Source organism: Urocitellus parryii, chromosome 1, assembly GCF_045843805.1.
Source record: "Urocitellus parryii isolate mUroPar1 chromosome 1, mUroPar1.hap1, whole genome shotgun sequence".
In the NCBI taxonomy this organism is placed as follows: Eukaryota; Metazoa; Chordata; class Mammalia; order Rodentia; family Sciuridae; genus Urocitellus; species Urocitellus parryii.
In genome coordinates this window covers 234602060-234746238 of record NC_135531.1, presented here as the reverse complement: position 1 = coordinate 234746238, position 144179 = coordinate 234602060, and the positions used below count along the sequence as shown (strand labels likewise).

General features: G+C 35.2%; 2 protein-coding genes and 1 non-coding gene across 3 annotated transcripts; 1 reads left to right on the top strand and 2 right to left on the bottom strand.

Annotated features, from left to right (window-relative positions):
• Nucleotides 1-54355: 54355 nt before the first annotated feature.
• On the bottom strand, nt 54356-101298 carry Nup35 (nucleoporin 35). The gene is made up of 9 exons (XM_026392019.2): nt 101207-101298; nt 97069-97239; nt 93832-93959; nt 83435-83495; nt 60870-61011; nt 58326-58395; nt 57454-57582; nt 56236-56400; nt 54356-54945 (listed from the first exon to the last, which is right to left on the bottom strand). Exons 1-9 carry the CDS (start codon nt 101244-101246, stop codon nt 54868-54870), a joined length of 984 nt encoding a protein of 327 aa, XP_026247804.1. The 5' UTR covers nt 101247-101298; the 3' UTR covers nt 54356-54867.
• On the top strand, nt 69242-69347 carry LOC113185087 (U6 spliceosomal RNA). Its single transcript, XR_003301091.1, has one exon. It is a non-coding gene; the product is annotated as a U6 spliceosomal RNA (small nuclear RNA).
• An 8721-nt stretch (nt 101299-110019) lies between the features above and the next one.
• Dusp19 (dual specificity phosphatase 19) lies at nt 110020-130154 on the bottom strand. Its single transcript, XM_026392026.2, has 4 exons — nt 129760-130154; nt 124758-124804; nt 121429-121581; nt 110020-113648 (listed from the first exon to the last, which is right to left on the bottom strand). Exons 1-4 carry the CDS (start codon nt 129983-129985, stop codon nt 113409-113411), a joined length of 666 nt encoding a protein of 221 aa, XP_026247811.1. The 5' UTR covers nt 129986-130154; the 3' UTR covers nt 110020-113408.
• Nucleotides 130155-144179: the final 14025 nt, after the last annotated feature.

Below are 144179 nucleotides of genomic sequence, written 5' to 3'. Positions count from 1 at the left end.
TTCATTTTGTTTTAATGACTTAGGGCAAAAAATATAGGGAAGTCTTCCCTGAGGTCTGAAAAGTGAATCGTAAGAATCAGTGTTTGGAACTGAGTTTCACCGTAGGCACTTTTATCTCTCCTCTTTCCTCTCTCCTCTCAAAAGAGAGTAATAAAAATGCTAAGGTATGTCCTGCTTTGTTCCAACACTAACCCTATATCCCACTACAAGCTGTTGAATAAAAAAAAAAAACAGACCCTCTTGCCTGTTTCACCAATAAATAACTGGAGCTTTAGGACTCAAGACCTTTTGCACAACTAAAGACTGTCACCTTCAGGTAGAGAACTGAAAGCAGTGTGCTTAATATCTGAGTAGTATTAGGAGCACTGTATTTGATAGAGACTATAGAGCATGCAAAAGCCTTTGAGTGATTTGCCTTTCTTAGTATCCTCAAATTTCTATCTCATTGCAATGAAATAAAAACACAGTATAACATAAAAAGATCTGTTTGGTCAGACCATTATCTATTTAAAGACCTTTTTATTTAAGCCCTCTGTCTTATATACTTTAATCAGAATTTCTTTTCATCCCTAGAAATATAAATATAAATGCAAATATCTTCTATTAGCTGTTATTCAGGGGAAATTCTATAGTTTTGCATATATTCTGATTAGTGGATATAATCATGCAGAATTTTTATAATAGTTAAAAAAATCTAAAATTTAGCACTTTTGAAAAAAGTACCTTCCAAGAGATGGTACACTTCCTCTTTTCTTTTAAACAGTCACAGCACAGTATTCCAGAGTTATTTCTATGAAGAGGTTAGTCCTCCACTAAGCACATGATAACACTGATCCCAGTTGCAGTTATTTCACTAAATGCAACCTGAAATGAACATGCTCTTTTATTTGGGAACAAAATTCAATTATAAAAGAAACAGAAAATGCAATCTGAGATCAATAGCCTATTACAGTACCAGCATAAGGGATAATTTAAGCTCAGTTTAATCTACTGAAATATGTGCCTATATACTGTTTATTTGCTTGAACATTCCTACATGAGAAGCAACATTCATTCAGTTTAATTTTATTGGAATACAAAGGGTAGAATTGAGTAGTATTCAAAAACATAATAGAAAATTCAAAATCAACAAGATAACAACCTAAAGCAAAGAAAAAAATTATCTCAATATATAGAGTCTCCTTAAAAGTAAAGTTGAAATTGGGCTGGAGTTGTAGCTCAGTGATAGAGCACTTGCCTCACAAGTGTGAGGCACTGGGTTCTATCCTAGCACCACTTAAAACCAATAAAGGCATTGAGTCTATATACAACTAAAACAAATTTTAAATAAAAATGAATATTTAATGTGCACTAGTCTCATTTTAATGAACATTTTATTTTTAAGAAATTGACAAGAAAACAGATATAGGCTAGGTGTCTTGGCTATAATTTAAAGATATACATTTCAATTTCAGAGATTTGGTTTTTTGTTATTGCTTGTTTTTTAGTTTTTGACACAGGATCTTGCTATGTTGCCCAAGCCAATCTTGAATTCCTGGGCTCAAGTGATCATCCTGTGTTAGCCTATGGAGTACCTGGGACTGCAGGTATCCAACACCCCACCTAGCTCCATAAATTTGTTTTTAAGGTGGGAACCTTATATAGATTATATACTTCTATGATTTCATGGATGGGCAAACAGTGATCAAGAGAGATTGACTTAAGCTCAATCAGCTAGTTCACCAAAATAAGAAGTGTGCTTTTCATAGCTGGTTAGATGTGATAGGAAGCCTCCAGACTTGAAATATATCCAAGAACACAGGCTTTCTACCTAGCATCTCAATTCTTCTACTTATTAGCCATGTTATTTGGTTTTATGAGGTTACTTAATATCTTTGTCCTCAGTGCTTGTGTTTGCAAAATAGGAATAATTTACATTGCCTACTTCTTAGGACTGCTGTGATGATCAAATAGGTTAACAGATGTGAAGCACTATGAACAGTGCCTGGCACAGCAATGTAAATGGCACCCCCAGAGTTATGCCTTGGAATCCCATTATGTATATACAAAGCTAGTGCAGTAAATACTATGTGGAATTCTGGATTGGAGCCTGGAAGATCAAAAGGACATTAGTGGCAAAACAAATGATATCCAAATAAAGGATGGAACTTAGTTAATAATAAAGTACCAATATTGGTTTCTTAGTTTTAGAAAATGCACTATGATATTATAAGATGTGAGCATTAGGTGAAACTGGTGAGGAATATAAAAGGAATAATTTTATAATATGTGTATATATTTTAAAAATCATATATAGTCCATATATTCAACTGTCAAAGAAATCAATAAGGAATAAGATTGTTATCTTTGCAATATTTTTTATCAATCTAAAATCAGTTAGTAGTTTCCAAACACATTCTTTTTGTGTTTTATTTTAGAATAAACTTAGTCCCTTACTAAAGTTCCATCATTTTGATGTTACTTTATAGAAGTGAAATCTAGCTTTCTAACATCACCATGTTGCCTACTATTTGACTTTTTCTTAAAATAATCTTCAACAAAATGAAGAAATCAGAACATTATTTGGATCTCTAAACCCTTCACTGTGCTACAAAAAAATGAAATTCTCTTGAAATTTCTTCCAGATTTCTTTTATGTGATTCAACCACACAATAATCATCACTGAGACAGTTTTTTTGCAGAAGAGAAATTAAACACCTGTGTTAGGATCACCAGAGAAGCATGTTAAAACTATAGATTATACATACACTTCTAAACTTATTGGTTCAGAATATCTTGTGGTGAAAACAGGAAATGTGCAGTTTTTACAAGCGTCTCTTACTCATTTAGCCTGTTCCAAGTGCTTCTCACTCACAGTAAGATTTTGAGAACCTCTGTGAGTCCTAAGTCTTAGATGCAATCCTCACTGCCTCCTAAACTATGGTCTAGACAGAGCATGGTATCACTAATAAAATGGAGCATAGGACTTCTTAGTATCCTTCACCTGCTCCTAGAACACGACATTAAACTTAAATTTGCAATATAAATTTAATTACCCCAGGAAGAATAAAGAAAACACAGGGTTTTTTAAAAAATTTATTGTATATGTTTGAGGATTGTAACATATTTTAATATACATATAGTAAATTTCTATTCTAGCAACTTAATATATCACCTCATTTAGCAAACTTCTCTTTTTTGGTTATTGGTATATTCTGAAATTTGAACTTATTCATCCTATATAACTTCAATTATGTATCCTCTGATGAGCATCTTCCCATTTCTGTAACTTCACCCTCTTACCCAAGCTCCTGGGAACCAATATTCTAATCTGTTTCTTTTTTTAACTTTATTTATATGTGGTGCTGAGGATCGAACCTAGGACCTCTCATATGCTAGGTGAGTGTTCTACCGCTAAGCCACAACCCCAGCCCTGTTGTTTTTAATTCCAGTGTGATCATTCAGTATTTTTCTTTCTGCATCAGGATTATTTTTACCTTACATATGTCCCCCTAGGTGATCCATGTTGTTGCAAATAGCATGATCCTTTTTTTTAAAGACTAATAGTCCTATGTGTGTATCACAATTTCTTACCCATTCATCCACTAATGGACATTTGTTTTTATTTCTTGGCTAATATGAATAATGCTTTAATGAACACTGACAGCAGCTTGCTTTACAAAGTGGTAATTTCATTTCCTTTGGTTGTATACCCAGAAGTGGTATTGCTGGTTCATATGGTAGTCCTATCATTATGGTTTGGATGTGAGGTGTCCACCCAAAAGCTCCTATGTTAATGCAGGACTCTTCAGAGGTGAAATAGATTACAAGAGCCATAATCTAATCATCCCATCCTAGTTTGAATGGACTGACTAGGGGTTAACTGGGCAGCCAGGTGGGGTGTTCTTGGAGGAGGTGGGTCACTGGGGGCTTGGTCTGGAAGGGTGCAACTGCCCTGTGGCCTCTCCTTTCCCCCAACTCTACATCTTCACCCCACCACAAGCTGAGTACCTTTCCTCCACTGGACACATAGCCAGTAGTGTGCTGCCTTATCTTGGGCCCAGAGAAATGGAGTGGGACATCTATGAACTGAGACCTCTGAATCCATGAACCCCAAATAAATTTCTCTTCTTCTAAGGTATTCTTATTGGGTGTTTTAATCACAGCAACAAAAAAGCTACTTTAAATTTTTTGAGGGGCTTCCATACTGTTTTTCACAGTGGCTGCGCCAATCTACATTCCCAGTAAGAGCAGGCAATGGTTCGCTTTCTTTTACATCTTTCCCAACACCCACTGACTATTTGTTCTGGGTAATAGCCACCCTAACAGATAATGAGGTGACAAATGACTGTACTTTTGATTTGTATTTCCTGGTTAGTTGCCACAACCTGCACAGCCATTAATTCAGAAAACAGCATGGGGTGATGGGGGATTAGAAAAGACAAACAGACACGTGGAGAGAAAGTTGAGACCAGGTGGGACATTACTCCCTGATGGATGATGAATGACCCAGAGCTAGCTCAGCACATTTATTATATAGGCATTATCATCAAAAGGGTTTTCAGTGAGAAAGTTTCTTCAAAGCAAGCAGGCTGAAGAAGGAAGCCCAATTATAATTATCATTTTGCACTCATAATTCTCTACCCTCAGCAGCTGGTGTCTGAACTCAGGGTCAAGGCTGATAGTAGCTGCCTGTCACAGAACTTCCTTCAAGCAGAACATTACCATAGCAACTGGGCAGTCTTAACCTGCACCCTTGCACTGGAAGGTCCCAGGACAGGACAATCAAAGACCATGATTCAAATCACAGCTCCGGAGAATTAGTGTTGTTGAGTATCTTCTCATATGCTGGGCCATTTTTATGTCTTTTAAAAAATGTATTAAGGTCCTTTGCCCATTTTCTAATCAGGTTGTTGCAATTGAATTACAGGAGTTCCTAGTATGTTAGATATTAAACCTTTATACGGTTCACAAATATTTTCTCCCAACCCACAGGCTGCATTTTCATTTTGTTGTCAGTTTCCTTTGCTGTGCAGCTTTTTAGTCTGATGTAGACTCACTTATTTTTCCTTTTGTTGCTTGTGTTTTGGTGTCCTATCCCAAAACATCATTGCCAAAACCAATGCCAAGGAGCTCTTCTAGTTTTATAGTTTGGGTATTACATTTAGGTTTTTAATCTAATTGAGTTAATTTTGTATATGGGGTAAGGGTCCAATTTCATTCTAGTGCATATGTATACCCAGTTTTCATCAGTGCCATTTATTGAAAAGACCAGGCTTTCTTAAAGCTGTCTTATTGAACTCTCCTTCTCATAAAAAATTAGTTGACTGTCAATGGGCTTATTTCTGAACTCTGTATTCTGTTCAATTTGCATTCTGTGTCTATTTTTATGCCAGTATCATTCTACTTTGATGTGGTGCTCCAGCTTTGTTCTTTTTGTTCAGGATTAATTTGGCTATTCAGGATCTTTAGTATGGTCCATATGAACTTTAGAAAATGTTTTCTTATTTTTGTGAAAAGTGTCATTGGGCTTTTGATAGGGATTGAATTGAATCCATAGATCACTAGTAATAAGGACATGTTAATAATATTAAAACTCCTCATCCATGAACATGGAATATATTTCCATTTATTTATGTCTTCTTCAATTTCTTTCATCAGTGTTTAAAAACTATTAATAATTTTCATTTTAGAGATCTTTTACTTCTTTAAATTTATTTTTAACTACTTTTTTTGGGGGGGTACTGGGAATTGAACTCAAGGGCTCGACCACTGAGCCACATCCCCAGCCTAATTTTGTATTTAGAGACAGGGTCTCACTGAGTTGCTTAGTGCCTTAATAAATTGCTGAGGCTGGCTTTGAACTTGCAATCCTCCTGCCTCCACCTTCCAAGCTGCTGGGATTACAGGCATGCACCACCACAGATGGCCTCTAACTACTTTTGATGCTATTATAAATTAGATTATTCTCTTGATTTCTTATTGGGATAGTTTGGTATTAGTGTGAAGAAATACACTCAACTCTCTCAGTACCCATGAGTTCACATCTATATATTCAACCAACCTTAAACTGAAACTATTTTTCTCTGTACTGAACACAAACTTTTCTTGTCATTATTTGCTAAACAACACAGCAGAATAACTACTTACATAGCATTATATTACATTGTATTCATAATTATAATCAATCTAGGGAAAATTTAAAGTATGTGAGAGAAGGTACATAGGTTATATGCAAACATTTCATCATTTCATATAAGATCCTTAAGATCTGCAGATTTTAGTATCTATATGGGGTCCATTAATGAATCCCCAAATGACACCAAGGGATGACCATATCTCCTGTACCCTAATACCTAGATAGAGCATACATCACCAATAAAATGGAACACAAGACTTCTTTGGAACCTTCATTTGCTCCTATAACAGGACAATAAACAAGCTTACTGTAAATATAATCTAGGAAGAATAAAGATGGCATTGGTTTCTTTGTCAGTGCTCTCAAATTTTGTTTTGTATCTATATAAACCAACAGTATTATTAGATTCCCTAGAAATGTCTCTATAAACTGCCCCCCAAACAAACTGTTTCTTCACATTGTCCCAGATTAGAGTTTTGACTTTTAGTCCTGGCTCCTGTCTGTGAACCAACTGTTGTCTTTACAAATTAGCCAACCTTTACCTCTAATTCATACAAGATTAACATAGAACATTATTAGAACAAAATAAATAATTAGCATATAATATCAGAAAATTATAAAAGCTATGGAGAAAAAATACAAAGCAGGAAAAAGGCTAAGGAATACCCAATTAGGGATTGACACTGTGATCTTAAATAATCAGAGAAAACCCTACTGAGAATGTGACATTTGAGAAATAAATAGGATGAGAATTTGAGTCATGAGACATTAGAGGAAAAGCTTTCCAGAGAGAAGAGAAAAATGTCAAAACCATGAGATCAGAATATGCCCAGGATATATGAAGAAAACAGGAGACCAATGCAGTTGAACAGAGTAAGCATAGAGAGAAAGTAGAAGATGGGGGTAAAGGGGTAGCGGACAGTAGGCATGAAGACTGTAGGGGCTTGTGAATCAAGGTAAGAACTTGACTTTCTCCTCTGAGGGACATAAGGAACCACTGGAGAGATTTGAGCAGGTGTGACATGACCTCCTTTACGTTCCAAAGTCCCACCCTAGTTGTATAATTGACTGTAGAGAGACAAAAATGGAAATAAGTGAGTGAAAAATGACGTGACAGAGAAGTTAACATAAAACCAGATTCTGGGATTTGCTGACGAGTTTGACATACATTCTGAGGGAAAAGGGGTCAAGGATGATTCTCTGGCCTAAGAGTCATAGAATAGAGTTACCATCAACTGAGGTTAAGATTTTATTTGAACACGTAAGTCTGAGATCTATCCAAGTGGTGGTGTTGAGTAGGGACTGTAGAATAGTCAGTTCAGATCACAGGTATACGATGGATGTCAAATCTAGAAGATGTCAACATAGGAATAATATAAAAACCACAACTAGGTGAAATCACAAAGGGATTACTCTTTGGACCTCCAACACTGAGAAGTTGGAAAGATGAGGAAATGCCAACAGTGACTGAGAAAGGGCAGCCAGTAAGGTAAAAGAGGAAGAGAGTCATCAGCTGTGCCAAATGTCAGTGATGAGTCAAGTCAGAAAATTAATCATTTCTTTAACAACATGGAAGTCACTGGTTGCCCTCATAAGAGCTATAGGAGAATGGCTTTAGTGAAAAAACCTATTTTGGTGAATTTAAAAAGCATTGGAAGCAAAACTGGAAATATTTGAGACGTTTTGCTATAATATGAAGACTTGTGTATATGCAGAGTTGTGGGACTAACAGAGAGTGAAATGGTGTTAAAAGGAGCTGTTGTTGGTTACAATAGAAAGAAACATTTAATCTGTTTTAGGATGGAATGAGTAGCAAGGAAAAAACTGATGACTCACTAAAGATTGTCAGGAAGAATAGTGACCCTGTAGAAGAACTGCCCTTGGATGGGATATCAGACAATTCTATAGTTATAGAAGTGAAAACAGTAAAATCACAAAAAATTTCAGGTGAGTAAATACAGTAGTTGAAAGTTCTCTTCATATTATTTCAATTTCCTTATAGGAAAAGGAAGCCAGCTCAGCTGAGAGTGAGGAGTGGGAAAGGGAGCAAGGAGAAGTACAGATGACTCACTGACAAATTTCTAAACGTACACTACTCCTGAAATATTCAAAGAAAAGTCTATTTTATATAACTCATTTAATATTCTTCTCAATACTCTACCCCATACAGAAGGAACTGGAAGGACAGGGATTATCCTAAAACTGCAAATTAATAGGTCCGGTTTAAACAGCTTCTCTAATGTAAAATATTCAATCAATTCAAATTTTACCTATCAGAGCTGACCTTATCAACTTTCTCTTCTTAAACTGATATCTGAGTATAGAGGAAACTTACAGAATTCCATATAACTTGCTTGTGCTGTTCTCCACTGTGTGGTGGCAGATGTGACCCTTGGGTATGCCAGACTGTTCGAGAAACAAAATTCTGAGGATATGGACTATATAATCTTTGCTCACTCATGTCCCTGTTGAGACTCCATCACCACCCCATCCAATCCTCATTGACTCAACCTCCAATCAGACTTTTCTTGCTCTGCAGATAACCAAATGAAGTCCAGGGGTGATTCCCATTAACTGTCCAGCCTCACCCACTACTGTAGCAAGCTACTCTGGGCAAATTTCTAACAAGATTCTTTCCAGACACCACTGGACTCTGGAGGGCAGGGCTGTTGCCTCAGACTGTTATTTCTAGCCACCTGCTCCCAACATTGCCATACTATTGTCTCCCAAGTTGATACAGAATCGCCCTAAGTGGCAGCCTTATATCAATGTTCCAAAAGGAAGAGAACAAAATCTACTCTGCTTTTGGCTTTCTTGAAAGTTTATCATCCTAAAGAAATGAATTCAGAAACCTATGACTACATACCTCTTTCCCACATATTCAGGGACAAGAAGGAATAGGCTGTTTCTCTTTCCTTCTGGCAAAGTCTTGCAGAGTATCATATTCTTCTCTTTTTTTTTTTTTTTTTTGGGGGGGGGGGTACTAAACCTAACTTTCTTGGCCTGAATGGTAAAAAGCATAATTTTGCTATATTATAGGAGGAAATATGTGACCTGAATATTCTTGGCATGATTATAAACAACATAAGTCTTGGATCAACCTGGTATTAACGATTATTTAAAATGAAAAACATTAGCTTAATAGGCCAAAGGCATTATCTATCCTTTCCACACCAACAATTATAATCAATGTTTTCTACTTGTGTATAATCTGGAGATGAGTTGAAAAGACCTACTATTCCACAATAGCATGGCATTAAAAGTATGATTTTTAAAGAAATATTTCATCCTGTGATTTAGTTGTTCATGTTTTATTGTCATTGCCACCTTTTTACTTTAATTCTGTACTGAGGTGATTACCCAAAGGCACAATTTTTAAAAATAAAATCATATGTTTTATAAAAATATGTTTTACTGCTACCTAAACTGCAAACCCAAAATATTATACCAACTGATTATACTGAGGCCATTTATGCATTCTCTTTTAAAGGTCACTCCTCTAAATTGAAGGTTTTCTGTCAATCAGCATTGCCTGTGTTTTTGCTCATCATTGTTTAACTAGTAACAACATGTTTTCCTCTTGGAAAAAGAAACAGTCAATGTTGTTAGGCCTTCAAAGTTTATTAACACTTAACATACCACAACCTTACTGAGAACTTTTCTTCTTGCCAGTGCACTGAAAATATTACATCACTGGCTACACAGCAAGAAGAAAGCACTGATCATGCTTATAATTGTTGGTGAATAAGGAATAATACCTTACGACTATTAAACCATTGTATTTTCATCTTAAGTAATCACTGGGCCTAAGGTTTCACTAAAGAGGCTTGATAGTTAACATCATACCTAATGGATCATAAATGCTTACTTCATTGATTATTCTTCAATGTCTAAATTAATTCCTTAATTCTGTAGTTGCTTATGAAGGAGGAAGTCAATGAATTAGAAATAAATATGATATGAGAACATGGGTTTTGGGGGCTTAACTTACAAATATATTGCAGGTTAAATAAAATGCTAAGATAGTGTTATTCATGCTCTATAAGAGACAAACAAGTTTTAATTTATGTAGCAGGAGAAATTTAATGATGCTGAGTCTATAAATCCCCAAATTTTACATTCTGTTGTAATTTTACCTTGTACTGTATTACTCTCATTTTTCTATTAATATTTTCTGCTTTATTTTACACAAAGATTTCGGAAAACATTTACCACATTAACAAAATGATAAATATATGACAGTTAAAACTGTTTTCATTTATTAAGTTCCCATCTTCTCCCAAATGCTCTAGGGAACTTAAAAATAACTGATAGGCCTCACCTTCATATACTCACAACTTCTAATTTCCTAGAACCAATGATTCCTTCTCAATGAAAACACATCCTGTACCTCCTGAGTGCTATTTAATTTAAGCAGATTTAATGAACTGATACTAAAAACAAGTAATAATACATTAAGTTTTTTGTTTTGTTTTAAATTTCCTTTCAGTTCTCAAGAAGTTTATGGTTAAGATTCAGAGAAGCTGATACATGTTTAAAAGTTAAATAAAAATCTAACACACTCTCATTTGAATGCTTAATCATCCTAATATAAATAATAAACTAGCTTTTTAAAACATTTAAGCTGTACTCAGAAATTACCTTGTGGGAAAGTCCTAGTGTATAAACACATAACAGATATGTTTTGATTGAATAGCGGCTTCAGAGGGTCCAGTAGAACCAACATACAAGCCACCAGGGGGAGAAGCATGCATGGGCTTTAGAGTTACACAGAACTTCCCCACTAATTCTACAGAGGAAAGCAAGCTGTTTAACTGTCCTGTCTCAAAGTCTTTACCTGTAAAATAATTTTCTTTATGAAACAAATTATTAAAAGTATATAAACTTTGAACTTTCCCACTAACAGAAAGTCTGCATTTAACAAAATCACAAATAACTTACACAGTTAGTTACCTGCATATTTACTACATGTCAGGCACTAATAAATTCAGGTCAAGACGCAGGATAGAAAATCAACATGCAAAATTCAGTTGTGTTTCTGTATACTAACAAACTATCTGAAAAGGAAAATAGGAAAGCAAATGGCACTTATAATGGCATCAAAAAGAATAAAATACTTAGGAATAAAGGAAGTGAAAGATTATGTACTGAAAACTACAAAACATTGATGAAAGAGATTAAATGTGGCTGGGTATGGTGTTGCACACCTATAATCCCAGAGGCTTGGGAGGTTGAGGCAAGAGGATCACGAGTTCAAAGCTAGGCTCAGAAAATGTGAGGTGCTAAGCAACTCAGTGAGACCCTGTCTCTAAATAAAATCCAAAAAATGGGCTGGGGATGTGGCTCAATGGTTGGTGCCCCTGAGTTCAATCCCCAGTTCTCAAAAAACTAAAAAATAAAGTAAGATTCAAAAAATAGAAAGTCATCCTACATTCATGTGGAAAAAGAATTTCTATTAAAAATCCATACTACGAATTCCATGCAATTCCTTAGAAATTTCACAAACACTTTTACAAAAATAGACAAGTACTAGGGATATAGCTCAGTTGGTAGAGTGCTTGCCTTGCATGCACAAGGCCCTAGGTTCAATCCCCAGAACCACCCACCCACCCCTAAAAATTACTGCAATTCATGTTAAACCACAGAAGATTACAAACACCAAATCCATCCTGAGAAAAAATAAAGATAAAAGCATCACATTTCCTGATTTCAAAATACATTATGAATCTACAGTAATCTAAATAATATGGTACTGCAAATACACACATGTAAACCAATGCAAAACAAAAGCGAGCCCAGAAATAAACCCAAGCATAGACAGGAAAATAATTTTTGACAAGGATGCCAAGAATATACAAAACAAAACAATACTTTCTTAAACAATCATTGGGGGGCTGGGGATGTGGCTCAAGCGGTAGCGCACTCGCCTGGCATGCGTGCGGCCAGGGTTCGATCCTCAGCACCACATACAAACAAAGATGTTGTGTCCGCCAACTAAAAAAAATAAATAAATATTAAAAATTCTCTCTCTCCTCTCTCACTCTATCTTTAAAAAAAAAAAAACAATCATTGGGAAAATTGGGTATCCACACATAAAAGAATGAAACTGGGGCTGGAGTTGTGGCTCAGCGGTAGAACACTCGCCTAGCATGTGCGAGGCCCTGGGTTCAATCCTCAGCACCACATAAAAATAAATAAATAAAAAAGGTATTGTGTCCAACTACAACTAAAAAATAAATTTTTTTTAAAAAAAGAATGAAATTGAACGCTTATACCATAAACAAAAATCAACTTAAAATAGATTTGAAACTTTTTTAATCAAAAACTTGTTATGTCTTGCTGATATATAGTACACTAAGATTTTATCAAAAAAACAAAAAAACAAGCAACAATAAATGTTGGTGAGGATGTGGGGAAAAACGTACACTCATATATTGCCCAACTACAATTGGTACAACCACTATGGAAAGCAGTATGGAGATTCCTCAGAAAATGGGTCAAATGGAACCACTATTTGACTCAGCCATGCCACTCCTCCATTTATATCCAAAGGACTTAAAAATTAGCATACTAAAGTGATGCAGCCATATCAATATTTATAGCAGCTCAATTCACAATAGATAAACTATGGAACCAACCTAGGTGTTCTTCAATAGATGAATGGATAAAGAAAATGTGGTATATATATTCAATGGAATATTACTCAGCTGGATGAAATTATGGCATGTGCTGGTAAATAAATGGAGTTGGAGAATACCATGCTAAGAGAAATAAGCCAATCCCAAAAAACCAAAGGCCAAATGTTTTCTCTAATATGCTGATGCTATTTCACAATAAGGCTAGGGGCAGCAGTTCTAGAGAAAAACAGAGTTCCCTTAGATTAGGTAGAGGGGAGTGAAAGGAGGGGAGGAGAGGAGATGTAGGGATAGGAAGGATAGTAGAATGAGACATTATTAATTTATGTATATTTATGATTGTATGACCAATATGATTCTACAACATGTACAATCAGAAAAATGAGAAATTAGACCCCCATCTATGTATATCAAAATGCATATATGCATTGTACTGTCATGTATAACTAATTAAAACAAATTAAAAATCTAAAACTGTAAAATTTCTAGGGGAAAACAAAAGGGGCATGCTTCTTGAAATTAGTCTTAGTCCTAACAAGGTTTTCATGGATATGACACCAAAACCACAATTAAAAAAAAAAAACTATATCAAACTTAAAAGTTTTCTCCACAGCAAAGCAAACAATCAACAAAGAAAAAAGCAAAGTACATAATGGCAGAAAGTATCTGCAAACCATTCATCTAATAAAGGCTTAATCTTCCAAAATACATGAGGAACTCATATACCTCAATAAATGAATGAAATGAAATATATTTCAATATACAAAATGAAAAAAGATAAATAACCCAATAAAAATGGGCTAAGAACTCAAATAGACATTTCTCCAAAGAAGAAATACAAATGTCCAAGAGATACATGAAAAATACTCATTATTAGTCATCCGAAAAATGCAAATAAAAACCACAATAAGTGCCCTAATTAAAATAAAATATATTTCAGGCATGTATGATTTTATCAAAATGAATTCTCTAGTCAAGTATAATTTTCAAACATCATGCATCATGATCAAGTAGGATTCATCTCTGGGATGCAAGGCTAGTTCAATATACGGAAATCAATAAATGTTATTCACCACATCAATAGAGTTAAAGATAAGAACCATATGATCATCTCGATAGATGCAGAAAAAGCATTCGACAAAATACAGCATCCCTTTATGTTCAAAATTCTAGAAAAACTAGGGATAACAGGATCATACCTCAATATTGTAAAAGCTATCTATGCTAAGCCTCAGGCTAGCATCATTCTGAACGGAGAAAAATTGAAGGCATTCCCTTTAAAATCTGGAAAAGACAGGGATACCCTCTCTCACCCACTTTTGTTCAACACAGTTCTCGAAACACTGGCCAGAGCAATTAAACAGACAAAAGAAATTAAAGGCATAAAAATAGGAAAAGAAGAACTTAAATTATCACTATTTGTGGGTGATATGATAATATATCTAACAGACCCAAAAGGGTCTACAAAGAAACTACTAGAGCTAATAAATGAATTCAGCAAAGTGGCAGGATATAAAATCAACACGCATAAATCAAAGGCATTCCTGTATATTAGCTACAAATCTTCAGAAATGGAAATGAGGACAACCACCCCATTCACAATATCCTCAAAAAAAATAAAATACTTGGGAATCAACCTAACAAAAGAGGTGAAAGACTTATACAATGAAAACTACAGAACCCTAAAGAGAGAAATAGAAGATCTTAGAAGATGGAAAAATATACCCTGTTCATGGATAGGCAGAACTAACATCATCAAAATGGCAATATTACCAAAAGTTCTCTATAGGTTTAATGCAATGCCAATCAAAATCCCAACAGCAACTCTTGTAGAAATAGATAAAGCAATCATGAAATTCATATAGAAAAATAAAAGACCCATAATAGCAAAAACAATTCTAAGCAGGAAAGGTGAATCAGGCGGTATAGCGATACCAGACTTCAAGCTATACTACAGAGCAACAGTAACAAAAACAGCATGGTACTGGTACCAAAACAGGCGGGTGGACCAATGGTACAGAATAGAAGACACAAAGACCAATCCACAAAATTACAACTATCTTATATTTGATAAAGGGGCTAAAAGTATGCAATGGAGGAAGGATAGCATCTTCAACAAATGGTGCTGGGAAAACTGGAAATCCATATGCAACAAAATGAAACTGAATCCCCTCCTCTCGCCATGCACAAAAGTTAACTCAAAATGGATCAAGGAGCTTGACATCAAATCAGAGACTCTGCGTCTGATAGAAGAAAAAGTTGGCTCCAATCTACATATTGTGGGGTTGGGCTCCAAATTCCTTTATAGAACACCCATAGCACAAGAGTTAATAACAAGAATCAACAAATGGGACTTACTTAAACTAAAAAGTTTTTTTCTCAGCAAGAGAAACAATAAGAGAGGTAAATAGGGAGCCTACATCCTGGGAACAAATTTTTTACTCCTCACACTTCAGATAGAGCCCTAATATCCAGAGTATACAAAGAACTCAAAAAATTAAACACTAAGAAAACAAACAACCCAATCAACAAATGGGCCAAGGACCTGAACAGACACTTCTCAGAGGAGGACATACAATCAGTCAACAAGTACATGAAAAAATGCTCACCATCTCTAGCAGTCAGAGAAATGCAAATCAAAACCACCCTAAGATACCATCTCACTCCAGCAAGATTGGCAGCCATTATGAAGTCAAACAACAAGTGCTGGCGAGGATGTGGGGAAAAGGGTACACTTGTACATTGCTGGTGAGGCTGCAAATTGGTGCGGCCAATTTGGAAAGCAGTATGGAGATTCCTGGGAAAGCTGGGAATGGAACCACCATTTGACCCAGCTATTCCCCTTCTTGGTCTATTCCCTAAAGACCTAAAAAAGAGTATACTACAGGGATACTGCTACATCCATGTTCATAGCAGCACAATTCACAATAGCTAGACTGTGGAACCAACCTAGATGCCCTTCAATATATAAATGGATAAAAAAAAAATGTGGCATTTATAAACAATGGAGTATTACACAGCACTAAAAATGACAAAATCATGGAATTTGCAGGGAAATGGATGGCATTAGAGCAGATTATGCTAAGTGAAGCTAGCCAATCCCTAAAATACAAATGCCAAATGTCTTCTTTGATATAATGAGAGCAACTAAGAACAGAGCAGGGAGGATGAGCAGGAGGAAAAGATTAACATTAAACAGAGACATGAGGTGGGAGGGAAAGGGAGAGAAAAGGGAAATTGCATGGAAATGGAAGGAGACCCTCATTGTTATACAAAATTACATATAAGAGGAAGTGAGGGGAAAGGGAAAAAAACAAGGGAGAGAAATGAATTACAGTAGATGGGGTAGAGAGAGAAGAGGGGAGGGGAGGGGAGGAGAGAGGAAGGGAGGGGAGGGGAGGGGAGGGAGGATAGTAGAGGATAGGAAAGGCAGAAGAACATATCAGACACTAGTATGTCAATATGTAAAACAGTGGATGTGTAACCGATGTGATTCTGCAATCTGTATACGGGGTAAAAATGGGAGTTCATAACCCACTTGAATCAAATGTATGAAATATGATATGTCAAGAACTATGTAATGTTTTGAACAACCGATAATTTTTTAAAAGAGTACATACACCCATAAAAAAGTATAATTTTTTAAAAAAATTAAAACCACAATAAGACATCAGCTCAACTGATTAGTGGCCAGAATAAGTATTATTAAAAAAAAAAAAAAGACAAGTATTGTTGAAGATGTGGTGAAATCAGGAAGGACACTTGCATAGTGTTGGGAATACAAAATGGTACAGCCACTATGGAAAACATTATGGAAGCTCCCAAAAAAATAACAATAGAACTACCACATGATCCAGCAACCTCCTTATGGGTATATATCCAAAATAACTTAAATCAGGATATCAAAGAAATACTAGCACTCATTTTTGTAGCACTGTTCACTAAACTACAATTGAAATAAATGTTCATGAACAGATGACTAAAGAAAATGTTATATACATAAACAATGGAATGCTACTGAGATTTTTTAAAAAATTCTACAATATGTGATAACATGATGGATCTTTAGGACCCTATACAAACTGAAATAAGTCACACACAGGTAGACAAGTACTATATGATTCCACTTACATGACTTATTTATAATAATCAAAGTCATAAAATCAAACACCAGAGTGATGGTTTCCAAGGGTTGTGCGAGGGGAAAATGGAGACTTATTGATCAACATTTATAAAGTTTAATTTAAATAAAATGAATAAGCTCTAGAGATCTTCTGCATGACCTTGTACCTACAGTCAACAAAAATGAATTGTACACTTAAAATTAATACAGATGATACAGCTCATATTAAGGGTTATTGCTACAATTAAAGTTGAAAAAAAAGAAACTAGGAGCAAAAATTAAACCTAAAAAAAACCAGAATAAATCAAATAGTAAATATCAGAACAGAAATCAGTGAAATTGGAAACAAAATGAGAAAAATCTGTGAAACAAAAGGTTAACATGCAAAATGGAGGTGAAATGTCAGAGTTTCCTCAAGGCATTACAGGACACTGGTGCTCAAATGTTTTTTAAAATCTCTTTACACTCTTAAAAATTATTGAGACCCATCCCCTTCAAATTTAAAACACAAGAATACAGAAACATACATCCCATTAGCCATCATAGATATATCATTACATTACAGTGTCTCCGAAGAACTCTTCTATACATTCATGTGAAAGTGGAAGTATACAAATAATATCTTATCATTATAAAAAAATTCATCTCAGGGATACCCTGAAAGATTATCAGCAACCCCAAAAATGTCCTTTAGACAACACTATTGGGAATCAACATCGACATCCTTACAAATGCATCAGGATTTGTTCATCTACTCCCTAACTATATTCTTTGTGAGTGTCCCGAAGACATTCCTTTCACCAAAGTCGTGAGATAAACATCCATGAGGAGAGCCCTGCACCCTCAAAACTCTGTAATGGCTATCACCTGCATCCACAGAAGAAACTGCTCCTATTAGACAAAATTCAATGGGGATAGTGTTAGGGGTCAGAGACCAATCCCATCTGCATAATCTCCCTCACCCATGTAACCAATTTACAGGTACTGACATACTGGAGGTCATAATTCTGTCCACCACAAAGAGTAAAATCCAAAATCCTTATAAAGAATATTCCATGTGATCTGTGTTCCCACTATCTCTCTTTTCTTCCTACTATTTCCCTTGTTCAATGAACTCCAGTATTCTACATATAGGTTCCTTGAATGTTCTAGAAAAATCTCTGCCTTTGTGCCTTGATATTCCCTCTGCCAGGAATTTTCTTTCCCAACTACATTCTGCTAACGACCTCATCACCTTGCAAGTCTTTGTTCAAATCTCAACTCTTCAATGAGGCCTATTGTAAGCACCTTGATAATACTCTGGCATTTCTGATCATTTTTTTTCCTCACAGAACCTATTACTCTTTAACTTACTCTATACTATATTCACTATTATTATTTCCTGTTATTTCTTCCTGTTAGAATGTCAGTTTCATAGGAGTAGAAACTGTCTTAATTTCTATGATATATCACAACACCTTAGAACATTTTAGGAACTCATTAAATACTACTTGACTTGATTGTTGAACAAAGTTTTCCAAAGACTGACCGATGGAATTATAGGTATACTAACCCATCCTTTTTGCAGATCATGTAAGCCACTTAAAACACTGAAACACAGTAAGTATTAGTCCCTTAATACTTACTCATTTCTACTTTTTAAATCAATAACATATATCAATGGTTTACATTTCAGTTCATCAACATCTGATAATCCTGTTTAAAACAAAACTTTGAAAAATAACTCACATATATACCCCTGCTTACTCTGCCCCCAAAAATATTTTGGATCCTTTAAAGTAAAATATATACAATAAGACTAAAACCAAGCTCAAGAAAAAGAGAAAGGAACAAAGGTATGAAAAAGGTATCAATATTTCTAAAAATTTTAAATACAGCAATTAATTTTCTATCTCAGATTTTTCTCGCTTCTGCTTTTAGTATACTCTAAAAAAACCTTTCACTTTGGACACTTCTGACAATTCACCACAAGGTGGAGGTACACCACAAGATGGAGGTATTTGAAAGGAACTTTTTGAAGTATTAGGTACATGAATGCTGTTTTCAGTAACAGAATTATTTAAATTCCACTTAAAATTATGCTTCAAAACCTGCCTCTACAAGCCTTAACAAACACTCAGAAGAAACAACTAGGAATCAATAGTTTAAATTTATAAAACATCTTTCACTGATTAACCAAGAAATAACCTGATTATTAAAGATGTGATGCAAAGACTCAAAAAAAAAAAAAAAAAAAAAAAACCTGTTTCACTGAACCATCTCTTAGAAAAATTTTTGGTTCTTCTTCCTAGCCTGTCCCCAGTACATTCTGCCATGGGATTTTTCCCAGTTTGCAAAAACTTGAAGCTAGAGAACCCAGACGTTTCCTCTAAGAGATGGGTGGCTTTTTGTCCTAAGAATGTCCCTAGCCTCAGCCTGAGGAGTAAATGCTGTTTACACAATGAAGATATATGAAAAATTCAGTAAAATTTACCATACAGGACTGGGATTGAGGCTCATAGGTACAGCGCTCACCTAGCATGTGTGAGGCACTGGGTTCAATCATCAGCATCACATAAAAATAAATAAATAAAAGTATTGTGTCCATCTAGCTCAATTTTTATAACCATGAACAGTTCCTTTTGCAAATTAGGAGATGAAGAAAGCTATATTTCAAAAGTTAAATTTTGTTTTAAAAATTGTAGGTACCAGAGATCCAAGATAGCAGAATAAAGGAAGCTGCTTTCCTAGCGGCTCCATGGCTGAAATAAAGCTTCTCCACAAAGGGGATGAAACAAAAAAAAAAGTGGGGGGTGGAACTTTACTGGAACCTAAAACTGGATATTCAAAGCAGACCTGGAGGTTGGATATAATAAAATAAGGATGAAATCCCCAGCAGCACATTCACTGCCATAGCCAGCTGGAAGCTCCAGCCAGGGAGGTCCCTCCATGAGCATGGTAGAGGGATAAGGGAATTAAAGGAACATGCATTTTGGGGAGGCCCTAGGTATGTCTGGGTACAATGTATTTAGAGACCAATGGCATTGCCCAACCTCACTGCAAGAAGGAACCATTTTGCAGCTGGGCACTGAGAGTGGGCAACTGAGGAAGCGGATTCCTGGCACACCGTAAATACAGGCCCAATAAACACACACTGCAAGACACAGTGTGCGTAATTGACCAGAAGAAAATCAAATGTAGAGAGAGGTTTACATGAGAACTTGTCACGGAAAACTGGCTCTACCCATCCCCCTCCAATCTGACAGCTTGCAGGACTGGCTGAGAAAGATGCATCTGTCTGAAAACTCTGAAGGGTAAGAGCAGGAGAAATTGTTTGATGACTGAATCCAAGACCAGGAAATGTAGGGTCTGCCAGTGATGTAGAGAACAAAGAATTGGCTCCCCCACCACTTGAGTGAAACCCATGGGAAATTCCTGGGCTAAAGTTTTCCAGTGTGGATCAGCAAGTTCTGAGTGCTGTTAAGTATGCCGATTAAAAACCTATAGACCAATTATCATTCAGCAAAGAGCCTGGAGTTTGCCTAAGCCTAAATCCTGCCTCCAGGAATTCCACCAACTGGATTACCACTCTCACTCTAGACATTTCATACTGCTTAAGGGAATTATACATAAACAAGATATAACAATAATAAATATTTATGCCCCAAGCAATGGAGCATCTATGTACATCAAACAAACGCTCTCAATTTCAAGAATTATAATATAGCACATAACACAATAATACTGGGTAACTTTAACATGCCTCTGTCACCACTGGATAGATCCTCCAAACAAAAACTAAATAAAGAAACTATAGAACTAAAACATACAATTGATAATTTAAACTTAACAGACATGTATAGAGAATATTTTATTCATAAATGACTGAATACACTTTCTTCTCAGCAGCACACAGATCCTTCTCTAATATAGACCATGTTATGTAAGCTATCACATATGTTAGAATACAATTGTAATGTTATCTTAATATATTTGTAGCATCTTAGGGTTATTTTGATAAGTCCCTTTCTATTGACATTTTGTGTTCTTGCTTTTTTCTTCATCAGACTTGATTTTTATCAAATTTTAGCTGTATTATTTATTTCCTATTTCATATATTTCTGTTCCTCTTATTTTTTCCTTCCTACTATATAATTTGAAAATAATTTGTTATTCTAGCTTCTGATACAAGTGCTTTATAAATGTTAATCTGAGTACTGTTTCATCCCAGAGATCCTGATAGTTTAAGCTTTTATTATCACTTAGTTCAAAGCACTTTTTATTTACTTTTCTTGTGCTTTCTTCTTTGACCTCTGAGATATAAGTGTGCCATTTAGTTTTCAAATAGTTGACATGAGGGGGTGGGGTTCTATATATCTTAAGGTGACTGATTTCTAATGTAATAAATGATGCTGAAAACAGTCTGCATGATTTCAAATTTTAAAAAAGTAATGGAAATGCTTTTTATATTGAATGTATTGGTTACATATGTGTCAAAACTGATCAAACTGCATACTTCAAATATGTTTCATTTTATTGTACTTCAATTTTACCTCAATAAAGATATGGAAAAATTTTGAAATAAAAAAAATAAAAACATGCACAAAAAAATTTATAGGCAACAGTTTTTAAGTTCATTATTCTTTTTTGTACTATTCTTTGTTCAAACTCTGAGAAACAATGAGAAATGAAAATCATGAAGGGTTATGAGAGTAAATTAATAATATGGTGAACTCTGGGTTAAAAAAAAATACTATAGACTCTGACTAAATGAATCTTGTTGTGTCTCAAAGGAAAAAAAGATACATACTTTATTGCAGCTCAATCTCCACCACCTAGCATAACAAGTAAGACATAATAAATGCTCAATAAACATGTGACAAGTGAATCATCAAGAATTTTAAGGATTAAAACCAAGCAACAAAAGGAAGGATGGACAAGAAAGGGCTCTTTAGATTGACAAAATAAAGACCTGATTAAGACATTTTGTAGGAAAGGAAAAAGAACATTTCGGAAAACAAGGGGATTTAAAACTTTCAAGCTACAAATTATTTTCAGCTAAGAACAGTTCTTTGCAGAACTTGAGTTCCTAAATATGACCCCCACATTTGTTTATTCTAGTAGCTTAAAAAATATAGTTGGGAACAAAACACTATAGTTCTCTATCTGCAAAAGCACCCAATAACTTGCACACAGATATATGCATGATGTTCACACTCACTTATGGTATACTCTCTCATGGTGAAGTAGAGGAGAGTGGACATAGGGTCCTAAGACCAAAGTTTCACTACATATTATGCCCTTAAGAATCTATTACAGCTACAAATGCTAGTCAATGCAATATTTATATATATATACATACGTACATACAATATTCAAATATCAAAGATAGTTTCCTGAGAAATAAGTTATACTAAAGAAAGATTAGGGCTGGGGTTGTGGCTCAGTGGTAGAGCGCTTGCCTAGCATGTGGGAGGCCCTCAGTTCGATCCTCAGCACCACATAAAAATGAGTAAATAAAGGTATTGTAAAATAAATATTAAAAAAGAAAAAAATTAAATAAATTTGGTTTATTATAAAAAGCAATTCTGAATACAATGTGATGTTGCTAATTAAATTTGTATTCAAATTCCATCCCTCATGAAATAAGGTCTGAATCCTAAGAACTTTTGAGTGGGTGATATAAGTGGAAGTGGATGCGTCTTTAAAAAATGAAAGTAATTGTAGTTCAAGGCAACTATCCAAAAACAGTTGTGCTTCATCTCTTTCCTGACAGTCAACCTAAATAATGGTAGGTAATATCAAAATAAACAAAGAGTAGCAAAGATAAAAGGAGGATCAGCACCAAAGAATTTTAACACCTTTCTATAAAGCAAGCATATGGAAGTGTATATGTAGATACTAAGAGTGTAAAAATGAATGGACCTCAGCAAAAACAGAAGCCACTCTCCACTATTATATTACTCACAATATTTATTTCCTCTCAATTCAAAATCCACCCTTCATTTCCTTGCTTTGTGATACTGGAACTGAGTTCTGTTAGAACCCATTTCTCCATTTCAGCTAGTTTGATATTGGGCTCTTCCAAAAGAGAATGCAGGAAGAGCACTTGAAGCATAAGAAAGAAAAACACTGTTTTGTTTTGACCAAAGATCTACTTCCGATGTGGCTGGAAATGAATTAAAATTGAGCAGGATAATGACAATGGAAATAAAGAACCCTTTAAAGGGAGAGCGGGAAGAAATAGAGCCAAAAATCACCTACCAAATTTTTGACATTAAATGTGGCACCACAAATTGGTGCAACCAATCTGGAAAGCAATATGGAGATTCCTTAAAAGTCTGAAGAATGGAATCACCAAATATTGACCCAGCTATCCACTCCTCAGTCTATACCCAAAGAAATTAAATTAAGCATAGTATAGTGATGCAGCCACATCAATATTTATAGAATCTTAATTCACAATAGCTAAACTGTGGAACCAACCTAGATATCCTTTAATAGATGAATGGATAAAGAAAATGTGGTATATATACATTGTGAAATATTATTCAGCAATAAGAGAATAAAATCATGGCATTTTCAGGTAAATGGGTGGAGCTGGAGAATATCATGCTAAGTGAAATAAGTCAATCCCAAATAAGCAAAGGTCAAACCTTTTCTCTGATAAGTGGATGCTGATCCATAATGGGGTGGGAGTGGGGAGCAAGAGAATAATGGAGGAACTCTGATTGGGCAAAGGGGAGGAAGAGAAGGAAGGGGACATGGGGGTAGGAAAGATGGTGCAATGAAATGGACATAATTACCCTAGGCACATGTATGACTGCACATATGGTCCAACTTTACATCGTATACTACCAGAGAAATTAAAAGCTGTGCTCCATTTGTGTACAATGAACCAAAATGAATTGTGCTGTCATGTATAACTAACAAGAACAAATTAAAAAAAAAAGAATAAAACTGTAACCCTCTATTATTTCAAGTGGGGAAAACAGACATCGAGAAAATAAAAGCTTAAGCAAATTTTTATTTTAAAAACTAGAGGAGGTACAGAATCCAGAAAAGAGTCAAAGGATAAAAAATCATTTCAAAAATGAAAGCTAACCACAAGAAACACAAAATTAAATAAATATAAGAAATTCAGCCTTAGAGAGAGAAAGAGAGAGAGAGACAGAGAGACAGAGAGAGCGTGCACACGCGCAAAGCTGGGCACAGTGGCACATGCCTATAATCCCAGCGACTGGGGAAGCTGAAAACAGGAGGATCACAAGTTTAAGGCCAGCCTCGGAAACTTAGTGAGACCCTAAGCAACTTAGTAAGACCCAGTACCAAAATGAAAAAAAAAGATGGGGGTGTTGTGGGGAAGATGTAGCTTAGTGGGAATGCAGCACCCTGGGTTCAAATCCCTGCAACCAAAAAAACAAAAACAGAACACTTTTTTGAAATTACATATGGAAGTTCCTTGATCATTATTCTTAAGATACAATTTAAAGGTTCCAATTTAAAATTCTTTACTACACTGTGTATTTGAGAATACTGACCATAATAAGCAACAACTAAGATACATTCAAGAAAATTTACTTAATTTTAAATTTAAAAATACTTTACTACTTTTATTTGTAAGGGAAATTATATTACCATCATGCTTCAACAGTATCATCATGTGCCAGAAGAAAATAAAATTGTGAATTTAAGATACTCAAAGAAAATACTAAACAAGGACTTCACATCCAGCACCACTGATTTTCTAGTATAAAGGGCAAAAAAATCCATATGCAATAATTCAGGAATAAATCAGTGTTCATGTTTTCATAAACACTTACTGAAGACTGCACTAGAGAATAAGTTTCAACAATCGAAATGAATAGGAATATATCTACAGAGGAATGAGCATTAATGGTATAGTTATGGTACAAATCAGAAAGATAAAGGTTAAAAGGGAGACTAGAGTACTGTAGTGGCCAAATGCTCAGACAATATAGATATAATACAACAATAAAATATGAGGAGGAAGGAGCAGGAATGGAAGAGCATTGGGGGAAAAAAAAGTTTTAAATGATTCTCAACAATGAAAACAGTATTACCACTGTTATTCTGAGACTGATGTGGAAACATGAAGAAAAGTAAAAGATTAATAATGAGGATTCTAATTCTGTCATTACTTATATCTTTTAAAAACATATTTTAGGAAATACTAGTACAATACAGAAGAAATCAAATTTACAAAAACAAAAATTGTAGTCTTGAATTTGAATTCTATCAGATTGAGCTCATGAGTTATTTTATTATATATAATAACCAACTTAGTAGCAACAGGCAATTCCAAACAACCAGATTATGGTACTGAAAAGTAGTAAGTAATTTTCCCTTTAAAAAAGAAAAAAGCACTAATTCACAGTTGGAGAAATGTCTAATTCTAGACTAGGGGCAGAAAATGTAACAAGATTGACTATAGAACACTGTGTCAAAGATAATAAAAAAGCTTTTAAAAACTCAGCCTTAAAGAAGAATGAAATTATGGTAAATGAATGGAGTTGGAGACTATCACGCTAAGAGAAAGAAGCCAACGCCAAAAAACCAAAGGCCAAATGTTTTCTTTCATTTTCAGATGCTAATTCACAATGTGGGAAGGGGGGGTTAGGGAAGAATAGACTTGCTTTAGATTAGGCAGAGTGAAGGATGGGAAGGAGATATGGGAATAGGAAAGATAGTAGAATAAAACAGACATTACCTTATTATGCATATATGACTGCATAACCAATGTGATTCTACAACATGTACAACCAGAGAAAAATGAGAAATTAAACCTCATTTATCTATATCAAAGTGCATAAGTACATTCTATTGTCATACAACTCATTAAAACAAAATATTTTTTTTAAAAAACTACTTTGTCAAGTTAAAGGGCTCAGAAGCCACCACAGACCCAGAAAGAGACTCCCAAAGATGGATGATTTGAGTTTCAATGTTTATTATTTATTATTATGTGACAGACTGAAAACATAAAAAATACTAAAATCCAAGAATTAATCCAAAAATTAATTTATCAATCACCTCTAAACAATAACTTTAAAAATGTTAAGTGCATATTATTTTTTTCTATGAATTATACCTTTGGGTAACAAATACTAGAGAACTTATGATGTCACTAAGCAACATAATCTTATGCAATCACTGTTATATATGTGGTTCATCAATGACAGAAATATCCTAAGCAATATATCACTGTAAAAGGAAAAGGAATCTAGGAAAAGCTTTCAATTAAAAATGACTGGAAAAGATTGATTTGGGATGAGGGGCACTAGGGATTTAACTCACTGTGGCTTAACCACTAAGCCACATCCCCAAACCCTACTCTCCTTTTTTTTTTTCCTTAATGTTTGAGACAGTGTCTAGCTAAGTCTGTAGGTAGTCATTAAGTGCTGAGGTTGGTCTTGAACTTACAATCCTCCTGCCTCAGCTTCCTGAATTGCTGGACTAGAGATGTGAGCCACAGTGACCAGCAAGATCAATTCTTTTCTTCTTAAAGGAGACAAACTATAGTGTCTAGGAATGCACTTTTTTTTTTTTAGTGGAACTATTTTTCTTATTTGAGGTTCTTTTTTTTTTTTTCCAGATCCTGAATTTCTTCTAAATCTACAATGAAACAACCAGTGGATTGACAACATTGGTTCTGAGATAGACCCACTTGGTAATGAGAAAGTCCAATTCCAACTGGGGAAATTTACCTGAGTCCCAGCCTTTTCAGTTCAACATTACACCTACCACCTAGAAAAATAAATCCAAGTACCCATCTGGATTGAGAAAAGAGTTACTTGTGACTTTATAAAAAATGGAACTATGTAATGTAAAATTCCAAAAAAGTCAAATGGTGCTACATAAGACATTTTTCTTTTTCTTAGAAAAAAGGAGTTATATGGAAACTTCTCATTATCTTTTTCTTCTCTTCTATGTCCAAAGTTGAAAGCAGGTCATACTATAGGGTCCATCTCACCTTCTTATCTAAAAAACTACTCGTGCTACTTTTCTTCCAGTTTTGGCCACACGGAAAACTAACTCTACTGTGCTATATGACTCCACAAAACAGGATGAATAAAACTGTAATACAGCAGCCTCTCATCTTAGGAAGGTGAACAGGGTTCCATCATGGACTCAAACTGGGTTGTTCGCTTTTACCATTCTTTTAACTAAATGTAAGCATGCACTCAGCTGCTACACAATCTAGTCCTTCTGTAGAAGAATGAAAAAATTTAAAAAGAGCAAATGTTCCAAGGCTTGAAAAAGTAAATAACAGGTTCGGTCTCCAGAAGAAAAACCCCTCCTTTCATCCAAAAATGTGGATTTACACATGTAAAAATATGTATTTGTACAGAATCTCTTTAGGTATCAGATATGAAATCAATCTTGATATCTTGTCTTTATGCTCCTTTATCACACCAAAGGGTTAACTGCAAAACTGGACCTTCATTTCTATCCAGTAAATCTGTCACAAGATGAACCAGGATATAGAGATATATGTAACTTTTTAACATCTTTTTCTTTTCAAATTACAACAAATATTTGGAATTTACTGCTGCAGTCTCAAATGTGCTTATCATAATAGTGGCCAAAACTGGAAGACATTTTTAAAAAAACCTGAAGTCATCCATACTTGCCATTTATTAGTCTTCTTGTTTGGAGCAAAAGGCTAAGAATTCACAAATACCACGACCTAAGCACCTGTTTCAAATTAAACATCAGCCTCCAGCTTGCAAAATAATTTTTTGATAATTAAGCAAATTGCAGAAGACCCATCAATTGCTTTCTTTCTTCCGGGAGAAGTCAGCAGGATAACTACACCCTAAGGGCTTCTTTCTGTGTTGAATTTGAAAGGTGGAACAAAAGAAAAGCAATCTTTTCCAATCCAAACCATGGAGGTAATGTGTAGAAAGGTATCCATATTTCAGTAGGGAAAGTGGCTGGATAAAAGAAGCAGGACTACCCGCTCTAGAAGACAACATAGAAATACCGGCCACATCCTGAGTTCAGAATTTTGTTTTGAGATGAATAAAAAGCACCTAAATGTAAGGAAAGTGTTCATCCTGTGTGACAAGAATTCTCACATGGTCCATCAGACGCAGTCGGCTTCCCGGGGGCCTGCACACCCCCGGCCCAGAGGCCAAATGGCCGAATGGCCCAGGCGCTCCTAAATCCACCATCTTCGCTTCTTTGGAATGCACTTTTTAAATAATGTTTAATTTTGTGGGGGAAAGAAAGGACTGAGATTGGATGGGGCACGTTAAGAGAGTTCATAAAATTCCATTTCTTAACTGGATAAGTAGCTGTAAAGTTGCTCACCTTATAGAGTTTATCAAGCTATATTTTAATTCTGTGTTTGTGTTTATTTTGCAACAAGAATGTCTTTTTTGAAGTAGGCACAGCAACCAGAAAAGGTATTGCTTGATATGACTTTAAAAGATCAAAAGTAAAAATACAGAAGATTGCTGTCAGCTGCCACACAGAAAATCATACTAATTTGCCCAATTTCAGAAATGAGTCAATTCTGGGACTCAGACTAAATTGGAAAGCCAGTTTTAGTTGAGGATACAATAACAGTTCTCTCATATCTTCTTCAACATTCAAAGTAACTTAATACTACAAAAAATGAATACCAGGCATTTCAATATTCAAGTATTAAATACAGGTGCTTAGCTAATACTAATGAAGGAAAATGCTCTCATGGTTCATGAGTCCAAAGTAGGGCTACAAGGAAGCCAGATGATAAATGTAGCTTTGGCCTGTGTCTGTCTCATAGTGACCATAGTGAAAGAAATCTTAATCATTTTAGATATTACCCAGGACAATGTACTGGTCCATATTCAACTGAACCCACAAGAAATAACTGGGAAGACAGTAGAATAGGAAGGAGCAGGAATCTCTCTTACCAAATAGGCAACAATTTTGCAAGCAATATCTGTATGATACAGTAGTTTCCTTTATATATGAAGAATGTGTTCTAAGATTCCTAGTGGGGCTGGGGATGTGGCTCAAGCAGTAGCGTGCTCGCCTGGCACGCGTGTGGCCCGGGTTTGATCCTCAGCACCACATACAAAATAAAGATGTTGGGTCCACCGAAAACTAAAAAATAAAAAAAACATTAAACAAATTCGAAAAAAAAAAAAAAAAAAAAAAGATTCCTAGTGAATGCCTGAAACAGAATGTAGCAAACCCTAAACATATTTTATACATTCATATATATGAAATATACATACACTACATGCACACACAATGTTTAGTATTATTAGTTCCTTAATTTACATTACACGATAAAGCTTAATTTACAAATTAAACATAGCAAGATGAACAATAAAAAGAACAATTTTAACAATATACTGTAATAACATTCTTTAAAACTTATTAGTTATTTTTGAGATTCTCCATTTAATATTTTCAGACCATGTTTGACCATAGGAAACTGAAACCATGGAAATCAAAACCACATTGTTGAGAGCCATAGTTTAGTCGGAATGACGCCTGGCATTTTACTAGAGGGAATGGTTGAAAGGTAACCCTGCTCCGGGAATAGGGCGGCTCTGGGCGCCCCCTACTTTGAAGTTCCCGTTGAGTTCTCACGGGGGTTCCAGGAGAATTAGCGCACGGAGCCCAGTGGAGGGAGTGTATTCCCGGGAAGTGTGTGTAGAGTGCCGATTAAGAGTTCGGGAATAAAGAGTTGCTGTTTGAACCTACAAGGCTTTGTGGCAGCTCGGTTATTTTGTACCCAGACAGACTACGGCATTTGGTGGCCCGTACAGGGAATGCCTGAAACTTGGAGGTAAGTGAAATTGCTCACCCCTGAAGGAGAGCGAAAGAATGGGTGACCCTTTCAAAAAACAATGTGTTCTTGTTTTGACTTGTTTTGTTTTTATTAAAAGTTGCCTGTCCCTAGAACTTTCTCAGGCAAACTGGGGAAAATGGTTGGCTCAAGATTTGAAGTTGTTCACCCCTGAGGAACAGATAGACCACAAATGCACATGTCAAGAAAATAGAAAAACTGATACAACAATTTTTTGTTCCATTTTTGTTTCATGCTGTTTCGGTTTTGTTTTTTGTTATCTTGTTGGGTTGCGTTATCTTTATAGTAGATCAGAAATTAGTAAAAAACAAACCGAAAGAATGTTAAGTAAATTGTTAGAGGTTCAGACTCTGGTAGATCAAGTAAAAGAGAAGGTCTCTTGAGTTAGTCAGACAGAAGAAAATTTAAAGAAAAAGGGGCTATCAGAAAAAAGGTACAACAGGAGGCTGCTACTAACACCTTTCTATCACCAGAGGGCATAAGTGTCCAACCAACAGCTCCACCTATAGAGACAACATATGCTGGGGGGCCCCTAACCCCTGTAGTTGATAGATGGGATCCTGAGACAGGACCTCAAAGATTAGCATGCCCTGTATTTGAGCAGACAGGAGGGCAGCGAAACCACCATGTTTTAGATTTCAAAACAGTGAAGCAGCTAAAAGAGGCTGTAACAACCTATGGTCCTCAAGCACCCTTCACTGTAAGCATGGTCAAATCCATTACCAACTTGAACATGACGCCAGCAGATTGGACTAGTATGTGTAAAGCTGTGCTAAATGGAGGACAATACCTGTTATGGAAAGTTGCCAAAGAGGAATTTTGCACGGAGACAGCTAGGCGAAATGCAGCAGCCAGTTATCCTCAGAGAAATCTAGATATGTTGTTAGGAAAAGTACCTTATGAAGGTCAGCTGCAACAAATTGCATATGATCCTGCTATATATTCACAAATTGCTGCAGACATGGTTAGGGTATGGAAGACTTTACAAGGACATGGAGATTTCCAAGGTCAATTATCTAAGGTTATACAAGGAGCAAATGAACCTTACACTGAATTTGTAGATAGGCTTATTCAAACAGCTACCAAAATTTTGGGGGACACAGAACAAGCAATGCCATCAATTAAACAGCTAGCCTTTGAGCAAGCAAATCAATGGTGCAAGGAGGCCATTAGACCATGGAAACATGAAGATTTAAACACATATATTAAATTATGTAGAGACATTAATGAACAAGGGCAAGTCTTGGCAGCTGCAGTACAATAGGCTTTAGATGCCAGGCCAAAAAAATGCTACAACTGCAAACAAACAGGACACTTTAAAAGGAATTGCCCCATAGGAGGAAGGTTTAACAAAACTAGGTATCAAAGGGGTAGAATACCGGGTATTTGCCCACGATGCCATAGAGGGAGACATTGGGCTAATGAATGCTGTTCTCAAACCACCATAGAGGGTACTCTGTTATCAAAAAATGGACAAGGACCAAGTGTTTACCCATGATATCGTGGAGAAAAGCACAGGCTCCATTGCCAAAAAACGGACAGGGGGGCCCTATTCTCCAGGGCCCATGACAGCAAATATGCAGGGCAATGGAGGAACCCAGCAACACCATCAGAGTAGTGTCCAACACATTATCCATTAGATCCCTCATCAGACAAACCAGAGGGAGCGCAGGGTTAGACATCTGCGCCTCCGCAAGAGCAGTACTAACTCCAGAGATGGGAGTTCAAATCATTCCCACAGGGGTAAAAGGACCTCTTCCCCAAGGAACAGTAGGCTTATTATTGGGACACAGTTCTTCTACTCTAAAAGGACTTATGATAAGTCCTGGGGTAACTGATCCTGATTATGAAGGTGAAATAAAAATTATAGCCAGTTCTCCAAGGGGTATATCAGTAATTTCACCAGGATATAGAATAGCACAGTTATTAATAATACCCAGCCTGCATGATAAATTTTCCAGTAGTACAATAGAAAGAGGTTCCAGGGGATTAGGCTCCACAAGTGTAGATTGGGCTATGCTATCTTTAAATTTAGATTCTCGCCCCATGCTAAAACTAAATATTCAAGGACATGAATTTAATGGGCTACTGGACACAGGTGCATACCTTAGCATCATCTCCCGTCAAGAATGGCCGAAACAGTGGCCATTACAACAGGCCACTCAAATGCTTGGACGCCTAGGAGTAGCAACTAATCCCCATAGAAGTGCAATGGTATTAGATTGGAAGGATCCTGAAGGATGTGAAGGAAATATACAGCCATATGTATTGCATCACCTTCCAATAAATTTCTGGGGACGAGATGTCCTAGATCAATTAGGATTGACATTAACAAATAACATCAATCCAAATGTACCCACTATTAGGGCTAGACAAGGTTTTAGGAAAGAAAAAAGATTAGGAGAACAAGAACAAGGTATAGCAGCACCAATTCAAATAGATCAAGGAATAGATAGACATGGATTGGGTTTTCAGAAGGGGTCACTGAGACAATAAAAATTACTTGGAAATCAGAAAGACCAGTATGGGTTCCTCAGTGGGCCCTGACTAAAGAAAAGATACAAGTAGCCAATGACCTGGTCAAACAATAATTAGCAGAGGGACATATACAACCTTCCGTATCTCTCCGTAATATTCTCATTTTTGTCATTAAAAAGAAATCTGGTAAATGGAGATTATTGCAAGATTTAAGAGCCATTAATAATGAGATGGTTATTATGGGACCTGCTCAATCGGGGATTCCCCAATTGTCTGCTTTGCCAAAAACCTGGTATGTTTTAGCTGTAGATATTAAATATTATTTTTTTTCAATTCCAATTCATCCTAAGGATAGTCCACGTTTTGCATTTACTGTCCCTGCGTTGAATCATGAAGATCCTCATCAGAGATATGAATGGAAAGTACTCCCTCAAGGGATGGCTAACAGCCCAACTATGTGTCAAATTTATGTTAACAAAGCAATCCAGCCACTTAGAAATCAAAATCCTGAACTACAAATATTTCACTATATGGATGATGTATTATTAGCACACAAAGATAAAAACACATTGCTAGAATGTTATGCCACACTTACAAACTTATTAAAAAATTATAATCTAGAGATAGCAATAAATAAAGTACAATTAAATTTTCCAATTAATTATTTAGGAGTTCTATTATCCTCAACCATGGTCCATCCACCAAAAATTCAAATACGAGTAGATAAACTCAAATCACTTAACGATTTTCAAAAGTTATTAGGAGACATAAATTGGATAAGGCCTTATCTAGGCATACCAACAGGAGAGTTGAGACCTTTATTTGATATCCTAAAAGGTCCATCAGATCCAAATTGACCCCGAATATTAATGCCTGAAGCAAGAAAGGCATTAAAAATCATTGAAACACATATGGAAAATATGCATTTGGATAGAATTAATATGTTTTCCTTTATTATTTATTGTACTACCAACAAAAAATATTCCTACAGGAGTATTTTGGCAAGAAGGCCCATTATTGTGGATACATTTATCTTATTCTCCTAACGCTATTCTTACTAGGTATCCTGAGGCTGCAGGACAATTAATACTCAAAGGAATAAAAGCGGCAAAGGGAGTGTTTGGAATTTCTCCCAATAAAATTATTACTCCATATACTATGGATCAAATTGATGAGTTAGCTAATGAGTTAAATACTTGGGCAATAATCACGTGCAAATCTAATGTTTCATTTGATAACCACTTACCATCTAATCCTTTGTTGTCTTTTTGGTCTTCGCATTCTGTAGTTTTTCCAAAAATGACAAGAAAAACACCTATCATGAATGCTCCAAATATATTCACTGATGGGTCAAATAATGATAAAGCAGCAGTAGTTACCCCTGATCAAACTTTTACATTTTTAGTACCCAATCAGCTCAAAAGATAGAGCTTAATGCAGTATTACAAGCTTTTGTGATGTTTAAAAATTCTGTATTTAATTTATTTTCTGATAGTCAGTATATAGTTAATTCTATAGTAGCCCTTGATGATGCGGGTAGGATTTCCCCTTCCGCTACTGTTTTCCACTATACAAAGTCTAATCTGAGACAGAAAAGATCCATTCTTTATAGGACATATCAGAGCACATACAGGATTGCCTGGAGCCCTTAGTTTGGGCAATGACTTAGCAGATAAAACTATACATGACATACATATTTTCTCTATGCTAGAAGAAGCTACAAATTTTCATAAAAAGTTCCATGTCAATGCTAATACTTTACAAAAGCATTTTAAAATAACTAAGGAAAAAGCTAGACAAATAATAAAACAATGTCAAAATTGTGTGACCTTTTTACCACAAGTTAATCTTGGAGTCAATCCTAGAGGACTGATACCTAATCATATTTGGCAGATGGACGTCACACACTTGCCAAAATTTGGAAAATTAAAATATTTGCATGTTACAGTTGATACTTCTTCTGGATTTTTGATGGGCTCCCTTCATGCTGGAGAAAAAACTAAAGATATTATAGCACATTGCTTACAAAATTTTGCCACTGTGGGTGTTCCAAAACAGTTAAAAACAGATAATGCCCCTGGTTATACTTCTACCTCTTTTAAACAATTTTGCTCATCATTTGGCATTACTCAACAGGAATCCCATACAATCCACAGGGACAAGGCATAGTTGAAAGAGCTCATCAAACTATTAAAATGTACTTATTAAAACAAAAGGAGGGAATTGGAAAGGGGTATATATCCCTCAAAGATAAAATTAAAATAACCCTTTTTACTCTAAACTTTTTAAATTTGGATTCATCAGGGCTTAGTGCTACGGAAAGGCATATGTGTCCAAAAAATGTACATAAGCCCAAGGTACTTTGGAAGGATATTCTAACAGAACAATGGAAAGGTCCTGACCCAGTGATTGTCTGGAGTCGGGGGTCTGTTTGTGTGTTTCCACAGGGAGAACGGCAGCCAATTTATATTCCAGACAGATTAACTAAAGCGATTTCTACAGACCAAAAAGAAGATTTGACTCAAATCCATAACAGCTGACATTCAGAAATCCAGTTTGGCTATTCTTACATCTGCCACAGTGATTCTCCCACGCCTGGAGGCTAATGAATAATGAACACCATTTAAGGTCTATTTCAAATGTAAGAAACCTTGGGGCTTGCTTGTGGGAATACCTTCAGACCCATTATGCAAGTTACAGGAAGAAGGATGGAATATCAAAAGAAGAGTCAAACCTAGGTGGTAACCAGGATGCTTTTTCTCAATCTTTTTTATTATTGCCTTTTCCCACATCATGAAGTTTTATTTTATTTTTTGAGCTCATACAGACCTAGGTTAATGTTTTTCTGATCAGTTCTATTTTTTGTCTGTGGAGTTTTTAAACATTACAATGGAGATTTCACCTGTGAAAAGCTACAAGGCCTTTACTATTATGTGTTGTATGTATTGTGTTATGTGTACACACTTCTGTTTTGTGTTGTTATGTCTGTGTGTATGTCCATATATATGAGGAGCGCTCATGAAAAAATGGGTCTAAATATTTTTTTTATTCACGTGATTTAAATGGTTTAATTTAAATTGGGTAAACTACTGTGGAGGATTGTTTTAATATGTGAACAAAAAAGGAGGTTAACATCTTTTTGTTTACGTTCACCTTTTCTTTTCATTATATTTAATAATTCTGTTCAGGATAATGTAAATTGTTTAGAAAATAGCTTTCTTTTAGTGACTGCTGGAATGTTACATAATTTTTCTTAGCCATCATTGCCAGAATTCCTATACAAACTGTATAAACTAATGCATCAATGAATAATAACTCAGCAAGTAATGCTCAATCAAGGAGTCGATTTACTTTGGGAGGAAATGGACATATTAATAGATTCCTCTGCTTTGACTGTTTGCAGAACTTGCCTGGACTATGTATCACTTGAATGCATTGTGAACAATCTGTTGGTGCAGCGAATTGTGATAGTGCTGGGGTATCTTTGCTGATGGTGTCATCGGTGGTACAATTTTTCCAAAAAGAGCCGTCATTTGGCTTGGTGCCGTGGCATTTTGCATCCTCCTTCCCTTCTGCTTGAGATGGTCCAAAATTTGGGGGCCAACAAAGGTGAGGCAAAGAACCTCACCCCCCACTGGTGCAAAGGCCAAATTTGGGGGCCAACAGAGGTGAGGCAAAGAACCTCACCTCCCAGATATACTGTTGGCAAAGGCCTATCCACAAGTATCACTGTATGCTGGACCGGTAGCCAATGACGGGTAAGATCCAATTAAAATGGTACCAACAACCTTCCAACATGGCTGAGGGCGCGGAGAGATCAAGTCTCTGACCTCTTCAGCTGTGCGGGCATAGGGAGTCGTAAACAATCTAAATTCTGTTTGCTCAGGATCACTAGGCAATGCTGAGCTGACATGGATCTGGGGCGAACAGTCTGGACCTCTCAGAACACATGCTGAGCCCGGATCGGCTGAATTCAAGCTCCCATTCACCTGCTTCCTGCAGGCAAACATCTGTGACTCAGCACTAATCCATCTGGCTGAAACAACTGGCCAGCCCTTCTGATCCAACGGAGGTAATTGCCAACCGAGACTTCATAGGTAGTGGCCACAGGTTTGAAACGGGGCTTGGGAGAGACAGTAAGGACCCACCCATTGCATTGGTCACCTGGCAAAGGGAAACGAACTGTCGTTGCAAGAGATACCACCATGGCAGAGAACTGACGTCATCAGACTGCGGCGGAGGAGATAACTTCATTGAAACCTGCGGCTACAGGTGTGTAATCCCCTAGCCTTCCCTCTCCACACATCAGGGAAACCTTAAGGGCCCCTCCCAGCTCTCCCGGGAGCAAGATAGCCAGACCGAGGGAATCAGACGTGGCACAGGACCCGTGGCGCAGAACTCCCGGCTACCGCTCCCACCAGTGCTGACAACTGAGGTGTCTTGCACCAGCTACCGGGGGCCTGGCTACCAGAGGGCAAGTAAAATTCGCTGAGGATTCTCAGCCCCAAGCTCTACAAACTTAGGGTCTGAGGAAAGGGCAAACAGGGAGAGTGTGCCCAGTCATTCATGAAAACAGGGCTCCCAGGAGCAGCAGACCTGGCCTGTAGCCAGTATTGTGGTGAGCGGCACCAGTGAGAGGGGCCTGGCTAGTGGAAAAGTGGAGAAGTGACTAGACACAAGAGGAGGCCCTAGGCACTCAGGATTGGAGACTCGCCCAGTCTGGGAGGAGGAGCTGCTGCACAGTGATTGGTTCCCGCATATTGACAGGAGAAGCTTGGCCTGGTGGGCACAGCGCCACCTGCTGGAAGAGAAGTTAATCAAACTCTAAGACTGCATTTATTAGGTTTTTTTTTCTTTATTTGATTTGGGTTTTTTTTTTTTCATTTTCATTTTTCTTTCTTGTTGTTTTTTAAATTTTTTAAAAATTTTTTTTCTTCTAATTTTTATTTTTATTTTTTTATTAGTTTTTTAAATTTTTTTCTTTTTTTATTTCCGATTTTTTTGTCTTCTTTTGTCTTTTTATTTCTTTTCAATTTTCTTATTCCCCCTTCCTTGAATTCTACCTGCTTACTCTCTTTCTCTTTAGTAACTTCTTCCCTTCCACTCTAATACCTTTCCTCCCAAGCATCAAATAAATTTATAGAAGTAAACAGTAACTCAGCAGTCAAACAGAACAAGAAGTAACATGAGCAGCTTGAAAAAGCAAGGAAGAAAAGGAGTACAAACAATGCAGGACACCCTAAATATTCAGGAGGACCTAGAGTCTTCAGAAAAATGGTCATATAAAGAACTCAAGGAACACCTTAGACAGATGGAATGGAACCTTAAAGAGGATATGAGACAGCAAATTCAAACAGTGAAAGAACACATTGAAAACGAATTACATAAACAGATAAAAGAAGAAGTTAAGCATCTTTATCAGGAGATAGAGATTATAAAAAATAATCAAACAATAAATCTAGAAATAAAGGAAACAATAAACCAAATGAAAAACTCAAATGAGAGTATCACTAAGAGAGTGGAGCAAGTAGAAGCCAGAACATCAGATAATGAAGACAAAATATATCATCTTGAAAAGAGTCTAGCCAACTCAGAAAGGCTGGTAAAAAATCACGAGAGAAACATTCAAGAGTTATGGGATAACATAAAAAAACCAAACTTATGAGTCATTGGGATAGAAGAAGGTACAGAGATTCAAACCAAGGGAATGAGTAACATGCTGAATGAAATAATTACAGAAAACTTTCCAGAAATAAAAAAGGAAACAGATATACAAATTGAAGATGCATACAGGACACAGAGCACACAAAATCACAGTAGACCAATGCCAAGACACATTGTTATGAAGATATCCAATATACAGAACAAAGAGAAAATATTAAAAGCTACAAGAGAAAGGAGGCAGATTACATTCAGGGGTAAACCAATAAGGTTAACAACAGATTTTTCATCACAGACGCTGAAAGCAAGAAGGTCATGGAACAATGTATTTCAAACACTGAAAGACAATGGATGCCAATCAAGAATTCTGTATCCAGAAAAATTAAGCTTCAGGTATGACAACGAAATAAAAATCTTTCATGATAAACAAAAGTTAAAAGAATTTGCAGCCAGAAAACCAGAATTGCAAAAAGTATTTTGAGCAAAACACTACACGAGGAAGAAATGAAAAACAATACCCAAAACCAGCAGTGGGAAGTGCCTCGGTAAACACAGAGGGCGAGGGGAAAGATAATCATGGAGAAACAAACTATATTTTTTTAAAAAAGGATAAATAATCAAACATGGCTGGAAGTACAAACCATATATCAATAATAACTCTAAATGCTAATGGCTTAAACTCTCCAATAAAATGACATAGGCTAGTATCATGGATTAAAAAAACAAATCCAACAATATGCTGCCTCTAGGAGACACATCTGATTGGAAAAGACATACACAGGCTGAAGGTGAAAGGATGAGAAAAAATATACCATGCACACGGTCCTCGTAAGCAAGCAGGGGTGGCCATCCTCATATCGAATAAAATCGACTTCAAGACTAAGTTAATCCAAAGGGATAAGGAAGGACATTATATACTGTTAAAAGGAACCATTCACCAACAAGACATAACAATTATCAATATTTATGCACCAAATAATGGTGCTGCAACGTTCATAAAACAAATTCTCCTCAAGTTCAAGAATCAAATAGACCACAACACAATAATTATGGGTGACTTCAACACACCTCTCTCACCATTGGACAGATCCTACAAACAAAAGTTGAATAAAGAAACTATAGAACTCAATACCACAATCAATAACCTAGACTTAACTGACATATATAGAATATATCAACCATCATCAAGTGGATATACTTTTTTCTCAGCAGCACATGGATCCTTCTCAAAAATAGACCATATATTATGCCATAGGGCAACCCTCAGTAAATATAAAGGGGTGGAGATAATACCATGTATTTTATCTGATCATAATGGAAGGAAACTGGAAATCAATGATAAAAGAAGGAAGGGAAAACCCTATATCACATGGAAAATGAACAATATGTTACTGAATGATCAAGGGGTTATAGAATACATAAAGGAGGAAATCAAAAAATTCTTAGAGATAAATGAAAATACAGACACAACATATCGGAATCTATGGGACACAATGAAAGCAGTTTTAAGAGGGAAATTCATCGCCTGGAGGTCATTCCTCAAAAAAAGGAAAAACCAACAAATAAATGAGCTCACACTTCATCTCAAAGCCCTAGAAAAGGAAGACCAAAACAACAGCAAATGTAGCAGAAGGCAACAAATAATTAAAATCAGAGCAGAAATCAATGAAATTGAAACAAAAGAAACTATTGAAAAAATTAACAAAACTAAAAGTTGGTTCTTCGAAAAAATAAATAAGATCAACAGATCTTTAGCCATGCTAACGAAGAGAAGAAGAGAGAGAACTCATTTTACTAACATACGGGATGAAAAAGGCAATATCACAACAGATGCTACAGAAATACAGAAGATAATTAGGAATTATTTTGAAAAACTATATTCCAATAAAATAGAAGATAGTGAAGACATCGATAAATTTCTTAAGTCATATGATTTGCCCAGACTGAGTCAGGAGGATACACACAATTTGAACAGACCAATATCAATGGATGAAATTGAAGAAGCAATCAAAAGACTACCAACCAAGAAAAGCCCAGGACCGGATGGGTATACAGCGGAGTTTTACAAAACCTTTAAAGAAGAATTAATACCAATACTTTTCAAGTTATTTCAGGAAATAGAAAAAGAGGGAGCTCTTCCAAATTCATTCTATGAGGCCAACATCACCCTGATTCCGAAACCAGACAAAGACACCTCAAAGAAAGAAAACTACAGACCAATATCTCTAATGAACCTAGATGCAAAAATCCTCAATAAAATTCTGGTGAATCGAATACAAAGTCACATCAAAAAAATTGTGCACCATGATCAAGTAGGATTCATCCCTGGGATGCAAGGATGGTTCAATATACGGAAATCAATAAATGTTATTCACCACATCAAAAGACTTAAAGACAAGAACCATAAGATCATCTCGATAGACGCAGAAAAAGCATTCGACGAAGTACAGCATCCATTTATGTTCAAAATTCTAGAAAAACTAGGGATGACAGGAACTTACTTTGACATTGTAAAAGCTATCTATGCTAAGCCTCAGGCTACCATCATTCTGAATGGAGAAAAGTTGAAGGCATTCCCTCTAAAATCTGGAACAAGACAGGGATGCCCTCTCTCACCACTTCTATTTAATTTAGTCTTTGAAATACTAGCCAGAGCAATTAGACAGACAAAAGAAATTATAGGCATAAAAATAGGAAAAGAAGAACTTAAATTATCACTATTTGCAGCTGACATGATTCTATACCTAGGAGACCCAAAAGGGTCTACAAAGAAACTACTAGAACTAATAAATGAATTCAGCAAAGTGGCAGGATATAAAATCAACATGCATAAATCAAAGGCATTTCTGTATATCAGCGACAAAACTTCCGAAACGGAAATGAGGAAAAACACTACTTGGAATCAACCCAACAATAGAGGTGAAAGATTTATACAATGAAAACTACAGAACCCTAAAGAGAGAAATAGAAGAAGATCTTAGAAGATGAAAAAATATACCCTGTTCATGGATAGGCAGAACTAACATTATCAAAATGGCGATATTACCAAAAGTTCTCTATAGGTTTAATGCAATACCAATCAAAATCCCAACGGCAATTCTTGTAGAAATAGATAAAGCAATCATGAAATTCATATGGAAAAATAAAAGACCCAGAATAGCAAAAGCAATTCTAAGCAGGAAGTGTGAATCAGGCGGTATAGGGATACCAGATTTCAAACTATATTACAGAGCAATAGTGACAAAAACAGCATGGTACTGGTACCAAAACAGGCGGGTGCACCAATGGCATAGAATAGAGGACACAAAGACTAATCCACAAAGTTACAACTATCTTATATTTGATAAAGGGTCTAAAAGCATGCAATGGAGGAAGGATAGCATCTTCAACAAATGGTGTTGGGAAAACTGGAAATCCATATGCAACAAAATGAAACTGAATCCCTTTCTCTCGCCATGCACAAAAGTTAACTCAAAATAGATCAAGGAGCTTGATATCAAATCAGAGACTCTGTGTGATAGAAGAAAAAGTTGGCTCCAATCTACATATTGTGGGGTTGGGCTCCAAATTCCTTAATAGGACACCTATAGCACAAGAGTTAATAACAAGAATCAACAAATGGGACTTACTTAAATTAAAAAGGTTTTTCTCAGCAAGAGAAACAATAAGAGAGGTAAATAGGGAGCCTACATCCTGGGAACAAATTTTTACTCCTCACCCTGCAGATAGAGCCCTAATATCCAGAGTATACAAAGAACTCAAAAAATTAGACAATAAGATAACAAATAACCCAATCAACAAATGGGCTAAGGACCTGAACAGACACTTCTCAGAGGAGGATATACAATCAATCAACAAGTACATGAAAAAATGCTCACCATCTCTAGCAGTCAGAGAAATGCAAATCAAAACCACCCTAAGATACCATCTCACTCCAGTAAGATTGGCAGCCACTATGAAGTCAAACAACAACAAGTGCTGGCGAGGATGTGGAGAAAAGGGTACACCTGTACATTGCTGGTGGGACTGCAAATTGGTGTGGCCAATTTGGAAAGCAGTATGGAGATTCCTGGGAAAGCTGGGAATGGAACCACCATTTGACCCTGCTATTGCCCTTCTCAAACTATTCCCTGAAGACCTTAAAAGAGCATGCTACAGGGATACTGCCACATCGATGTTCATAGCAGCACAATTCACAATAGCTAGACTGTGGAACCAACCCAGATGCCCTTTAATAGATGAATGGATAAAAAAAAAATGTGGCATTTATACACCATGGAATATTACGCAGCACTAAAAAATAACAAAATCATGGAATTTGCAGGGAAATGGATGGCACTAGAGCAGATTATGCTTAGTGAAGCTAACCAATCCCTAAAGAACAAATACCAAATGTCGTCTTTGATATAATGAGAACAACTATGAACAGAGCATGGAGGAAGAGCAGGAAGAAAAGATTAACATTAAACAGAGACATGAGATGGGAGGGAAAGGGAGAGAAAAGGGGAATTGCATGGAAATGGAGGGAGACCCTCATTGTTATACAAAATTACATATAAGATGTTGTGAGGGGAATGGGAAAATAAACAAGGAGAGAAATGAATTACAGTAGATGGGGTAGAGAGAGAAGATGTGAGGGAAAGGGAGGGGGGATAGTAGGGGATAGGAAATGTAGCAGAATACTACAATTACTTATAGGGCATTATGTAAAATTGTGGATGTGTAACCGACGTGATTCTGCAATCTGCATTTAGGGTAAAAATTGGGAGTTCATAACCCACTTCAATCTAATGTATGAAATATGATATGTCAAGAGCTTTGTAATGTTGTAAATGAACAACCAAAAAAAAATTTTTTTAAATAAATTCTCTAAACTCAACCTCCCAAATTGCTAGTATTACTATTATGTAATAAAGTGACTATAAAATTGTTTAAATACATAAATAAATAAATAAATAAATAAATAAATAAAATGGTACCAACCTAAGACAGGAGGCTGACGCCTTGAGGTCAGCTCATCCAATGACGGGTAAGGACATATGTAGTATTGGACAATGTAAGACAGGCACAGTCCCTAAGCCACATGCTTATTGTTTAATTAAACAGAAGGGGGGAGATATTGAGAGCCACAGTTTAGTCGGAATGATGCCCAGCATTTTGCTAGAAGGAATGGTTGAAAGGTGACCCTTCTCCGGGAATAGGGCAGCTCTGGGATTAGGGGGGATCCTGCTGGGAATAGGTAGGCTCCAGGATTAGGGTGGATCCTGCTGCCTCGGGCGCCCCCTACTTTGGAGTTCCCGTTGAGTTCTTGTGGGGGTTCCAGGAAATATGGCACATGAAGCCCAGTGGAGGGAGTGTATTCCCGGGAAGTGTGTGTAGAGTGCTGGTGAGAGTTCAGAAATAAAGACTTGCTGTTTGAACCTACAAGGCTTTGCAGCGGCTCGGTTATTTTGTGCCCAGACAGACTGTGGCACCACATATAAGAGTGAACCTACAATTATTTTGGAACTCTGAAGTCCACTGAAGGCTTGCAACTTCCAGGGGAAAGTGGGAGATTAAATCACAGTTATTTGTCAATTTCAACGCCTAGTAAAATACAGCCTCCCCCATTCCCACCCTTATCCTATGCCGTGCAAATACATAATATATATATATATATTCCTTCTGAAGCAGCTGTACAGTTTCAAGGAGCCAAGGTGGGCAAAATGATGTTGTCCTTCAATGTCAGGGATTTGTGTTCTGAGTAATGATTGTTACTTCTGATCACAGAGGATTCAAAGAGGCCACAGCCACTGATGTTTTGCCTCCCCTCATGGCTGTAGGCCCCCCCCTCTTCTCCAGATAAAGAGAATTTTGGGAGAAGGCAAATAAAAGGCTGGCACCCATTCTTGTTTCCTCAATTTCTTCCTCTTTCCTCTTCTGAGAGCTAAACATTAAAAAATAGGACATCCAAGCGGCTCAGGAAGACAGAACTCAGTGAGACCGTATTTCTAAATAAAGCACAAAACAGGGTTAGGGATGTGGCTCACTGGTTGAGTGCCTCTGAGTTCAATCCCCAGTACCCTCCACCAACAAAAAAAAAAAAGTAAGACATGTAAAAAAGAACTGCGTATACAACACAAATTAGGAAGTAGACACACAGTCCCAGGAAACAGCACAAACTCAAAAAAAAAAAAAAAAAAAAAACCCTGAAAAGTTTACAATCTCAGTGGCAAGAGAGGCAGGGAGCAGCAAGGCCTGGTGAAAGTTAAAAAAACTAATTTCCATAGTTAACACATCATTAAAGTCAAGTGTCCAGTTTTCAATAAACAACAACAACAACAACAACAAAATCACAAACCATGGAAAGAAACAGGAAAGTATGACCCATTCAAAGAAAATAAACAGAAACGTCATGACAAAGACCTAACTGGTAGATGATATGTCTACTACACTTAAGAACAATTGTCTCGTAGGTATTCAAAGAGCTAAGCAGAAGATGTGGAAGATGATGTATAAATAATGCAACTATCAAGAGATTAAAAAAATCTAAAAAACAGAAAATTACAACTTCAAAAATTCACTAGAGGTATCTGAAAGCAGGCAGAAGATTTGGTGATCTTAACTACAGACAACAGAATACTACCTACTCAGAAAGAAATACTACCTTCTCAGAAAGAAAAATTACTAAAGAAATGTGAATAGAGCCTAAGGAACCTGTGGAGCAGCATCAAAGGAAACAACATGTGCATTGTGGAAGTCCCAAAAGGAAAGTAGAGAAGAGGCAGAAAACTATTTGAAGAAATAATGGATAAAATATTCCCAAGTTTCATAAACATAAATATACATGGCCCACAACTTATAATTGTTCAATGTACAATTTTTCAACTTTACAATGGTGTGAAAGCAATACACACACAGTAGAAAGCATACTTTAAATGTTGAATTTTCCCCCCCCAGGTATGGTATTCTTGTAATGTTAGGCATCACCAGTAGAACTAGCTCCCAGTCAGTCACATAATCACAATTCATTCTACAGTGTAGTGTATTGCTAAGCTTAGATGTTTGGTAGATAAAGTGTATTAAATAACATTTTTAACTTATAATACTTTCAATTTATGATGAGTTTATCAGTACATTAAACCCATGATAAGTTGAGGACCAGGTTAACAAACTCCAAATAAGAGAAACACCAGGATACATTATAATCAACTTTCTAAAGACAAAGAATATTTTTAAGTTGTTAGTACACTGTTAGTTTATTTTTTATTTATTTATATGCAGTGCTGGGAATCAAACCCAGTGCCTCACACATGCCAAGCAAGTGCACTACCACTGAGCCCCAACCCCAGTGGTTCAACACTAGAAGTTCAACATAGAATCTTGAATGCAGCAAAAAAGCAGCAATTCATTTCTTAAAAGGGATCCTCAATAAAATTATCAGCAGAAATTTCATCAGAAACTTTGGAGGACAAAAGGAAGTGGGCTGTTATGTTTAAATTGCTCAAAGAAAAAAATTGAAAAACCAAGATACCTATGACAATAGTGTCCTTAAAAGTAAGGGAGAAATTAAGACATTGGCAGATAACACAAAAACTGAGGGAGTTTATTACTAGATCTACTCTGCAAGATATAAACACTCAAGAAACTCTTGCAGGGTAAAACTAAAAGAATATAAGGCAATTACTCAAGGTCATAAGAACAACTAAAATTCTCAATAAAGGTTAAGTACATAGGCAGTTATAAAACCTAGTATTACTGTAATAATGATTTGTAATTCCACTTTTTGTTTTCTACATGATTTAAGAAACTACTAGATTTTTTAAAACTTATTCTAAAATCTAGTATTATTGTTAACTTTTATTTATAATTCAAAATTTTGTTTTTGACATAATTCAAGAACAATATATTTAAAAGTATTCTTAGTCTATATTTTGGGGTGCATGATAAATAAACATGTAATTTAGTGATAACAACTGAAAAGGTGATGACAGATCTGTAAAGGAGCAGAGTGTTTATTATATGCTATCGAAGTTAGGCTAGCATACATTAGACTTTTACTTTAGGATAGTAAACGTAATCCACATGGTCACTTAAAAGAAAAAGAGCTATAGAATGTACATAAAAAAAATTTTAAAAAGAATTTAATCTTTGGAAGAAACAAGCCAACTAAACAAAAGACAATAATGCAGGAAATTAGGACAAAAAAGCTATAAGGCATAGAGAAAATGATTAGCAAAATGAAAGAAGCAAGTCACTCCTTATAAATATTTCAAATGTAAATGAATTTAAAGACTCCAGCCAAAAAACAAATTAGTAAAATAGATGAAAAACATTGTTCAACTACATACTACTTGATTTAGACCCAAAGATACAAATAGACCAGAAGTGAAAGAATGGGGGGAGTGGCAGCTATTTCATTTAAGTAGAAAACAAAAGAACAGGAATAGCTATACTAACAGCTATTAGTATATAGCTATTATACTGATAATATAAAATCTTTGGTGGTTTTTGTTTGATACTGAAAAGTGAACCCAGGGGTACTTTACCACCAAACTATATCTCCAGTTTTTTCACTTTTTTAAATTTTGAGACAGGGTCTCACTTAAATTGCTAAGGCTGGCCTTGAAGTTGTAGTCTTCCTGCCTCAGCCTCCCCAGTTTCTGGGATTACAGGTAAGTGCCACTATGCCCAGTCAGACAAAAATAAATTTTTACTTTAAAAAAAGGTTATGAGGTTAAAAATAAAAAGGACATTATATATTAATCAAAAGTTCAACACAGAATTTAGAACAATTATAAACCTCTCTGTACATGATAATCAAAATATATACCAGAATTGAATGAAAAACAATCCTACAATATTAACTAGAGATGTCAATATCCTACTCTCAATACTGGATAAAACTACCAGCCAAATAGAAGAAAACAGAAAATTTAAACAACATAATAAATCAACTATATGCAAGAAACATACGGAACACTCTGCCAAATGACAGTATGCATGTTCTTCTCCTATGCACATGGGATATTTCCCAGGAGAGATTATATGTTAGGCCACAAGTAGTCTCAATGGATTTAAAAAGACATCATACAAAGCTTCTCCAACCACATATGAAGTTAGAAATAAAATACAGAAAAAGAAAATAGAAAATTCATGAAGTTGTAGAGACTAAACACTCTTTTTAAAAACCAGTGGATCAAATAATAAGTCACCAGGAAAATAAGAAAATATTTGGAATGAAAAAAAAAAAACTTACAAGATGCAACAAAAGCTCAGTGGTAGAGCGCTTGCCTAGAATGTGTGAGGCACTGGGTTTGATTCTTACCACAACATATAAACAAATAAAATAAAGGTCCATCAATAACTAATAAAAAAATTTTTAAAGAAAAAAAAAACAAGATCTCAAACCAACAATCTAGCTTTACAATGTAAGGAGAAAAAAAAAAATCCAAGTCCTTAGGGTAGGGGAAAAGCACTAACAGAAGATAAATAACACATATTCAGCGGAGATGAGTGAAGAGAGAACAGAAACACAATACATCAAAACAATGAAACCAAAAGTTGGTTCTTAAAGACCAACATAATTTACTAATCTTTAGCCAGATACCCAATTTTAAAAAAAGAATATCAAAATTACTTAAAATCACAAATGAAAGGGGGGATGCTACCACCAATTCTATAGAAATTAAAAGGATTATGATACTACTATGAGAAATTTTTCATGAAACCAACTGGCTAACCTAGATAAAATGAACAAATTGCTACAAATTCAAAACCTACCAAAACTAAATCATGAAGAAACAGAAAATGTGAATAGATCTAAAACAAGTAAGACTGTGTCATTAATCAAAAAACTTCTTGGCAAAGTCCTGGATGGAGATAATGATGTCACTGGTGAACCATACCATTTATAAAAAACTAACACCAATCTTCTCAATCTTTGCCAAAAAGTTCAAGAGGGAACACCTCTAAACTCTCTGTATGAAGTTGCATTACCCTCACTATCAAAGCCAGGAAAGACATGACAAGAAAACTAAAGCCCATTATCCTGATCACTACATACCATAGTCAAAGCCCATTATCCTGATCACTACATACCATAATCAAATGGGATTATTCCTGGAATGCAAGGAAAAAAAAAATCAATGAATGGGGGGTGGTGGGGGAGGGGGTTATGATTATCTCAGTTCATACAGAAAAAGATCAAATTCAACAATTTTCATGATAAAAACACTCAACAAGAATAATAGAAATAATTTTCATTATTGAGAATAATTAAAAGCCACATATGAAAAACCCACAGCAGAGTTGGGAATACAGGTCATTGGAAAGGTATTTGCCAGGCCCTAGATTCAATCCACAACACAGAAACACAATGCACATACCCATACGCAGAGAGAGAGAAAAGGTGGGGGAGAGGGAGGGGGGAGAGAAAGAGAAAGAAAGAGAAAGGGAGGGAGGGAAAAAAACAGTATATAGTCTGGTAAAAAAAAAAAAAAAAAACTACAAGCTTTTCCTCTAATATAGGGGAGAAGACAGAGATATCCAGTCTGGCTGCTTCTATTTAACATAGTAATAGAAATTCTAGCAAGAGCAATTAGATAAGAAAAAGAAATTAAGGCATACAAACTGGAAAGGAAGACATCAAATTATCCATTTGCAGGTAATATCTTATTACATGTAGAATATCCTAAAAGAAGTGGTTGCCAAAAACTAGGTGGATGGGAAAGGTGTTTAATGGGTAGAGTTTGTTTTGCAAAATGAAAAGAATTATGGATATAAATAGTGATGATTGTACATCATAAGTGTAATTAATACCACCCAACTTTACACTTAAAATAGGCAAAATGGGAGGAATGATGACACACACCTGTAATTCCAGCAACTTGGGAAGCTGAGGCAAGGAGGATTACAAGTTTAAAGTCAGGCTCAGCAACTCAGCAAGGCCCTAAGCAAATTAACAAAGCCCTGACTCAAAATAAGCCCCTCTGGGTTCAATGCTTAGTACCTACCCCCTGCCAAGTAAAAAAGTTAAGATAATAAGTTTCGTTATGTGTATGTATGTTTTATATATACATGTATGTTTTATTTACACACACACACATACACCCTTGTTTTGTTTTTGGTTTTTTTTGTTTTTTGGTTTTTTTTTTTTTTGTGATGGAGATTGAACCCAGATTCTAGACAAGCACTCTTATCACTGAGCTACAGTCCTAGCCCCTTAGGGAAAAAAAAAAAATATTTAAAGGAATAAATGAAAAGTATTCTGTACAATTTTGCTAAGTCACATACATGCCAGAGAGTAGGAGAAAAGCCACAAAATTCAGAGTTTTAACATACTGCTTAAGTTATAAGAGGTCCAGAGGTCTGGGGCACACTGAGCCAGCCCCACCCTAGAAGATAAGTAATTGTGCCTTGTTCCTCCTGCAGAGAGAAGGGGAGGGCAGAGTGGAAAGGGAAGGAGAGGGGGAAGGGTGTGAGGGCGCGTGTGCACTTAACAGGCTTAAGGATTTTTGAAAAAACAAAATATAGATGGAAGAATTCCTTCAGTCCATTTCTCAGGTGACTTACAAGATTTTAGTGGGGCCCAGAGTAAGAGGACTCTGGAACAAGTACGCGTTACAATACAAGTAACTCTACCACTTGGGTCATATGACCTGGCATAGTCCATGATGCTAGAGACATCTATGATAGACAAGGATGCTACAAGGAGTCCCTGGTAAGCCCTGATTAAAGAATTCATAACCCAAACCTCTAGGTTTCCAAAGCAAGGGTAATCTTTCTGTAGCAAATATCTATTCACTGGTTTTTTTAAGTATTTATTTTTTAGTTCTAAGTGGACACAATATCTTCATTTTACATTTACGTGGTGCTGAGGATCGAACCCAGTGCCTCACGCATGCTAGGTGAGCACGCTACCACTTGAGCCACATCCCCAGCCCCTATTCACTGTTTTAAAAGCAGCTCAGAGATGTAATACCTGACCATCAAGTTACATCATAGCACATCAATTATGTGAACATAAACTAATAATACCCATAAACTGGAAATTATCAGACCACATCACCATATGATCAGCATAGTAGTAACTCATAGTACATTTAGGATGGGACCCAAGTTGTTTCCAAGATTCCAAATTTCACAAAAATGTGGCTCAGAACTCAACATCATTTACCTCCAACGCACCATTACCTCTCCCTAACCTCACAATGTATGACTTCAGAGGAGTTCGCTACCATCAGTGGATAGCAGAGAGAAAACCCAGACTTAGTCCAAAGATAAGCCAGTCTGGTATTTTAATTGCAAACCAAAATTTGACTGCTGTCATATTAGATTTTAAGTAGGCCTTCTGAAATTGATGAAGGAAATTCTACCCAGTTGAATGAACTTCCAGCAATAAGTCTGGCCAGCACTTTGTATAGTGATGTGTGTTCGTGTCAAATTAAATGCTCACCACAGACTGAATATCTAATTATTCACCATGTTTGAGGTGCATTCTCTAAGCCATTGCTCAGGAAGCACTCGAGAAACATTTTCCCTGAATTCTGGCTATAGATTAATGTCTGAGCAATGATTTTTATACCTAAGAATCACTTTTGCTCCATTAGTGTTCAGATATCCTTTCCAAAAATACCTTAAATATGTTAATCTTTTTCTCTGGACATAGTACTATTGCCTAATTTGCTCTTACAAGTCGCTTGCATATATAAGGCACAAGTTTTGTCTAGTTGGCCAAATCCAAAGTTTATGTCTTGCTATTGTTTTCTCCAGGATAATATTCTAAGGTATGTAACTTTAAATCTTTATTTTTTTAAGCCAAGTATTCTTCATTTCCATTCTGTATATGATGCATCTTTTGCTTTTCTCTAAACTTTGTCATTTCCTCCATGAATCCTTTTTATCTCAGTTCATTCTAATTTCTACAGATATCTCCATTTTTAATATATATGTATGTAAGTATGTATATGTTTGAATATGTGTATTTATTTATTTATTTTGAAGAGCTAGGGATCAAACCCAGGGCCTCATATATGCTACTTAAGTGTTATAACACTGAACTATACTCCCAACCAACCAAACCTCTATTTTTATCTTCCATTTCCTTTAAGGTATTATCTGTAGTATTCTTGATGTTGTTTATTCTAGTATAGCTTTAATGTCTGAGTGATGTTTTTCCTTTATTACTAATATTTTCACATATTTTAATTTTGGTAGTCTTCCATATTTTGTATCATTTTCTACACATCTTATAACTTAAGCAGGTGACCATGGTTTTTATCCATTTTATGGGTATTCCTTTCTGATGTGTTTTGAATGTCAATGGATATGTTATTTTGCTCCTTTATCCTCTATTTTTAATAACTTAAAGTGACTATAATTCTTAGTTACTTTTGTGTTAATCAGTCTTTCCAAACTTGTAAGAGGAAGTTTGGTTCTGGATCTTAGTAGCTTCTGTATACTGTTAAAAAAAAAAAAAAAATAGCAGCTTTGCTTCCTGAGATTTCCCTGGAACTTTTAAATAAATGATGTAATAGATACAATGATAGGTAAGATGATATTAGGGGGAAAAGTAAACCCAAGAATAGCAAAGAAATATTTTTAGGGGCTGAGATTTATGGTTTGGTGGTAGAGCACTTGGCTAGTATGTGTGAGGCACTGGGTTCAATTCTTAGTACCACATATAATAAATGAATAAAATAAAGGTCCATCAACATCTTAAAAAATTTTTTTAAGAAATATTTTTATCCAGAAAGCAAGTTTCTGAAAGCTCATGCAAATAAATAACCCTCCAATTAACAACAAAAAAGAGGCCTTTAAAAAAAAAATCTATTAACTCCAATACAAGGTTGTTTTTTTTTTTAATGGAGTTGGTAGCCAGTTCTTCCTTTAATAATTGAGATCTGCATAAAATGAAGCAGAATATAAAATGTAATCCTATTTAAGATGAAAGGTTTTTAAGAGTTTTATGAATAAAAATACTCTATAAATGTAATTGTAAATGGATTTTGCATATATGTGGGCAAAGGGGAGTGTGCAACTATGGGAAATGAACTGAAGGACGCTCTGCCACAGCTAAATCCCCAAACTTTCTTATTTTTTTTTTTTATTTTTGCGAGACTAAGTTGCTACATTTTCCAGGCTGGACTCCAAATTGTGTTTCTCCTGCCTCAGCCTCCCAAGTGGCTGGGATTAGACATGCACTACTATGCCCAGCTAATAAATTTTTATTCATTCCTTGGTATCATTCATCTCAGAAAACTAAAATCTTCTATTTTAGTTTGCTGTGACTTGAAAAGCATACCAAAACCTCCCATACACTATGCTGTTTTAGTTATTCTTTATAAAAACGTATTAAAGATGAAGCCTATATAAACATAGCAGGATCAAATATTACTTCAATTAAAAACTTGCTTTTCTCATAAGAACTACTTTTATGAGATTCTTACTAGCCACGGGGGATAATTTGAACAAAAGCGCAAATGCAGTGGGGCACAAAGCTTCATACCTTTAACTACACAGAGGCTGAAAGAGGAGAATCACAAATTCAAAGGCAGCCTGGGCAACCTAAGCAAGACCCTGTCTTAAATTTAAAAAGAAAAATAACTGCAATTGATAAAGAGTGATTTTTTTTTTTAAAGAGGCACAAGTTCACAGTACAAAAAAAAAAACCATGAATCTTTTTGTACTCAAAGGATTACCACCATCAGTTGCCAAGGCATCAAAACATTACTCTGAAATGAAAAAGGAAAAAGATTAAGTACTTATTCTGCAATTTTGTATGCATGGTACCATGGTAACTAAATAGCCCTAGTGGAACAAGGTTCTTCTATATACAAAAATTCCAGCTCATAAATGCAACAGGAATTGTCACGTGACATTTACTCAGTTTCCCCAAATTAGGGCAGTGAGTCAGAATAGAAATGTTAAAGGTAAGAGAAATTTAAGAAATTCAGTCAAAGATATTAAGTGAAAAGCGGGGCCTGGTGAGATGATCCAGCTCTGATGGAATCTGGTTCTAACAAAGAGAGCCCACATGGTTTATTTAGAGGCAAAAAACATCAGAAGGATTTACTATGAGAAAAACTACTTCAGGGAAACAAAAACAGAAGTCAAGAAGGAACAGGCTAATTGGAGTTATCTACTCTAGTTCTGGAGAGCTGGTGCCTCAAGGCTACTTACTGAGCATATCCATATTTCTTCCACCCATGGGCAGTAGGCGTCTGAATTCAACTCTATAAAACCCATAAATTCTATGCTAAGCATGGAGGTCAAATTTGCTTCAGATTCCTTCTATCTCTAGAATTTTTTTTATAAATTTATTTTATTTGTTTATTTTTATGTGGTGCTAAGGATCGAAACCCAGGGCCTTCCATGTATGAGGCGAGCGCTCTACCACTGAGCCACAACCACAGCTCCCTATGCTAAGCATGGAATCTGCCCCTTTAACAGTGGCCACCTGCAAATCGGCGTGTCTTTCAGCACCCTAGCACTGAAATATTCCCAGAAGCGGCAATCTCACTATCCAGGGCTATGGAGTTCAAAGCGATGATTCATTTGATGCTCCCAACATCGAATGACAGATTTAGCAGTCATTAATGAAATAACTTATTCAGGCAAGTATCATCAATGCATGCTTTTTAAAACAGCATTATAAAGATACAGGAAACTTTCCAATAAAGGTGTCAGGCTTTGCCCATGTACCCAATGATCAAGCTAAGCATCATTAAAAGTAACACAGGTAAAATTAAATGCCTTTTATAACTATAAGTGTACTACATTATGATCAAGTTTTTTTAATAACTTTATTTATTTTTATGTAGTGCTGAGGATTGAACCCAGTGCGCCTCACACGTGCTAGACAAGCGCTCCACTACTGAGCCACAACCCTGATAGCATGATCAAGTATTCTAACCAAGAAAAGTGAAATCAGAATCTAATCTATATACCCTAGATCTAACTTCTAGAATATGAAATAATGATGAACAAGAAAGCAACAGACTAAATTCAGACTGTGGTACACTGCAGGCCATACACAGAGCTCCTTCAACAAGTTATGGTATTTAGTTGGTAGGGAGCAAAATAGAAAACCAACTTAGATTTAGAAACTTAATAGCCAAAATAACAAGATATACTGTATATATGTTTGGATCATAATTTGAAAAAGAACAACCATAACATTTCATTTTGCAGACAATTGGGAAATTTTAAAATTAACTGAATATTAGGTATTTAGAAATCATGAACTCTATTTAAATGAAATATTGGTATTATACTTATTTATAGAAATGTTTTGATATATATTTAGATTAAAATTACATCGCATTTGAAATGTGCTTTTAACAAAATAAAAGAGGAAGGAAAGAACAAAGTATGGCAAAAATTAATGGTAATAAATTATAGGTATACAAAAGTTAATTATATATTTATCTATTTCAGTGAACACCTAAAACTTTTTGCAACAATCAATAATAAATGACCCTTTCAAAAAATATTCAATACATTTAATTGACAAAGTTTATTATCAAGAAATTTTAGTTATAGGTTTTTTAAAAGAATGTTTGGGTTTCTGAATACTGAAAGATGACAATCCATGACAAGACATACACAATTAAAATATTAAATAATATCTAAATTAAAAGACCATAATTCAAATTACTAAGTATAATCTTTGTGTCTTGGTAGAAGCAACTGTAGTTCTCCTTCAAGAAATTCACCCACCTTGTCATGAAGACTACAAAGCCTTGCCACAGATTCAATTATTTAATTATAATCAATGCTGAGCATTTTATGTTTAAGCATGCACTATCACAGAAAGCACAAAAATCTTTCTACAGAGATCTTCAGTTTTCTTCAAAATGTATCTCAAGCGTCTTTTAAAGTGCGAGCTACAAACAGGTTGTATCGTTAAAGAAAAAAGGCTTCTAAAAGAAGTGTAAGATGGGTATCCAACACTGCCAAGAGTGGTTATACAACTAACCGAAGGAAACTGGCAGTACTTTGCTAATTCTGTTTCATTGTAGCAACCTCCTTGGTAATTGAGTTCTTAGCTCTTATTGTACTACCAGCCGAACATGTACTCCATTGCTTTCGATACAAGACTTTCATCTTTTTTAGGCGTTTGTCTGTCAGAAATAACCTATTAAAAAAACATACAAACACACACACATACATGGGGGAAAAAACTGTTAGGTTATGTTTTCTTTGGCAACAGGCAATAGCTAAATTATGAGGGAAACACTAAAATGTGTTTATAATACTCAATTGTATACTTTAAAGATTAAAATATGAACTCATAACATCTTTATGCTTTTAAGAATGACAAAGTCTCATTCTCTTGACAAAGCAAATACCATCTGCTCCTAACTAGAAAACTGAACAAATAACACAAACCTTTAAGAAGTGGGGGATTTAAAATATAGATTTAAAGAAAAACAGTTCTAAAATTATCTCCAAATCTTCAGGGAAATCAAAAAACTGAACTCATTACCCACTCTAAAAAGCACAAGTAATTTATGTGCTGTGTTTTAGACCTGCGGCTGCAGCTGGCTAAGTTCAAATCTCTTGGCTAATTAGAAAGGTCCAATAATATACCAAATTAGAGTTACAATTCTTCCACCATTCAAAAAATACAGCAAACTTGTTTAAACACGTTGGAATCAGAAATTTTTCTATTCTGAATAATAAGAGCTAGCTTTTGATAACCAAAGCTACTTGAACTTTTTCACTTGCGATACCACATCATATTTTAGTCATCAATTTGTTTGTTTGGGTTTTTTTGGGGGCGGGGCAGGGAGGGGGTATTGGGGATCGAACTCAGGGGCACTCGGTCACTGAGCCACATCCTCAGCCCTATTTTTTGTATTTTATTTAGAGACAGGGTCTCACAGACAACTCAGTCTCACTGAGTTGCTTAGCACCTTGCTTTTGCTGAGGCTGACTTTGAACTTTCCATCCTCCGTTCTTGGCCTCCCACTGGGATTGCTGGCTAGTGCCACAACACCAGGCTAATTTAATTGAGCTTTAATGTTCCCTCGTGTCAGTGATATACAAAGTAGACATCTAGTCCATATGCAAATATAAGTTAGAAAAAAAAACTGAAAAAACCTTCAAAAAATTTTAAGTTTTTGTTTGTTTATTTTGAGCGCTAGGGGTCAAAATAGTATTTTTCACATGCTAGGCAAGTGCTCTACCACCTAAGTACATTCCCAACCTCAACAAAGACATTTCTTAAAAATTCAAGGTAAGTTTGTAAGTTGCCAAGATTCTAACTTTAAAATAGGAAATTTAAGAAGTTTCAAGATTTCATCAAGGCAAAAAAACCTGAGCACAAATATAATGGCAAATATATCAACCCAATTAAAGTTCAACAAGCTATGCCCTCAGCCTTCAAGTACATCTCTTATGTAATCTCTAATCCTTAAAATACCTGATAGTCACTAGTAGAAGCTTTGTATGCTGTAGCAAGAGGTCTCATGGTAGAAATTCTAGGAGTGCTTCCCGATTGTGTTGGTGTACCTAAGGTTTTGATGGGTGGTGTAAAGGCTAGAGATGGAGATGACAAAGCACATCGGTCGCTGTTTTCCATAACGCTCTGGAGAAACAAATAATTCCTTGCTTATAAACATAACCTACTAATATTACATAATACACATAAAGAAAAAATTTTTAAAAGAGGCATACTTTGATCCAATTAACCTTTCAAATAATTTTAGGCTTGATAAGATGATATACTTCGTGGCTAGCATTTGAAATCTAATGCTCAGTCAGGAATCTCAACTCATTTACCTCAAATAACCTCAATACAACTATAAATGACAAGAAAAATAATCTCCTAACACATACTATGAAAAATCTGCAAGAACATAAAAAGTCTGCAAGAACACAATTCAAGAATTGTTTCTTGAAGAAACCTGAAGTGGAAGGGAGAAAGAAAGTCCAAAGCTATTTAGTGCCAAGTAACCACAAACAGTTCTCTACCCTTTGTGAACATCTTACAATACAATGGCATAATACAATAATTGTACAACACAATAATTGTACAATACAATAATTATATGATTGCATGGATATAGTAAATTATAAGGACAAGAAGTAGTGTGCTTTGTTTGCTTATGTGTATATACTGGCAACAAGTACAGTGCCTAATTTATGTACAAAGTGTGGTCACAATGATTTTTACAAGCCACAAAGTTTAAATTATACATAATCTACTGTTTAATAAGTATATGTAGAATATATTTTTAAGTATTTTGAAACAGAAATGAGTAACAAAAGGCTTCAACTATTTAAAAGTAAACTATCAGGTTTCATCCTAAAATAAGATCAGACCTTTAAGTACTTAAAAAAATCTGATGTTACTTCTGGTTTTGCCAGAATGGACTAGTAATCAAGAGCCCTACAATATAGGCGTCAAGTCTCTGTAAAAGTCACTTATATCCTCTTTTTTCTGAAAAATAAAGGGTTTACAACAGATTATCTCTAAAGTCTTTTGATTAAATAATTTTGGCTTGCAACAAAAAGTTCTATAAATATCACATTTTACAAAACTCAGAATAAGAGGCACAGTAAAGTTATGTGACATAACCATCAATGTCAATCTCTTCATATAAATTAGGCTATTTTTTTTAGATTACCAAAAACTTACTTTATCTATACATGGTTTTACACCAATCATGATGGATTCTCCAAATATTCTCCCATCTTTGCTTAAGGCTTTCCGAGCTTGCAGTTTAGACTGATAACGAATATGCATCCAATTTCCTGTGTTGGACATCTGCAAAAAATAAAGGTGTCTCTTAAGTTATAAAATACAAAATCTATACTAAATGAACTCTATTTGAAAACTAAAACCTGAGAATAATGTATAATTTCATTTTTTTATTTGATGCCCTATAAAAAGCTGTATATTAAATTATCAAAAATCACACGAAAACACTTTCAATAATCTCTACTCAGCTCTCAATTCTCCCAAAGAATATGTGGCAAATTTTTTCTAAAAGTAAAGTAATTCTCAAAAGATAATTGTTTCTCACAAAAAGCTCATATCAAAGTTACAATGAATTTTTTAAACTGTATTCATCAATATGACTTTGTGTAGGAGTTAAGTCTATAGTAACAGAAAAAAGAATTGGTATAACTTCTTGTATGATTTTTTTTAAGCCCTCTACAAGATAAAGAGCTCTGAAAAACTCTGTACCTTGGGAACTTCCTCTTCTTTTATTCCCAATAAAGCAAGCTCAAATTGAGAAAAAGTAATATAATATCTATCATAATCCATCTTTTTTAAAGACTGTGAGTTAAGAAAGGAAGGCTGGATTACCTTTTCTTTGTTCCTAAAAATCAAATATTATGCAACATTGAGCCCTCTACATCCAAAGGACACATTCTTTCAAAACTTTAAATAAATATTTTTAATTTAGACAAATTAAAATTCAGAAGCAATTTCCCTCAATTCATGGTTTCTCTTTACTTAGCCAAAATCTTGAATTGAAAAAAAAAAAAAAAAGGAAGCCTTACCACATGTTTTAAGATATTTCCATACTGTGCAAACTGTAATAATATATAGGAAGCAGATGCTTGCGGAAACCTGAAAAAACAGTTGTCCAGACAAAACAGTTAACTTCCACTATCAATACAAATGCAAATTACAAAGTTACAAGTGTCTCAGGACAAATTATCCTTCCAACTATCTACAACATTAACAAGAGCTCCCTAATCAGCCTGTTTTCTCCTATATGGGACAACTCTATTAACAGTCACCCAACAACTCTATTTAAACAGTCACACCTTAATGTTAGTTTTAACTTAGCTTGTCTCCATCTCCACATTCTCTGACAAACCTAACATTCCCATTCTCAAAGACATTATCACGCTTTTCAAAAACTGTTACAAAACTGCAGTTCTATATACAACTTATTTTATGGCATTTGTGTCTTTATAAATATTTATGTATACTATAGTTATTAGAAGCAAAAGTATTTTATATAGTCATATCTTCTGAAATTAGTACCACCTAAAAATTCTCCCCAAACAAAAATAAAATTCAGCACTAATATCAGTGATACAGAATCATTTAAAAAGATGGTAATCAAAATCTTAATAGTCGTCAACATACTTTGTGTACAGAGATATGAAAAATTGTAGTATATATGTGTACTAAGAATTGTAATGCAAAACAAAGTACATGTATAAAGGCATAAAAACATAATAATAAAAGTTATTTTTATTGAAAAAATAATCTTAATAGTCATATCTTTGTATGGGAAAACTGATTTTTACTTTCTTCTTTATAAAGTGTTTTATCTTTATTTATGGTCTGAATATTCTACAATGAAATATTATTACTTTTATACTCCAAACAATAAAGTTGTTTTCTATTTGAAAACTGTAATCATTCAAAACAGAAATAGCCATCAGTACTACAGAAACATCTACCAGATTCTTTACCCACTAACTTCAGTTAGTCTAGAGCTTGGATTAGAACTCTAAAAAATGGGTCACAAAAATAAATGAAAAATTAAACACATTAAAATTTATGTGAGAAAATATTCACTTTTTTAAGATCTAGGATTTTACTTATATAAAAATGAATATAAGCACTTCAAAAATTTATCCAATTACTGGGAATTTTAAAGTGACACAATTACTATTGAGTCCAAAAAAAAAAAACTTAGAAGTGGACATCCATGTTCAAAAACATGCAGCTATTTTATGAGAATATAAAATTTTAAACATTAAAAAAAAAAATCAAGAAGCCATCCCTAATGCTACGGATACAGAACTAAGCATAATTTATCAGGAGAACCAATGACCCTGCTTTTTGTCTAAACAAAATCAGTACCACATAGAAACACACTGAAAGGACAGATAGATGGACAGATATGTGTGTATACACACAGAGACACACCCAAAAAAACAGGTGATATTCAATGCCTTAAAAACAAATTGTAGGGGTTGGGGCTGTAGCTCAGTGGCAGAGCATTTGCCTAGCACATGCAAAGCACTGGGTTCAATCCTTAGTACCACATAAAAATAAACAAATGAAGACATTCTATTCATATACAACTACAAAAAAAAAAAAACTTTAAAAAAAATTGTAGCTGGGAACAAAAGCTGGATGAAAAGCTATTCCTCATACATTTTTATATACCTTTTGAATTTTTAAAATTTTAAATTAAATACATAGAATCCACTAAACAGTTTCTGTGCACTGTTCTTCCCTGAGGATCTCATGTGTTATTTTTATATTTTTTACTCCCAAAATATCTTTAGTAACATCAGGTATGACAAACCATGGGTTCAGAAATAAACCTTACCTAATAGTATATGTATCAACTTAAAAATCAAAAAACCTTGAGTTTTTGCCAAGCTTTGCAATTAACTAGATGAGAACCTCTGAACAAAGTACGTTTTTCTACCTATACCTCAGTTTCCTAAACTATAAAATAAAGGATTACACATTATGATCTCTAAGGTTCCTTAAAGTATTTTTTGGCTATAAAAATCAATTCGAAATGCATCTAGAACTATAATCCTCTCTAATATTCAAACTTCTGTAACTAGAAAGTATGATCTGTGACATACTGAATGTACACAAATGAAGTTTGATTATTATTTCAAAATTGCTAAGACTACTAGAAGCAGAGAGATAGACACTAAAAAAATGGAAAGAGACCTCCTTAGGTCTAAAGGGGCAACCCTAGTCCAACAGCCATTAACTATGCCTAAGAGAAAATAATTTGGGAAGAGATACATACACAGATAAATGATTTTTAAAAACTACAAACCTTGAATTGCTAGTTAATGATACGCAAACTGAAGTGTCAGGGTGATATTACCTGATATCTGCAACTTACTATGAAATATATCAATAAAAAGATGACTGAAAATAGATAATAGATAAAGCAAACACAGCTGTTAACAACTATAGAATCTAAATATTTGCTATGCAGTGAATATTTGCTATGCAGTTCTATTTTTTTTGCCATTTGATGATATTCATGGTCAAATGTTGGGATGAGTTTTTTATTTGTTATTTGTTTTTTAAAGACAAAAGCTTACCCAAACACTGTCACCCAAGTGTCATCGAGGTGATCTTCTGAAGTCAGAGAATCTCCTTGAGTATAAAAAGGATCCAACTGGGCAGGAGATAGTGTTGTCTTCCGTGGTTGACCAATATTTGCTGGACTAAACATACTTTGCCCTACATGAGTATATTTAGTAAATTAGTTGCCAATTTAAACGCCTTCATTTATTTTAAAGCAAACATCTTAATTTTAAATGAAAAAGTATATTAAAAGTCAACAATTATATAAACTTTCCAAAACATACAACTATAATCAAATGGTAATTTCATATTACCACACGAGACAAAGTCATTAATAATTGAACATAGTTTATGATTTTGAAAATGCTTTATTATTTAATAAAATTTTTTTAAATATTATATTAATTTCCGATTAAAACTAAGAGAAAAATCACTCAGTCAACCTCAAGAACTTCTGTTCAATTAACCTCCAAACCTACCACTTTCATTACAGTTCTTCTGCCTTAGAAATATTCAATAGCTCCTACAGAACAAAATCCAAATATCTTACTCTCCAAAATATATTTCCAAGTTTATTTTTCTAGTGTGTCCCTCAACAGTATTTGCCCAATCCCTAAAATGTAAATACATTTTTATTTAGTCCAACAGCCATTAACTATGCCTAAGAGATTTACTCTCATGTTCCTTATTATTCAGTAACATCTACCATTTAATGAGTATTTCCATGTGTCCAACATGCCATGCCAAATACTTTATATCTTTATTTTATCTCAGAGGTACTATCCAGTTAGGACTATGTATTTCTAAGAAGCAGACTATTTTCTTTCATTTTTATAGCAGCAATATTTTTTTAGCACTTAATATATGCCAAGCTTTAGTCTAGGTATTGAGGATACAGCAATGAACAAGTTATACAAACAAAACAAAACAGACTCTAATGGAGCCTATATTCTAGAAGAAGAAAGATAAGAAAATACCTAGTGTGTTAGAAAACAAAGTCCTATAGAGATATCATTATCATTATCATCAAAGAAATAGGGATTAACTCTCTGTTGAAGGGCCACATACACACACACACACACACACACACACACACACACACACACACACACACACTCACAGAGAGAGAGAGAGAGAGAGAGAGAGAAACTTCACAGAGATGACACTAAAGGAAAAAGTTAAAGGAAACAGGGAACAAAATATATCAATATCTGAAAAAGTGAATATGAGGTGGAGAAAATAGAAAGTGCAAAGGCCCTGAGAAAGGCCATCGCTTGCATTGGATAAAAATAGGAAGAAGGCCACTATTCACACAGAGATTCAGGAGTATTTAGGATCAGGGTGAGTAGATGAGAGTAGAACGTAACAACACACCAGACCATAACAAAAAAAAACAAAAAAAAAAAACACCCTTACAAGTGACTGTAAGGAAATCAATAAAAAATTACAAACAAGGATGACATAACAGGACTAAATTTTTGAAGTAAGCAAACTGTTTTATTAAGTACTTATATCATTCTTTAAAATGATATTTAATTCTAATAATGTATTTAATTCTAATAATCCTATAAAGTAGGTCCTAATAGGAGTTCTATTTAAGCTATTAGAAAATAGGGTAATATTAAATATATGCTATCTAGGCAATCTAAAGCATGAGACTAATCTAAGGCAGTAATCTAGTTAATACTTGTATTTATTATAGCAGCAGTACTTACAAGTGTGATACAGATACACATGACTCCCCCAAGCCCCATCATGAGATCAGCCAAGTCAAAATTATTTTCTTAATAATATAATTTTGCCTTTTCATACTCACTCTCAAAAGTATTCAAAGGACTTTTCCAGAGGTAACTGATGTGTATGCATGGATTTAGGTTGAATGCAGAGGCAGATTCACAAGAGCCCAATTATATTTTATGAAGCCAAACATTAAGATTTTAGAAGCATGAAACAATGTGTTATCATGAAAAAATTTTCTCTTAGGAAACAGTTTTCACTTAAAAAAAAAAAATGTATTTGAGCCAGGCCTGGAAGCACACTCCTATAATCCCAGTAACTCAGGAGGCAGGGGCAGAAGGATCACATATTCTAAATCAGCCTCAGCAACTTAGCAAGGCCATAAGGAACTTAGTGAGACCTTGTCTCAAAATAAAAAATTAACAAGGCTAGGGATGTGGCTCAGTTGTTAAGCACTCCTGGGTTCAATCCCCAGGTTTTTTTAAAGAAAAAAAAATTATTTGTTTCTGTGAAACAAATTTATTATTTTTAAGTGAATTAACACATTTTAAATTTTTGTCTTCCTTTTTTATGTTACAAGGACTTCTTTTTATTATCTGAAAAAGTTACATTCATGTGCCTGAATAATGGCACCTATCTTACCCAATGTTCCTGGCTATCCCAGCCCACTCTACCATATAGTAACCCATATCATATGTTGGTATTGATGGAAAAGACATCAACTGCAAGCTATTTGGTGGATAACAAGCCCAGCTGCAGTCATAAGTGGGCCCCAAGTCCAGCAAGTCCAGAGCAGAATGCTAAAAAGGGTGCTGATCTGAGAAATGTCATAATCACACATGCCTCAGTGAACACACAGCCCTTTTACTATACGAAATCCAGAAGATGACAAGCCAAAAAAAAAAAAAATTCAATAGCTTCTTTTCTTTGATGGAACAAAATATCCTTTTACACTTCTCAGAATCTAGGTTAAAGGATAAATCCACCAAATCAATGAAAACAATTAATTTCATGATTTTTCTGCCAGAAGACTAAGATGAACAATCTTGAAGTTTAACTTGTATCTTTATTCAGTGATAAAATTCATGAGCAATTTGGTAGCAGGGCAACATATTATCTTCATTGCACAGTACAAACCTTGTAATTGTTGACAGTGCATTTCCATTAAATACCATTAACAGTAATGATGGCTGAAGCTGGATTTCTCGCAGACTATCAAGTATTCTAGGATCTCTCTCAGTCTGTATGCAAGATGGCCATAGGTACCCTGGCTCTGCGATTTTAATTTTTAACACAGCAAACAATGATAGCTATAATCTGAAAGGAGAAAAGCTCTTGGTATTCCAACTTTTTAAAAAAAAAAAAATTAGTTGTAGTCAGACACAAATCCTTTATTTTATTTATTTATTTTTATGTGGTGCCAAAGATTGAACCTAGCACTTCACACATTCTAGGTGAGCACTCTACTGCTAAGTCACAACCCCAGGCCTGGTATTCAACTTTTAAGACTATAAATTCTACAGGGCCAGGAACATGATTCACATGAGTAAATTTTGTAATCAGTTCACCTTGCAATTCTATTACTTAAATGTCATATGTAGATCAAGTTATTGGGCCTCATTTCCCAAATATTACAACATAACAACAATTATAAAAAAACATGAACAATAAAGAATTCTACCATGTATGGAGCACTTACGCTATCTACAAAGTGATATACTTCAGGTGATTTACATGTACTCATATTTCTTTACAACAGCAAAATCTATAAAATAGAACCTAACATCTCCACTTTGCATGTACAGAACACAAGGTACAGGTGTATATAACATACTTTTTAAAAGGTTCATATACTGTTTCTTTCCATGAGTCATTGTAGCAGTAACAAACCTATAACATAAGACTTTCCTGTTACACCCAGAATAAAATGGGATAGTAGATAGACAGGAACTTCATGAACGTTAACTGTTTTAACAACAGATGGCCTGAATATAAATTATTATTTTGCTTTAAAAGTGCAAATATAAAAGACTTCTAGAAATGATGTCCATTACTTGCCTCCAAACAATGTCAAAACAAAACCATAATCTGATCAAAATTTTTTTATTAAAGTTATCAAACAAAAACTACAATGTGATTCTAACTGAAAAGAAAAATATATGGTCATTTAAGAATTCTGAAAATCTGGGGCTGGGGGGTCAGCGGCAGAGTGCTTGCCTAGCAAATGTGAGGCACTGGGTTCAATTCTTAGCATCACATAAAAATAAACAAAATAAAGGCAGGCTGTCCATTTACAACTACAAAACAAATTTTTTTAAGAATTTCAAAAATCTTAACTCTTTATGCTATATGATAAGTGCCTAGACTTTGGTCTCAAATTTAGAATTCAGAACTACTCTAACTGAAACTACCAAAATAATCTGTGATTTGTGTTCCAAGACCCAACCACCCACCTCCCAGAAGGGGATGCCTGAAACCATGCACAGTACCCAAACCTCAATTTCATTTTCTTTTCCATCTAACACTTAGTCTGAACTGTGGTAGTAATTATGGAGTTTGACATGTAACAGCAAAAAAAAAAAAAAAGTTTCTTTTGTCTTCTTTCAACCACAAATTCTTCATATTTCTATTCAATAGAGGATTCATTCTAAGAGAACTTCAGTGCAACTTTTTTTTCTTCTTCTTTTTTACAAAATTAAGAACTTGACCTTTTCACTTAAAGAAAGCATGTTCTGCCTTTTCTTTGGGATACCCATATTGCCAGCATTTTGGGGGTCATTAGTAAAGGATCTAGGGATTATCTGAATATAAGTACTATTATCATATAATAACAGAAGATCTGAAAAGTGACAAAGTTAGTATGGGATACGCTGAACAAAGAGATGATTCCAGGAAGGATGCTGGAAGACAGTGCAAGATTTCATCACACTATTCAGAATGGCATGCAATTTAAAACTTGTGAATTGTTTATTTCTAAAATTTTCCATTTAAAGTTTTTGGACCATAGTGGACAATGAATATTGTCTAGATCCCACAGAAAAAAGGAAGGACACTCAAGACTACTGACATGTTCATGTTCAAACAGTAGTCAAGTAACAAAGTAAAAAAAAAAAAAAATTATCAGTCAGAAAGTTTGAAAAGTCAACATTCAAATATTTTGTAAGAGCACTTAAGCAATTGAAGGTATACAACAAATGCTAACTTCAGAGAAAAGGTATGCAAAAGAGGACAGAATCCCAAAATATTACACAAAGGTTTTACAAAATTAACTGACTTTCACAACTGAGCTTATACATTTATTTTTTTTTAAAAAAAATTTCAAGTAATTTGAAGAAATCCTAAAATACATAAATGTTATAATAATATATTTAACAATTATTTGTCCTCATCACCACAAATGTTTCTAATAGTTGCAACGTATTTCTAAAATAGGTTGATTTAAAACGAAACATCCCACTTTGACAAATGTTATATGTTTTAAGACTATCCGCTTATCACCAATCAAAAATAAATAAATGAACAAAAGGAAGATCAGTCAAGTAGAGGAAGGAGAATGGAGGAATGGGGAAGGGAAGAAAAGGAGGTAGAACAGAGACTGAAATGGATTAAATGAAATTCTATGCATGTATGATTTTGTCAAAATAAACTCGACTACTAACTATAATGCTCTAAAATAAATATATGTGCTTATCAATTAATAATCAAGTATCTCTTTACGAACCAAGCAGAAGCACATACTTATACAAAAGCTGCCCTTAACTAAATTCAGTTCTTACTATAAAGATATGTCTTTAACAAATCAAAGATACACTTTGGTATAAAATATGAAGCCAATACAATTTTTAAATGTCCTGAATTACCATTAAGAAGGTACAATTTAGTTATGCTACATCATGTAATAACCTTCAAGCAAGAAATTAAATGAAGGCTCAAACTGAGACAACCATTATGACCTTTAAAAGGAAGACAAATCAAAATTAAGTCTCAAATGAATAAGCAATCTAATTTTTGCCCTGTCAACTACTCTAAAAAATATAATTACTTATACCTAATCTAAAGTTATTTACATAAGTTTAGCATAATTGCCCCCCACCTGGTTAATGTTTAATTGCTTCACTGATTTCACTTCCTTTAAATCAGGCTTCTGGTACCCACATGCTATGCTTTATAAGATGAAAATAAAGTATACCTATCAAACCACATTAGATTGGACTGTAATTGTCTCCCTTGGTAAATCACTATTCAAACATTCGTCATAAAATCAGATTAAAACAGAGGGCAAAAGACCTTATTACCCTTTATGAAAATGTCTTCAATTAAAGAACAGATTCAATTGTTCCAAAATAGACCTAACATAAGTGAAAACAAAAGATAAAAAGAATAGTAAATTTTAAACAGACATGGCAAACAAATGTTGGACAAAAAGTTTTCTGGCAATTATGTTACCTTCTCATCATGAAGAATTTGGCCTCTGCCCAGTGTGAGCTCTGGTTCCTTAGAAGTAACCTTTGAACCCCGGGAATTTCCTGAGCATTAGGAGGGTCTTTGTAATTCATGATGAGCTTCTCAGGCTAGACCTGATAGTTTATGCTCACCAGGTGACTCTGAGTAGGAGGAGTTGGTCACTCCAGAAAGAGCTTTCAGTCACATATCATTCCTCCTCTGAGAATAAGAAAGGGACTGAAGATTGAGCTCAACCATTTGATCAATGGTTTAATCATGTCCATGTAATGAAACTTTAAAGAATCTCTGGACACAGAAGTACCAATAAACTTCCCTACTTAGTTATATTCTAGACACTACCATACATGAACGCTAGGAAAATGCATCTCCCTGAGGACAATGTGAGGGAAGCTTCACATATGGAACCTTCCCAGACTATGCCCTGTATGTGTTCCTTTGGCTGGTACTAATCTGTATCCTTCTGTTGTAATAGAACTATGATTATCAGAACCTTTCAATAGGTTCTTTGAGTCTTTATAGTTAAATATAAACTTTACAGTAGTCTTGGGACCCCCAAATTTATAGTCAGTCTGAAGTGAGGGTAGCCCTAGGAACCTCGCCGCAAACTTGCAACTGGTGTCTGAAGTAAAAATAATCTTGTTGGGACTCTTTCTGAAGACTCTACAATTTGACAATTCACTGTACCCAAAGAGTAAACTGAAGAACGGGATACAACATCCAACTAAGCATGGAGAATTGAAATCAGGTGTGGTAGTGCATGCCTGTAATCCCAGCAACTGGGGAGGCTAAGGCAGGAGGAGGATAGCAAGTTTGAGAATAGCCTCAGCAACTCAGAGACCCTCAACAACTTAGCAAGACCCTGCCTTAAAATAAAAAATAAAAATGACTATGGAGGTTGCTCAGCAGTAAAGTGCCCCCAGGTTCAATCCCCGATACCAAACAAATAAAAAAGCATGATGAATTGAACACCTGTATTCACCACTCGTACCTCCAGACACTAATGATAATCATTCAAGGAAGTCTCAAATTTTGGAGACCACAGGTGAAAGAATGCTAAAAGTCAAAGAAAATTAAAATGTGTACAATAAAAGATTAGATACCAGACCTCTCCTAATCCTAGGTAACCAGATAACTGTCACTCTTCCACTCCATCCCCAAGAGAACAAGGATTTCATCGTTCCCCCCACCCCCAAAACAGCTCAAAAACACAGAACAACTATAAGGAGATCAAGTGAAAAATCTGCATACTGGAATAAGAGACTTGTCCCTGTATGTATTCAAAACAGCAGCTTTTTAAAATATATATTTATTTTTTAGTTTTAGATGGACACAATATCTTTATTTTATTTTCATGTGGTGCTGAGGACTGAACCCAGTGCCTCACACATGCCAGCGAGCGCACTACCACTTGAGCCACATCCCAATCCCCCAAGAACAGCAGCTTTAAGGCTCTTAAAGGATTCTTCGGAAAATTGTATGAGGAAAAATAATTATACATGGTAGAATTAGGTTCTCCCAACTAAAAATAAAAATAAGCTTATTATCCATTTTTCTTACAGTGAAGCAAAATAAAAAGCAAAACAGCTTCTCTGCATCAATTCTTCCCTCCACCCCAGCCAATGTTGAAGTCTAAACACACACACAAAAAAATTCCAAGTAGCTTTTTATGCCTCATTCAATAAATTGCATTGTCCAACAACAATTGAGGGGGAGGGAAAATAGAAAAACCAAGAAAAAAAAGGAAACAGATAATAAGAGCAGAAATAAAAAGACCACTATTAACCTCATTGCTAAGACATTTTACAGGAAGAAGAGGATGCTACATTTCTAAGTGCATTCTACAAACGACAACAACAACAAAAAAAAAGATTCTTGGAATTGAAATGACAGGCAAAAGAAAAAACTTACTCAGAAAATCTGAGAAAGTAAAATTCAGCTGTAAGTGACAATATAAGGGAGAAAAAGTAGAAAATTACAAATCTCTGCAGTGATCCAACACATAAACAAATGGAATTCTAGAAAGAAAGAACAGAGAAAGCAATTATCAAACAAATAATACAGGAAAGTTCCCAGAACTTGATGTGCCTAGCAAAACAAATGAAAAAGTCCCACACCAGTACACATTCGTGAAATTGAGAACACAAACCATAGAGAGATCGTAAATTTTTCCCAAAACAGGCCACATGTTCTCGCTCCAGCAGAACATACACTAAAATTGGAGCAATACAGAGAAGATTAGCATGGCCCCTGCACAAGGATAAATGCAAATCCATGAAGCATTCCATATTTTTAAAGACAAAAAAAATTTAAAAACAGGCCACAAATTCTCAAGAACTGTCACCATAAATGACATCCATGAAACACTGGGAGATAGAAAACAATGGAACAACACCTGTGAAATTCCAATCTAAAATGTTATACCCAACCAACCAAATATAAAGAAATTAAAAATGCATTTCCACTATGAAGTCTTAAATTTTACTTCTGATGAAATCTTTCTGGAAAAGTTGCTCAAATATGTTCTTCACAAGTATGTAAGAAAAGAAAAAGATATGCTACCAAGGAAAAGGCTCAATACTAGAAACTGAGGCATTTTCTAGGATGATGATAGTTGCACACCATACTGAAACAAGAAGCCATCAAAAGACAGGCTGAGAGAAGTTCTCAAAGAAAAACGTACTTGAAACTGTGTGAGGCTTCTATAAATAGATATGTATCGTAGCAACAGAATGTTTGCTTAAAGGGAGCAAATGGCACACAGAAAATTAGATTAATGGAGAAAATAAGTCAATAATTAACTATTAGAAAATCAAGTTTTACAAAAAGGACAAATCATAATTTATTAATTAGCTCAGCACTGAACTCTATTTACATAGTTATATATAACTACGTTCATATGGGGGCATAAAATAGAATAGCATTATTTATGTTTGAAAAAATAAACTTAACAAATGTGAAGATCGAGAATTATTTATGTAACCTATGTAGTTAGCTAAACAACAGCCCTCTAAGATGACCATGCCCTAATCCCTGAAATCTATGAATGCTACTTTTTATGGAGAAATGAATTTTGCAGATATGACAACAAATCTTGAGGTAGAGAAACTACCCAGGATTGTTCAGGTAGACTCTAACAAGTATCCTTATTAGAGGAAGGCAGAAGTAGATTTTAACTACAGGGAGGCAGAAGTAGATTTTACTATAGTGGAAGGTGATGTCCTGATGGAAACAGAGATTGGAATGCTATACCTTCAAAATGGAAGAGTGGATCAAAAACTGAAGAAAACAGCTGGAAGGTGATAAAATCCAAGGAAGCCAATTTTCCCTATTCCAGAAGAAACCAATCTTACAAACACCTTTAATTTAGGCCAGTGATACTGATTTTGTGCTTTTAACTTTCAGAACTATAAGAGAATAAATTTAAGTTGTTTAAAGCCAATAGATTTGTAGTAGTTTATTACAGAGGCAACAGAAAACTGATATAGCACCTCATTTAGATTCCTGATGAATAAGTCAAAAGACTGCTACACTGTAATATTTTACTGGGAACATGATTCAGTGGTAGAGCACTTGTTTAATATGTGTGAGGCCCTGAGTTCAATCCATAGTACCACCAATAATTTAAATTTAAAAAAAAGACTGCTATATTTCATTTTAAGTATTTAAATACTATGTGATTTTTTAAACACTATCATTATTTTTACTAAAACATAAATATAATCCCTTCCAGCATAAATGGGGACCACTAAATGATACCATAGTTAATGGCATAAGAATAAATAAATTAAAAATGAGATTATCCTGGATTATCAGAGTAGGCCCAATAAAATTACAAGGGTCCTTAATTGGGAAAGAAAGAGAAAGAATGATATAAGAGGAAAGGATCACTAGTTGAGGCTGGCTGTGAAGAAATAGGCAGCTTCTAGAAGCATGCGCACCCACGCACACACCCACACACACAGATTCTCTTCTAGACCTTCCCAGGAAAGAATAAATCCCTACCAATGACTTGATTTAGCCCAGCAAGATGTATCTTGAGCATATGACCTCCACAACCATTAACAAAATCAATTTGAGTTAAGTCACAAATTTGTGACAATATGGTTTAGCAACAATAAAAAAAACTAATAAAGTCAGTGTTTACTTGGTATTATTAAAGAAAAAATGTGCCTTGTCAAACTGGACACAAATATCCCAATCCTCTTATTCAGTAAGAGATATTGGTATTAGGACACAATTGCCTCCAAATACTATCTATATTAGTCACCTATGGATGCTGTTAACAAGTTAGCACAAACTGGATGGCTTAGAACATTAATTTACCTCTCACAGTTCTGGAGGCCACAAGTCCAAGATCAGTAGTGGGCGCACAAAGGTGGCCACCTTGTGGAGATTCTACAGGAAAATCCATTGCTCATGACTAGTTTCTGGTGACTGCTTATATACTTTGACAATATTTTAATTTCTGCTTCAGCCTTCAAATCACCTTTCTCTCTGTATTTTCTTCCCTTCCTTTGTGTCAAATTTCTCCCTGCCTCTATCTTTAAAGGACTGGATTTAGGGACTACCCAAAGTAATCAACAATCACCACCTCAACCTCACCCTCACGCCACAGCCATCTCAACACTTGAACTCTTCTTGTTCACACCTCCTCTCAAGATCCTTACTCATATTTTGAGGGCGCACATAGTAAGTCACAGGTTCCAGGGATTATGACATGGACATATTGTTTTGGGGGCCACGATGCAATTCACTACAAGCTTATATCCATCAACATATTCAGTCAATGAACATTTATTAAAGTCCCCTTATACTCATCTCTGGATATAGAAAGATTTTCTGTACTAAAGGAATTGATAATCTAATAATGAAAAAATGTAAGAACCAAAGAAAAAGAGCTTTCCAGAATATAGGACAGCTGAACTAGATCAAAGAGTCTCTTTTCTCCCCACTTCTGGGAACACTATCAGACCTCGAGATTCAGCAAAAAAAAAAAAAAGAAAGAAAGAAAGAAAGCTGCCAGAAAGTGCATATCAGTTAATAAGATATCTAACCTGTTATTAATATGCTAAGACAAAGATTCTAGTTCATTAATAAATGGTGTATCATTTAGGAAGACAGCTGACAGAGCTAATAAATAAGGAAACGAATTTATAAAAAAAATTGAGGAGGCAGCGGCAGTGGCAGAGGAAAATTTAATTGCAGTAAAAGAAAAATAAGGGAGAAAATGGAGAAAATGAAGCAAACATATTCAATCTTCTTTACCAGGGGCAATAAAAGACCATTGTAAAAAGAATCTACAATATTCTTTAATTCCAATTTCTTATTTTGTCAAATGACAAAAAGTTTTCCAGAATTAAGATCCTAAAAGAGATCTTAACATGAGTTACAGATTTTAAAGGGGAAAAAAAAAAAGACTCCTTATTGGATACAAAAAAAACAAGTAACAGTCATGCCATTGTATCCCAGGAAATATCTTCATAAAAGCTACCAATCTCAGAAAATTTATAAATTATATAAGAAACTCTCACTTATTTAACACTAAATATTAGGAACTAAAAAAAGCTAAGTGAACACTAGGTTTTTCCCCTCAATTTTCTCAAGTCAATGCCCCTTTCCTATATCTAGCTTTAGTCTCACATCTGTCAGATCTTTAAAAAAATACTTTTTCATTTATGCCCTGTTAAGATTTTCTATACACAAATTAAACTCAAAGTAGAAGCAGCAGTGGCTCCCAGTGGCCAATTTATGACAGGTATACTTTTCCTATCACAGTTTTTATACTTTCCTAAATGATTTCTACAGTTATAAAAACCTCACAGAAGCATTAGGAAAAAAGTTAATAAAAAGATATTTAACTTTAATCCTGTGTTCTTCTACTTGACCACAATAAGAAAATTTATTTTCCAGTAAACAGAGCCTTTAAACATAAAAGGTATAACACTGGACCAAAATTGTGAGCCAAAATAAACTTCTTTCTTTTATAACTTATTTACTTTGCAGTATTGTTATTGGCAATAAAAAAATGAACTGATACAATGCTTTTCCATTCCAAATGGCCCTAGGATTACTTATGAATCCATTAAACAACTGAATAATCTCTATTTGTGTATATAATAACACACTGTTACCTACCTACTCGTTACAGGAGTTTTATCAAGTTAAGGCTGTTAAGGTTGTTAAGACTGGAACTAATTACACCTCAATTATGTAGTTTAAAAGGTTGAGATGACATTCTAGAATTCTGATCACAATACATACTAATCCTTCAGTATCAGAGGAGAATTAGTCCCATGACACTGCCAAGGATACCAAAATGCCAAAACCCTCATATAAAATGGTGTAGTATTTACAAAAAGACTACACACAATCTCCCATTACACTCTAAGTCATCTCTAGATTTCTTATAACAAATACAATATAAATGTTACATAAATTGTTATTACAGTGTATTGAATAGGGAATAATAACCAAAAAAATCCATACATGTTCAGTACAGATGCAATTTTTTGCCCCAAGTATTTTCAATCCGTGGTTAGCTGAACATACAAATATAGAGGGCCACCTGTACACAGTAGACAGATTTATTAAGATGCTCCAAAATTGTATCCCTGGATCTGGCTGACAAGAAATTCAACTAAACACTAGTATGGGACTTTACAGATGGAATTTTATTAATATCAGTGGATCTTAAACTAAAAAATTATCCTAGATTATTCCATTGGTCCAGTGTAATCAAATGAGCCCTTAACAGTGATAGAAGGCAGAAAAGTCAAGTCAGAGAAATATGAAGCATAAAAAAGGACACGATCTGCAACTACTGCCTTTGAAGATGAAGAAGAGGACAAGGAATGAGGTGACAGTCACCATATGGAACTGATTTCTGCCAATACCCTCAATGAGTTTTTTTAAGAAGATTCATCCCCAGAACTTCTAAACTAAATAACCACCATCCTGACACCTGAGCTCCAAGCCAAAACCCAAGCAGTACCTGGACATCTGACCTATAGAAATTGTGAAATAATAAAGTTGTGTTGGTTTAAGCCACTAGGTTCTTGGTAATTTGTTATGGCAGTAATAGAAAATGACTACAGATCTTAGCACAAGCCAAGTGCTGCTGTTAAAAGGGACCTAAAAATGTAAATGTGGCTTTAGTATCAGGAACTGGATAGAGGAATGTTTAAAATAAAAAAAGACACTAGCAAGCTTTCAGTTCACTGTTAGAAGAAATCTAGTCTTTAAGGACATTTCCAGTGAGGGCTCTCAGACAATTTAAAGAAACCTGGACTTGGAGAACCAACCCAAAGACCCAGCTTTTAGTGGGAAATGATTTTGGTTATCAATTCTGACAATCTGCCATTTAATTGGAGCATTTATGCAAGGTAACTGTTGACTTGATTTATGAATCTATGTCTTACTACTGTTTCTTAAATACCACTTGTTTTGTTATAATGTTCTCCTTTTTTTTTTTTTAATGTCACCGTCTCTTGAATTACTGCTGTAATTTCTGATACTATCTCTGTTTTGACTTTAACCCTCAGTCCCCAAACTACTCTTCCCACAGCAGCAATCTCCTTCTAATTGTTGTCCAACTTTTCTGGGTAAAAAATCAGATGTTTCAATGATCTTCCAGGACCTGTAACACACCTTTCCCCATTACCTCTCTCATCTCATTTTCTATTCCTCTCCTCTACTCATTTCCATTTCAGTCATACCTACCTCATTTTCCTTGAACACCCCAAATGCACTCAGGTACCAGCTATTCCCCCTGTCTAGAATACTTTCCCTACCTTCCTCACTTGGTTCATGTTTTTGAGCAAATGTTACTTTGCCTGTGGCAGGCAGAATAATGGCCCCTCAAAAATGTCCATAACCTAATCCCAAGAACCTATGACTATGCTATATTATAAGGCAAAGGGAATTACAATTGCAGATGGTATTAAGGCTGCTAATTAATTAGCTGGCTTAGAAGAGGGAAATTATCCTGGATCATCCAGAAAGTCCCCAAAATATTCACAGCGGTCCTTAAAAGAGAAAGAGGGAGATGTGACTACAAAAGAATGGCCAGAGATGTGAAATTGCTGACTGAAGATGAAGAAAAGGGATCATGAACCAAGAAATGTGAGGAGCCTCTAGAAACAGAAAAGACAAAAAAAAAAAAAGAATTGTTCCCTAAGAACCACCAGAAATTAACAAAGAACTATCAACACCATGATTAGCCCAATATGACCTATTTCAAAACTCTGACTTCTAGAATCTTAAAATAATACAGTGTTGTTGAAGCCATTATTAAATTTATGCAATTTATTAAGGCAGCAATGGAAAGCTAATATGCTACTCTAATTAAAACTATAAGTCCCCACTCCCCTTTGCTGCTTAATTTTTCCTTCATAACATGTATTTCCTTCTAATAAACTTCATAATTTGCTTATTTTGTTTATACATGTAAATCCTATAAATAAATTTAAGCTCCATAAAAGCAAGAATTATCCTGTTCACTATTTTCAGGAGCCCGATACATGATTAGATGTTCAAATCTTGCTGGAAAAATTCAATGGGATTATAAACAAATGAATATATATATGAAGAACTGTGTGCTAACGATGATGCTAGTGGTGATAAAAATGTCACTGATCTTCAAAAAAAATAGATATAATCAGTGGCTATTCGTACTCAACGGCATTTAGATTCATAGCTATTATACCTTAATAGTCTCTCATAACATCTTTATTATTTAGGGTGAGTATTCCTTTTCTTCCCAATTTTTTGATTACACGATGTTGAGTAACTAAGGAAACACTTCAAACGTTAAGTATGCAGAGATTCAAAATGGCATATTAAAGGAAGTCTGCATTTCCAATTGCTTTATGGCTCAGGATCCGAACAGCAGGAGTAGGGCTTCTCAGCAAGATGGGTGAAAGAGGGAATTCATTGAAATTCAATATCAGAGAGTCTCTTTGAGACTCAGAAATTCAGATGCACTGAAAAAAGAACAAGAAAGATAAACTAGAGCCAAGTGCAGCAGCAGAAGTAGCAATGGTTCACCATGAAGGGGAGGGATAATATAAACAGAAACAGAAACATACCTGACAAATTTAGCATGGAAAACCTGTAGATCAGAAAAGTAGCCTGAACTTGGCTGATGCAGAAGCTGCACAGTGAATTAGTGTTTGAAAGTGCTCTGTATTTCTCAAACGCAAAGTGGCAAGCTGAGGTCAGGAGTCATGTTGAGGCAGCCAAGCTGCAGCTTGCTGCTGTGGGATCCTGGGAGATCATAGTAAACACTGCCATAGAGTCCTGGCAAGCACCTACAAGTGCCCAGGGTGTGCCTGGCAGAAGTGGGTGAAACAGACAGAGAAGATTATACCCAGAGGGATTCAAGACAGAAATATGAATAAGAATGCAACTCACTCTCTTTTTTGTCTGGTGGCTCACGTGACCAACTGAAGAGGGTTCGGAGACTGAACAGGCAGGTAAGAATACAGAGACTAGGCCTAAGAAGGTTGTATTTGTGGGCAAAGACTCCCCTGCATCAAGAATAGAATTCTTAGAGATCCACACTCCCAGCAGAGATCAGAAACTGCCTGGCTGTAGGGATATGCTGATATAATCTCTCCAGAGCAGAAACAGTCCAACAAAGTTCCTAAGGCCTGATTAGACTTAAGCCCCAGCCACCTTAACCTCACTCATAGAACTCTGCAGCTACACCACACTGGAAGTACATTGATCTGATTTGTCCAAACAAAATGCAAATAACAGTACTTTCCATTTTGTCCTACTTTATATTGGTGAGAAGGGAAACTGAGAGCTATTTCAACCAGCTTCAGTTTTAGGACACTCCAGCTGGCAACAAGGTGAGCAACATAAAAAGAGGAAAAGTTTAATAACCCCCACCCCTCACAAAAGCATGCTCATGCACTTTTTCTCTATGTATGTAGCCCAAGAAATAAAAAGGACAGTTAGGTCTAAATAGTGACAATACACCCTCATCCACAGCTTTGACCATCTCAGTGTAAGATAATTCATTTTTTATTTAAAACCTCTTTTTTTTTTTTTTTGGTGTTCAAGCCTTACTGATTGGTTCCTGAATATATACATACATATGCATAATTCTTCTTTTCTCTATTTTTAGCATTTTCTTTACCACAGTTATTTTCTCTTGCCTTTTCTTTTTAGGATTAGAGTTTTTATTTATTTTGGCTTTTATTTTGTTTGTTTCTTCTTCTCTCCTTTGTTCTCCCACTAATACCCAAATTCTCTTGCTCTTCTTGCCCTTTGTTATCTATTTTTTTCTCCTTCTTTATAGCCATCACTTACTACATTTGCATTCTTCATATTTTGGACATTCTGAACTTTCTTGTACCTTACCATCACATTTTCTTTTCTCTTAATGAATTATATTATTTGGTTTATACCCCCATCATACATGTTGTGGATGACACAGCTGACTCTCGCTATTGACTTCAATGCCATATGTAGTTCACAATAATTTATTGTTTTTGCTTTTAGCAACTGTTGACCATGCCATTCAAATTTCGTGGTAATTAGCATTGTAGATGTCATAGTAAGCACAGGGTATTTATTTTAATGCTGTATACTGTTTGCAGCACTTATTGTTTGTGTCCTCTTTTCTGTGAGGTGCTGGGAATCTACAGGCATACTACAAATTCACAGAGTAGAGACTCTGCTGCCAAACTAAACCTAGCCAAGAGACATCACACTTTGCTCCACACACAAAGAATAGAAGAGAGAAAATCCTTTCAAGCTGGGCTGGGATTGTGGCTCAGTGGTACAGTGCTTGCCTAGCATGCGTGAGTCACGGGGTTCGATCCCCAGCACCTCATAAAAATAGTAAACAAAATAAAGGTTTTGTGTCTATCTACAACTAAAAATATTAAAAAAAAAAAACCCAAACTATTGACCAGGCCTCCAGTAGGAAGACCTGGGGTAGTACTCAGGTCCCACACATGGACATCCACTCCTTCAGCAAAAACAGACTATTAACACAACGACTATTGATACAGCACTACTAAAGTTCTCAATCAAGACAAAGATATGCCTTAAAAGGTTCACACACAAAAGCAGAAGAGAAATCCATCCCAACATGCATAAAATCCCAACATAGGAAATCAAATTGTAAAAACAATGTAAAACACGAAGAAGTGACTCCAAAGATACTAAAGTAGATTAAATATCAAACAAAGAAATCAAAAGAATGATTTAAAAATGATCAATTAATTCTAAGACAACACAGAAAAACAACGATGAATTAAAGAAGTCAGTATAAGATATGAATGAGAAATTTAATAAGGGGATAGAGATGTTTATAAAGAATTAAAGAAAAATCTCAGAAAGGAAAGACACAATAAATCAAATAAAATAAAATATTCAGCTGAAAGTCTGATAGAGTAGACAGAATCTGAGAGCTGGAGCCAAAGTGTCAGGCCTTGAACAACCAGACAGTATTAAAGAAAATAAGTAAGTAATCATGACTAGAATATACAAGAAATCTGGGACAATATTAAGAAACCAATTTTAAGAATCATTGGGACTGAAGAGGGCTGTGAGACACAGGCTTATGTCATAGATAATTTCAGGAAAATAACAGAAAAATTCCCAACCTTTGAGAATAAGATGGACACCAAGATACAGAAGGCATTCAGAACCTCAAATATACAAGTTCAGAAAAGAACCTCTCCACATCACATTATAATTAAAATATGTAACATAAAAAACACAGATACAATTGAAAAAGCCACAAGAGAAAATCATCATGTCATATTCAGAGGCAAGTCAATCACAATTACTTCAATTTCTCAGCACAAGTTCTAAAAGCCAAGAAGGCTTTGGATCGATGTATTCCAAGACATGAAAAAAAAAAAAAAAATGACTATCAACCAAAATTTGCTAACCCAAAAAAACTATCACTCAAAAAAAAAAAAAAACTTCCAAAATAAGCAGAAACTCAGAAACTAAAAGAATTCATACTACTAAGTCAGCACTACAGAATATACTTAAAGAAATACTTCATAAAAACAAATCAAAAACCCTAGTGATCACAAATGGACAGATCCAATTTGAAGAGTTAACTCAGCTAATGAGAAACTGGTTCAAATTGAACATTAAAAATAAACCAAAATGACAGGAAATAATAAACACTTCTTCCTAATTAACTGATTATAAATGGTCCCAACTTTCCAGTTAAAAGACTTAGGCTGGCAAAAAGGATTAAAAAACAAGACACCCCGCCCCCCCAAAAAAAAAACAAAACAAAAAAAAACAACCAAGACCCAACTTTTACATTGTGTGCAAAAAACTCACCTTAAAGACAATAAAAGTCACAGGCTGAAAGTAAAAGGATGGAAATTTATACACCTTGCAAATGGAGCCCCAAAACACACTGGAGTAGCTATTGTGATAGCCAGCAAAGCAGACTTCAAGACAAAATTAATCAGAAAAGACAAAGAAGATTACTTCATTCTGGTAAGAGAACAATCCAACAAGAAGATTTAACAATTATAAATATCTATGCCTCAAATGTTGGTGCACCTAATAACATAAAACAGACATTACTCAAATTAAAGCTGCAGAGAGATCCAGTACAATAAAACAGTGGGTGATTTCAACACACTTCTCTCACCAACAGATACTTCATCTTCACATGAATTCACTAAAGACTCTTTAGACCTAAAAAAGTTTGTAACACAAATGTATTAAATATTTATAGAATATTTTATCCAACAACAGCTGAATGCAGCTGCTTCATGAAACCTTCTCCAAAATAGACCATATTTTAGGCCACAAAGCAATTTGTTTTAGTCAGCTTTTTCATTGCTATGACCAAAAGACCTGAAAAGAACAATTTTAAGAAGAAAAAGTTTATTTGGGAGCTCACAGTTGCAGCAGAAGTCTCAGTCCATAGATAGCCGGCTCCATTCCTTGGGGCTCGAAGAGAGGCAGAACATCATGGCAGAAGAGTATGGTAGAGGAAGCCACTAGGACACAGCACCAGGAGGCAGAGAGGGAGCTCTGCTCAACAAGGACAAAACATAAACCCCAAACGCACACCCCAAATGGCCCACCTCCTCCAGCCACACCCTACTTGCCTACAATTAGTTACCACTTAGTTAATCCTTAACACTGATTGTGTTAAGGCTCTCATAACCCACTCGTTTCACCTCTAAACCCTTTTGCATTGAGGCAAAAAAGAGATTTGGGGAGACACCTCATATCTAAACCATAACACAATTCTTAGCAATACAAATAAATAAATAAATAAAATTCCTTGCATTGTGTCAGGTCATAATGAAATGAAACTAAAAATTAACACCAAAAAAACCCTACAGAAACTATATAAACACATGAAGATTTAACAATCACTTTTGAATTATAAATGAGTAATAGAAGAAATTACAAAATTCTTAGAATCAAACAAGAATAATGATACAACATACCAGAACCCTGGGACATTCTGAAGGCAATTCTAAAAGGCACATTTATAGATAATGAGTGCCTACACAAGAAAATCCAAAAGATTCCAAATAAACAACTTGAAGCCCTTAAAAAAAAACAAGCATAAACCAATTCCAAAACCAGTAAAAGTAATGAAATAAGATCAAAGCTGAAAGCAATGACAGATAAACCCTTAGCCAAATAAACCAAAAGAAATATGGTGAAACTCAAATTAATAAAATTAGTGATAAAATAGAGAAATCACCACAGATACCACAGAAATCCAGCATATCATTAGGGACTACTTTGAAAACTTATACTTCAATAAATTGGAAAACCTAGAAGAAATGCATACATTTCTTGACACATATGACCTGTCAATAGTGAATCAAGAGGAAGTAGAAAACCTAAACAGACCAGCAACTAGGAAAGAAACAGAAGCGATAATAAAGTCTCCCAACAAAGAAAAGCCCAGGACCAGATGGATTCTCAGCTGAATTCTACCAGACCTTTAAAGAAGAAATAATGCCAACACTCCTGAAATTATCCCATGAAACAGAAAGGGATGAAATGACTTCCAAATTCATTCTATGAAGTCAGTATCATACTCATACCAAAACATCAAGAATAAAAAATACAGACCAATATACCTGATGAACTCAGGTGAAAACACCCTTTAAAGTATTAGCAAAACATATTCAACAACATATTAAGATTTTTATATCATGTCCAAGTTTGTTTCATCCCAGAGATGGAAGGATAATTAATCATATGCAAATTAATAAATGTAACTCACATAAATAGAATTAAGAACAAAAATCATAGTTATTTCAATATATGCAGATAAAATCTCAATAGCTTTCTTATGTACCAATAATGAATCTGCTGAGAAATTCCATTCAAAATAGACTGAAAAAAATACCTATGAATAAATCTAACCAAGCAGGTAAAAGACCTCTACAATGAAAACTCAGAACACTAAGGAAAGACATTGAAAACACAAGACAGAAAGACTCCCATGTTCATGAATATGCAGAAATGACACTGTTAAAATGGTTATAGCACCAAAGTAATATATATGATCAATGCAATCCCCATCAAAATACCAATGTCATTTTCTTCATAGAACTAGAAATACAGTCCTAAAATTCATTTGGAATAAAATACACCAAATAACCAAAGCAATTCTGTGCTTCCATCACAATACCTGACTTCAAATTATCCTACAGTTACAGTAACAAAAACTGTATGGTACTAGCATAAAAACAGATACATAGACCAATGGTACAGAACAGAAGACACAGAGACAAACTCAACACAGATATATTCATCTGATATTTCACAAATGTGCCAAAAACATACACTGGAGAAACAACAGCCTTTCTAACAAATGGTACTAGGAAAACTAATCATCCATATGTAGAAGAATGAAACTAGATCCTTATCTCTCATCTTACACAAATGTCAACTCAAGATTGATCAAAGACATAGGAAATACACATGAAACTGCAACTCCTAGAAAATGTAAGGTCAATATTCTAAAAGATGGGCACAAGAAACAACTTTCTCAAAAGAACCCCTAGAGCTCAGGAAATAATGCCGCGTGTTAATAAATGTGGTGGCATCAAATTAAAAAGCTTCTGGCTTGGCACAGTGGCGCATGCCTGTAACCCCAGCAGCTCAGGAGGCTGAGGCAGGAGGATCACAAGTTCAGAGCCAGCCTCAGCAACAACAAGGTACTTAGCGACTCAGTGAGACCCTGTCTCTAAATAGAAAATAGGGCTGGGGATGTGGCTCAGTGGTCGAGTGCCCCCGAGTTCAATCCCCAGAACCAAAAAAAAAAAAAAAAAAAACTTTCTGCACAGCAAAGAAAACAAGAATGTGAAGAGAGAACCTAAAGAATGGGAGAAAAGCTTTGCTAGCTACTCTTTTGACAGAAGATTAATATCCAGAATATACAAAGAACTCAAAAGACTTAACACCATAAAAAACAATAATAACTGGGCAAATGAACTAAACACACACTTCTCAAAAGAAATACAAGTGGCCAATAAATATATGAAAAAATGATCAACACCAACAGTAATTACAGAAATGCAAATCAAAACTAAGATTTCATCTCACACCAGTCAGAACAGCTGTCAACAAGAATATAAACAATAATAAATGCCTAAGAGGGTGTGAAAAAAAAACACTCTTATACTATTGTAAATAAGTACAACCACTATGGAAAACAGTATGGAGGCTCCTAAAAAGTCTAGGAAGGGAACCACCATTCAACTCACCAAATATCACTCTTTGGTATTTATCCTAAAGAATTAAAGTGGGGGCTGGGGTTGTGGCTCATCAGTAGAGTGCTCACCTAGCACGTGTGAGGCCCTGGGTTAGATCCTCAGCACTACATAAAAATAAATAAAGTGTCCAACTAAAAAAAAATATATAAAAAAAATTAAAGTGAAAACTGAGCAAAAACATCTAATAAAAACTAAAGGAAGATCTGTAGAGTAGAGGGGTGGGGGAGAAAAAGAGGGAAATACTGGAGAATGATATTAGTATATCAAATACTAGGAAATTATATTGTGTACACAGCAACATATTATGTACAATTATAATGCACCAATAAAAAATGAAAAAACACTAAGTAAACAATCAATATATATACAAATATATAGCTATATCAATATATATACAAATCAATATATACAAAGTATTTCCATTCTAAAGGAACTTACTAACATTTGAGAAAGTCTCCAAGTTTGAAACGTAAAAGGAAAACTTTTGGAAATTATCAGAAAAGGTCTTATATTATCCTTAGTGAAGAAATAAAAAATAGACTTTGTTGTTAAAAAGGAGTTACTTAAGCGCTGGGGATATAACTCAGCTGGTACAGTGTTTACCACACATACACAAGGCCTGAGCTACTTACCTGTTCCAGGTGTAGTAGTTGTAACTCCAACCAAAGGACTCTGCATTACTGAAATGTTCATCTACAAGAAAATACAAATGTTAAAATAAAAACAAAGTTCTAACCATAATATAAACAGAGTAATTATTAGAAGGCTTGGTTCAAAAGATAACTGAATTTCTATCAGGTACTATAGTTATCTCTAATTAGCTCTCAGTCCCAAAAATACCCTCCTTTTTAAGTTGACCAATAACCCAAAATATGCTACATCATTTAGCATATTATTTGTTTAAAATAAGAAACTTATACTAGGTTAAAAAAAACACTATTTTTTTAATAGAAAGTAACATGGTAGGTATTTTAGTTCCTAAGGTAAAATATTTAAAATAATGGAGAATAGTGATATTTGAAATAACCAAAGTCAGAGAATAAAAAAGGTTAAAGAATTTTATTTTTAACAGACATAAATCATGAATACTATATTTAAATCAGTCTACACAACAGAAGACAGCATACCCCTACTATCAATAGTAAAAAGTACAAAGCTAGAGAATTATCCTTACTAGCCCCTTGAAATATGAAAAAATTAAGGAGTAATTAAAAATCTTTCCATAAATAAAACAACACTGTTTAATCAAGCAATGAGAATAGATTCTCCCTAATTTTTAAAAACAGGTTCTAGATTAAGGAAATCTAGCTTTATCAAGCAACCAGAACCAAATGTTAAAAGAATCTTAAGAGAGATACAAATTTTATTGCTCAATTCTTAATGCCATCTTCTTTCATGACTAGGGAGGTTTAAACAAAGTGTCAGGGGCATCACTATTTTGGCACTAATCTGACTATAATATTTTAAACAACTTTCAAGTTAAAAACATTCACTATAGGGGCTAGGGATGTGGCTCAAGTGGTAGCGTGCTCGCCTGGCAGGCGTGCGGCCGGGGTTCGATCCTCAGCACCACATACAAATAAAGATGTTGTGTTCGCCAAAAGCTAAAAAATAAATATTACAAAAAAAAAAACTCACTCTCTCTCTCTTTTAAAAAAAAAGTATGTTAAAAAAATAAAAACATTCACTATAAATTATGACCCATGAGTTTTTAAAATACTCTGAATATAGCAATAATGGTAAACTACCTTTTTCTTTATGTATCAGAAGCGTCATGAAAAAACTAGTATAAATTTAGAAGCTAGTGAGTTTCAGACCAAATTAAACAGCAGATTTACTTAATATGGAGAATCATCCTTGATCGTGATATTCTGGATTTAGGAGATTTAGAATACCACGGTCTATTAGGAATATAACACATGCCATGTACTTAATTTTAAATTTCTAATAGGCACCATAAAAAAGTACAAACAGGAAAAATTAATTTAGTATAAGTTAGCCTAATACATCTAAAATATTATCATTTCAATGTGTAACCAATATGAAAAATTAACAGATATTTTACATTCTTTCTAAGTCTTCACATTACAAAAAAAATATGTATTTTATACTTAAAGTATATCTCAATTAGGATTTGCCACATTTCAAGTATCAATTGCCACACTTGGCTAGCAGCAACTACTGGATGAGACTGAAAGGCAGACTTAGAAATGTTGAAAAGAGAAGGTAATTTGGTTAGAACAATAAATAAGTTTGCTTTCAGTAAGAAGGAAGCCTAGTGTGTTAGACATATCAAGCCTATAAATGGCCAAAATTCTCAAAAAACTCCACCAATTTGGATTTAGAAAAGACATAAAACTAGTCTCTAAATCAAACAGCACAAATACCTTAATACAAAGAATTTGGTGAGAGGAAAGCACCCTGAGATTACAAGATTACTTGCTACATAAAAGAAGAATCCATACTACCATTCAAACTGACAATCAGGAATAGCACTAGCACAGCATGGGTGATAAACACAATGGCTCTAGATACAAGATAGGCAGAGTTTGAAGTCTGGCTCTACTATAATCTTATCCTCAACAAATAACCTAATATTTCTGTGTCTTAGTTTCATTAATAATTAAAATAAATCTCATAACACCTATATCACAGATTCACTGTGAGGACTAAATAAGATAACATAATAGAAATTGTAAGATCAAGAATCACAGCCTTTGGGATGGAGCACCCTGTTGTTTCTCCTTTGCTAGCAAAACAATAAACATTCTTTTTCCTTTTTCTCAAAACCATGTCCTCATTACTGGATTGGCATTGGGGACAGCGACCAAGCTTTAGGAAACAAATTTGACACCCCAGATAAGACCCAAGAGCAGCCCCTGGCGCCAGATTTCTTGGGTAGGCCTGGCTCTCCAAGGAATCACACATCCATGTCAGGATTCATGGTACTGGCAAACTTGTGGAGAGCCAACTGCAGGAGAGTTAAGAGAAGGGCGAATTTGCCTCAGGTCTAATTAAAGGAGCAGTTCCAGTGAGTAAAGGGAAGGACTAAGGAACCATCCCAACAGCTACGGAAGCTCCTCTTGTTTCAGGGAACTCACTCCTTCTCTCTCTGAACAGTACAGGTTTCACCATAATGGTTCACGTTGAGAAAAAGCAAACTGAATTGAGAAAAAGCAAACTGAAATCAGGAAAGTCGTGACAGCTTGGGCCATCTGTCAAATCCCTGGGTGTGTACACTTGATTCCACACACCTGGTTCCTCTTTGTAGGAACATCTGATCCCTCTTTCTGGGGACATCTGTGGCACCACCGATCTAGGAGTCATGGTTAAATGGGACTCAAGAACCTAAGGATATGTACTCCTTTCTGATCTGTTCTAGGTGCTCATCTGTTTGTAGGCCTTGGGCCTGGGAATTCCCTCTGGTTGTCTTGTTTTGTTTGTATCTGCTACTGTCCCTTTTAAGAGATGGCCAGTATTGCACTGGTTCTATATAGGTAGTCTCTTGGGAAACAGCTGCTCAATTTATAGGTTCCCATCTGTCAGCCATGGTTTGGGGGCTCCTCTCTGGTTGTCTCTCTCCACATTTCTTTTTTATACAATCTTGCAATTGGAGTTGGTCTGTCAGAGGTAAAATGAGTTGAAGAAAGGGCCACCTATAAGTCTAAGATGATGTTTTATTGTAATGTTTTATTTAAATAGAGTTCTAGATTATTGTGAAATCTTGCAGTTGGAGTTGGTCTGTCAAAGGTAAAGTAGATGGAAGAAATCTGTTAAGTGTTTACCTGTTTTAAAGATTCCCATCTATCAGCCCTGGTTTTGGTGATCCTCTCATCTGTTTTTTGGTCTGTTACTGGCCCTTTAAGACATGGGCCATGCTGTGTTGATCTTACTAGTAGTCTCTTCGGCAGAGAGATCTTCGCTGCATGGGCCCCTATAGTGATAAGCCTGTCTAAGCACTAGACCTAAACTGGAAGGGAAAAAAATCCCAGAAAAGCTGCCTAGGCTGTAGAAAAATGACCAAGGAGAACCTGGCTCTATCCTGCCTTCCATCCCCTTTGACCCATGGAGGGTGGAGGCTGCTGGCCACAAAGAATGTGGCAGTTGATAGGTTCTAGCACTGTCCGTTTATGACCTGGGGACAGGAATAGTCTTTTAAAATCTGACAGGAGAACCCATTTGGCCAGGGAATATTCATTACTGGGGCAAAGCAATTCTTGCTATAATAGTATTTCAGCAAACTAAATGCCTAGGGAGAATGACAGAATAAATAACTGAACCCAGGAAAAAAAAAAAAAAAAGACAGAAACTAAGACCAACCTGTGTTTTGTAGGCAGCCTCTGCAAAGGGACCTCAAGGAAACCTAAAGAAAAGAATCGAAAGGGCCTCTTCCACTGCATATCAATATACCTAATATAAGAAAAAGGCCCAAAAGAAGCCTCTGAGTACAACTGACAGTGGGAAACAGTTAAAGTTGATGGCATTGTTTCAGATAGTCAAGTGACATTTTTAAACATCCGAACTAATGATGTAGCAAAGGCTCCTCAGATGTATGGCACTGAAATGGCAAATTCACCTCAACCACCCCCACTTAGTCCTCACCCATGTGATGTGGTTGATGAAGGAGTGACTATAAAAACTTCAACTCCTCAGAGTCAACATTGTTATCAAATGCCAACACCAGATCCCTCCGTTCCTACTAAACCAATGGAAGATAGGATAGACAGTTTGTCCCAGTCTTTCCCACCTAAATTCCAGGAAGCTGTAAAGCCTATAGTGTATATTGATACAGCTGTAAACTTGGAAGAAGATGATGCTAATATAGCCTGGAAGTCCCAAGGAAAAAAGATGTAGAGTTTTTACCATCTCAGCTTCCAAGGGATAAATTCAAGGATGATCCTTGGACTTTTTGGACAGGAAAGTGTAACATCAGTTATAGAGGAACCTCTTCATCATGAAATAGTTTAGCCATCAAAAATGTGGAGAAAATTATTAACACTTGCATATCCATCAGCTGAAATGTTAGAACTCCGGTGTACTATTTTTCTTCATCCACTTCCTAAATTGGTGCTTATCATTTCTGTACATGTCCTTATATGGGTAGTTCTAATTAAGTCAAGTAATGGCTTTATGGCATTTCCTTGTTACTATATCGTAATTTGCTCTCTAAAAGATGGATATGTTGGTCATTTTCAATTTTTCAGTTACAGAGGATGTAACTGAACGTGTTTTGTACACATTTCTTTCTCCACTTGTGTAAGAATTACTCTAGGAAATATATCAAAAAGTAGAGTTGCTGGACCATAAATTTGTCCATTCAACCTAAGGGTTGTTGCCACTTTGCTGTTCAAACAACTGATATAGTTTACTCTCTAATGAACCAGCAGAGTATGAGAAAAACTGTTACTCTCATTTTCCTCAATACTTGGTGTTAGGAGACTTTTAATTTGGCTGTATGCAAAATGGCATCTCATTGTCTTTAATACATGTTTTCCCTAGTGAGGTTAAGCATCTTGTGAAATATTTAATGATAATTTAAATTACCTTTTCTGTGAATTGCAGAGTCTTTCTTTTGTTAACTCTCTCTCTTTTGTCTGATTTGTTCTTTTCACATTCTAATTACCTATATTAGTTATACGTGCTGTAGATACTTTCCTTCATCTGTGATTTGCCTTATTTGTTCACTATATCTATGGCATACTTTGGACAGAAGAAGTCTTTTTTCTTTTTCTGTTTTCTGAATATATATGCAGCCTGTCAAATAAGTCTTTGCATTTTTATAAGTTTTTTTTAAAAGGTGAAATCCAACAAAATGCTACTACTATATTCCTTGGAACGGTCTACCTATTTGTTAGTCCAAGACCAAGCAGTAAGCAAATAATACATTTCCTTCTCAGTCCATTGTCAATTTTTTATTCTTTAAATGTTACTCAAGGGTGTTAAATGATATCTTAGACTTTATTAGTTGATTAAAATGTCATGTTTCCATATTTGTATTTTTTTCTATTAATGTAACTATTATATAGAATTTTTTACTTTCTTGGGTGTTCTGTTGTGTTGCTTACTAGATGTGTTTTCTAGGGTTTCACTTTAGTAGATGCCTAAGTTAATACCATTATTTGTTATAACTAGTGGCTTCTCTTGGGATTTGTCCTTATTTTGTTGACAAAAATATTCTCAAGTGAAAGAATGTGGGAAATATATATTTGACAACTTTGCATTTCTGAAAATGATTTGATTTTGTTCTTATACTTGTTGAAAATTTGGCTATGTATTAGATTTTTCAGTGAAATATCATTTTCTCTTGGGGGAAAAAAAAAAGTTGATGGCATTGTGATAATGATAACGGGGACAGGTCAGGCTCAAAAATATCCTGTGCTCCAACCCCTTGAGTGAATCTGGGAGAAAAAAAGATTAAGAAACAGTGTTTTTATATGCTGGATTATACAACCCTCTCCTGGGATGAAATCTGTTGTATAAGTTAAATGCACAGATAACATTCATAAAGACTATTAATAAAGGGTCTAAAACTAGAAAAGACAAAAGAAAGTTACAGGTATGGAAATATATTTTAGTAAGAAGAAAGTAAAAGAAATGTTTCTGTATGAAAAGGTATTTTGTCTGGTAAAGTAATATTCTTGGGATAAAGTCCAAGATGAAGAGGATAAAACTAAGAATGTAAAGTACTATGTTGCAGAAGGTTCCTGGATGGTAAATCTCAAAAAGTTTGTTTGTGATTAAACTGGCTATAATTAGCAGTCAGTTGAGGTTATTTTAACTTATAGTCCTAATATGAAACAAAGTCTGAAACACTGATCTGCTCTTATCTATCGATAATTTTCTTGTATTGGTTAGGTTTTATTACTTGGGGAAACTAAGTCTAAAAGGAATTAGGGTTTTACTTGTTTTAAAGTCCTAAATAATTACTTTGTAACTGGTTAAACAAACAACTGTTATTTTGGTTATAACAATATTGTTGACACCCAAAATATATGTGACTAGCTACATGCCTTCATTTGAGAACTATATTTGTCTGAGCCTTGTCTAAGTGTTATGTAAAAGTTTATAAAATGAAAGTTTTTTAAGTTTACCTGCAAGGTAAGCAATAAATGTTCTTTTATACACTGTATCTGACATAGAAGGGCCACACTGTCATCTGTTTTATATATGTTTGCTTCCACCAAGTTAATTTCTAATCATTAACACTGTTTCCTAAATGTGTAAGAAATTTAAGGCTATTCTTTGATTTTTTTTTTTTTTAACCCATGCAGACCTGTGATTATTGTCACCATACACTTTGGATTCTAAATAAGGGGCTGGGGTTGTGGCTCAGTGGTAGAGCGCTTGCTTCGCATGCATGAGGCACTGGGTTCAATCCTCTGCACCACATAAAATGAAAACAAAAGGTATTGTTAAAAAAAAAATTGGGGCTGGGGATATGGCTCAAGCAGTAGCGCGCTCGCCTGGCATGCATGTGGCCCAGGTTCGATCCTCAGCACCACATACAAACAAAGATGTTGTGCCTGCCGGAAAATAAATAAATAAATAAATATTTAAAATTCTCTCTCTCTCTCTCTCTCTCTCTCTCTCTCTCTCTCTCTCTCTCCCTCCCTCCCTCCCTCTCTCTCTCTCTCTCTCTCCCTCTCTCTTTAAAAAAAAAATTAAATGTAAAGCTTAGGAGATCACTTTGCCAAGTTGATGTTACACAAACTAAAATTATCTGTAGCAAAATTCTTGGATTTATATAGAAATAACAAATTTGGTTGATATTTATTCATATCATTTGATATTTTATAGCTAGATAAAGTAACCTGTTGTCAATAAGTTATATATACAATTTTGTGTTACTCTTCACACTGGAATTGGTTTTTAAATGCATTTTTGGAACATAATAAGGAGAGCCTAACCTATTTAAAGGTGACACTATAAAACATGGAAGTATTCTTCTACTTTTTCCACAAAAACAAAGTTAAAAGCTCTCTTAGCCTTTCTTTGATTCATGTTTCAGATGTACTGCTATATTGTATTATTTGTGAAAAACCCTGCCTTACCTGAGATAAGGCTCTGCCACCTTATTCCATGTTAGAATGGCTCCAAAATAAGCTAGACTTCAGCTCATTTAAAGTTGTGTTCAAAAGACTGATTTTTGTTGTAAAGATTACTGTGATCTCAGAGAATACAATATATAACTAAGTAAAGGTTCAAGACTATAAAAGTTATTTTTCTTGGTTCATAGCTATTACACAAAGTGCGTATGTTTTTGTACTGTTAATCTAATTTGTATTTTCCTTGTAAACTTTATAACTGTTGCCTGTTAGTATTTTGCAGAGGTACTGCTTATTTAAAAAAAAAAAAAAAGAAAAAAAGATAGCAGTCTGGGTTAATTTGAGATAGTGCCATCGTATAAAATGCTGACTCCCAGTACTAACACTAAACCCCAATTAAATGAAAGGGGTATCTGTAAAATTATAGAAATTGAAGTTATAACTTGTTACTCCCTCTTTAAAACTGGCTTGCTGAGTGTTTAAAATCAAAAACTTGGAGACCAAAGTCAAGGAAGTAAAAGGGCCAAGGAAAAAGCACCCAACATTTTAGCCCTTGCCCTCTATGGTCAGCCAGGACCCAGAGAACAACAGGACCTCTCTGGGCCCTGCAACTCTGGTGAGTCACCCAATCTACTAATCAGAGACATTGAGAGAACCCTAAAGCAGGAAGCCAATCAGTGCACATTCTGCAAAGAGAAGAGTCATCAGAAACAGAAATGTCCCTGATGCTTCCAAGAGGAGCCATATGGTCAGCCAGACCACAACCCCTCCTGGCAAGTGGCCTCACTAGTAGAAGAAAGCTAAAGGAACCAGAAGGCTTTGCATATGTCCCCAAGAATGATCTCTGAGGAATCTCGGCTGACACTTAAGAGTAGATAGGAATAAGGTCAGTTTTGACCAGCTTGGTCTTAAATACCTGGCAGAAGAGCATGGCCCAAAAGCACAGTCCTACATGGACATTTCAAAGGAAAACAATGGTTTCTTTAATGTAACTTAAGACATACACTTGCGTTAGTCCTACCACAAGTAACCTGGAGGTTATAAAGGAAAGGTTCTTTAGAGTCCCTAGTAATAATGATCACAAGAGTCACAAATTTGTCCTGAATTGAGTCTCATTTCCAAGACCTACAAATCTTCCTAAACTCCTACACTATGAACATGATCTGTTTTTAACTGATGAGATTATGAGTTACTATCCTCATGGTTTTCAGAGACTGGATGAATTACTAATTGTTTTTGTGCTAATTATTTACAAAAAATGTAATGCTTTGCTGTCTTTATTGTTGTCTTGCTTGATCCCTGCCCTATGTATGCCTTGTCCAGTCACCTGCCATCTTCTACTGCTCTAATGCTGAATGCCCTTAAATATCCACACTCAACTGATATAGAACAAGGACTTTGGGTTACTTCCCCCAACTTCACCCCCTTTTAGTACGAAGCAGTTGGGAGACATTGTCACTCATTTTTCCATAAAAATGGAATGAAATTGACATTGTGGCTCAGTGGCAGAGCATTTGCCTCACACATGTGAGATGCTGGGTTCAATCCTCAGCACCACATAAAAATAAACAAAATAAAGTTACTGTGTCCATGTATAACTTAAAAAGTATTAAGAAAAGAAAGAAATTGACAGTGGGGAAATGTAACAGTGGTCCACTTTATACTCTGAATATAACCCTTGCTGCTCTGCCACTACAACTTATTTTTAAAATAGACCTGTTGCTTTCTCTTCCTCTCTCCCTGCTCCTCCCTAATCTCTCTCCTCCCTAATCTCTGGGGAAACACAGGATTACCTTTCTTCCCCATCCTAAGCAGATATATCTGTCCCTGAGTACACATCCATCATAGGAACAACTTAGGGGATGATACCAGAAGATCTCAGAAATGACTATCTGACATATTAACAAGTAAATTACAACTCCAGACAGAAAACACATGACATATAGCTTTGATTCACCTCTTTAAAAGCTCCCTGTTTCTGCTGATGGGCAGAATTGCAGCCTTTAGGACTAGAGTCCCTGTGTTTCTCCTTTGCTAGCCAAGAATAAACCTTCTTTTTCCTTATTCTCAAAAAAAAAAAAAAAAAAAAAAAAAAAAAGCCAAGTGCAGTGGTGCTCGCCTGTAATCTCAGCAGCTCTGGAGTCTGAGGCAAGAGGATCACGAGTCCAAAGCCAGCCTCAGCACTACACAATTCAGTAAGACCCTGTCTCTTAATAAAAATACAAAATAGGCCTGGGGATGTGGCTCAGTGGAAAGCCCCTGAGTTCAATTCCTGGTCCCCACCCCCTCCAAAAAAAGAGAGAAATTGTAGGATCAAGGCCTGCACATGGCAAGCAAGTACTATCTAAGTATTAGGACACTTTATTGTTGTTAGTCCCATCAAAACTGAGAATCTCTACTTTGAATATAATGAAAAAATGAAAAGAACACCATCAGAACACCTATACCAACCAAAACTTAATATTACCTTCAAAACACCTACACCAGGAATATACTAAACAATCAACTCATAAATATACAGGAAGCAATTTTAGTAAAATAAGTAAACAAGAAAAAAAAGGGGTATTGGACTTACATTAATAAAAACATGCACAAAACAAAGATCTCAATTCTTTGCCAAGTGCTTTATATGTAGACAAAACCCTGGATTTTCATTTGCCCTTTCAGAAAATTATGTATAAATATTGATCTTCTTAAACAACTGGAATGACTTAAACCATAATCATATTCACATATATATTAAGTATGTTGGAGTCATGAGTGCATGCCTATAAAAACCACAGAACTACATACATGAAAAAAAACTTAAAAGAGTTCTACTACATTTTAAGTACAATTCATGGCAAATGTACTTAATTCTTATTCTGTGCAACACAGTTACACTTGAACAAACCACAGAGAAAATTTTCAAATTACTGACCCTCACTGTATAGCCACATAAAAACATAAAATGAATATCTGGACCAAGAGGATATGTACATCACCTGTCTTCTTGAAGTTAAAGGTGTTGATCCAAGTCCTGGGCTAGAAATGTCATCATATATACTTCTAACAGGTGGAGCTCCACTTTTATCCTTATGAGCTGGTAAAACTGGTTGTGGTGGTGACCCACCTACGATGTACGAGAAACACAGGTGAGAAAGCAAAGGAATTTTTCATCTTTCTAGTAAGATTTTTTAAATTTGTGTTTTTGAAATACTAACAAACTCTTTGTCTCCTAGGACTATTCAAACTTTCATATGCATAATAGTCACCTGGGGATCTTGGTAAAACTCAGACTGATTCAGAAAGTGTAGGGTGGAGTCTGAGGTCATGCAGTTCTAATAAGCTCCCAGGTGATGCCAATGTTGCTGTTCCATAGACCACTTAAATAAAAGGTTTCAGAAAAAGTAGTTAATAGGAATTTTAGTTTTAGAAAACATGTAAATTTTGCTTTGTCTACAAAATGCTTAATATATCAATACAAACTGTGCCCACAGATAGGCATGCAGTCCCAACTACTCAGGAGGCCGAGGTGGGAGAATCACTTGAATTAGAGACCAGCCTGGGCAATATAGTGAGACCCCATTTCAAAAAACAAAATGTGCTCCTATTTGTCACTTAAAAGTCACTCCAGGGCTGGGGATGTGGCTCAAGTGGTATTGTGCTAGCCTGGCATGCGTGCGGCCCGGGTTCGATCCTCAGCACCACATACACACAAAGATGTTGTGTCCGCCGAAAACTAAAAAATAAATATTAAATTCTCTTTCTCTCTCTCCTCTCTCTCTTAAAAAAAAAAAAAAGTTATTCCATGTATACCTGAATGACTATAATCCCCCAATATGGAATTTAACTACCACAATTAAAGGGGGTCTCATTTATTTTTCTCAAAGTAGAAATATATTTAAGTAGATAATAAAGACATAAAAAAAGGAGAAACTTTTTAAACATAAAAATATCTTTAGCAATGCTACAGTGAAGCAGCCCAGGCCCTCTGTAAGACTAATTGATATCTGTGCCTGAACAGTATAGCATAAGCTATGGAATGAGAGTGACCAGGGCTTTAACATTCCACTCTGTCCCTAATAAGTGAGCCTCAACCAATTATTCATTACACTTAGCCTCAGTTTCCTATTTTGGAAAATGGAGATACTTTTTTTAAAAATAGGGATATTGCTGGGCATGGTGGCACACGCCTCTAATCCCAGAGGCTGAGAAGGCTGAAGCAGGAGGATCATGAGTTCAAAGCTAGTCTCAGCAAAAGTGAGGTGCTAAGCAACTCAGTGAGACCCTGTCTCTAAAAATACAAAATAGGGTGGGGAATGTGGCTTAGTGGTCAAGTGCCCCCAAGTTCAATTCCCAGTACCCCCCCAAAAAAAATAGGAAGGGAGATACTACTACCCCCTTTAAAGCCAATTCTTAAAAAATAATAAGACAACCTACCCTTTAAAGTTGACTTCTTAAAAATGAGACACCACATCTAAACGTGTGTATTCAATTTAAATAAACTGAATTTAAATGTTAGTATAAGAATAACACATGTCAAAGAAGTTTAATTAGAAAATTTGTAGACATGAATTCTACAAATACTCATAGTGAGTATGTTAACTTTCCATTGCTGTGATAAGAATAACTGAGAAACACAACTTGAGGAAAGATTTATTTTGGATCCTGGTTTCTGAGATCTCAGTCTGTGATCACTTGACTGTCTTTATTCTGGATCTCTAGTGAGACAGAACATGATGGTGGGAGGGTGTGGTAGAAAACAACTGCTCACCTCATGGTGGCCAGGAAGCAGGGAGAGTAAGAGGAAAGATGGAGAAAAGAAAGGGTCTGGGGACAAGTCTCCAAGGGCATGCTCATAAAATGATTAGTATGAGTATACTGCCTGAGTCACAGCACTCAATAGATGGTAGCTACAATAAAATAATACATTTAAAATAAAAAGTCTGTCCAGAAAATAATTAAGAAAATTACTTCAAATATAATTTATGATTCTCCTTGATCAATCCCCAAAAAAGGGTAATTAACCACTTTACAACAATACTTTAAAAGACTATTAAAAAAGGTTTCCATTTAAACAACTATTAAAAGTGTATTAGCTCACAGTTGGGATTCTACCATTTCTATAATAAATTCTCACTACTCATAACTAACACTTCAAAGTTCTCTTTTAAAATATACTTTACTAAAGAAACCTTGTAATAAATTTGGGTTCAATTTGGATTACAATACTTTGTGCTGACAATGCAAATTTTGCATAAAAACAAAACTATACATAAATGAGAATCTTAACTCACTGTTGTACTTTAGATTTGGAATGTCCCAAAGACTCGTGTGTTAGAAGGTTTGGTCCCCAACAGTAATATTCAGAGGTGGGGCTTTTGGAAAGTGATTAGAGAATGAGGGCTCTAACTTTATCAGTGGACTAGTCCCTGACTAATAGCTAACTAGACTATTAGAAGATGGTATAAAGTGTAGGAGGAAGGACCCAATTGAAGAAAGTGGGTCCTTGAAAGCATACCCTTGGAGACTTGTCCCCAGACCCTTTCTCTCCCTCTCTGCTTCCTGGCCGACATCAGATATGCAGTTCTGTTCTACCACACCCTCCCACCATCATGTTCTGTCTCACTGGAGATCCAGAATCAAGGCAGCCAAGTGATCACAGACTGAGACCTCAGAAACCAGGATCCAAAATAAATCTTTCCACAAGTTGTTTTTCTCAGTTATTCTTATCACAGTGATGGAAAGTTAACATACTCATTATGACTATTTGTAGAATTCATGTCTACAAATTTTCTAATTAAACTTCTTTGACATGTGTTATTCTTATATACTAACATGAATTTATTTAAATTGAATTCAGCTGAATATATTTCATCAATTCTAAAAGGTACCACACCCCTTCACATAATTTTAAATATATCTCTTAAACAATGACATCTTAAAATTGTGTCATATTTACTGTTTTTTCTTTCTTAGTGGTAATACAGAACCTTAGATCACATGAAATACAGCACACATATTTTTAATGAGTGGTTCTTGAAATTATAATAGCTTATAATATTTAAACCTCTATTCCAAGAGTCTTAAAATAAGGGAATTGCTTTATATTAGAGGTACTGTTTAACTTGTTTAAATCGATAAATTAGTTGATGAGAATGAATGCTGCACCACTGCTCTTTTAAAATACACGACCATGTTTCCATATACTATAAAACTATTTTAAGCAATTCACCTACCAGCAAGTAATGGTGACCTCATTTCCATTATTCCTACTGAGGGCCCACTAATTGGTCGAGACTGTGGAGTCACTGGAGCTGGCAAATCCCCCATTAAAAATCCAGGTAAGAACTGGGCATTAACTCCTGGCTTTGGAGACGTGGGTGAACCCAGCATCATCGGTTCAGATCCTAATCAAAAAAATAAAAAAAAAATTAGAGAACTTTGCATTACAATACCTAACAAAACTATGAGAATCAAGCTCAAGTTTGAGAATTTAATCAAAATTCTTAAGTATTACAGAGCATAATTGAATTTATTTTCAAAGCTAGTAAAATTTTTAGAAAAATGTAAAATTATCTTGTGTTCAACATATTAATCTTTGACAGATGTTTCTGTTTACATTAATTCACTGTCTTAAAATCAACACTTATTTATAAATTAATATATTATCTAAAAAAAAATCCCTATATGAACAGAATAACTTCAATTTCTGGGTCAGTTTCTACTATTCAACATCTGAAAACAAGCAGAGTATACTACATTTTTACACTAAGTCTTGGTAAATCATAAACAATGGATTCAGCTTTTTTCTTTTTCCCCTCACACAAAAATAGTGAATCATGTAATAAAAGTATAATCCTGCACACATAAAAACACTAATACAATAACAGTGATAACTGGCATCCTACTGCATTTCACCATAATCATCACTGCCATGTTAATAGATATTCACAAGCATTCCATGCATACTACTCTTGCATTAAAGACACTTTTTATTATTTATTTTCTAAGACAGGCTGTCACTAAGTTGCTTAGGGCCTTGCTAAATTGCTGAGGTTAGACTTGAACTTGTGACCCTCCTCAATCTTTGGAGTCAGTGGCCACCATGGCCAGCCAAAGATGGTTTAGTAATAAGTAATTTTTAAGAAAAATAAAAAAAGCTTCACATAATGGTCACACTCCACTTTTTTGCAAAAAACTTTGGCATAAAACCTGTGATGATTACGCAGTGAAATATGGCAACTCAGAAATATATTGAAAAGAGTTGTAAATTTTCATTTTTGGATCATTTTTCAAATCATTAAAGTTAGGACCACTATAATCAATAAAAGTTTCCCTAATATAAAACCAATTTAAAGAAAGAACTAATATCTCACAATCATCAATTCAAAATTAATTGTCCCAATTTACAGTATACATATAAATGAACTTATTGATTAATGTATAAATGAAGAACTTACAATTTATATTTATGAAAAGAAAATTTACAACTAGGTAACAAGCCTATGATTCACAGTACTCAGAAAAGTCAAATGTTTGATATCTTCCTTATATGGCTTTTATTAACTTTTACTGAACTTCTAAAGAGCCTCAAAAATTTGTTTCTTGTTACCCAAAACCTGTCAATTATTTATTCTTCCTCTTATTTCTCATAATAGATATAAGTATTAATGATACAAGTGCAGAAAGAAGAAAACAGCAAAGTAATTCAAGAAAAGGATAAACACTGAAATAAGGTATGAAGAAATATAATTACATTGTAATTACTCTGTAGTGCAATTATTATGTGGTATACTACATACTTCCAAAGAAAATACATTAAGCTCAAGCAAAAAGTCTAAACAAAAGGTATTCTGAGCTATTCCCCTTCTCGGTCTATTCCCCAAAGACCTAATAAGAGCATGCTACAGGGACACTGCTACATCGATGTTCATAGCAGCACAATTCACGATAGCAAGATTGTGGAATCAGCCTAGATGCCCTTCAATAGATGAATGGATAAAAAAAATGTGGCATTTATACACAATGGAGTATTACTCTGCATTAAGAAATGACAAAATCATAGAATTTGGAGGGAAATGGATGGCATTAGAGCAGATTATGCTAAGTGAAGCTAGTCAATCTTTAAAAAATAAATACCAAATGACCCCTTTGATATAAGGGGAGTAAACAAGGACAGGGTAGGGACGAAAGTTTGAGAAGAAGATTTACATTAAACAGGGATGAGAGGTGGGAGGGAAAGGGAGTGAGAAGGGAAACCGCATGGAAATGGAAGGCGATCCTCAGGGTTATACAAAATGACATATAAGAGGAAAGGAGGGGTAAGACAAGATAATACAAATGGAAGAAATGATTTACAGTAGAAGGGGTAGAGAGAGAAAAGGGGAGGGGGGGAGGGGAGGGGGGATAGTAGAGAATAGGACAGACAGCAGAATGCATCAGACACTAGAAAGGCAATTTGTCAATCAATGGAAGGGTAACTGATGTGATACAGCAATCTGTATACGGGGTAAAATTGGGAGTTCATAACCCACTTGAATCAAACTGTGAAATATGATGTATTAAGAACTATGTAATGTTTTGAACGACCAACAATAAAAAAAAAAAGGTATTCTGAACATGTTTAGATAGCCAAAACAAAATACAAAGTTTTTAGTAACACCACAGCCTACCTTCACCCATTCCCCCAAAGGAAAAAAATTATAGCAAGTATATAAATTAGATCAAGAAAAATTCTGATATATGTAAATAAATATGTACTGATACAGTAGAAAGCACCAGAGCGAAGAGGACACAACAGGCTCTTAATCTGGACTCTGTCACTAATCATCCCTCAGGGCTACATTTCACTTAAAGAGAGAACCTTAACCACTGAAACCTGTATGTCTTAAATTTCATTTTAAAGTCTGTGCTCCTAAATATTAAGTACTGCAATTAACACAATTTGTTCAAGTAAACTTTTGGTTTAATACACTAGTACTGAGAATGTTATAACAATAGATCCTTGGAATATCTGCAATATGTGGACTTTGAACAATTAACATCAGGTAATATCAGATTTCTGGCTAGGCAATAAACAAGAATAGATTTATTCACATTTCTAAGCCCAACAAATATACACTCCAGAATGTCTTTGTGGAGGACTGGAGATGAAGCTCAACGGTGGAGTATTAATCTAGCAAGCTCAAGGTCTAGATTCATTTCCCAACACCAGAAATCACAAAAACACTCTTTGTTGAACTGAACACCTTGAGCTGAAAATAAAATTTCTGCAAAGATATACAAAAAACAAACACCTAAATCAACGTCTGAACACAAGTTTTAATGTAGCAGAGTATCTGCATTATTGACATTAAGCATTGTTTATGACACGCCAAAACAGTTCAAGATATTCTATTCTTAGAAGGAACTTATATTACACAAGACGTGGGAAGCCTCCCATGACCTTCAAATCTACAAAAGAAAAAAAATAATTCTACATAATATGTATCATGTCTGCTTTCTCTCTTATCCTTTTTCAAACTCAAAAAGTTATAATCTAATATTAAGGTAAGTTTATATTATAGTAGAAAGGTTCCCCGGCCCTTCTAAAATTTTCCACGGTTGTCACAACTCGCAAAACTCAAGAGGGGAAAAAAAGGAATCAACATATTAACTGGATAAATTTTTTCAAAGATGACATATTTTAACAAGGCTTCACAATAAAAAAAATGGAAATGAATCTTTAAAAATCATATCATGATTTATTAATTAGAGGAAAAAACCTGAAACAGCCACTTTCCCAAGGTAAAGGCGGGAAAAAACCTTAGGAACTCCTAGCTATGAAGGGCAACTTAATGATTACCACCACCTGGATGATTTTATTTCACACGATTCACGTTTCCATTAATAACGGATTTCTTTTGCAAAGCCCGAGAGAGGGAAAGACTCAAAACAGAACTACAAGCGACAAACTAGCAGTAGACTGTGACCGCACACTCAGGGACAACGCCCACCCACGTGTACGCTACTCAGTCCCTTCCCCAGGACGCTTCCGGGAATCCCGGAAACCCGAAATCCAGCCGTCAATCTCCAGCGCTGGTGGGAGTGAGTCTCAGGTACTGGCCAGTATGTCGCAGCCGGCGTACGGAGGCAAAACTCACAGTTCAGTCACAGCTATTTCCTCCCCCTCCTGGTACCTCCTGCTTTCCAGTGGCTCACGGGGGCGACGCCTTGAATAGGGTACCGACTAGGAACTTGGGGAGACTTAGAGGCTGCTCCTTCGCAATTGAAACCAGCATACCAGACTGTAGATTACTGCTGTCCAGTGTTGCCCGCTTCCAAACCTACAGCATGGATGGCGCTGCCAGCAAAGAAAAGCAGTTTTTCACTCACCCAGAGTGGGCGCCTGGGGTTCCACGGCAAAGGCTGCCATCGCGTCCGCGGCAATTACTCGAATCCCGGGACCTTCCCAATTTTCAAAAAAGGCGGAAACTCTCCCCGCCTCCTGGAGCGCGCTACCTTATGGGTTTGCGTAACTTCCGGACATGCGCTATACGGATGTCGTGCGCATTGCAGCCATTTTGGAATAGGGTAATTTTTGCTAGTTCTGGGAGTCTGCATGAAAAGGGTTTCATTGGGAAGGTGGTGAAGCAGCGTGGGACCTGGGAATCTGGGAATGATTTTTGTCAAACTGGGAGCCTCCTGGCTTGTTAGTGCGCGACGCTTATAGGACTACAGATTCCTTTATTTAATTTTCATAATTAATGCGAGTTTCCCCAACGCTCTGTCATCTGTCAGATTTTCTCAGTAACACCTGGAAAAGTAAACTTGATGAGACAGGGTCAATTTCTACGCTGAATGCAAGAAGCTCCTTTCTTGAAACGAATTTTATATCATCTCTGTATTGATTATTTTAAACTGTGTTCATGTAGGCACAATTATACATTAAAGCCTAACTCTAGTACTGTGTTTCATTGCATAAGAATACATACACGAGAACAGTTGCCAGGCGCGGTGGCGCACGCCTCTAATCCCAGCGGCTCTGAAGGCTGAGATTGTGGAGGATTGCTAGTTCAAAACCAGCCCCAGCAACAGTGAGGCGCTAAGCAGCTCGGTGACACCTTGTCTCTAAATAAAATACGAATAGGGCTGAGGCTCAGTGGTGAGTGCCTCTGAGTTTAATCCTCGGTAAACCGCCCCCCAACAACAACAACAACAAAAAAAGCTGACAGACACATACATAAATATTAAGTAATGGATAATAAAAAAAAAAAAAACACTTGGGAACACACCACATGGCGGAATCTTGTCACACTCCTCCCATCACTCTGCTGCTTTTGTTTCGGTATATTCATGTATTGATATCGCACACACACATCCTAAGTGTGTGTGTAAAAGTATATTGTTTAGTTTTGCATTTTATGAACTCCATAAGAGTAATGTGCTGCATGTTATGTAATCTGGGATGCTGTCTGATCCCCATAAAGCTCATTAGCCTCAAATAGCCACCCATCTTTTTCTATCTCCTTTGAGGCCTTCTAAAACCCAAATCCAGAATTTTGTCATTGGAGTAAAGCAATAGCAATTTCAGGGTTCAAATTTCAAAAAGAACTTGCAGGTTGAACTGACTCATTTTAATGAGTGTATGGATTGAATTATAGCCCCCAAAGAAGTTACATTCAACTGGGCACAGGGGCACATGCCTATAAGCCTCACAACTCAGGATGCTGAAGCAAGAGGACTACATTTTGAGGTCAGTCTCATCAACTTCGTGAGACCCTGTCTCAAAATAAAAAATAAAAAGGACTGGGGATGCAGCTCAGTGGTAAAGCTGCTGGGTTCAATCCCCCAGTGTACCCGCTAAAAAATTAAAATGGAAACTTATGTTCAAGTCCTAACTGTGAATTGAGCTGTTTTAGAAATGGTTATTTGCAGACATAATTAAATTCAGATAAGGTCTTACTAGATTACCACTAACTTGGTTACCTGAAATAACCAAGATTTATCTTTTCATACTTTGAAGGACAGAAATTCAAAATGAGTTTTTTATAGCTAATATCAAGAGATCAACAGAACTAGCTTATTCTGGAGACACAAGGGAGAATCTGTTTCCTTGCTTTTACTAGATTCTGAACTCTACCTGTATCCTTAGGCTTCTGTCATCTTCCTACCTAGGAAGTGGCATACCATCTTTTGTCTCTCTGACACTGCTTCCCCCAACTTTATTATTAAATCTCCCTCTCCCTCCTTCTATAAGGATATGAGCATGTGCTCACCACATAATCCAGGATAATCCCATATCAGTATCCATCCAAGGTGAATAAAATAATAATCTCATCTGCAAAGCACTTTTTGCCACATAAAACAGTGTTCACAGGTTCCAGAGTTTAAAATGTGAACACATTTGGGGACCATTGTTAAGCCCATAAAACACAGCAGTACATTTTTAGAATTAAAATGCCAAGAAAGATTCCTCAATGAAAGAATTTCTATAAAAATCATGAACTTCGGGCTGGGGATGTGGCTCAAGCCGTAACACGCAGGGCACTGGGTTCCATACTCAGCACCACATAAAAATAAAATAAAGATGTTGTGTCCACCGAAAACTGAACAATAAATATTTAAAAATTCTCTCTCTCTCTCCTCTTCTCTTCTCTCTCTCTTCTCTTCTCTCTCTCTCTCTCTTTCTCTCTCTAAAAAAATATGAACTTGGCAAAGAAAAGAACTCTATAGATGTTTAAAAGAATGATACATGTGATATGTAATTGGGAGTGTATATTGACCTAGAAAGAGCTGTATGAACTATATGAAGAAGTAATTTGAAAAAATATATGTATGTGGCATTTCATTTTTATTTAATAAAAAGATATATTTGGGTACAGATGCAAGATGAGGGAAAACAGAGAAAGATGAAAAAGAGGGAGAGAGATTGATTTACAGAAAAAGTTGGAAAAGACTTATCCAAACTATTAACAAGAGACAGTGGGAAAGAGGTTTGTAAATTCGAGAATTTAAAAGAAGGGTGTTTGACATATTTTACATAACTTTTGTGGTTAATTATGGATGTTATTTACTATTTTCAGTATTTTTCAAATTAAGAACGTTTTTCCTCTACAAAATATTTTCCCTTTCTTCTAATGTATTTCAATCTTAACCCTTTCCACTGGCTCTTTTTTATTAAGCTGTGAGGTCCAGTTTGCCCTGTCTTTAAAACTTCCCTATATTTTGTTCCTCCATCTAGCTAACATGTGCTAATTTCTATCAATTTGTTTCAAGATCTCAGAAGAGTTCAGATAGATCTTATCAGATATGTTTCCCTATCTTCACTTTATCATTGTTTTTAGTGATGACTTTCTACTCCTTCCCTGACTTTTCAATAACTGATCCTATTTCTTTCTAACCTGAAAATCTTATTTTTTAGTCAAGCCCTTGTCATCTCTTTCCTTCTTCAACTCTTAATCATATCCCTTGAAGTCTTTATCAATCGTCACATCTATACAAATAACTTCCAATACTGCACCAACCTTTAAAGCAAAATGCCACTTTTCCAGATACTTGTTGTAAAACCTATCAGTATATCAGACCTCAAAACAATCTCATTTTACCCTTAAAACCAGCCTCTATTCCAGTTGTCACTTTTTCTGTTAGTGCCTTAGAAACTCCAAATTAAATCATAGTATTTTTGACAGAGAGCAGAACTGAGAGTCAAATGCATCTGAATTCAAAACTTGGATTTTAATCCCTAGATAAAACTTTTTATAAAACAGAAACCATACATTATGCTTAGCACAGTACCTCATCTGCTTTGCTTTTACTGTTGTCCACTTTTCCTTTTGTCAGATCTTGAGATACAAAGTCCTATTCTTTCTGCCTCCTCAATTTTTAGACAATTACAGCCAACACTTCACAGTTCCCTGCTTTCAATATCTTCCACTGAGCCTAACACACCATTAATCAAAACTTCCTTGTTTGTTAACCTGGATGTTCAAAAACCCTCATTGGGTGCTGGGAGTAAAGCTCAGTGGTATAACACATGCTTAGCATGTGTGAGGTCTTGGGTTCAAGCCCCAGCACCAACAAAAAAATAACAATAAAAACCCTAACTTCATCTATTCTTTCAGATAAATGAATAGATAAAGTTAGGGTTTATCTAGGGTTTAAGGCATCTTCACATTGGATACCTTGCTCTGCCTAACACCCCTTCATTTCCCTCCATTCTATAAAGTCCTGTTTTTCCTTCAAATACAAGTTCAAGTCCATCCTTGCCATGAAACCTGACCCAGCAATTTCATCCCCCATTCTCTTGAGAGGGGAGACTGTTACTCTTTTTTTCTTGTATTTTCATCATTTTTCAGTAAATACATGTGGGGGGAAATGAATGAATAAACTCATAAAAGCTCTAAATATTAAAGGATAATTCTCTGACATCACTTACTTGGTACAATTTGGTATGTTTGCAGTCTTTTAAATTGTAACTCTGTGCATTAATTCTTTCTATTAAAATGCTTATTATAACAAATTAAGACCTCTTAATACTTCTTTTATTGCTTTTTTGCATAATGAGATTTTAATTTTGTATTTTTTTGTTTTTAATTTACTTTAATGACAATCTGAAAGAAGTTGAGAATTGTTGGGGGGGGATTGTTTGTTGACTTTTGTTTGGTTTTTTGGTACTGGGGATTAAAGCAATGGGCACTTTACTGCCAAGCTACATCACCAATCCTTATTTTTTATTTTGAGAGAGGGTCTTGCAAAGTGGTGCGGGCTGGCCTCCAACTTGCAATTCTCCAGTCTGAATCTCCTGAGTTTCTGGATTACAGGTGTGAGCCACCTCAGCCAGTTTATGATTTTTAAAAATTTGAATTATCCTGAATGAGAAACACATTTTTTGTACTTTTTGTTAAGCTACAATCCTTAAAAATATTTTCATGTTCACCACGAATATTATCTTAATTATAATACTTCACTTTTGTCCTTTCTATTCTGGTCACAAGCCTAATATCACCTAAAGTGAAACATATCCCATTTCTAGTCTGGATTAGTAATTCCCTGAATTCCCTCCCCAGGGCATAAGATTCCATAGAGTGCTATTTTTGTAGACTATTGATTTTCAACTGTAGATAGGGAAGCACTTCTTCAAAAATATAGTGCAGATGCTTACAAAATACAATAGAATTCCTCTAGTTAAAAAAAAAAAACATAGGAAGTGTACAAACCCCACCAACTCAGGATTCATGCCTCCTAACCTGTCTTCTGACCAATACGTATTAAGGTAACCCCTGACTTTTAGATGTAGAACCTAAGGCTATAAAGAGCTCAACCTGAAAATTAACTCTGAGCTACATATATTTCAACTTTCTCCTAAACTCAAATTTTGAAAAAGTAAAATGTAATATTTCAAAATTTATTTTCAATAACTTTGATATATTCACAGCCAAACTGCTTGTGTATCATTCGTATATCCTGAATATTCATAAACCTATTTATAAATGTCTATTAATATGCAGTTTTTGTATATAAATATAAAATGAACTTGCTGCTCTTAAACACTCAATCTATTCCATAAAAAGCAAAGAAAGCTTTAAAACTGAAATGAAGAAATAATGATATGCACCTTTAGTAAGACTTTTGAGAAAAGATGGAGTTTGTCGACTTCAGAAAGAAAGCAAGGGGAGGGAGCATTTTATCGCTCATGTTGTCATCATCCCTGCCTTTGGCAGATGGCATCACATGGAGTGTTATTCACCTACACTGTGATGTCACACAAAGCACACATAGGAATCATGACTTCATAGGACATTGGTCCAAGGGCAAATGATTTTAAGGTACAGGGATCATCTCTAGAAAAATGCAAATCCATTAGCTATTATTTGCATTATCTGACTACGCCAAACAATAACTTAAAGACATGTCTTCAAATTTTTTTAAACAAATGATTACAAGTGAACATTTCTGAGGTTTTTCTCATAAATTCATTATAGTAAACAACTGTCAGAAAAGAGGCAGTCAAGCATCAAAAGAAACATGTTTAGCTGATTCACCTATTGTCTTTAAGTTAATTAAAAATTGATCCTTACGCCTTTGGGAAGTGAAAGAATAACTTCAAAACTTTCAATTGTAATTTTATTTCCCAGTGTTTTATTTGAACTATCAGATTGGTTAAATAAGATATTTGAAAACCTTGAAGTGTAGAGCAGGCAAAATGGATACTTTTGTGGAAGACATGGGATGAACTTTAGAAAGAGTTAATGTCTGGGATTTTCCTTGAAATCATTGCTGAGTAAGGGAGTCAGAAGGGGAGAAGGGAGATGATGGCTCAGTGTGTACATTAATCAAGATAAGCCATGAGTTAATCAACATCACAGGTAATTATGCTATTCTCTACAATTTTGAATATCTTTGACATCTAGTCTAAATAATATTTTCAAAGCAACAGTAATCCTAAATTCTAGGCTGTTCAAACGTGGTATATTCTGTCCCAACTTATGTGAAAACTAAGGGTGAAAAATTAACTTTAAAAATTATTTGGCTGGGTGTGGCTTAGTGATAGAGTGCTTGTCTAGCATGTGTGAGGCACTGGGTTCAATCCTCAGCACCACATATAAATAAATGAATACAATAAAGTCCAGCAACGACTAATATACATATATTTATATATATATATATATATATATATATATATATATATATATTTTTTTTTTTTTTTAAATGACTCGATGCAGGGTGTGGCCGCAGCACGGGAAGATCAGTTCAAAGCCAGCCTCAGCAAAGCGAGGCACTAAGCAACTCAGTGACACCCTGTCTCTAAATAAAATACAATATAGGGCTGTTATGTGGTTCAGTGGCCAAGTGCCCCTGAGTTCAATCCTCGGTACCCACTACCTGCCGCCATCAAAAAAAAAAAAAAAAAAAAAAAAACTCTTCACAATTGTGGTCATTTAGAGAACCAGTAATCTTGACTTCAAATACTTAATAGTTATGTATGTGACATTAATAACTCTAATGTTATTGTTTCATTTGAATTATGGGAATAATATTACCAACATTATAAAGAACACACTTATGTATTATCTGTACACAGTGATAATATTATATTCTATTTATTACTGAATTTTAGGCTAATTTCAGCCTATTACATAGCATTTAATAAACTGATTTGACTTATTTCCCCATTATCTATCAAATGATCTTCAAAAATGACTTTCAATGGAAGATTTCTGTCCTCAGCTAACTTAACTTTGCAGTAGCATTAGTTCTTGTGGAATACTCTCTGTGATGTACTGCATATTCAGCCCTCACTGCCATGCTCCTTCCCTGCACTCTGTGTCTATGTAACCTCTGAGATTTGAGCAATCCTAGAACAACTCCACTTCCACTGTAATTCTTTTTTTAGTTGTAGATGGACACAATACATTTATTTATTTTTTGTTTGTTTATTTAAAAATAAAGTGCCTCACACATGTTGGCAAGCACTCTACCACTGAAACACAACCCAGCCCTGTAGTTCTAATTTTACATTATTATATTTCATCTATTCCTAAACCCACATGCTATCTTTTAGAAATTACTCAAAATTTCTATTCCACAGGTAATATCAATTATTCTCTTCCTGTGCTCTTGAAGATTTTTATATGTGTTAAATGTGTGCCCCAATACAAAATTCTAAAAACTTGAAATTCCTCAAATATAAATTTTCTGGGGTTGGGATTTTAGCTCAGTGGTAGAGCACTTGCCTTGCATGTGTGAGACATTGGGTTCGATCCTCAGCACCACATAAAAATAAATATATTGTGTTCATCTACAACTAAGAAAGATATTTTTTTAAAATTAAATTTTCTAAGTGCTGACATGATGCCATAAGTGGAAAATTCCATACCCAACCCCATGTGACATGTCATAACCAAATTCAGGAACACTAAAAAATACTGTATAAAATTGTCTTCAGGCTTATGTGTATATGAAGCAAAGGAATTTTATGTTTAGACTCGGTCTCATCCCCAAGATATCTCATTACATTTATCCAAATCCAAAAATCTGAGGGAAAAATCCCTTTTTCTTTTTCAACAAGCAATTTTTGAATACCTACTCAGGATACATGCATTTTTTTAATGCTTGCTATACACAACTAACAACGTAGTAAAATTCTTGAAGAGTCTAAGCTTTAATGGGGGAAAAAAAAGAAAAATGAAGCATATACGATACTAGGCAGCAAATAAAACAAGAAAAGGGGATAAAAGTGTTAGAAATGGGTAACTTGAAATAAGATTGCCAGGGAAACTTTAACTAAGCTTAGATACTATTTGAACAAAGATGTGATTTCACTGGGGAAATATGTGCTCCAAGCAGAGGGAACAGCCGTGATGAAGTGGGGGTGGTTTTGATTATATGTTTTCAAATAACAGCAAAGAGGCCAATGTGATTGAAGCAGAGAGAATGAGGGAAAAAGCAGTCCACAAAGAAGTCAAAGAGGTAATGGTGTGTGAATGTGGGGGTGGGTGCCAGATTATGTTCAGATAGTCAACTGATAGATATTCATTAGTTTATTCTGATAGTAATCATATCTTCTTTTGACTTAAATGGCTTAGAAGCTCTAGTGAATTTTAATTGCAAATTTATCCACAGTTATACCACCTATAAGACCTTACTTTATTTTTCATTTATTAAAGTGGATGGAAAAACGAATCTCCATACATCTAAAGTAACTTTTACTCTACAATATATACTTTGTATCTTGCCAACATTTGTGTGTGTGTGTGTGTGTGTAGTACTGTGGTTGAACCCAGACCTTGCACACATGAAGCAAGAGTTCTACAACTGACCTATATACTACAGCCTTTTTTTTTTTTTCCAGACAAGGTCTCACAAGTTGCCTAGTATAGCCTCAAATTTGGATCCTTCTTCCTCTCAAATAGCTGGTATTACAGGTGTGTGCCACTATGTTTAGCTTGCCAACAAAATTTTTAACCCAGAATTTGAACACAAATAAGTGATGTCTTTTTGAATAAATATCCTCAAAGAAATAAAGTTATTAGCAGGGGGATAATAATAATTAAAACATTATTTATTATTTTTATTAAAGTATATTAACTCTTTGAAACAATAAAGATTATATTACAAATATGAATATAAAATAAGTCAAAGCTTTACTTATAATACAAAAGTTTAACTATAAGTTTTTTTTCAAAAGTAAACCCATGGAAATAAACCATAAATTTGTTGACTAAATGCTCTTACTTGTAGTGCAAGAAAATAAAACTTCAAATCTTCTGGTTTAAATTGCTATATAACGACAGTACAAATAATACATTCAGAATCCATTGGGCATGAAAATCAACAATTTAGGTCACCTTGAAAAAACAAATAAATCATAGTACTACATTTGTTATCTTTTAATGTATTGTACTTTTGCATATACAGGTAGTAATTCAATGATTTAACATACTGTTTAAAGTTATAGGGTGGTACTCTGATTTATGTTTAGTACATTTAAGAGTATTTGCAGAAATAACATTAGAGGAGGCCCTTTAATACACACTGGAATGATTCTAATTATTAATAATTATGCTGATGAGTTGAAAAGGCTTCCCACACTACTGAAACTACCTATCAGAATAAAGGTAGACTCTAAAGGATGTGCATGTGGTTACACACACACACACACACACACACACACACACATACACATACTCACAAACACAAATTCAAGTACTGTGTTCATACACTTTAATCAGGAATAGGGAAGAAGGGAAAACAAAGTATAATTTCAATAAAAATACTACATACTATATTTCCTCTGAAATCTTTATTTTTGAATCAGTATATTTTTAAATTTTATCCTCAAAATTTAAAAACTCTAAATATTTCCTGGGTTTTCAATTCCAATTACATTTAATCAATAACTTATATTAAAACATGAAGTTAGCAAAACAGTTTTTAAAGTATTAATCTAAAGTAAATAGAATTTTATTATATGTTCCAGTGCCTTTGTTCTACTCAACCTTTTCAGTTTACTAAGAAGGCTATTGCTTTTCAATTTTCAAAAAGAAATTATACCTTCATTTTTTTTTTCTTTTTTAAAAAAAGGTAGGAAAATCTATTTTAAAACAAATAGAGTTAAAAAATTACTCTGTGAATTTTTTTCACTTCCCTCAAAATGGACCTATATATGGTATAAATGTTTGATTTAATTTGTAATATATGTGATAGAGAATCATAATGATAACATTCCTTCTTACGGAATAGTATGGTATCTCAGCATGACTTATTGCCTTGTACAGTAAACATACCATTTCTGTGACAAATCATTGCCTGATACAGTACCCCCAATTTAAAGCACTAAACACATCTACTCATCTATTTCAGATACAACAAGCTTCTATCACTTAAGATTAAAATAAAATTAATGCTCAAAGAACTTCAGTAGATAAAATAGAACAGACATGTTTGAACCTTAACCAGATCACTACAGGCAACAGTTTGGCCTAACTACAGACAGAAATTCCATATTATCCACTACAAACAAAGTATATCCAAGCCTCATGTGACAAGATTCAATAGCTAAAAATCAAGCAGCACTCAGCAAAAGAAAATATATTTAAATGAATGCTTTCATGTCAATCAAGAAGTCTCAGCAAACTTTCAGCAATACTGTTCACAGAGACAGCATTATACATCAATCTCCTATTTAGGGTAATTCTCCCTGGTTTGGTGGGCTTCAAACAGCTCAAGGAAGGTTAATTACATTTGAGCTGCTTCTTCACAGAAAGGAGTTCAAAGCATTAAACATGATGGCAACTTGTCAGATTCTAAGCAATATCAAGACACAGCTTGCATTTATTACTTTTAGCTTTTGCTCATGACAGTATAAGAAAGCCCTTCCAAATGCACAGTTGGGTTCAATGTGTACTTTCCAACTAAGGTATACAGTATTTAAGAAAAGCTCATGACTTTTTAAAATAAAATCTACAAGGCAATCATTTTCTAAGTCATAAATAAATACTTCAAATCTACCCAATAAATTGTCTTAATTACTCTAATTTTATTTTTTTTTACTTTTTAGTTATAGGTGGACACAATATCTTTATTTTATTTTTAGGTGGTGCCGAGGATCAAACCCAGTGCCTCATGCATGCCAGGTGAGCACTCCACCTCTGAGCCACAATTCCAGCCCCTAATAACTCTAATTTTAAGTATAACTTATGCTGAAAATAAATTCAAAATCTCCTTTTTTATATCATCTATACCAGTAGTTTGTCAATGAACTTTATTTTATTTATTTATATGTGGTGCTGAGAATTGAACCCAGTCCCTCGCACATGGTAGGCAAGCACACTACCACTGAGCCACAACCCCAGCACCTAAAATAAAAATCTGGAAGCAAATTTATAATGTTTACTCTTGTCAATATGGAAACATTAAAGAAAAACAAAAAGAACCAATTCAAGCCTCTGGCCAGAGATAAAATTGTAAATGATTTTAGGTCTCCTAAAACTGTATTTAAAATTTCTTACCAAAACCTAACTTTTCTTTCCTTAAAACATCTTGTCCTGCAAAATACTAAGCTAGAAAACAGCTCTTACCCAAATCACACCTAAAAAGTAAACTTTTAGTATAAAACATTTTCCCACACATCCAAGAAGATCAAAAAAATTTATGACATAAGATCCCTAAACAGAATGCTAGGTATCTAAGATAAAAAAACAAAATGTAAGAGACTATGTTATCTAGTTAAAGAATTGTAACATCATAATTATGTAAGAGAAAGCATTCAAAATGAAAAATGCAGGTAATAGAATTGAAAACCAAAAAGTAGTTATTAATTTTCATGGAAGAATTTAAAAATTTTATCTATATTGCAACCACTATATAATTGTTGTTGTTGTTGTTGTTTGGTAATCGGGAATGAACAAAGGGACACTTCTTTACCCTAAACTACAAACCCAGCCCTTGTTTTATTTGTTTGTTTGTTTGTTTGTTTATTTATTTTTTAGACAGGATCTAAATTGGCCAGGCTAGCCTCAAATTTGCAATCTTCCTGCCTCAGCCTCCTGAGTTGCTGGAATTATAGGCACATGCCACCATGCCTAGTTACTACTACATAAATGCTGTATAAACCTTTAGATTCTGGGACTCTTTTGGGAGGTTGAAGGTATTCATTTTTAATCTTTAAAATATTCTTTACGAAAAATTTACCTTTCTCTAAAACAGTATGTCAAGTAGCATTCAAGTTTTTTCACTCATGAAAACAGGTGTTAGAACAGAAAAATACTAAAGACTTCATTAACTGATCTATTCTTTCCATGCTATAATATAGAATTTAAATTTAAATTTTTTCTTCTGTAAAAATCAATGATTCATAATTCACTGTTATTTTCTCTTAGTAATTAACTTTACCAAGCATTATAATAACAGAAAGTAATATAATTTAAAAATTTATTCATATACTAGCTCAGGACAATCAAATTGATTTCCATTTCCATTTGTAAAAAGTAAAAGAAAAGGAAATTTAGTAGTCTACTCTCCTAAAGAGGAAAAGACAGCTACAGAGGCCAATTCAGATATTACATTAGTCTATCGTCTGCATTTAGAATGCAACTCATGAACTGTTGCCACTTTCCAATTGTGGTATTTTGTCATACTTATTGCTTTCTTTGCTTTCTTGATATGTGCGAAGTTGCTCCACGAAGCCAGAATTTGGACATATGGAAGGTCTTGCATTTTTCACCAAAGCAAAAGCACTGGTAAATGAAATTTCTTCAGAATTCATCAGGAAGCCTATAACAATTGCAGCAGCCCTGGAAACCCCTGCATTACAATGAACAAGAACCACACCATCCTGCAATAAAATAAAATATCCGTTATTCATTTGAGAAAGACTATTAAGTTGATTTTATGTTCCTATGGTACATAAAATTATAAAGTAAGCACCCTACTTTGATTTATCAAAATCAATCAAGTAATCAATCCAACAACCTCCACCCACCTCTCTGCCCCGGTATTGAAACAATATCTTTTATTAAGTAATCTAGTAAAGTAGTACTACTCATATATACATAAAAAGGAGAAAAATCACAGAGAATACACATAGAAACATAAATAAAACCACATTCATAAACTAAACAGAAAGAGACATTCCAAGTAACTATCATATTCCCATACAAAAACTAGTGTCATTGGCTTGGAAATCTTTATATAAAATGATCACCAAAGCAAGTTTTTTTCTACTCTTGGATATTATTTTATTGTGGAAGGAAGTAGGTTAAAATATTTAAACTTATGAGGTAATAAAACGATGACACAAATAGCTTTCACCAATGCAAAGTGGAAAAGGTAATCGGGCACCAGCATGAGGTCAATCAATGAAAAACGTTTCAGGTAACTTGAAAATGATACTTTCCAGGTGAAAAGGGACACAGTGCATGACCAATGCTGATGGGGGCAATATTGTATCAATAATGAATGTGATAGATCTGATGAAACAGCTTTGATACAGCTTGGCCTATCTCAGGCTTTTAAAAAGTTAATGATCTAGATGAAATGTAGTGAACTGTGAGCACACCCTAAAGAATTCAACATTTCAGTTATTTCATTTCCTGATTCTTTATTTAGTACAAGAAGGAAAAGTGGGGAGGGGAAAAACTTTCTGAAAATCCTCTACCAAAAGCATACATTAATAATATTGTTATTATGGTTCATTGGATTATTTTACTTTTGTATGGCAGTTTTCTCACATTCACATATCCGATGCAAAATTATTTCCATAACTGTTGCAATAATTTGCAAGTGCATCTCCTTTCAAGAATGACTAGCAAAAAACTTAGTTAATTTTTTAAAAATTCTAATATCAAAAAATGTAATTTAAGTTGTTTTATAGATAACTATGATTCATTTTCAAACTAACTGTATCTGCACATGGAAAGTAAAATAAAAATATTCATTATTGCTGCGCCCCTCCCCTGACTCAGGCAATGGCAAGGCCCTACTGAGGTGGATGGCGCAAGGCGTCCATCCTCTGGAGGAGCGCAGTATGTTTCTGGGAATGGGCTGATTTGTTTTTGTATTCCTTTAATAAGTATAGTTGTGACTTCTCATATGACCATTAAGTATGAAGGAAAAATCATGACTTTCCCAATTAATGCAACTACTTCTAAAGCATAGATCTGTTTGCTCTAAATGCAATGATTCAGCTGTGGAATGTAAATTGTTAATGTCTAATGAAAAACTCCCTGTATTCCTGTCAAGGAAGTTTTTGAGAAATTAAATTAAAATCTAGAGAAGAAAAATTAATGTTAAGAAGATAAATTAGTGCTTAGTACTGGGCAACTTGTTCTTGTTCCTGTGCACAATGGTTTGTGCTCTTACTTTTGTTTGATTAAAAGTAATAACAAATCAACCACTTGCCGTAACCATGGCACCGGTTCCAGTCAGTAAGTCAAGAAAGAATAGTCAAGGTATAGGCCAATAGTTTGGGACATTTGTAACTATTATTAAAAGTTAACTAAGCAGAAACAGCTCAAAACAAAACGCAAACTGAAAGTACAAATGCTTGCTTATGCATAAGCTAAGATACATTATTCTATTCTAATTGTAACTACGTAATATTTTGTTTCTTTGAATAATGATTCCTGTTTTGTAACCACAAAGTACTGTAAGCCTGCCAAAATGAAAAGTATATATGATCAACTTCACAAGTAAAGATTGGGATCAACACCTTCACTTTGGTGTCTGTGTTGTTTCTCCACCACCTCTTTCCCCGACTCCTCACCATCCGTTCGTCTCCTGAGACCCGCTGTTGGAGCTGGTCTCCGACACATTATATACTCTGGAAGTGTGCTTGCTATATAGCAATAGCTCATTTTTGTGACTTGATGTTTAGAATTATATTACAGTAACTTAAAAATTATTAATGATCATTTGGCTCAAAATAAATTAATTATATAGTACAAAGAAGCTTATAATCATACGCTCAATAAGGAAAAGATACCCTTCAATGTCATTTTTATTATTTCCTTAGTCATCTCTATTTTATAAGTTCATAAGACTTGAAACCACATTTATTTTCAGTGTTATAAACTGTGCATCCAATTTTAGTTAATGTTTTGAAATGTTAGTATAATTATCTTCCCTCTTACTACTTTCTTCATATAACAGCTGATTTCCTGCAGTTTTTATTTACCTATTTTCTACCTTTTTATTATTCTTTAGGTATCATATTGTCTTGGAAAAGCATTTCCAGAAAAATTATTGGCTTTATGTTCTTTTTTCTGAACTCAAAAAAACAAAAAGACACCTAATTTATAAACCCAATTTTTTCTTTGCAATTGCTATTGTCCTCTATCTGGAAGACCTCTATTCTTCTTGATACCATTACCTCTGACTTCTGTAGCAAAAAGATTGCCCTTCTCCAAGTGTGATGAGGGCAGGAGGAATGTTCTGTCTATACTTGTATGCCCAGTTTTTAGTGCATAGTAAATATTCCATAAATATATGCAAAGTGAATACATTGATTCATTCTGCTTTTCTGTAAGGAAATTTGGTTCTCTCAAAAATCCAAGCCATCATTTTACTATATACAGATGATAATTATGTTATGTTATTTACATTTTTTTCTATTTCCAGTATACTTTGTTCTCATAATTCCACAAATAGCTTTTCAGCTCCATGAGAACCACAAGCTGGATCCCTCACATCTTCCTAGAATAAATAATTGATATTTGTTGATAGATTAACTGAAACAGTTTTTCCTTACATAATTTCCAATAAAACTTGGGCATAATATGTTCTTTAAGTGCTTGACAACAGCCTATGATTAGATAAAATTCTGTGGTAGAATGAAAATCAACTGTTTTTTAGAGTGTATAGTATGTAGCTCAGTCCCTCCCTCCCTCTTTCTCTCACTTTGATAGAGTGTGTCAAAGAATGAAGAAAAGCTCAGGTGCAACCCTCTTATCTCACTGAAGTTGAGTAATGAACTATACCATATTTTTAGTAGCCCAGGTCAAGTCACTTTGAAAGCACTCATAACTATGAGTGCTAACACTGGTCAATACCAACATGGTGCTTTGGTTACGATATGGTTTGAGTGTGTCCCACAAGGTTTTTTGTGTTGGAAGTTTAGCCCCCAGTGTAGCAATGCTGTGGGGCAGTGAACTTTTAAGAGGTAGGTCCTTAGCTGAATATGGTGATGCATGTCTGTGATCCCAGTCTTGGGAGGCTGAGACAGAAGAATCACCAGTTCAAGGCCCAGCCTTAGCATCTTGGGAAAACCCTGTCTCAAAAATAAATACACAAAAAAGATCTGGAGGATGTAGCTCAGTAGTAGATCAACTCTTGGTTCAACCCCCAGCACTACAAACAAAAAAAAAAAAAAAGAGGAGAGGCTTTGTGGGAGGTGTTTAGGTCACTGGGGATGTGCCTTGAGGAGATTAAAATAGTTTTCCTGGGAATCCTGATTAGTTCTTAACTAATGTTCCCACTATAATGATGCCATCCATTATGAGGTTCATGCCAGACCCAGTACCAGCGCTGTTTGGACTTCCTGTAATGGTGGTCCACTTTATCCTTTGAATATAGCCCTTGTTGCTCTGCCACTGCAAATTATTAGTATTAGTTTTGTTTTGTTTTTTGGTACCGGGGATTGAACTAAGGGGCATTTGACCACTGAGCCACATTCCCAGCCCTATTTTGTATTTTATTCGGAGACAGGGTCCCACTAAGTTGCTTAGCGCCTTGCTAAATTGCTGAAGCTGGCTTTGAACTTGAGATCTTCCTGTCTCAGCCTCCTGAGCCACTGCACCCAGAGGGTGCAACTCATTTTTAAAACCACATGCTTCTTCCTCTCCCTGCTCCTCCCTAATCTCTCCCCCTCTAATCTCAGGGGGAACAGATAACCTTTCTTCTCCAACCTAGGCAGTTATCTGTCCCTGAGTACACACTCACCATAGGAATGAAGTAATCCAGACTTTGTGGATGGTACCAGAAGATCTCAGAAATGACTATCTCCCTTAGAACTCCAGACAGAGAATGTGTGGAATGTAGCCTTTGAGTCACCTCTTTAAAGCCCCCTGTTCCTGCTAATGGGCAGAATCACAGTTTTTGGGACAGAAGTTCCTATGTTTTTCCTTTGCTAGCAAAGGAATAAATCATCTTTTTCCTTTCTTCTCTAAACCATGTCCTTGTTATTGGATTGGCACTGGGGACAAGAACCCAGATTTCAACAACATTCCCACCTCCAAAACTGTCTTCTTTACAAGTGACTCAAATTCAAACATTTTGTTCCAGTAATGGAAAATGGATTAACACACATGGAAAACAGAAAACAGTAGTGAGCAACAAACTAGAGAATGCATGTAAAAACTCAGTGAATTTAGGTATTTATTTAGACTTGTAATGTTTCTCTAATGAGCCTTTTCTTACAATGAACACAAAATTGAAAACAGATCATACATATATCTCATAGAAGAAAATTAGGTAAGTAACTTATAGAATCACCAATCACTAAAATACTATGCAGAAATTAAAATTTATTTGATAATGTTAATTATAAATAATAAGCTATAAAAAGTATGAATTGTATAATACAGTTTTACTAAAAGTATAGTTGTACATGACATAAAGAAATGAATGAATGATAAAAGCCTAGAGAAATATATCAAAATGTTATCAGTGGTTATGTCTAAGAATGGGAGTAAGGTAATCTGAAATTTTATCTGTATTTTCCATTTTTCTAAGATTGCTTATGTAATGTTTTAAAAATAATTATACAATAAATAATGAAGTAAATATGGAATATCAAATACACATTTTAATACTAACAAGTCAAACCTTTTGCACAAAAATTTAAAAAAAGAGAGGCCCAGTAGATTTATTTCCTAACAGAACTCTTGAGGTTATAGAGGTTACCATAACTGCTTCTCTGTCACATATATTTCTGTTCTACACCCTTTAAGGTATACGCTCGACAGATTGTGAATGAGGTAGAGAGAGAAAACGGCTACAGAAACCAAACCAAACAGGGTTAGTACAGAGGAAAATGAGAAAAGCATGGGAAAAAGGAAGACATTTGGTTTGTATGTAAAAAGATGAAAACAAGACACTAGGTCCTAGAAAGTTAGTTTTGAAATATGCAAGTCACTAAGTAGATTCAACAATACTTCAGTATACAATAGAAAAAGCCACGAGGAGATTTCTATTGATAAAGTTAAATATGCATTAGTCTAAAATACACAAAGTGTTCAAGGCAAGGAAATAATGGGTGAAGTTAGGATCCCAGTATAAAACATAGACTTGAGAAATCAGAACATATTGTAGAATTCTAACATATTTGTATCAGAAACATCAACTTTTCAGACTGGCACTGTCATCTCATGGACCATCTGCCTTGGTTGCCACATCCATAGTTGACTCCTCCCCTTAGTGCCATTCGGTTTAGCTTGTCTAAGAAGGAAGGCCATGCTATTCCCCACTGGTACCCACGACATAAATAGGCATACCCCAATTTCTGGATTTTCTTGTCACCTCTGGCCTTGGATGAGAAGACAATACCAGAAGGTACTGCATCTGGCTTTGAGGTGGCTGCTAAAACAGTAGAACACTGTAACCTGGGATTGAAGTGTTATTTACTTCCTTATTGGCAAACTCTAACAGGAAATGACCTGACAGCAAAGGGGATAAAAATGCTTTCTCTTCCTTTCCAAAGTCTGTAGTAAAATGCAGTTTCTTTATATTGCCTATTCGAAGATATCTTGAGTGGTAGAGAAGCCATGCCTATGGAATAACCAACTATTTCCCTGTCAGCTTATTATAAAATTATGCTCGGTAAGGTCTTGATCATCTTACACAACTTCTAATCCTACCTGAAATCACTTCCCTTTCCTCTCACTCTCACTGCGTATGGGATGATACTACTCAAATTAAGCACCAGCTCATAATCCTTGCCTCAGGCTCTGTTGTTGTTGTTTTTTTTTATATTTATTTTTTAGTTGTAGTTGGACACAATACCTTTATTTTATTTATTTTTATGTGGTGCTGAGGAGCAAACACAGGGCTCTGCATATGCTAGGCGAGCACTTTACCATTAAGCCATAACCCCAGCCCTCAGGCTCTGTTTTTAAGAAATTCAAGCTAAAAACCATTCTAATAAACTCCAGTCAAAATTAAAGCAAACTTTTTTAAATTTAAAATTTAAAACATTTTAAATTCCCAAACTTAAAATACTCAATTTCTTGCTTTTTTTAAAGATAATATTACCTTCTCCAATATTTACTTACAAATCATAAATCTCTTCCAATTTTAATATGAGTATGGATGATACATACACTTGTCCATCTAAGACGTATTCTATATCCCCTTTGAGATGCAGCTAACAGAGAAACTCATCTTTTTTTGTGGTCCTGGGGACTGAATCCAGGGATACTCTACCACTTAGCTACATCCCCAGCCCTTTCTATTTTTTATATTAAGACAAAGTCTTGTTAAGTTGCAGAGACTGGCCTTGAACTTGAGATCCTCCTGCCTCACTCTCCTGAGTCAATGGGATCATTTTGATTTTTAACACTATTAACTGGTACACTGAAATACTACAATCTAGAGTCTATAAATAATTTTTTTACAAGAGAAGAAAATGACAAATATTAGTCTTTGAATCAGAAAGCCTATTCCTTTGTTTCCATCCAAATATCTGCTATTAAATAAGGCTAATGAATAGTTGTTGAGTTTTACATTTTCTGGGTAATCTAGTTGCAGGGGACCTAAAATAGTGCTAGGCACATAAACCACCCAATAAATATTACTATGTGAAAGAGAGGAAAGGAGAAATGGAGAGAAAAGGGGAGAAGAGGAAATAGCAGGAAAACCATTAGACCAGATTCAATTAAACAGGATTCTAACCCCAACTGTCATCGTTGGGTGCTCCAGAAGTGCTTCTTCTTTCTGTAAGTATGCCTACCTTCCTATCCACTTATTCTACATAAATTTTTTAGGAAATATTTACTGACTAAAAATAATATCATCTCAAGGTATGATTATTGGTAATAGCCAACCTAGAAGTCCAGTCTGTTAGAATGTTGACTTGGATCCAATACCAAGATTAAAATGTTATATTGTCTGTTGATCTTCTGAAGTCACAAAACCAAAGGAGAGCTTCTGATTGCCATTTTCATACAATCTCAGTGAAGCAATGCATATTTAGTCCTTTTAGATTGCTTTAAAATTCCATTGTTAAAAATCAGTCAAATAAATGCAGATTAATCATTATAAATATACTAATAAGACTAATTTCTATCCAGTAGCTATGCTTATTTTGCCAATTACTTAGAAGTTAAATGGTTATAAGCACTCAAAAGAAATCTAACTACCTACTTAGTAGTTTGAATTAGATCTATATTTTCAGGAAAATTCAGCAGAATTTTCTAATTCCTATTTTCTCAGTTAGGCATAAGAAAATAAGAAACTCAATGTGAGAAGTAAAAGTCTTAATGAGGAATGAGCCATTAGAGAACTGAAAATTTCATAATGGTTCTTCACAAATTAATTGAAAAAAAGAATAAAGATTGGATAATGGACCCATACTTTCAAATGTCTGCTTTGGAAGAACTATGGATAAACACAAAACTTACCTTCATTTTTGCTTGTTCAATGAATTCAAAACATTCTGGAAAATAAGACAGGATATTGGTTTCAGGAAGGTCCAATATAGAAATGCTTTTATACGTAAACTCATTGAAGAAAGCATTCTCAACTCCATATGCAACATTAAGAATATGAGTCACCTTAAAGAGAAAGAAAAAGATGAATTTACTTTCTCTTTATTGAACAAAGAGAAAGAGAGCCTTAAATGTTGAAACTTCCTTTATAGATGTTATCCTTTGTAAAAGGGGGACTTTTATTCTGTTCTCAGGGGATTCTCTATGGCTTCGTCTTCTCAAAATAAAAAGCTGGCTGTGTTGCCAAAAGCTTAGTCCTTGTCCCTGATGCCAATCCAATAACGAGGACATGTTTTTCAGAAAAAAAAAAAAAAAAAAGGAAAACGAAGGTTTTGCTTTGCTATCAAAGGAAAAACACAGGGACTTCTGTCCCAAAGGCTGTTATTCTGACCATCAGCAGGAACAGGTGTTTTTTGTTTGTCTTTGATACTGGGGAGTGAATCCAGGGGTGCTTAACCACTGAACCACATCCCCAGCCCTTTTTCATATTTTATTTAAAGACAGGGTCTCACTGAGTTACTTAAGGTCTCACTAAATTGCTGAGGCTGGCTTTGAACTCATGATCTTCCTGCTTAGCCTTCCAAACTGCTGGGATTATAAACATGCACCACCACAACCAGCTAGGAACAGAGGGCTTTTAAAGAGGTGACGCAAAACATACATTCCATGTGTTCTCTGTTGGAATTGTAATTCCTGTTCATCTCAGTATTTGCAGAGTTATTTTTTCTTCTGTTTTATAGCTATTATATATTCTATGTCATGAGTGTACTATTGTTTATTTAACAAGTTCCCTATTGATGGACAGGAAGGTTGTTTTCAGTAATTTGTTATTATGACCATTGCTGCAATTTTACTTGGAACATTCTTTTTTTTTTTTTTTTTTTAAAGAGAGAGTGAGAGAGGGGAGAGAGAGAAAGAGAGAGAATTTTTTTAATATTTATTTTTTAGTTCTCGGCGGACACAACATCTTTGTTGGTATGTGGTGCTGAGGATCGAACCCGGGCCGCACGCATGCCAGGCGAGCGCGCTACCGCTGAGCCACATCTCCAGCCTCACTTGGAACATTCTTTATGTTACACTTAGTTTTTCATCTTCCAAAGTACTTTATTGGGCACACACCAGGGCACTCAAAGAGCACATTAATAATGCAACCATTATTACCATTTCTAAACATTAAAATTAAATTCCTATAGAAATTTCTAAAGTGGTCCTTCACAAGAGAACTTCCACTGGTTACACCATTTTACTTAAATCCTACGATGTCACTTTGAAATCTGCCATTCTTTAAATTTATAATTTTGTTTGGCAGCACCCTTAAATTTTTCTAGAACACTCTATTCAGCAACTTAGTTTAACTCTGTTTTCTCCAAGCACTCTTAACACTGTCACTATGAACAGACATAGCAGTATCTTTTAAACAGCCTCTTGTTTCACATCTCTAGGATGAATGAACTAGTGCAGCATAAGAGGAGAAAGAAGAAAAGCACTTGCCAACACAAAATTTATCAAATTCCATTTGTCATTTCAACAACAATCTGTCACTGGATTTAAGACTTTGAAACGTGTTCTACCTTTGTTAAAATATTGTTATACAATATTTCCTGTTAGGAGCTGCAGTGATTCTCATATTCTTATGTAATCAAAGGCCATTATTTCTCAAACTAAGGAGAGCCTGGTTAAACACAAGGCAGTAAGCTGACAAATAAAAACATCAGATTAATTAATGAACTGATTAATAATTATTTTCCTTGGAGAAATGATTGCAAGGTGTTTATCACATACATTTTTTTTAAATCCTCAATTCAATTTTTTTAACCAAGCAGTGGATAACAAAGATAAATAGAATAAGGTCTTTATGCTTTTTTTAATATTTATTTTTTAGTTATAGGTCCACCTGACACAACATCTTTATTTTACATTTATGTGGTGCTGAGCACAGCCCCAGTGCGAGCACAGCCCCAGGTCTTTATTCTTGACAGGTCTGCTTACTAATAGAGGAGGGGGAAACATGTTTATCAGTGATAATAAAATAAGGCAGAAGGTGTTAAGAGCTATAACCAATTGTCAAGGGGTAAAAGGGGAAGAAGAGATTACAGAACTTGCTCCCAAGATCCTTCACATTTGCTCTTCTCTCAACCTGATGTGCCATTTCCCATTGAGGCTATGGCTGACTATCATAAGGTCTCAAATGAAATGTCCCACCCTCAGATAGTTCTAGGTGAACCCAAGTTATCCCCTGCCACTACCTCATTGCCTTATTTTACTTATTTTAAAGAACACATTCACATCTGAAAATATCATATTTTAAGAGCAGACACCCTAGTGCTTATTCATTTCCATATTTCCTGTAGCTAGAAAGGGGACTAGCACAAAGAAGGTGCTTGATATTTTCTGAACATTCTGGAAAATAAGACAGGATACTGGTTTCTTTCTCACACTCTCCACTTCTCTTCTTTTCTGTCCCCAAAAGCATCAGCCTTCCTCCTGCTTCTGGGGCTTCACTTGTACTAATTCTTCTATCCAGATACCGTTCTGACTGTCCCTGTCCCTCACTCAAAGCAAAATTTCAATACTACTTCCTCCTCGACTCTCCTATCTGCAAACAAGACAAGCACCGGTTGAGGGCATCATCTCCTAAGCATTCCTATGACAGCCTGCACTACCCACATCAAAGCACACAACACGTTACAGCAGTTTTCTTTTCCTTCTCAGCCAGTCAGAGCATAAGCTTCATGTGAGCAGGAATCTCCTGCACTCCTCAAACCATAGCAATTCTATGATCTGAAACAGTGCTTGACACAATGGGTAGATGGCTAAAAAAAATTTGAAGTAAATACTGAAAATAAGTAATAAATCACATCACTTGTGTGATAAAAAATGGGATTGGAAGAGGCAGCATGTGAGTTGGACTCAAAGCATGAGTAAGTCTTTGACAAGCAGAGATGAAGTCAAGTCTATCATCCTACACAGAGGAACTGCTTAAGCAGAGGCAAGAATGATATGTCTCCAAGATCAGGTTCATGAGGATATGTGAGGGAGACAGAATATAAAATTGAAAAGAGATTACAGATTCACATATTTTAATTAGATGCAATTATGTTTGGAATTTTATTAAAATGACAGCCAAAATGTTAACAATTAAACTGAAATATACCAAATATGGGCCAATACAATTTTCCTAAATAAATATAACAATTAAAACACTTCCTATATGTGGTGCCAGACTTGAAGCATTTTTTTACCTTGTGCTTTTTCAGTACATCCAGGTCGTGAGCAGCATCTTGTGACCCTATAAGAAATAAATCATATCACCTTCAACATAACCATCTTGACTTTTTATATAAACTTGTACAACAAATCCATTAGTTAACTCTTTAACAATGACAACTTGGGAGGACTTCAGTTTAATTTTCTTTTAATATTGTTTTAGTTGTAGTTGGACACAATACTTTTATTTTATTTATTTTTATGTGGTGCTGAGGATAGAACCCAGCAGCTCGTTCACACTAGGTGAGCACTCTACCACTGAGCACCAATTCACTCCAGCACCAATTCAGTTTAATTTTCTGAATAGCAATTTGTTAATATCATCACAAAAGGTTAAACTTGTTTATACCCTTAAACTTTCCCAATTCTAAGAATTTGTCCTAAAAGTTATACATGTTGCAATAATTATCTATAAGGATGCTCATCATAGTATTGTTTATAATGCAAAAAACCAAAACAAGAACAAAAACAACTAAAGGTCCAATAAAGAGGCTCAGTTAAATAAAATGCATAATTATGTAGGGAAACATACATAAGAAATAAAGAATATCTACAGTGTGGAAACAAGTTCTCAATACATTTTATTTTATTATTATTAAACCCCAGGTTCTCTACCACTGAACTACATCCCCAGCCCTTTACATTTACTTATTTATTTTGAGGCAAAGTCTTGCTAAACTGATGAGGCTGAACTCAAACTTGAGATCCTACTGCCTCAGCCTTGCAAACTGCTGGGATTACAGGTGTATGCCACCACACTTACCAAGTTCTCAATATTTAAAGTAATTAAAAGCAGCCTACAAAATATCATCACACATTTTTATAAAGACCAAAAACTTACGCTTTGAAAATAGGAAGTATATAGAACATAATATTAATAGTGGTGGTGATAGGTGATATATTTCTTTATATTCATTTGTATTTTTTATATTTATTTTTTAGTTTTAGGTGGACACAATATCTTTATTTTTTATTTTTTTATATTTCTTTTAGTTGTAGGTAGACACAATATCTTTATTTTATTTTATTATTTTTTTTAAAGAGAGAGAGAATCTTTTTTTTTTTTTTAAGATGGACACAACACAATGCCTTTATTTTTATATGGTGGTGAGAATCGAACCTGAGTCCGCCTGTGCTAGGCGAGTGCTCTACTGCTGAGCCACAATCCCAGCCCCCTTTATTTTATTTTTATGTGGTGCTAAGGATCTAACCCAGTGCCTCATGCATGCTAGGCAAACACTCTACCAGTGAGCCGCAACCCCAGCCCTCATTTGAATTTTTTACAATAAACACCTCTTTTTTATAATTTATAAAAGATATTATGAAAATCACAACCACAAAATGACTTAGTGCCAGCTGGTTTGGGAACACCCAGTAGCTTAGACATCTATAGGATTCCACCCACACAATCCACCTACCACTAGGGCTGTTCTCTTTTTATAGAATCTTTCTATCCAAGTGGGCTTTCCAGTTCTCCCACACTTGGAAACTGGCTCTAGTTAATTAGCAAATCTTACATGAGAATAACTTGTTAAAATAAAGCAAATTTTATACTGAAAGAATAGGGCATTGAATTTAAGAGTTTCAAACATTTACTTTCCTGAATTAGGTTCTATTTCCATAAACAGTGTTTTTCTCACCTTAGTTGCCTGGGAAATCAGCCAGCTTTTATTAATGATCTCAGGTAGCCAAGGGCCCAGAAAGTATACTATTTGGCTAATATTCTTCTCTTAATGATAACTAAACTCACAGGCTCTTTACTGAGCCAAACATTCAGCTTTATTCTACTTAAAAGTTGGCCTATCAAACTATAAATGTTTATTAAAGCTGGATAGTAGATACCTAATTGTTATATTATTTTCCATAATTTTCTATAAATTTGAAATATTTCATAATTTAAAAGAAATTCTTAGTTTTCCACTGCAGGAAGTCCTAATCATCTTGGGAGGGGGGATTCAAATAAGTTTAACTTAAATTTGGCAGTTTAATATGCAAGTCATCTTTTAAATAATAATTCTCCATTTCTTAAAATAGCACAAACTGAAACACGACTTAAATAAAATTCTTTCTTTTTTACTCTAAACTGTCATTATTATACATATTTTTGACATTGAATGCTTTAATACTTTCAATTAAACATGCACACACACCAAATATAGAGCAAGTAGATTATATTTCAGAGCTGGCTATATTGATATAAACTAATATTCCTGAGGCAAAAAAAAAAAAGTAACTTGTATGTTCTGTCTTTCCAAACAAAAAGAAAATTAAATGACTGTTAGTAGCATGAGGAAACCATTGAAGCCAACAGAAATGACTTCAGGCAATCAATATGTGTTTTTCATATGATACTTGATAATATTCAGTGCAAGTTCATTCTAAATTTTAGATACAAACATCAGCTTTTCTCCTATCTTAAAAGGATGCTTTGTGTTGCAGTCTTGTGTTAAATTTTTGGGGGAGGGTACAGTGAGAAGGGTTGAATCCAGGGGTGCTTAATCACTGAGTCGCATCTCAAGCCCTTTTTATTTTTTATTTTGAGACAAGGCCTCACCAAATTGCTGAGGCTAGTGATGAACTTTCGATCCTCTCCATTAGCCTCCCATGTTGATAGGATTACAGGCATGTACCACTGCACCCACCTTTGTGTTAGAATTTCAGTAATAAATACTGAAAATCATATATTCTAAAATGAGTTATTTAAAAAACAATTGTTTTGGAAAAGCAAAATGTCATCCTTTTGCAAATTAATTTAAGTGAAATAAAAACATTCTATTTTAACAGTGGTTACATAAATCTATACTTGTGTTATGATGTATAAACTGGGCTAGGATGTAACTCAGTGATAGAGTGATTGCCTGCATATGTGTGAGGACTTGGGTTTGATCCATAGCACCTCCCAAAAAAAGATTCGTAGAACTATACCAAATCAATTTTATTGTATAATTTTTTTAAAAGAATTAATGAATGGGAATACAACTGAACAATATAACTAGTAAAAAGCTAGTTATATTTTACATTGACACAACCACTCCAATATTCATTAGCATAGGTAAGGATTATTATTTAAATATTACAGATTACATACTAATTTAGAAAGAGTATATATTATAGACTATTGGTACTGAGGCTTCTAATAAGTTAGGTGTTTGGCAATCAAAGTGTAGAAATCATAAGACACAGGCTATGCAAGATCTCTATGCCCGTTTCTATTTTTCAAAGAAATCATTTTAATGAAAATATCAAACAATGTATATACTCTGATAACATATCTTAAATTTACAAATCACTATTGTCATAATCACAAAACAAAACCAAAAAGTTATTATATTACCACAGAAGAAAATAAATGATATTCTAAAGAAACGTTTCATTTGAAAAAAATCATAGTAGTAAACATTCATTAGTGAATTAAAATAGGAACTTAAATTACTATGAGGATTAGATAACAGGATATTTATGAAAGATTTTATCTAATAAAGTGCTACACAAATTTATACAAATTTAAAATATTATCTGCCTCCCAAGAATCCTGTGTTTCCTGTATCTCAGATATATAAACCACATAAAGTACCTCATGCTTTTTATGGGGAATGGAAGAGAAAATCTCTAAAATGTCACCAGTTTATACACCTTAGCAGAATGGATATAGGAAATAATTAGTGTGCCTTTAAACTACCCAGCAGAAATGGAAATTTCTACGTTTTCAAATCAAGTTAGATTTATCAAAAGTCCCGGTGGTTTTTGTCGTAAAATCATAATTTGCAAAACTTAGGACAAAAATGTTTAATAAGATCTTTTATCCACCTGTTGGATGGTTCAAGGGCCAATGTGAGATTTTTTTTAAAAAAATTTCATTAGACTCTGTCTATAAACTAACTGAAAAAGACAGTTTACATTTTTACAGGTCTCCATTTTCTGCATAGCACCAAAAATAAAAGTTGTTTGGTATGCATTGCTGAGAAGAAACTGTGGGTCTTTGGTGAGGTGAAGGAAGCTTTTAAAACTAACCTGGAAACAACCCCAGTCTCCCTGAAAGAAACCAAGTCCAGGCAGAAACAACCCCCTGCATCATTCATGTGGAAGAACTTTATATGCACATATCATGGATCCCTTAGGAATAAGGCACTTATAACTAGACAAAAAGGTCCTTCTGTCTTTCAAAAGAAAGAAGGTTGTGCCTGATCAAAGTGTCCTATTTCCTAGTCCAGAGAGGAGACTGGTTTCAAAAACCCCTCCCCAAACTCTCCCAAGATCTTGGGGAGGATTCCAACTCCAATCTAAGAACATTAGCTTGATCAACTCCATTTGGATAAAGTCACATTAAAAAAATAAGCAAAGTTCATGAAGACTCTGAATTGGCAAATAATAAAAAGTAACCACAATTGTTTTAAACTAGTATTGCTACAATGTCAGCCAAATAAGTGAAAAATTGCGCCTAGATGTATTTCAGAGTATGTATTTCAGAGTATGCAGAGTTCAGTATTTCTACATAACAAGAAATCATAAAACCATCAGACTCACAGCTATAAAATAAAAGCACTCCTCCTAAAAACTCCAACAAGACACCATGAAGAGATGTGGCCACAGAGGGATGCATTCCATAAGGTTTGAAACAACTTTTCTATACCTTTATCGCTTCTTGTTTTGTCTAGTAAAACACTTTTAAATTTATTCTTTCAAAAGATAGCCTTTTGTAATTCTAGAAAACACAATATCTGTCTGTTTTGCTCCAGATAAGTTAGAAAAAATAGGGCGGGGGAAGCTTTTTTAAAAAATTCAAGGTGCTAAGGGCTACTAGAATCCATGCTTCTTAGGGGCATAATGTGGGTACAGAAACTTCTCTATGTGGCTAACGGAAGTTCCATATTCAAAAAAGGAAACATTTCAATGTTTTGATAGCATAGCTGATAGTACAGGCACATAAAGAGGTGAGGTCTCCTGAGAAAGTAATTTAGTTTTAACTCAGTGACTTACCCAGAAGCAACCATGGCTTAATAACGCCAACTTGCAGGTCCAAGCTAAGGTCCTGCACATAACCACAACCAACCCCCTCGCTTGGCTGTACTTCTTCCACAACATGAATTCTGGCATCTTTCCATGTTTCTATAATTTTCTTTCCAGTTAGCGTTGTCACCCTGGTGCATTGCTTCCTGAGATTATTCCGGGAGAATGCTTTAATTTCCTGGCTAAGGGAGTGCATTACATGAGCAGTGGCTGGGAACAAATGCAAGCAAATCCAGCAAACACAGAGAAGGGCTGAACTGCTCGTCCCTTATTGCTCAGGTAATAAATACAGCCGCGGGGCGCTTGCCTCCCCAGGTGAGGCGTTAGGTAGCCACCACACCCTGGGAGACCTGAACAGTCCCACAGTCTTTTTCCCACAGCCGCGATGTAAGGCGACATTTGATTGGCCACTGAGAAACGGGCGCCGATTGGATGCTGATTCTTTTTCCTGTTTGGCTCGAAACCTGCGTTTTTTCCGGCTGGAGAGTCGTCGAAATCTAGCTTTACTATACACGTAGAATGCTAAAATATAAGACTAAATTGGAGAGAGGGATGCTATCTTCCAGCTCTTTAAAGGCAGTGACTTTATGGACACGTTCAGTTGGTTTAGTCACGTTAGCGACTGAATGATGCCGGCTACCGTGTGTCGCTCCTCTTTAGCGAGGCCGCGGAAGTCACAGTGCAAATCGTCCTACTTTGCCTGGCCGACTTGCCTCCTGATTTTTAGATCTGTCAGGAGTGGGCTACTGCAGATGTGATGAAGTTATTTCTCTTTTCCTGTGTCCTTCTCACCCTTTCTTTATGCTGGAATGTTTACTAAACAAAAACTGCTGCCTGTATTTGTGAGACATCAATTTAAATGAAATCCGAAAAAATAAAAATTTAAAAAGGTATTGAGAAAATTTTAAATTACATTCCTATATAAATTAGCAAAACTTAAAATTTATGAATTTTCTGACTTTCCGCCTACATTTTCACCTGCTGAAGAACTGTAGAAGGCTTAATGTGGTAAATATGTACTCTATTTATAAAAAGCATTGCACCAAGTCCATCTATATATAATTGAGAAAAATTAAGTGTGCAAACATCCAAATTTACAAGACAGATAAACAGTAGAGTGTTTTGATGACAAAAGGATGATTTGTTTTACTAAAGAAACAACAAAATTTCTTCAAGAATTTTCCTGACCCTTAAAAAATAAAGATTGAAGCCTGGTGCTGTGATGCATGGCTGTAATCCCAGCGCGTTGGGAGGTTGAAGTAGGAGGATCCTGAGTTCAAAGCCAGTTTTAGCAATTTAAAGAGGTCTTGAGCAACTTAAGGAGACCCTGTCTCCAAAACAATTTTTTTTTTAAAAAAAGGAGGAGGTGCTGGGAACGTAGGCTCAGAGGTTAAGCGACCCTGGGTTCAATTCCTGGTACCAAAAATAAATAAATGAATAGAGAGATTTTTAGATGAATTCAGGCACAATGTATAAATACATGTATAAAATGAAGATATTGTACTTATGAAAATCTGTGCTCCAATACCACACATTAAAATTTTTTATTATTTAAACTTTCTGGCAAACTTCTATGAACTAAATGTTTGTGTCCCTTCAGAGTATGTATGATTAATCTGTAATTCCAGATGTGATGATATTTAGAGGTGGGACCTTTGGGAGGTATTTAGAGTCAGATTATGTCATGAGGGTAGGGCCCTCACGATGAGTGAGATAAGTGGTTTAGCGAGAAACGGAAGGGATCTCCTCCCTCTCCTTCTAGAGTGGCAGGGAAAGGCCATGTAAGGACAGAGGGAGAAGTCAGCTGTCTGCAAACCAGGAAGAGAGTCCTCACCAAGAACCTTGAATAACCCAGCAACTTGATGTTAAACTTCTAGTGTCCAGATCATGAGAAATAAATTTCTGTTGCTTAAGCCACACAGGTTATGGTATTTCATTATGGCAGTCTGAGCTGACTGAGAGATAAACCAAAATCTTTCCTCTTGAAAAGAAGTTATCATCCCAGGTTATCTATGGGGCGCTCCAAAATGGAGAAATTATTTGCATCACTTAAACAATCTTGGGCTCACTAAAACAACTCTAACCAGAAATAAATCCATCTATTTGTCAGAACAATGATCAAAAAAGTAACCATCAGTCATTGAGCACTTATTACATGCTAGGCACTGTCCTTACAAATAATTTTTAGATTTTTATGTTATACATTAGGCACCTAACAATGCTTTAGTCATATTATCCCATTTGATTTTACCACAAGCCTGTTAGATACATCCTTTTGCAATCATCTATGTTTTGCAACTGAGGAAATTTAGATGCAGAAAGCATATATCACTTATTTATTCTACCTTCTGTAGCTAATGAATTCAAGACTGTAAATAAAACCTAATATTGTTTTAGTCCTGTATCTTAGTTTTATTTACTATGGAATATTGCCCTTCCCCCCAAAAAAATTGTACGTAACAAATATATATTAAACACCAACCATGTACTAAGACTGTTACAGTCACTGGGGATATAGCAGTGAGTTAAAGCCTTTCTTGTCTTATGGAGCTTTTATTCAAATGGAGTGGATGAACAGATAAAAAACAAAAGTGTGTGTGTATAAAGCCATGTTGTGTCATCATTTAAATGTTAAAAGGAAAAATCAAGTCAAATAAGGGAACAGAGTGAAATGGCAGTGTGCTGTTTGCTAAAAGTTGATGAAAGAAATCACCTCTGATAAAAGATAATTTGTTTTTGTTTTTTTTTTAGATGGGATCTCACTATGGTGCACAGGCTGGCCAATCATCCTCTCTCAGCTCCTGAGTAGCTAGGATTACAGTCATGTGCTCAGCTTTAATAAAGTGAATTTTGAACAGAGACTTGAATAAAGTGCAAAAGCCAGCCCTGTAGATATCTGGGGGAGAATTTAATAGGAAGTGTCTAAACGTAACACATCTAGTGTCTATATCATGTGCTTTGCCAAGTGCTAAGACAGTACCCTAGTGGGAGGTATTGGGATAGTGGGTAAAGGTTCAAGAAATAGCCAGGTGGCTAATGTGGCTATAAGAGAGTGAATTTAGAGGAGATGAGGTCCAGAGAGAAATGGTAATCACTTTGGATTGTATTCTGAGTGACATGGGAAGCCACTGGAGGGATCAAGGAAGAACAGTGATGTGCTACACTAACAAGATCCTCCTTGTTTCCCCAGCTGGGAGAACTACTGACTGACTGGTGAGAGTCCCTTTGGGGCCTCCCTCAGCTACAAAAGGCTGCTTTCTAAGGATATGTTTTTCACAGAATAGACTCCAACCATGACTAATCCATGAGGAAGCATAGAGGCCTGGCCATGTTTGGCCCAACTTGGGACAACTCTAAAGGACCACTGTGGCTCTGAGAGCCAACATATTGTTAGCTGAGACTGTCATCAGGTCTGCATAACCACTTGACTTCTCTGTCTGCCCAATTGTGCTTCATTGTTTTCTTCCACTGCTAAACTCTGACTCAGTTTGCTTCCAAGGAAATTTAATCTGTGACAAGTGATTTGATATTGCTTTTTCTGTAAAGGGTTTCTTCTGGCTGCTGTCAGGAGAGGAGGCAAGATAGAAGCAGGGAGATTTGCTAAGAGGCTACTGCCGTGATCCAGATGGAAGAGGACAGATGCTTAGGCTAGAACGGCAGCAGAGAAGAAGAAAGCAAGTAGGTATATTCTAGATACAGATGTTTGACTTAGGATGGAGTTACACCCCCAATAAACTAATCATAAATTGAAATATTTGTGTCAGAAGTACATATTATGCACCTTACCTACTGAGCAGCATAGCTTGGTAACACAGCACCTGTAGAGCACCAGTTGTTTACCCTTGTGATGGTGTGGCTGACTGGAGGCTTACAGCTCACTTACTGTCTTTGCCCACCATCATGAGACAGTATCAAACTTCATATTGCTAGCCTAGGAAAAGATAAAAATTCAAAATATGTTTTCCACTGGATGAGTATCACTTTCATACCATTGTAAAATCAAAAATCATAATCAAACCATCATAATCAGGACTGTCTAGATATAAGGATTTGTTAGTAGATCAATGTAAGGAGATTTGGATGATTCCAAAGTTTTTGGCCTGAGAAACTGAATAACAAACTTGTTATTTTCCAAGAAAGAGATAATGCAGAAATGAAAAACAGTTTCAGATCTTCTAGGCTTTACCTGCCTATTATTCAGCCAATTGTAGATGTCAAGTGGACAGTTGCACACTGTGAATCTGAATTGCAAATAAAAAAGGCATCTTCTGAGCTAGGCACAGTGACTCATGCCTATAATCCCAGCAGTTTGGGAGGCAGAAGCAGGAGGATTGCAAGTTCAAAGCCAGCCTTAGCAACTCAGTTAGGCCCTCAGCAACTTAGTGAGATCCTGTCTCAAAGTAAAATAATAAAATGGGCTGGGGATGTGGCTCAGTGGTTAAGTGCCCCTGAGTTCAATCCCTGGTACCAAAAAAGAAAAGTATCCTCTGGAGGAATAATCAGCTCAAAGACGGCACTCAAAGCTGTGGAACTAAATGAGATGATGTGCTACTGAGGGTTGCTAGCAAAGCCCCACGGATGACTCATTCAGGGGTTGAGATGAGGCAATGAGGAGGATTCAGCCAAGAAGATAAAGAAGGAGAGGTCCAGGAGGTAGAAGAAAAGGAGAAAGATAGTTCCAAGAGTACAAGAATGTGTTTCAAAGCAGATGGTATGATCAACTGCGTCACACGCTACTGAGTGTTGAATAAGGTGAAGATTGAACACTAATGCTAGATTTAAAAGCCCTCTCAATAAAAACAGATGGTATGTCCCTGAAGTATACAAATGCTACCTGATTTCATACATATGACAACCCAGTGAGGTAGTATTATCTACTCTATGTTTTTGTTTGTTTGTTTGTTTTGTTTGTTTGGTACCGGGGATTGAACCCAGTGGCACTTTACCACTGAGATACACCCCCAGCCTTTAAATTTTTTTTATTTTGAGACAGGTTTTCACTAAGTTGCATAGGGCCTCACTAAATTGCAGAGGCTGTTTGCAAACTTGTGATCCTCCTGCCTCAGCCTCCCCAATCTCTGATATTACAGATGTGCACCACTGTGCCCAGCTCAACTCCATGTTTACGAATAAGTTGAAGGCTTTGCCTTTGGCCACAATTCAGATTTCTGTGTTAGGTTCTAGTAACAAGGTTGGTTGAACACAATACAAGAGTCCATGTCCTTTGCAACATGTTATTCTACAAAGGATGGTAGCATTGTTTGCATTTTATAGCTACATTCCCTACTGATAATGCTGGGATACTAACAGGACATCAGTAATAATGGATGTTAATACATTGATTTTTAAACTCTATGTGACATTTTACAGAAGAAGAGCCAAGTTCCTGAGAAATAAACAGATTTGCCCAATGTCACATCACTTGCTACTCCAGTTCCCTTGATTCAATATGTAATACTAATTCTACTGCACTGCATGACTTTCCAAAAAGTCCTTTAAGGGCAAAACACCTTTTCACAAAGCTAACTAGAGTGCAGAGATGTTAGGAGAAGCACAACTCTCAGGCCTGGAATGCTTTTAGGTGAGAAAAAAGAGGCAAAATATTATGATATCCAGGCCTGAGGATCTCCTGACCCATGAAGGAGGTATTCTCTAAGCTTGAACATGATTGGTAAGAGATTGTTTTGGAAGAAGATGTACTTCCTGACAAAGATAGAAGGGCCTGGGTCTGAGAAGGGGAATATGCGAATACACCTCAGAATATGTTCTTGTACCATTTGTATAATTTCTCTTTCCTAACAGATTTAGAATGTCTGCCAAGTGCTATGCTAGGCATTTTCCAAGTTTTGTCTCTAAAGTTCATAAAAATGTCACTTTTAAATAAAGCAACTAAAATGCAAAGAACTAATAAGCAGTAGGTATTGTATTCAATCTCAGGTCTGTTTGATTTGAAGACCTATTTTTTCAATCTACTACATTATATGCTCTCACATATTACATAATAATATTGCCATGGGAATATACAACCTTAATTAATTCAGATATGACTGATGTGGGTAAAAACTTTTATGAATACTGTAATCAAGCATTTACCACTTTGCATTATAATTTTGTTTTGAGTTAGTAATCTCAATTCTTCAATTCCCTAGGAACATGCAGACAGAGCCTGAAGTGAACACAGTAGAGAAAATTCCTGTTGTGATTATGGCACCTGCTCCCTATGTGATCTTTTTAAAGACATTTTCAAAAAATTAGTTCAATTAGAACAAGTTTAGATGCAAATTTTTTTTTCTGAATACAATGCCCAATCTATGAATTTTTTAATGGCGTAATTTTGTTTCCCAACATATTTTTGATTATATATCCTTGGTTTTACTTATTAATGTTCTAATGATAACATAAAAAGAAGCAATAAAGGACTGGGATTGTGGCTCGCTGGTAGAGTGCTTGCGTAGCAGGTGTGAGGCACTGGGTTTGATCCTCAGCACCTCACAAAAAATAAATAAATAAAGTTATTCTGTCCATCTACAACTTTAATATTTTTTAAAATATTTATTTTTAGTTGTAGTTGGATACAATACCTTTATTTTATTTATTGTTACGTGGTACTGAGGATCGAACCCAGGGCCTTGCATGTGCTAGGTGAGCGCTCTACTGCTGAGCCACAATCCCAGCCCCAATTTCAATATTTTTTTTAAAAGAAGCAATAAATACAAAAGTAGAAACCTTTTGCATTTCCTTCCAAATTCAAGAACTAAAAATAAAAAAAATAAATTCTTATTTTCAAGAGTCTACAGTTCTATGTGGAAGGGGTAAAAATCAACCCACAAAACACTATTAGCAAAAGTATAGAAGTAAAATATAAATAATATATGTTTGTGGGGACACTTCCTACTTACAAAGAAGGGTAAATGTTGATAGTAATACTTACATGGTATGGTAGGTCTAGATTATGTAAGCCTTAAAAACCAGGTGGAACTGGGATTGTGGCTCAGCGGTAGAGCACTTGCCTAGCACGGGCGGGACCCAGGTTTGATCCTCAGCACCACATAAAAATAAAGGCATTGTGTTGTGTCCATCTACACCAAAAAATAAAAATTAAATTAAAAAAACAGGTAGAGATGTTTGGACTTACAGTGTTTATGAACATTAGGAATGACATGATCAAATATTACTATACAAGCTTAATAAGTCTGAGAACATATTAGAAGCAAAGATAGTAATCCAGCTAGAAGGAGCATGGCAAAGTGGATTATGTTGAAGCCCATAAAAAGAACTGATGACTCAAAAGTCATTTTAAAAAAAACACTAACAAAAGCTTATTGAAACAAGAATCATGGGGATTGAGAAAGAGATTCATCAAAGATGACAGCTCCTACTTAGAGAAACTTGAAAACTAGTGTTACAAGAGCTATGAGTTGTGCTTTTTTTAGGGAGGATCCCATGTATTTATTGAGTGACTGACATATTGTAAGCAAGCATCCAGTGAATATTTCACGAATGGATGTTTCAGTGAGTGAAGCCAGGACATCTAAGATAAGTTGAAGTCATACATATAGAGGTAGTGGTTGAAAGAGAAGACAGGAATTTCTCAAATGAGTTAGTTTGGAGAAAGCCCAGCAAAGGACAACACCATGGGAGACAAACGTTGGAGATCTTAAAACAGGGAACATGTAAAATACCAAGCTATACAAGCCAGTAGAAAACTTGGACCATGTGATCAAAGGTAAAATGGAGTGAGTGGAAAAAAAAAAGTTGTTCAGAAATGAAAAATGTTACAGAAAGGCCACTAAAAGAGAGAACCAAGAAAAGGTAACTTGATAAAATAAACAAAGTCACCTGGTCATTTTTTATAGAATAGCTTAGTAGAGTACTAGGAATGGCTGTCAAATTAGAGAGGTTGAGGGATTTGATGGATTGGAAGTAGAGACAGATGTAGGCTATGTTCAGAAAGTACTATATTGTCCATGACAGAAAATTCACTGCCACATTGTTGCCCTCAAAGAATTTTGACCTCCTCATCTCCCTCCAGGAATTTGGGTTTTTCTAAGCACCTGTAATTGTATTAATTATTTTAAAATGTTTATATAACATAAAGGTTACATTTTAATTTAAAATAAAAAGCAGAGAATAAATATGCTCGAATTATTTAAAAGAATCAGAAATAACATGGATAATATAAACTAACAATAAAATCCTGTGATAGGAAAACTACTAGAGAATGTGTAACCTGAAATTTAAAATTACTTTTATGTGAACTAAAAGGACATGTAGGTTGTAGGATTAACTGTGTATGTTGTCTTACCTGATCTGGGCAAACAACATAATAATGATCAAGAAGCTTAGGGAATGTTTGGATCATGCTTAACTGAGTCAGTTCAATTAGGAAACCATTCATATTTCTGGATTTTTGACTGATAAATCAGAAAGCTAGAGGGTGTTATCTTTTCTTTTGGTACTGGGGATTGAATACAGGGGCACTTTATCACTGAGCAACATCCCTAGCCCTTTTTATTTTTTGTTTTGAAGCAGGGTCTCACTAAGTTGTTTAGAGCTTCACTAAATTTCTGAAGCTAGCCTTGAACTTGCAATCCTCCTGCCTCAGCCTCCAAAGCTGCTAGGGACACACAACCATGGCTAGCAATAAATAAGTACTTAATATATATGGAGCAAAACATTAGATTGACAAATTTGGGCAAAAAATGCAATTGTCACAAAATTTTCAGTGCTAAAATTCTAGAAAGCAGTGACAAAAGTACTGAAGTGAAAGAGAATAAAGATTTTTGCTGACATAGTTTTGTATTTTGTTGATTTGCAGCTGAAGAATTTATCCCAGCTCTAAGACTGCATGGTATTTCAGTTTGAAAATGGCAGCAAACATTTAAGATACTGAATGACTTTTTTTAAGTAAAACAGACTGTGAAAGATGTGTTGTTTCATAGTTTTACTTTTTATGTACTCTTTTAACAATTTTAGGATGTTTGTATGTCAATCACATATTAAAATAGCTATCTGTAAAATATGGAGAAACATAATTGTTATGTTTATTTGATGTGCTCTCTTATGATTCTATAAAGTATGTCAAGTTATTTGGTTTCCTTTAACTCTACTTTCAAATAGATATATAAACTAATCCTGCAAAACCATTGGTGTATTAAATTGCTGCATTTTTCAAGAAGTATTATTATAGTTCTAGTCATTATTATTTTACTGAATTTAGTACTTCATGCTGCACCCTATATGTAATGAAGCCTTTAAGGTTTACAAGAGTGTAGAAAAAACTCCAAATTATAGAGAAAAAAATATTTCTTATTGGGTAGTGTAATTATTCAAATGAATATTTACCATGCTATTTTGTATTTAATTTAAAATAATGAGAAGGAGCCTTCTAAATCAAACAGAATTAGCCATATGTTGATAAGTATTCAAGTTAGTTGATGGATAAATGGAAGGGAGTTACTTTTACTCTACTTTCTCTTTTTGTTAGAAAATTTGAAAATGTCCACTACAAAAAGTAAAAAAAAAAAAAGTCAAAATTAATTGAATGCAAATTAACTTTTATCAGAATATATGCCTTTGTGATCTCCTGAAAGTGGCAAGTCTCTTGGAGATTTAAGCTTTTTAAAAAAAAAAATGATTTATTTTACCCACAATATTCTTCACAGAACTAGAAAAAACAATCTTAGGATTCATATGGAATAAAAAAAGACCCTAGTCAGCCAAAAAAATTCTAAGTAAAGAACAATTCTAGAAATATTGCAATACCTGATTTCAAAATATTACACAGCCGTAGTAACAAAAACAGCATGGTACAGGCAGAAAAACAGACACAGATCAATGAAATATAATAGAAGGCACAGAGGCGAACTCATGCAGCTACAGCTATCTGATTCTTCACAAAGGGCCAACATGTAGAAGAAAACAGCCTCTTTAACAAGTGGTTCTGAGAAATCTGGATATCCCTATGTGGAAGACTGATGCTAGATATCAATCTCTCATCCTATATAAAAATAATCTCAAAATGGATCAAAGACCTAAATGTAAGACCTGAAACTTTGAAACTGCTAGCAAACATAGGGGAAATATTTTATGACATGGGCACAGGCAACAACTTCTAGAACAGGACTCCAATAGTTCAGGAAATAATGGTAAGTATTGACAATTAGGACAGCATCAAATTAAAAAGTTTCTGTACATGGGCTGGGGTTGTGGCTCAACGGTAGAGTGCTCGCCTAGCACGTGCAGGGCCCTGGGTTTGATTATCAGCACCATATAAAAATAAAAAAATAAAAGGTATTGTGTTCAACCTCAACTAAAAAATCAAATATTTTTTAAAAAAATTTCTGCACACCAAAAGAAACAATAGAGTAAAAAGACAGCCTACAAAATGGGAAAAAAACTTTACCAGCTACTCTTCCAAAAGAGGATTAATATCCAAAATACATAAAGATCTCAAAAAACTTAACATCCAAGGGGACTGAGCTGTGGCTCCATGGTAGAGCGCTTGCCTAGCAGGCCTGAGGCACTGGGTAGATCCCCCACACCACATAAAAATAAGCAAATAAAATAAAGGTATTGTGTCCATCTACAACTAAAAAATATATATATTTTAAAAAACCTTAACACCCTCCAAAACCAAATAACCCAATCAATAAATATAAAAAATAACCTAACAGAGACTTCTCAAAAGAAGCATGAAAGACCACATCATTATCCATCAGGGAAATGCAAATCAAAACCACATTGAGATGCTATCTCAACTGTCAGAATGCCTTTCAAGAATACAAAGAACAGCCGGTGCCCTGGCCCAGGCCTGTAATATCAGCAGCTCAGGAGACTGAGGCGGGAGGATCGTGAGTTCAAAGCTAGTCTCAGCAACAGCGAGGTGCTAAGCAACCCAGGGAGAGCCTGTCTCTAAATAAAATACAAAATAGGGCTGGGGATGTTGCTCAGTGGATGTGCCCCTGAGTTCAATCCCCAGTATCAAAAGAAAAAAATAAAGAATACAAAAACAATAAATGCTGGTGACGATTTGGGAGAAAAGGAACCATTTTACACTATTGGTGGGAATGTAAATTAGGACAGTTCCTATGAAAATCAGTATGGCGTTTCCTCAAATAAATTAAAAATAGGATTACCATATGATCCAGTTACCACTCCTTAACATATAGCTGAAGGAATTATGGTCAGGGTGCTATATAAATACTTGTATGCTCATATTTATCATGGCACAATTCCCACTAGCCAAACTATGAAATGCTGCGACCAGCACAGAGGTTATTTCAGGATCCTGGACCTGGTGGTGAGGGAAAGGAGAAAAGTCAGACATACAAATAGAGAAAAAGCTGGGTCTTGGTGGCTGACTACAACCCGGGTAGGGATGTAGTGACACACAACAAGCTCAGCAAGTTTATTATACAAGTATAAACATCAAAAGGATTTATTGTAAGAAAGTTTCTTCAAAGTAAGTAAGAACCAAGGTCATGAGTAGGAGCAGCCCGATTATGATTTCACCTTGCGCCCATAATTTTCTACCTCCAGCAGTTGGCATCTGAACCTCAAGGTCAAGAACTGAATAGCCTGTGGCTAAGCATAGACCCCCCTATTGAACAGGATGTCACCATAGCAATTGGGCAGTCTCAAATTGAAGCTTCCAACTGAGAGTTCTCAAAAGAGGAATTGCCTCTGCAGTAGGACAGTTCAAGACCCATAATTCAGTCGCTGCTCCTGACAATAGAATAAGCTTTGGTCCCTGTCAATGTCAATGGATGAATGGATAAAGAAAATGTGGTGTGAATATTATTCAACCATAAAAAAAGAAATTGCATAATTTGTAGTAAAATAGATGGAACAGAGATCATTAAGTTAAACAAAATAAATCAAATTCAGAAAAACAAGTGATGCATGTTTTCCCTCATATGTGGAATCTGTGGGGGAAGACCACATGAAAATAGAAAGGAGGCTACTAGAGAAGAAGAAAGAAGAGGAAAAGGAGCTGATCGTAGTGGTGCTCAGCTACCACTGAGGCTGAGGGAGGAGGATTGAAAGTTTGAGGCCAGTCTCAGCAACTTAGTAAAACTCTTATTTCAAAATAAAAAAAATAAAACTAAAAAGGACTGGGGATGTGCACCCCTGGGTTCAATCCCCAACCAAAAAAAAAGGAAGAGGATGGGGAAAAGGAGGAGAGAGAAAGGTAACAAAGGGTAATGGAAGGGTGGGTATGATCTAAGTATTTTATATGTATATAAGAATATGCTGCAATGAGACCCATTGTTTTTATAATTAAAATGCACTACAAAAATGTATTTATTGAAGGAAAATAAAAGGCAATGCACAGGAAAGAAAACAAAATTACCAAGAAATAAATTAACTACCTACATAAATATATTCAGGGAGGGAAAAAGAGAGACTAAGCAAATAGAAGTATTTAATATTATTGAGTGCTAGGGGGAAAATAACTGAAGTTTTTATAATATATTTTGAGTTTGTTTTTTGCCATCTTAATTTAAAAAAAAATTTTTTTTATTAGCTGCACATGATCTTGGCAATTCATACATTTGAATCAATTGGGGTATAATTTCTCATTTTTCTGATTGTACAGATTGCAGAATCACACTGGTCATACAGTTACCTATATACATACAGCAATCATAAATTTGCCATCTTAATTTTATATTTGCACTTTAAAAATGATATCTAAAAAGTATGTTCTCATTTATTTTACATATTAAGTAAGTTATCCTTTTAAGTTGATGCAGACTGATGATGTTTTTTAAAAAGTGGTTTTGATATCATTGTAAAGTATTACACTTTAAAATGTCTAGAGTTTGCAGGCCCTTCTACCACCAGAGGTCAGCACTGGATGAAATTTTATTATTATTATAATACGAAAAGAACAACAAAACTTGAGTGTGCATGTATGCATGGGCCCTTGTGTATCTCTGTGTATATATAGCTATTTATGTCTAAGTAGCATAGATGACGCTAACTTGCCAGCTGTAGAGTCACACGACATGTGCTCATCTCCATGGTAACCATTTCTAAGATAAATGCACTCCTGAACAATGGTCCCAAAATAGTCTAGTACCCATTTTTGTAGATTTCCATTGTGACAGCAAAGAACAATTGTGAAAACATTGATCCATTCTTTAATAAATGAAAATAGGCAGAACAAACACATATCCAAACCTGCAGAGAAAATAGTTAAGTGTAATGACATTTTCTGCAATAAACTCAAGATTTCATGGGCTCTGATTTTCATTTTATAGATTATCTATACTTCTGCAACTTTTTGGCTTTCTACATTGAGCTATTAACCTTTCTATGCTTTCTCATCCCTAAAACAAGGGAAAGAAATGACCCCCCAGGCCTCTTTTAGCTCTAAAATTGTATGATCTTATGATTTCTCCATTCAAGTGGATTATTTGAGAATATGAGCAGGGGAAATAAAAGTAATTGAAAATTAAGTCAATCTTTTCCCTTTGCTAGGTTAGGTATTGGGAGTTTAAACTACTATAATAGTGGATAATGTTCTTATATTTTAGTTTTTTCCTACTAAAGTCGGTTACATTTCCTTAAAGTTCAGGATATCTTAATTATCCAAAATAAGGGCAGATTGATAAGGGTTTTTACAATGGGGGAACCTGTGTCTGTAGTTTTAAAGATGTTCATTCTAGGGCTGGGGATGTGGCTCAAGCGGTAGCGCGCTCGCCTGGCATGCGTGCGGCCAGGGTTCGATCCTCAGCACCACATACCAACAAAGATGTTGTGTCCGCCAAGAACTAAAAAATAAATATTAAAAATTCTCTCTCTCTCTCTCTCTCTCTCTCTCTCTCTCTCTCTCTCTCTCTCTCCTCTCTCACTCTCTCTTAAAAAAAAAAAAAAAAAAAAAAAAAAAAAGATGTTCATTCTACACATACCCTTCCATATTCTTTTGCTGGGGTTTCAATGTCAAAGTCCTAGGTGCAGGAAAGTCTCTATGACTCTTAAGGGGCCCTGGCCTGATAAACATCTATAGAGAGACTGGTGAGAAGCAGGGCTGAGTCTGCCCAACCCTTTCAGCTCCTAGGAAGTAGAAAGTTGACTTCTTGCTTTTTTGATCTACTGTTCCCTCTTTCACCACAATGTCCAGTGCGATTAATTCTCTGTACTCTAAGATTTAGAGAGATAGTGAGGAGATAGGTCTTTTATTTATATAAAAGTAAACTTTTATTTAGAGCAGCCTTTGACATAATTTTGATGTTATCATATTTTCTTTGAGGGTAGACCTTACTTCAGGCCCAACTGTAAGTAAATTCCTTTTAAATAGTTTCCAACCCCAGGAGAGTTACGTCTCTCATAGCATTCCTGAATGCTGCCAACTTCTCCCTCTCCTCAATGGAGGAAGACCT

What these genes read in the sequence shown, in the direction of transcription:
- Nup35 (XM_026392019.2), bottom strand. Translation starts at nt 101,246, where the DNA reads ATGGCAGCCTTTGCCGTGGAACCCCAGGCGCCCACTCTGG. An exon ending in CTTTAACTTCAAGAAGACAG is followed by an intron (nt 83,496 to 93,831) that starts GTGATGTACATA and finishes ATTTTCTTGTAG; the next exon opens with ATGAACATTTCAGTAATGCA. An exon ending in ACTTGGGTGACAGTGTTTGG is followed by an intron (nt 58,396 to 60,869) that starts GTAAGCTTTTGT and finishes CTGTTTTTTCAG; the next exon opens with GTTTCCGCAAGCATCTGCTT.
- Dusp19 (XM_026392026.2), bottom strand. Translation starts at nt 129,985, where the DNA reads ATGCACTCCCTTAGCCAGGAAATTAAAGCATTCTCCCGGAATAATCTC. An exon ending in TAAGCCATGGTTGCTTCTGG is followed by an intron (nt 124,805 to 129,759) that starts GTAAGTCACTGA and finishes TATTTCTTATAG; the next exon opens with GGTCACAAGATGCTGCTCAC. An exon ending in ATGTACTGAAAAAGCACAAG is followed by an intron (nt 121,582 to 124,757) that starts GTAAAAAAATGC and finishes TTTCTCTTTAAG; the next exon opens with GTGACTCATATTCTTAATGT.